The sequence below is a fragment of the Apium graveolens genome, chromosome 11 (genome assembly GCF_009905375.1).
Source record: "Apium graveolens cultivar Ventura chromosome 11, ASM990537v1, whole genome shotgun sequence".
NCBI classification, from domain to species: domain Eukaryota; kingdom Viridiplantae; phylum Streptophyta; class Magnoliopsida; order Apiales; family Apiaceae; genus Apium; species Apium graveolens.
In genome coordinates this window covers 192,254,956-192,399,134 of record NC_133657.1, presented here as the reverse complement: position 1 = coordinate 192,399,134, position 144,179 = coordinate 192,254,956, and the positions used below count along the sequence as shown (strand labels likewise).

Here is a 144,179-nt window from a genome sequence, read left to right as displayed (position 1 = left end):
CAAGATACCTTAAGTTTAGTACTTGCATGGTGATTTTAGCACTTGCATGTTGGATATAGTACTTGCATGTTGATTTACAAGTGATTTTTAAGTAAAAACTATACTTGTTGATTTTATGATTTGGTGTTTGACTTGTATGAGATACATGTTGTAGGTTTTTGGTTATAAAATGCTAGTTTAAGTTATATATAATGAAATGAGCTTAAGGTCAGTAGCTGTCATGAAGTTACCATGCATGCATACTTCGAATTCTTGCTTAAAATGCTAAGTGATGGCTTGTTTGTGTGATGTGTTACCTCACTTGTTTTTATAAGAGATCTTCATGCTAATAAAATTGCAAATGAGACTTAAATATTGTTAGTCAGTAGGTATTAGTGTAGGTTAGGGCTTGCCTTGGTCTGTTGTCGATTGTTATTTGGTTTGGTGTAATGAAAGGAGTTAAGGTGGAAGGAGTCGCATTGATCTTAGTTGGGCAGATTTTGAACTAGAAGTTTAGGTCATTTTAGGTGAGTTTTAGCAAGGACTTGGTAGGCCTGAGCTCAAGGGAGTTTGGAATTGGTTCATACTTGAGTCCAGTAGCTTTAGATTGCATAAAAGTTTGTATTTGGTTAGGCACACACACCACAAACCTGGAGAACAACTCAATATAGGGCAGATTTGGGTAAACTTGTCTTTTGGTTGATTATCAGCATGTCATAGGTTAGTCCTTCATGGGACCTTGGTCTACATAGATGTAATGAAGTCTTAGAAAGCTTAACAAGTCATTAAAACCCTATAATTGAACTAAATAGGTGAGTTTTAAGTTGGTAAAATCAAGGAAGTTTGGAAATCAGGGAAGGCAGTTTTGTGTCAACTTCCACTTGAGGCCTAGGGAGGCCTGAGTGAGGCCTTTGAGTCTTCCAACTTGAGAGTCTTTTAGAGTCTTAATAACCTTTGAGAGTTTGTTTGGAGTGAAGGCCCAAGGTGAGATATCTTATTTCCACCAAAATACCCGATAGTCACCATTAGAGTTTCCTTTGGAAGCTTTAGACAGGTGCGTTGCATTTATGTGTATTTTAAGTGAGGCCTTGATGTCAAACCAATTGCTAAAGTTAGCTTAAATTCATAAGAAGTCATAGGAGTCAAAATATAGCAAAGGCCCAAGGTAGAACTTCATATTTTCGCCAAGGTACACCATTGGTGCCAAGGTGTGCATTTGATAAGTCAAATAGTGTGCATTGCATTTGTGAGTCATTTGTAATGAGGCATAAGTGTGCCTTACTGAATTTAGGTTAAGTTAAAGTCTGTTAAGGAGGATTAGGAGTATTGGTCATGATAATTGTATGTATGTGATTAAATGTCTAACTGACTAAGGCCGTAAATAGAATCAAAATGTGTACTATTAACTAAGTAATAAATTGCCATGTCATTTCTTGCTATGTGTTATGTGGTTTATATTTTTCATATATTCTTTGTAATTAGTAGAATTTAGTGTATATATATGTGTGTGTATATGTGTATATGCATATTTATAGTATACGCGAAAGGGTAGTAGCAAGAATTATAATGAGGATACTATTTATCATAGGTTCAAGAAGGCCAGGATAGGAGCCCATAGACGATTCAATTCAAGTACTCAGTAATCATAATCCAGGAAAGTGAACTCTCAACTTACCTCTATAATTTTGTTGCTTGTGGTTAAAAACCATGTGAATGCATGACTACAGTTTCAATAAGATTAATTAGTCCCTTACATCACCCAATGATTAAGTCTTGAATCTAATTAATCTTTTTCATACTTGAATTGATTCCTTTTCCTCACATATTACCTAATATCCATGTGAACCCTACAATAGTTCCTTAATAAATCATGTGAATCCTAATACCCTCAAAACCTAGAATCATTTCCTTTGGAAACCAAAACACTACTATCGTTTCCTTCATTTGAACTTTGACAATACCAACCCTTGTTCTCTTGTCCTTAATCAAGAACCCTTTTTAAATTAAAAGGAATTGGATGGTATGTTTTGATAATACTGAGGCGCCAGTCACCGTTAAAACCTCAGTAGCAGGGAGCCTGATGCACTACAAGAAAAAGTCCATAGACATCGGTTTTTAGCCGATGTCTATGTTGTTTGGCAACCGATCTTGATGTCGATGATGTCTATTCTAGACATTGGTCATAACCCGATGTCTTTACTTGCTTAGACATCATTTCTGAAAAAAAAATGATGTCCATGCATTGTTTTTTTTACAAAAAATGTTAGAAATAAATAATTTAATAAATAAATTACACCTATTACAACAGATTAAACATATGACGAGCTATGTTTTTTTCCATATAGACATCGAGTATTTTCATTTAGGTGATGTAAAATCAGATATTAAACATCAATTTCTTTAGTGAAAGGTGATGTCTATATCGACAAATAGACATCATTTTATCCCAAACAAAGTGTTGTCTATGTTTAATTTAGACTTGAACATGTCAGTCTTTGACATCAATTATTCATCTAAAAGCGATGTACATTACCTTTTTTGACATCAGTTTTTCTTCTTTAAAAGTGATGTCTATATTGTCACATAAATATCAGTTTTATCCCAAACAAAGTGATGCCTATTTTCAATTTATACTTGAACATTGCAGTCTTTGACATCAGTTTTTTTTATCTAAAAGCATGTACATTAACTTTTTTTGACATCAGTTTTTGTTCTTTAAAAGTGATGTACAATTGCTTTTGTAACTAATATATATCAAATATACGGAACTTGCACTCAAGTAAACTAAAGAAATAATAGATTTGAATACATGCTTAAATACATAGTCTGGTCCTTTATCATCATCAAAATAAACTGCATCTTACATTGAAAAGATACTAGTTTGTTTTCTGCTATGCCCATCAATTCATCATTTATATATTTTGGTGAAGCATCTACATTCTCACGAAGACTGGATCCAAGTTCCCGCTGTGTTTTAGAGTTTTTTCCACCAGTTGACTTCTGCAACACATCTAAATAGATGCATGTTCCATCTAATTCTTGGTGAAAAAGATTTAAAGGTGGCCTATAAAACAGTGAAGTACGATGCTCAAGGTTTTTATGGAGTATACCCAAAGTCAAAGCAGGGACAGAGAAAACATATATCAGTGTGCGGAAGTTCTTTATAGTTTATACCTCTCAGCAGAAATGTGGTGCATTCGCGATTTGAGATTAGTATATGAATTATAAGATGCAGCAAACTCTAAGATAGAGAACAATATATCCATGACACTGATCTTTTGTGCGGTCTTTAGCATGGCCCAGTATTTCTTCTGCAAATTTAAGAGCTGATTTAAAAAACTGTACTCTCACTTTTTCTTTCGATGATATACTTTCCCCAAGATGAAACTATTAAAACTAGTGCTCTCTCATTGTTCTAGCTTATTAGAGTATAAATATGTAGATAAGAGTAAGTACGTGTAGTTACGGACTCTTCATTTTGTATATTGACCTCCATGGAATCCACAACATCAGAGAGCTAGGAAATAAGATGGTATTAGAAAGTACACAAGAAGCTTTGATGCTGGACAAAAAACCAAGGCAATAAAATAAGAAGGATAGCTAGTAAAACTGTTGTTCAACTAATTCTAGAAATATTGTTTGGGTGAAATCATATCAGAGAAAATTTAGACCATACCACCTATTACTCAGCTACAATGAAAAGAACATATATGATGCGACCAAACACAATAAAAATCAAACTTAAGAATTTACCTTTCTCACAGAGAGAAGCAACTATTAAGCACTGCATATTTATTGAACTCTGTTCATTTATATCCCGTCCATTTTTTATAATTTGGAGTGAGTAGATATATGACATAAAATTGAAAGGATAATATAGGAGAGCTGGGCAACAATTTAATTATTTAAAGTTTGCAACTGGTAAAATATTATCACATCAGTAGTGCGGAGCATAGGACTACTTCATGAGCTGATATATTTATCCAAGTCGAATTGGCCAAAACGTGTAGAATTAGTTTTTCACACTAAACTAGAGTGAAATTATAGGGAATAATTGTGGATATATAGAAGAAAACATTAAACATCAATATGTACTCACGGGGTAATATAGTTTTCTGCAACTGCGCTTCATACATGACAGCAATGACAGATTCATCATGAAGAAAATGCTGGAAAAGGAAAGGTTGAGTAGGAAGGTCAAACTTGACAACAACAAAGAAAACATTAGACAAAGGCAGAGAAGTAATATACTTGCAAATACTCATCTCGCAAGCTGGTTGACTGCATCTGATCCCGCTCCAAATAGGCAGATTCGATTTCTGACAATAACAACGCCCGAGCAATAGTTATTTCACGCTCAGAAAACCCATGTAGCTGAACCCTTGCAACCTAAAAGATAAGAAATCTGTAGAAGAAATATAAGAAAGACTTAACAATTTTATAAAAATGCACACCTCAGTAAGCATTGATTCCAAGGCCTCTATAATTCCTTTCTCTTTGCAAGACGAAGTCATTATATAGGCCTTACTTGGTCGAACAAGGACATCAGCGGAAGCTGAGCATGAAAAATATGGTAGATCCTTCTTGCGAGATATCTTAAAGAAACTTTGGTTCAAGGCATGAAAGAACATGCACTCTATAAGTAATTCCCTGTAATCCCTTACAGTCCTCAGCTCCACCACAGGCATCTTACAGCTTACCATCACTGCAGACTATTCAAGGCCAATTAAAGATAGGAACTGTCTGACTTATTGCATGGAAAGGATCATCCAACATGAAAATACATGGTTAAAAAGAAGTGTAGTTAAAAAAGATGTACAACAAACTAACCCCGACAACTTTAGATTCTAACCAACATGAATATCGTGGCTCTTCGTGTGATGGAACCAGAAAGTGTGGTATAGGAGGAGGATCAGATGCTGAAATTTTATTCCCGAAATACATCTTTATAAGCTCAACAATAATCTGTTATATTGATTATGACGAGCGAGGGAAGAGAGAATTAGATAATTAAAAAATAAAACTCAGCATTATTAGTCGCCGTATTTCAAAGGAATATACTGTATTATTAAGCTAGCTGACATGATTGGATTCAACACAATTCATTCCAAATACACACACAGATTCTTTCCAGGTTTAATTTGACCAACTAGAGTTTTTTCACTCTGGTGAGAACATATATATTAAATACACGTCTGTTATGAAATATCAAAGTATGCGATAAATAGCCAGATTTGAAATCTAGACCTGTGTATCAGCGAAATCTCCAATTGCTACAACAACCATATTTTTCAGATGACATTTCCTGTAGAACTGTTTCACAGTCCCAGGAGACACAGTTCGAATCACCTTTTCCAGTCGAATGGGTTAACGCTCGGCATACTGCAACCATTGATGAGCATATATGATGTATTCATATAGATATAGATGTATTGTTCCCAAAATCATGCTCAAAATAAATTACAACTGTACCCTAATTCAAACAGGAAACACCAAACTCATATTAAAAGTACTACGATAAAAAGAATTGATCACCTTACTTTCAATTCTTAGGCTAATAGTGAGCATGCCAATACAAAAGCACATATAAGGTTCATTCACAAATACAAAGGAGCACAGAACGAACTTGTATAATACAATGAGGATCACATACATATAAGCTTAAACTGACATACTAAACAATCAGGATTACTGAGAACGTCGATCAGGATCTGTTTTCTAATTAAGCTAAGAGAATATTCGACAAGTTCTAGATAATAGCTAAAAATATTTGGAATTACAAGTGCCAACAACTAGACCTTTGAACCTTCCATCATGAGCGCCCAATGTGCCTCCTGCATCCTTTCATTAGCATTTCTAGTACCTCTATACTCTTCCAGAACTGCTCCTCTTTCTTTCTCCAAATCATCTGATGATACCCGAATATGTACTAGGCATAAGGTTGTACCTATAAAGATATATGATAAAATCTCAAATTATATAAAAAACCAAAACGTCATTATTACCTCTGAACTGAATTCAGCCAGTATAGATATAGCCTGAGGTATAACTTCAGGCTTGTCAACCGGAACAAACAGTTCATAAAGAGTTTCATCAGAAGATGTCACTGCAATTTGACAAGCCCCAAATTCTGCACCAACACTTTCAAGAAACTTTATAATATCATGATTTGTGTACTTGTTAGTCGCACTGAAAGCAAGATGCTCGACAATGTGTGCAACTTCGCGCTCTTCCTCCTCTTCCAACACCGAGCTGCCATATAAACTTGTCCAATTATAAAAAAAACAACCCAAATAAACTGTGTATGCAGGAACTATAACAAACAAGTAAACACTTGTTACTGCAACTCCCTTGATTATACCCAAGATTTCATCTACAATCACAGTACCTTAAATATAAACCAACGATTACCTCAAATAATAGTTGTATCATATAGAAAAACAAAATTAATAAATTAATAAATGAAAGATAAATCCAAGTAAACGAAAATAACATGTTAATTATTACCCAAACCATATTCCTTATAACCAACAAAGAGTATTAAAATTAAAAACCCCAATTTAAAAAATTAGGGTTTCGATTTTAAAAATCCCCAATTTAAGAAATTAGGGTTTTGATTTTAAAAAACATAACTGTTAAACCAGAGAAGACCATAATAGTATCCATGTAAAGGAGACACCAAGAGATTGTTAGCAGACCGGTGAAGGTGATTGCGATGGTGAACCCATCGGACCTGGTGGAAATAGTGGTTACTAAAACAGCAGAGCTGGTGGTGATGGCCATTAGAGTAGCGAAGGTTGTAGTGGTGAGAGACGAGTGAGAAAGAGAGAGAGAGAGAGAGAGAGAGAGAGAGAGAGAGAGAGAGAGAGAGAGAGAGAGAGAGAGAGAGAGAGAGAGAGAGAGAGAGAGAGAGATTCAGTGGGGGTTGAGAGACGAGAGAGAGATTTATGAGAGATTTACTTCTTCTTTTTTGTTTTTAGTTTCTCTGGACAGGGGGAATAATTGGCAATCAAATGAGGGAAAGTTTTGTAAAATTTCACTAAGGGGGGAAACAAATTGAAGTGGCCCACGCTGATTTATTTTAGAGAACTTTAGACATTGGTTGTTAAATAATCGATTTCTTCAAATAACAAAGACATCAGAAAAACACGGGGTGATGTTATTACCTCTTTTAACATCAGTGGCATCCGCAACCGATGTCTAATGTGTGATGTCTATTTAACTTTTTCTTGTAGTGATCGCTTTTATATGGCTAATGTGTGTCGAGGATCCTCAAAGGTTGTGAATCACTTGTTATGTGGTTCGGAGCTTTGATGTGGGCTGATCACCCCTCATTGGTCATAGCGTTGTGTGATTTCCAATTCCATTCACTCATTATAACTTGATCTTCTATTTGAGATTTCATATTGCTGATTTATCTTATGTTATCATTTTATCACGGTTATGATGCATTGTTATATACTGTTATTCACTTGATGAGCATTTTTCTCATTGATATTATTATTGATGTTATCCCTTCAGTGAAACCCGAAGATGGTTCGTTTCAAGCAAACCGCGCGTAAGACTTCTGGGGACTCGGGGTATGCCTACCATCAGATATTGGAGCAGGTAGGGAACTAGTACTTCCCTAAGGGTTGTAAACTTTGGGTTTAAAATTTAGTAGTAATTTGACTTAAGATATTTTTATTTGTAATAATGAATATGTTAGATGTTTTTCAAACTCATTCCTGTATATTCGGGGATTGTGGATAAGGGTTGTAGCCTTAATATTCTATCTTTTGTAGTACTTTAATATTTAATTATTGTTATGTATATTTCTGCTAGCTAGTAGTGTGGGTTCGTCACAGGTTGGTATCAGAGCCACAGGTTTGAGTCACTGAACAACATAGGATAAATGAAGATAAGATAGGAATTTAAAGAATCGGATGAACTTAGATCATTTGGGTTTTGGGACGTTAGAATCAATAGGTTTTCTAACCCTTTTATTTACAACCGCGTATATATATAACTCTTTGACAGGCATCATTCTCAGTGACTCCCGGATCCCCTTCTACTATGTCATTCCCTCTTTATGAGCAGATGGTATTGATGGTTGATCGATTAGAGGGCGAGAACGTGAATCTTCGACGTAGGGTGGACCAGCTGTACCGCAAGAACTCGAACGACGAGGCTGACCGACCCCGACTGATACCTAGGCTTGAGGAGATCATCCAGATGGATGAGGACCGATTATCATTGATGATTCCACATTGTGAGAGAGAGAGAGTCAGATCACTCTTACCGCCATTTCCAACGAGCTCCGCCGAGTGATTAGCCGGCTCCGTGCCCCTGTTCCCCCACCATCATCCTCTTAGACTATCATATAGTCCACTTATTTCCAGCATCATTATTGATTGGTACTTTCATTTCCATTTGTACCTTGTACCCGGATTGTTTCGGGAAGACTTTATTTGTACTTTATTTCCTGTTCGTACTTTATTCACACTTTTCATTCGAACTAATGTTAAATTCGCACCTTGATTATCTTTATAATATTGTCATCTCATTACCATGCTATATACTTTCTTAAATAGAACTTCTTGTTTAAATTCTGTTGATTCCTTTAGAACTTGATCATGTCAAATCTTTCACTAAAATATTCCTTGAATGAGACCTTATTACTTGATATTTACCTTTGTTATAACCTATGTTTGAAAATATTGAACTGTGAATAAACCTTTCTTGTCTATATTCAGAACCATGCCTCCTTGTAGAGCTCGCAACACCAATACCGGAGATCATGAAGATCCACCACCCAACTTGGCTCAACTCATACAAATACTTCACCAACAATCTGTTACCCTTGCTCAACAATAACAACTCCTTCAGCAACAACTTCAACAACAACCACCTGTGAAACCATCGGAGTTCTGTGGAACTCAAGACACTGTCAACTATGTGTCTTATTTCCTGAAAAACGAAGCGAACTATTGGTGGGAGTCAGCCTGTGCTTTATAAGGAGAGGAATTTATCACTTGGGGTAGATTCAAGAAGATTTTCTTAGACAAGTATTTCCTGAGGTATATGCAGACTCAAATGGGATTGAAGTTCTTTGAATTGAAGCAAGAAAGAATGACTGTAGGAGAGTATAAGAAGAAATTCACTGAGTTGGCTAGGTTTGTTGGAGATTATATGGACACAGATGAAAAGAGAGCGAAAAGATTTCAACAAGGATTGAAGCGTTGGCTACGAAGTAGAGTAGCTGCTTTTGAATTGACCACATATGCTGAAGTGGTCCAGAAGGCGATGGTAATTGAAAGAGAAAGTGATCAAAACTTGAAGGAGAAAGAGAGTAAGTAAAGAAAGTTTGGAAGTGATAGTGAAGGATCAGCTCAAGGGAGCCAAGGTGGAAGGAATTTCAAGAAGTTTGGATTCTAGAACCAAGGAAGACCTCAAAGCTTTAAGAAGGGTGATATTAAGAGTTAGAAGAATAGGATTCAAGAGCAAAGTGGAAAAAGATCCCAGCAAGCAAATCCGGAGTGTAAGTTTTGCAACAAGAGACACATGGGTAACTGCAATAAGGCCGACATCATTTGTTAGAAGTGCAATTCGAAAGGTCATTATGCGAATGAGTGCCGAAACCCGAAGCCTCCTGTTACATGCTTCAAGTGTTGAAAGACTGGTCACCTGTCTAGGGATTGCAAGACCCCCGGAAATAGCAAGTAGATGCAACTGACGGCCGCCCCTTACAATCAAGCAATGACATCTTCTGTTCCAATTCTTCAACTACCTTCAACTCAAACTTCTGAATCTGCAACTACAGTGTTTCCTCCTTTCTATCATGCTCAGGCCCGGACATTCAACATGAATATCAAGGATGTTGTTTAGAGTTCCGAAGTTGTGGCAGGTACGCTTTCTGTCAACAACGTCAATGCTAAAGTGCTATTTGATTCCGGAGCTACAAGATCTTTCATATCTGAATCTTTTTTTGGCAAGTTAAATTGTGAAATTGAACTGTTAGTTGAACCGCTATCTATCATTGTGGCTAATTAAGAATAAGTATTTGTTAAAAGTATTTGCCCTCAGTGTAAAGTAGAGATTTCAAGCTATAATTTCCCTGCTTCCCTTATACCTTTTCCAGTAGAAGAATTTGACGTTATATTAGGAATGGATTGCCTAGAAGAGCATGGTGCTCAAATAGATTGAAAGATGAAGAAAGTGATTCTTAAGTACCCTCAAGGAAAGAATGTAGAGTTTAAAGGACAGAAACAAGTTAAAACATTTTTGACGATGATTTGAGCGAAAAAGTTTTTAAGACAAGGATGTGAAGAGTATTTGGCTCATATAATTGATAGATCTAAAAAAATGCCGAATATAGAAAGTATCCCGATAGTTAGCAAATTTCCAGATGTATTTCCGGATGAACTTCCTGGATTGCCGCCCGATCATCAAATTGAGTTTTCTATCGACTTAGCGTCCGACGTGGAACCTGTATCGAAGGCACCTTATCATATGGAACCAGCAGAAATGAAGGAATTGGTGAAGCAACTACAAGATTTATTGGATAAAGGTGTTATAAAGCCGAGTGTATCTACGTGGGGTGCTCGAGTTCTGTTTGTGAAAAAGAAAGATGGAAGTATGAGACTGTACATCGACTATAGAGAGTTGAACAAATTGACAATTAAGAATAGGTACCCTTTACCTCGTATTGATGATTTGTTTGATCAACTTAAGGGAGCAGCTTACTTCTCGAAGATTGACTTACAATCAGGATATCATCAGTTGAAGATTAAGCCAGAAGACATACCAAAGACTGCTTTCAGAACCAGATATAGACATTACGAGTTTCTAGTTATGGCATTCGGATTGACAAATGTGCCAGCCGCCTTTATGGATCTGATAAACTGAGTATTCAAGGAGTATTTGGACAAGTTTGTCATTGTGTTTATCAATGATATTCTAATATACTCAAAGACCGAGGAAGAACATGATGAACATCTGAGAATAGCTTTGGAGAATCTAATAAAGGAAAAGTTATATGCAAAGTTTTTGAAGTGTGAATTCTGGCTGCGAGAAGTTCAATTTCTAGGGCATATTATCGGAAGTGAAGGAATTCGAGTTGAGGCAGTTATAGTATAGCGAGACTAGATATATATGTGTGTACTCGGTTTTGACGTGTATCAATAGTGGTTATGTTAGACTCTACCTTAAACTTTTGTATCAAGCATTAACACCTGATGCTGGTGTCAGTTATATAAAATAAACCTTTTTAAACTTTTTCCTTTTATTTATTTAAATTTCAGTCTTTACCGTATTTACATTTACTTTACCGCTTTACAGTTTTTCCATATCTTAAATCCTGTTTTATTCAAAACAAGGTTGTTTAATTTATTTATTTAAAATTTTAAAATTATTTCAAATGAATTGTTTAAATTCTGAACTTTTTAAATTTCTTGTTTTAATACCAGTTAAATTGTTTATTTTTCCACTATCAACTGTTTAATAAATTATTAAAAGAACTATTTGCTTTATTAATAAAAAAGTGGTACCAAAAAGAAAGACCGGAACTGAAACCTCCCACAGCAGCCCTGAAGAACAGAATAACAACCTCATGAACCAAATGTTCCATCTGATGCAACAACAGATGGTAATAATGCAACAGCAAATGCAGCAACAACAATATTTCCAGCAGCAAATGTTAAAATAGTCACCTCGTCCTGAACCTCAGATACCACCAGTTGTGCCTGTTTTTACTTTTAAACAGTTTAGTCAGTTAAGCCTCCAGAATTTGATCGTACAGCAGATCCTACTAAGGCCAGGGCTTGGTTGAAAGAATTGGAGAAAGCGTTTACACTTGTGAAAGTTAAAGAGGATTAGAAGACTGATTTTGCTAGCTATTTCCTAAAAGGAGAAGCTAATTATTGGTGGGAATCCAAGAAAGCTTAAACAGGTGATGGCATCATAACTTAAATAGGTTCACTGAGTTGTTTCTGGAAAACTATTTTCCTCACTATATGAAGAACCAGATGGAAATCAAGTTCTTGGAATTGAATCAAGGGAATATGTCTGTGACTGAATATGAAACTAAGTTTACGGAATTGGCTAAGTTTGTTCCGGAATAGGTTGATACTGATGAGAAATGGGATAAAAGATTCCAACAGGGATTATAGCCATGGATTCATAGTATAGTGGCAGTCTTTGAATTGACGACCTATACAGTCGTAGTTCAGAAAGCCATGATCATTAAAGGAGAAAGTGTGATGTCCCAAAAGGAAAAGGGACAAGGGAATTTTAAGAAGCGTTCTTACAGGAAGCCGAGATTTTGAATTTCAAAAGGATAGGTCAAGGAAATCAGAGAGCAGGTAATCGTTTCCAAGCTCCAAACCATAAAGGAATGGTCAGACCACCATTGCCATACTGCAAGACATGTGGTCAGAGACATACGGGTGTTTGCAACAAAGCAAATGTGACATGCTTCAACTGCAAACAAAAAGAACACTATTCCAATGAATGTCCAGCTGAGAAAATAGATGTTACTTGTTTCCGGTGTGGAAAGAAAAGGCATATTTCCAGAGATTGTCGAGGACCAGCAATGGCAACCAGTATTATGAAAGTATTGACATTACCTCCTGTTAGTGTAGGTGTCCTAGAGGCAATACATTATTCTTTTATAATCTTTATGTCAGTTGATCATTCAATAAATGTATTTATTATGACCTTAATTACTGCGATATTTTGTTAGCATAATAAATGTCCTTAGAATCATGATACAAATTATATAGTTTAAGTACATGACTTGAACTTGAGATTATATAATATATCATATTCTTAAAGGTCCCTAGTCGAGTATTATTATATAGGACAATAATAATACATAGATAGACTAGTATGTTGTTTGACAAGATAACCACATCTCATTGGTTATAAGTATGGGGATACTAAAGTCAATACATAGGTACATGTGAGAGTACATGGTACTGGACAGACCCACAGTGAGATTCTTCATGTTTAATAAAGTCATAAGAAAGACTCACAGTGATAATGGTGTAATGATCCTTTGACTTGAAATCATTATATTTCTATACGAGGATTAATATACTTTGACTACATTAAAAGTTACTTTTGATCGGGTGATTATAAAAGTGGACATCGGGTATATCATGAGTCGTATGAGAAATATGAATGATAGATAAAGGATTTAACCCTCCTATAATTAGGAGAGATATTATTGGCCTCTTGATTGAGTGAGATTATAAAAGCATGGCCATGCTCAAATAATGATTTGTCTCGATAATCTACTCATGGATCAAGTAAACCCGGATTAAATGTTGAAGAGGATGACTAAATACATGCCTTGAGTTTAATCTATAATATGTATGGTTAAAGGGATTATATTACATGAAAAACATTAATCACGAAAGGTTTTATCTAATCACGATTTAATTATTGTTTAATTGGGTAACAATGATGTATTACTAGATACCGCTCATTGTTTATAATTTTATTAGAGAATAAAATTATTGCCAATTAAATAATAGCCTATAGGGTCGCACAAATAGAGCACTTAATGGAATAGTTAATTTAAATTATGGATTTAAATTAATTGATGATTATTTGAATTTTATTATAATTAAGTAAAACTTAATTGAGATAATATAAATTCGAATTAAAAGGAATGTTTTTGCCCATAATAATTAAGTATGACTTAGTTATTAATTAAATAATAGAAATTCGTTTTTATTATTTAATCCAATACCTACTAGGGTTGGGCTTTGCTGTTATGGGCCTTTTTAATCAGCCATTATAAATACATAATGATAGGTTAAAGAGGCTTGTACGTTTTTGAGAAAAACCCTAGCAACAAAGAGAGGCAGAGGCAATTCAGATCATCAAGAAGGAGGCTAGTACATCCACTCCGTAGTCAAGTTCGTGAGACGTTCTTGAAGGTGCTCGTGTGGATACCATAGAGGTGTTTCTCCGAGAGGTAGACACAAAGCGTGATAGCTAGGATCTCCGTTGAGTTCGTGAAAGTTAAGCTCTTGAAAGGTATGATTCGTTATCTCCATAATCTACCCATAATTATACATGGAACCTGTTTTTGGGTTTCGAATTTTTTTTATTTGCGTTTATCCGCTGCGTTTTATGCCTTCGGAACCCATCAATGGCATCAGAGCTACGTGTATAAGGGGCTGATTTGGTTACGTGTTTACTGTATTTTTACAAGTATGCACGTGTGATGAGTCTGCCATGATAACAGTTATGTTATATGAGTCTGCCATGATAACAGTTATGTTATATGAATGATCTGATGAATCTGTTAATGATCTATATGATGATACTAGTATGTTTAAGATCTGCCATAACTCATATGTATGTGATCTCTTAAAATATGTATACTGATACATGTTTTTGGTAACTGGGATATGGATCGTGTGTATACTGATACATGCTTCTGGAATAGTATTCTGATACATGTTTTGCTAGTATTCGATCCGCGTGCTTAGGGTTTCGTTTTTAATTTGTGCTTATGACATATGCTTTACTTATTTATTATTCTTGATTGGATCATGATAAGTGATAAATACTATATCATCTTTATATGATATATCATGTTCTTTAATGGTTACTTGAGCATGGTTCATAGTTATGGCCTTAAGACCTTAGTTGTAATGGTTTATTCTTTTGGTTTGTAATAAATACGACTTGTATGTCATTTTCTATTTGTAGTTTTTTATCTCGAATGTAACTCGAGTTCTTTTGTAAGTTCATTAGTATAATTCTTAATGTAACATCCAAGAAGGACAAGGGAAAGAGGAGGCATCCTATGGAGGCCAAGGAGACAATGGAAGCAATAGAGAAGACATATGTAATAGTTAGTTTTACACCATAGACTGACCTTGATCTTTTCATTAGCCTGAAAAGATCACATAGGATTGGGCCATAACTATTGCACGTTTACTTTACGCACTTTTCATATGATTTATAAATAGTATGTGTAGAGTAGAAAATGCATATTTTAATTAGATTAATGATGCATGTATGTATTAGATACATCACCCATGCCATGCCTTTAAACAATATAAAATCTGTAACAACTCAAGATTTAAAATTAACAAACGATCATGAGATTCTCGTGTTTATGAAACACGGAATAAAATATGAATTTTCTTTATTTCTGACATGGGGCGATTTTGTCAACAACGGGTTCATAGAACTTGTAAGGCTGTGGGTTTTAAGCGAGACCGATGTGACTCCTCCACTACCTGGAAATCAAACCATTGAAGAGTATTGATTTGAAGTATTTTATTCAAGGAAAAATTGGGAATCTCTTTATGATGGGATCACGATCGTTCTAAATTAAAAATCCCTAAGTAAAAATATTAAGTTTTAATCAGATGCTTTCCAATGAATGAACACTCATTAAATCCTAGATCGATAAGGGGAAGGGCTGTCAGTGGCAGGGGACTCTTATCTATCATGGTGAAATGCGACGAATATAAACGGTTATATTCGGATGTTGTATCATTGGGTCTAACTTAACTGAGTCATCATAATAAGGTGAATATAAACGGTTATATTCAACTATTATGAACTTAGATGCATAGAGTTTGGTTAAAAATCTATTAGATAGATAAGATCAATTGTTGTTCACCAAAATATCCAAGAATTATATATGATATAATTGACAACTGTTATCTACCTAAATAATCATATTTTAAGGATACCAGTGGGTGACTTAGAACATGACGAAATATGGATCCTGGCTCACTAGAAAGATTTATGGGATATACTTTCCGAATTAATAGTTAGGGCTATTAAATTTGATAAAAAATAGTGGGAGATATATTATGAATATATCACAATCATATGAACATAAAATTTTAACTCAGACAATCTAATGTTTATTTTGCGCTTTTATTATTGTAGATAATGAGTAATGGCAAATAACACAAACACACTATCCGTACGTTCAGTCCTTGTGAAGGACAAGCTGACAGGAGGAAACAACTTCCTAGACTGGTAGAGGAATTTGAGGATTGTCCTCAGGCATGAGCGCAAGCTTCATGTCATTGACATTCCTCCTCGAGGCCCCCTTCCTGAGGGTGCTACTACTGATGAACGAGCAGCACGCACAAGGGATGAGAATGATGCAAATGATGTTGCATGTCTTAAGTTGGAAACTATGAGTGTTGAGCTTCAAAGACAGCATGTGCATATGGATGCATATACTATCAATGAGCACTTGCAAAGCATGTTTGCAAGCCAAACTCGTCAAGAAAGGTTCAACACGAGTAAGTCACTTTTTAATTGCAAACAAGGGGCGAGTGAACCAGTTGGCCCACATGTTCTGAAGGTGATTGGTTACATTGAGTACCTTGAAACTTTGGGTTTCCCGATTGGTCCGGATACTGGTATTGACCTAATCATGAATTCTATGAACAACAAATTCACTCAGTTTGTTGTGAACTACAATATGAATGAATTTGACAAAACACCTACTGAATTGTTGCATATGTTGAGATCATATAAGACCAACATGAAGACAGCTGAACCTGCTCCCATACTGATGGTGGGAAATAAAGGTAATGCCAAAGGGAAGGGCAAATGGAAGGGTAAGAAGAAGATTGGATCTGATTCTACACCCAAGCAAAAGTCAGGTCCCAAACAGGCTTTAAAGCCTAAAGGTGGTGTGGCCAAGGGTGAATGTCACTACTGTAAGAAAGATGGTCACTGGAAGAGAAACTGTCCAATTTACGTGGAGGATCTGAAGAAAAAGAAAGCAGTTCAGATTTCTGGATCATGTATTTATGTTATAGAAGTCAATTTGTCTATTTCTACATCTTGGGTATTTGATACTGGATGTGCTTCTCACATTTGTATAAATGTGCAGGGCCTGTAGAGAAGTAAAACTTTGGCTAAGGGAGAAGTGGACCTAAGAGTAGGCAATGGAGCAAAAGTTGCTGCATTAGCTGTAGGGTTTTAATATTTATCTATGCCCTCTGGGCTTGTTTTAGAACTAGAAGACTGTTTTTACGTGCCTGCGATTCGCATAAACATTATTTTTGTTTCTTGTTTGGACAAGAAAGGTTTTTCGTTTACAATAAAGAACAACAGTTGCTCTTTTCCTTTGAATGATTTAACCTATGGTGTTGCGCATTTATTTAATGGTTTATATGTTCTTAATTTAGATAACCCTGTCTGTAATATAGAAAACAAACGACTTAAAATGAATGACTCAAATCAAACATACCTCTGGCATTATCGTCTAGGCCACATAAATGAGAAACGCATATCCAAATTACATAAGGATGAATACTTGGATAAGTTTGATTTTGAATCATACCAAGAATACGAATCTTGTTTTCTTGGTAAGATGACTAAAGCCCCTTTCACTGGTAAGGGTCAAAGGGCCACTAAACGTCTGGAGCTAATACATAGTGATGTATGTGGCCCAATGTGTGTAATGGCTAGAGGAGGCTACTACTACTTCATAACATTTACTGATGATTTCAGTAGATATGGATATGTATATCTTATGAAGAACAAATCCGATTCTTTTGAAAAATTTAAAGAATACAAGGTTGAAGTAGAGAAGCAAATTAGCGGAAATGCAAGTATTAAGATCTTACGATCCGATCATGGGGGTGAATACTTAAGCGCCGAATTTAGAGAGTATTTGAAAGAGTGTGGTATTGTATCACAACTCACTCCGCCAGGAACACCTCAATGGAATGGAGTTTCAGAGAGGAGAAATCGCACCTTGTTGGACATGGTGCGATCGATGATGAGTCATGCAGATCTTCCAATTAGTTTATGGGGTTACGCTCTAGAAAAAATGGCTTTCACACTTAACCGTGTTCCTACTAAGAAGGTTCAAAAGACTCCATATGAGATATGGAAGGAGAAATGATCAGGCATGAACTTTATAAAAGTTTTGGGATGTAAGGCGTTTGTGAAACGTCAAGAATCTGACAAGCTTGGACCTAAATCCGAAGAGTAAATTTTTGTAGGATACCCTAATGAAACAAAGGCGTATTATTTTTATAGTCCTTCTGAGCAGAAAGTGTTTATTGCTCGAGATGTTGTCTTCATGGAAAGAGATTTTGTTTCCAAAAGAAACAGTGGGAGAATTATAGATCTCGATGAAGATCGAGAACTGCAAAATATCATTGAACCTGAAGTGGAACAAGAGCAAAATAATGATAATGCTCAACAAACACAGGCTGTTCATAGATCTGGTAGATTTCGCCATGAGCCTGAGAGATATGGATTTCTCATGACTCAGTGTGGTGATTTGATGCTCATAGATGGAGATGAGCCTCTCACATACCAAGATGCTATGAACAGTCCAGACTCTAAGAGATGGCTTAAAGCCATGAAATCCGAGATAGATTCTATGTACGAAAACCAAGTATGGACTTTGGTTGATCCACCTGAAGGGGTAAAACCCATAGGGTGCAAATGGGCTTTTAAGAAGAAAAAGGGCATGGATGGAAATGTTCAGACCTATAAAGCTAGGCTGGTTGAAAAAGGTTTCAAACAAATTCATGGTATTGACTATGATGAAACTTTCTCACCAGTGGCTATGGTCAAGTCTAGAAGGATTTTACTTGCCATTGCAGCATTCCATGATTATGAAATCTGGAAAATGGATGTCAAAACAGCCTTCCTTAATGGAAGCCTTGAAGAGGATGTGTACATGACACAACCTGAGGGTTTTGTCGATCCAAGGAATGCTGGCAAGGTATGTAAATTGCGTCGATCTATTTATCGATTGAAGCAATCCTCTAGGAGATGGAATATCCGTTCAAAATGAAGATGAACCGTGTGTTTACAAGAAGGTTAGTGGGAGCTATGTGGCATTCATAGTACTATAAGTTGATGATATACTACTAATGGGGAATGACATACCTTCTCTAAAGGTTGTTAAGACTTGGTTAGGGAGCAATTTCTCCATTAAAGACTTAGGAGAGGCATCCTACATTCTAGGAATGAGGATCTATAGAGAAAGATCTAGAAGGATGATCGGTCTAAGTCAGAGCACATACATTGATAAGGTTTTGCATCGTTTTGGAATGCAAAATGCAAAAAGGGGATATGTCCCCATGTCTCAAGGGATAACGATCTTTAAGGACCAGTGTCCGAAATCATTGGATGAGAAGGACCATATGAATAAAGTTCCATATGCTTCAACAATTGGATCTATCATGTATGCAATGGTATGTACTCGCCCAGATGTCTCGTATGCTTTGAGCATAACGAGCAGATACCAGTCTAATCCGGGTGAAGGTCACTGGACGGCAGTTAAGAATATTCTTAAGTACCTGAAAAGAACTAAAGATTCATTCTTGGTGTATGGAGGAGATGAGAAACTCGTTGTAAAAGGTTACACCGATGCAAGTTTCCAAACAGACAGAGATGATACTGTATCACAGTCTGGTTTTGTGTTTTGTTTAAACGGAGGTGCTGTAAGCTGGAAGAGTTCAAAGCAAGAAACAGTAGCTGATTCTACAATGGAGGCTGAGTACATTGCAGCTTGTGAAGCAGCTAAGGAGGCCATTTGGATTCGAAAGTTCATTTCTGATTTGGGAGTGGTTCCATCGATCGCAAATCCCATTGATCTATACTGCGATAATAATGGAGCCATTGCACAGGCTAAAGAACCTAGATCACACTCCCGGACTAAACATATACTCAGGAGATTTCACCTTATTCGAGAGATTAATGAAAGGGGTGATATACACATATGTAAAGTGCACACAAATGATAACAATGCTGACCCACTGACCAAAGGCTTGTTGCAGCAGAAGCACGATGGTCACACTAGTTCCATGGGTATTAGATATATGGGTGATTGGCTCTAGTGCAAGTGGGAGATTGTTAGTGTAGGTGCCCTAGAGGCAATACATTATTCTTTTATAATCTTTATGTCAGTTGATCATTCAATAAATGTATTTATTATGACCTTAATTACTGTGATATTTTATTAGCATAATAAATGTCCTTAGAATCATGATACAAATTATATAGTTTAAGTACATGACTTGAACTTGAGATTATATAATATATCATATTCTTAAAGGTCCCTAGTCGAGTATTATTATATAGGACAATAATAATACATAGATAGACTAGTATGTTGTTTGACAAGATAACCACATCTCATTGGTTATAAGTATGGGGATACTAAGGTCAATACATAGGTACATGTGAGAGTACATGGTACTGGACAGACCCACAGTGAGATTCTTCATGTTTAATAAAGTCATAAGAAAACTCACAGTGATAATGGTGTAACGATCCTTTGACTTGAAATCATTATATTTCTATACGAGGATTAATATACTTTGACTACATTAAAAGTTACTTTTGATCGGGTGATGATAAAAGTGGACATCGGGTATATCATGAGTCGTATGAGAAATATGAATGATAGATAAAGGATTTAACCCTACTATAATTAGGGGAGATATTATTGGCCTCTTGATTGAGTGAGATTATAAAAGCATGGCCATGCTCAAATAATGATTTGTCTCGATAATCTACTCATGGATCAAGTAAAACCGGATTAAATGTTGAAGAGGATGACTAAATACATGCCTCGAGTTTAATCTATAATATGTATGGTTAAAGGGATTATATTACACGAAAAACATTAATCACGAAAGGTTTTATCTAATCACGATTTAATTATTGTTTAATTGGGTAACAATGATGTATTACTAGATACCACTCATTGTTTATAATTTAATTAGAGAATAAAATTATTTCCAATTAAATAATAGCCTATAGGGTCGCACAAATAGAGCACTTAATGGAATAGTTAATTTAAATTATGGATTTAAATTAACTGATGATTATTTGAATATTATTATAATTAAGTAAAACTTAATTGAGATAATATAAATTCGAATTAAAAGGAATGTTTTTTCCCATAATAATTAAGTATGACTTACTTATTAATTAAATAATAGAAATTCATTTTTATTATTTAATCCAATACCTACTAGGGTTGGGCTTTGCTGTTATGGGCCTTTTTAATCAGCCATTATAAATACATAATGATAGGTTAAAGAGGCTTGTACATTTTTGAGAAAAACCCTAGCAGCAAAGAGAGGCAGAGGCAATTCAGATCGTCAAGAAGGAGGCTAGTACATTCATTCCGTAGTCAAGTTCGTGAGACGTTCTTGAAGGTGCTCGTGTGGATAACATAGAGGTGTTTCTCCGAGAGGTAGACACAAAGCGTGATAGCTAGGATCTCCGTTGAGTTCGTGAAAGTTAAGCTCTTGGAAAGGTATGATTCGTTATCTCCATACTCTGCCCATAATTATACATGGATCCTAGTTTTTGGGTTTCGAAATTTTTGTTTTATTTACGTTTATCTGCTGCGTTTTATGCCTTCGGAACCCATCACCTCCACCACCACAGTAGAGTCATCCTCAAGAAAAGACTTTTAATATGACTATGAAGGAGGCAGTGCAGAGTCCAAGTGTGACTGTAGATATGCTTTCTGTGAATTCAGTAGGTACCAAAGTATTGATTAATTCTAGAGCCACTAGATTTTTCTTTTTGAAGAATTCATTGATAAGATATGTACTGTGAAGTTCAACGGTTGGGTGAGATGCTAATTATAAAATTAGAGAATGACGACCAAGTTCTTGTAGATCGAGTATGCCCAGAATGCGATATCGAAATAGCAGGACATCATTTCTTTGTAGACTTGATACCTTTTAAGTTAGGAGAGTTTGATGTTATTTTAAGAATGGATTGGTTAGCCTGTAATAATGTTCAAGCTGATTGTGCGAATAAGAAAGTGAAATTGTGAATTACGGAAAATGTAACGGTAATATTTAGTGGTGAGAAACAACGGAAGAAATTCTGGACAATAATGCAAACTAAATGGTTCCTATGACAAGGATGTAAAGCTTATTTGGCCTATGCGATGGATACTGAAAATGATAGCCCAAGGATTGAAGACATTCCCGTTGTGTGTGAACTTCCTGATTTCTTTCCAGATGAACTTCCAGGATTACCGCCGGATCGAGAAATTGAATTTACTATTAATTTAGGGAAATGTTTGAACCAGTTTCTAAAGCTCCGTATCAAATGGCACCGGTTGAAATGAAAGGGTTGGCGATACAATTGCAAGATCTTCTGGACAAGGGAATTATAAGACCAAGTATATCCCCATGGGGTGCACCGGTATTGTTTGTGAAGTAGAAAGATGATAGTATGCGATAATATATTGATCATCATGAATTGAATAAGTTGACTATCAAGAACCAATATCCTCTACCATGGATCGATGATTTATTTGATCAGCTAAAAGGAGCCGCATGGTTTTCCAAGATAGATTTGAGGTAGGGTACCATCAACTGAAGATCAATGGCCGAAAATATTCCCAAGACTGCTTTTCGTACTAGATATAGATATTATGAATTTCTTGTAATGACATTCGGTTTAACTAATGCACCGGTAGCGTCCATGGATTTGATGAAGATAGTATTCAAGAAATACTTGGATAAATTTGTGATTGTATTTATTGATGACATCTTGATTTACTCGAAGACCGAAAAAAGAACACGCCGAGCATTTGAGGATTGACTTTGGAAATCTTAAAAAAAGAACAACTTTACACGAAGTTCTCGAAATGCGAATTTTGGCTAAAATAAGTACAATTTTTGGGCCATATTATCAGCATTGAAGGAATTAAAGTTGATCCAGCAAAGATTAAAACCGTATTGAATTGGGAAAGGCCAAAGACACCGAAAGAAGTCAGGAGTTTCTTGGTATTGGCAGGTTATTACAGAAAATTTGTTAAGGATTTTGCGAAGATAGCTACGCCACTAACCAAGTTGACTCGAAAGAATGAAAAGTTCATATGGAATAAAAAATATGAAGAAAATTTTCAGGAATTGAAGAACCGACTGGTGACAGCACCTGTATTTGTGCTACCAGATGAGCAAGGAGATTTTATCATTTATAGGGATGCTTCTTATCGAGGACTAGGATGTGTATTGATGCAGCACGGTAACATAATTGCATATGCTTCTAGACAACTAAAACCTCATGAACAGAAATATCCTACGCATGATCTGGAACTAGCAGTAATTGTGTTCACACTAAAACTTTGGAGACGTCATCTTTAAGAAGAGAAGCGTGAAATTTATACGGATCATTAAAGTCTAAAGTATATCTTTACGAAGAAAGAACTTAACATGAGATAATGAAAATGGCTAGAATTGATGAACGATTGTGATGTTACAATCAGCTATCATCCAGGAAAAGTAAACGTCATAGCAAATGCGCTAAGACGGAAAGAGAGATTAAATATGTTAACATCTTCAGAAGAATTGGTCAAGGAATTTGAGAAACTGGAAATTGAAGTTCGTATTCCAGAATAATCTACTGCAATGAATTATGCAATGACATTTCAGCCGAGACTGTTGGAAAAGATTCGATGATGTCAAGAAGAAGTAATGAGTCAAGAAGATGACAACCTAATAGGAGAAAAAATCACAAGTCAGAAACACGAAAAAGGAATTCTACGATTTTCCTCGAGAATCTGGATACCTAGTGTTCCAGAACTAAAGGAAGAAATTTTGCGAGACGCTCACAACTCAAGATAATCTATACATCCAGGAAGTACAAAGATGTATCGAGATTTGAAAGAAAACTTTTGGTGGCCAAACATGAAGAAATAAATAGCAGAATGGGTAAGTAAATGTTACACGTGCCAATGAGTGAAAGCAGAACATCAACGTCCAAGCAGATTGCTACAACCAATGGATATTCCAGAATGGAAATGGGAACATCTAAAAATGGATTTTGTGGTAGGACTTCCAAGAACCAAAGAAAATCATGATGCAATTTGGGTTATTGTCGACAGGAGTAACAAAGTCAACAAATTTTCTTCCAATCGACGAAATATTTTCGCTCGAAAATTTAGTGCACTTATATCTTAAAGAAATTGTGATGCGACATGGAGTTCCTGTATCCATTGTATCTGATCAAGATCCACACTTTTAATTAAAGATTCTAGAGACAATTTCAAGAATGCCTTGGTACTAAATTAAATATGAGTACCACTTACCATCCGCAAACGGACGGGCAAAGTAAAAGGACGATTCAAACAATTGAAGATATGTTACGTATATGTGCAATTGATTTTGAAGGCAGTTGGGACGAGCATTTACCATTAGTTGAATTTTCTTATAACAATAGCTATCACACAAGCATTGGAATGCCACCTTTTGAAGCTTTATATGAAAGGAAATGCAGATCACCTGTGTATTGGGATGAAGTTGGTTAACGCAAAATTCTAGGTCCAGAATTGATTCAGCAGACCAAGGAAAAAATAGAGCTTATCAGAAAGCGACTCGAAGCAGCGCAAAATCGACAACGCAAATATGCAGATCAAACCAGGAAGGATATGGTCTACCAAGAAGGAGATCATGTGTTATTAAAAGTATCGCCCTGGAAAGGATTAACCATATTTGGCAACAAGGGTAAACTGAAGCCACGATATGTTGGTCCATTTGAAATTCTGAAAAAAATGGGGAAAGTTATGTACGAGATAGCCTTACCACCCAATATGCAGTAAATTCATAATTTATTTCACGTGTCAATGCTTAAAAGATATAATCCTGATTCAAGACATCTAATAGAATATGAGCCGATAGAAATCCAATCTGATTTGTCTTATGTAGAGCAGCCAATAAGAATTCTAGATCGGCAGGAGAGAGTATTGAAAAATAAGTATGTACCATTAGTACGAGGAGAAACAATTTGGTTGAAGAGTCAACCTGGGAACTTGAGAGTGAGATGCTAGAGAAGTATCCCCAATTATTTTCTTAGCAAGATTCTGAGGACATAATCCTATTAGGGGGGGAGGATGTAACGACTGGGAAATTGTGCATGTATTATATCATAATAAAGATAAATTATATGTTTTATTGTGTAATTTATGTGTAATTATCCATAAAACTCTAACTGTTATGTGATAAGTGTGTTCCGTATCGTCAGGGTATTTTCGGGTATTATCGAGTATTTTATTTTGTGTTAACAGCTTTCGTATCAAAAGTTATACGACCCGAACTATGTTTTAATAGCTGATATTTCAAATAAAATAATTGGCCTTATTTTTCCTAGAATGGTTTCTACCATCGCGTTATTCTAAACATCTACATAGTTTATAAATTTTCTCGTTTCATGAAAAATGACTTTTTCAGGCCCCTTCGGGTGTTAAAAACCCCACAAAAATCACATTTTTAATTTTATTAAATTATGGGACTTTCAATTATACCATTTCTTTGTATTTTTAAATTATTCACAATTTTTGGGAATTTTTTGCATATATATTGTATATATTAAATATTTAAAAATTAGAAATTAACACTCAAAATTATAAAATTAGGGGCCAATTAATTTTATTAGATGTATAATTAGAGCCTTAATTTTAATTAGGAGTATTATTTTGATTACTATAAATAGCCTAATTTTTATTTAATTATTTATAATTAATTATTAAAAAAACAAAATTCTCCAAAATCGGGTCGGATTTCCAAAATCAGTTCAAGGAATCAATCGTTGATTTTGATCGATTTTCTGCACAATCAAGTTGTTCGAGTACTCAAATCAAATGTTTTGATATGTTCTTTCTGTTTGTGCTATCAATTTCAAGTTTTGATTTGTTATTTTTCAATTCCGATTTCTAGGGTTTATACTCGATCTGGGTCTTTTGATTCTAGGGTAATTAGATTGATTTGATGATTGATCTAGATTCTCTGTGATGTTTACAATCGATTCATGGTAGTTATTTTAACAAACGATTCGTGTGTGAGTGAATTTGATTATTAGGGTTTCTCTTAATTTTTAATTAATCATTTTTTATTTTCTATGGTAAAAAAATTGATTTTTTTTAGTTGTTTATGCTGGTTTCATTTTGTTTGATTAGGACTCTCACACATGCTTTATGTTTTACTCTCTATGATGGTATTTGATTTGTAATATCCCGGATTTTTAGAAATTATTATTATTTTTTGAGTATTTTAGGCCAGTTTTATGATTGAAAGAAATAAAATTATGGATATTTTATTCCTATTTGATGAGTTCGTGTAATTAAATGACTCAATATGCTAGATGTTAGTGGAGTATCGATCCATTATAGTTATTTTGAAAGTATTTAAATAATTTTAAAATTTTCAAATATTATCATTTTTTGGATATTTGTTACGTGTTAAAATGCAATTATATGTACTTAATTGTTATGGGAAATTAATTAGGCTAACGTGTATCTTGTATGCCACTGTATGCATCATTTTGCGTGCATTATCATATTTCATCATTTTTTCGGAGTTTATTTTAAATTTATAAAATATTTCGAGTTCTTAAATGTTATCAGACCGCGACCCAACCGGCACATCAAAACCCATAAAATTTGTAGTTTTGTTTTTATAAAATCATGGGAATTTCAAATTTATATTATTACATTTTTGGAATATTCATAATTTTTGAGGTACTTTGACATAATTTTTATAATTATTTGAGTATAAATTATTCTCCCTTGTTAATTTTGGGCTAAATATAAATGGTTTATAATTAATTAAAATTCAGATTTATTTTCGGAAAATCAGAAAAAATATTAAAAATCAATAAATCCTCTGAAATCAGTTTCCATTGTTCTTGAGCTTGACTGAGAATCAAAATCAAATTTGAAGGTGATGTAGAACTCCAATTTCAATATTTGAGTACTCAAATCAAAGTCCTAACCATGCTCTTCGCGTTTAACCCATCAATTTCTTCCAACGGGTAATGATTTTATAAACCGAATTTAAGGCTTCTTGTTCAAATTTGAGGGTTTCATTTTTATCAATTGTTCATTTGTTTTCGTCAGATTTAGCTTGATATAGTAATTTCCAGTTCAATTATGTGTTTAATTTCATTGTTTAATTACGGGTTATGTGGATCGTAGTCAAGGGCTATATCATGATTTTTTTTATTTGATTTTCTGGTATCATTTTTTATAGTGTTTTCATGTTGATTGCTAGGTAGGATTGAGTAAGTTATAAGCTTAGATTTGAGCTATGTTTCGTCAATGTAGGTTCAGATTTTCCGTCGCGTCGAGTTTGGTCGAAAATCGAACGTGATGTTCAAATTTTTAATCGAAAATTACGATCGGTTGATCGTTTAGTGATGTTATGAATTAATACGAGATTTTTCAGTTTAGAACGAAACCCAACTGAAAAATCATAGAATTCGAGTTATTTTCGTCCCAATTGGGGCCTCGCCGGACTATCGACCTTCGTCAGAATCTGTTGTTTTACCTGCGGGTCTTGTGTTCTCGGTGACTCGGAGTTGACAACGTTTCGATCCATAAGAAACAAACACTTTTTCCTAAAAACTGGTTATGGTTTATAATTTATTAAAAATTCTAGAAATTCATTTTTAAATATAATATTTTATTCAATTAATTTTTTTAATAATTAAACTGAATTGTTTTTAAATTCCAAAAATTGTTTGCTTTATTAATTTGATTAAATAATTTCTAATTTATTCTAGTTAATTATTTATTAATCTAAATGGGTTGATTGAATTTTTAAATAATTGATTTTATTAATAAATAGGTAAATGAATTATTTATAATTAAATCAAATAATATTTTGAAAAATATTTTGAGTTTTTAAAAATATATAAAGGTATTAAATAATCAATTAATATTATCATTATTTGAATTATTCCTATGTTATTCATAATAAATAGACTACTTGTCTGTTTAGTACAAAACGAACGCATCTAGACTCTGAAAAATATTCGGTTTCCATTAAAAATACTTTCGAGACCTAAATCCTTTTGTGTCGAATGGTCGCTTATTTTGTAAACATCTCTGTGTGGCGTATTTACCAAAAGTCGTATTTTGGCTTGATTTCAGTTTTAAACATACCAAACTGAATCGATTGAAAAATTGAATTACATGTTGCTTGAACTATGTGTTTATGTGTTATTTGAATTATATGCCTACATGATTTGAGATTCTTATGCTTAAATATTTTAATTATGTGTGGACAATCGTATGGATAGAAGATCGAATGTTAGATAGAAGTTTGTCGAGTAATTATCGTGTAGATGATTAAAGGTGTATCTTATAATTATAGATGCGGATCGTTCTAGACTATCATGACCAAACGTTGATGTCAAAAGAAACTATTTGAATGGTAATGCATGCTGGGTTTGTAGCACCAACATGAGCGGCAGATAAAGAGACTTGAGGGAATAAAATATGATGATGTCATGAGATGTCAAAATGAGATTGTTGTGTTAAATGCGAGTGCACATAATTTTTAAGGACCAAAGGAAAGTGTTTTACCCTTATTATAATATCATAATAGTAAAAAAATTTTGTTCAATTCCCAGCAACAATAGATCATCTTCAATTCCCAGCAACAATAGATCATCTTCTAGTTCAATTTCCTGTGTTTCATTATAAATCTCATCAAGTAAATGAAATTTAATGGGTTGATTGCTGTCACCTGATGATGTACTGATTTCATCAGTATTTGAGCTTAATTGACTGATACTTGATAGACTGTTACTCATTGTTGCACCACTTTCACCGTTCCCCTCTGTTTCGTTACTAGAGATGCTGGCACCATTCCCTACTGTTCCATTACCAGAGAAGCTTAAGCCTTCACTGAATTCTTCTGTAACCCCTGTTACATTTTCAATAGCCACCGAAAAGGTTCCACCCAGTTGTTCACCTTCTTTTCCTTTATTTTCCCACTGCCAAACTCTATTTTCTTCGAACACAACATCACGTCTCACTAGTATTTTTCCACTAATTGGATCATACAACCGTGAAGCCTTAGTCCCGTGTTCTCTACCAAGGTAAATAACCATTTTACATCGGTCCTCTAATTTCGTTGTATGCCCACTTTGTACTTTCATATGAGTGACACACCCAAAAACTCGAATGTATGACACATCAGGCTTCTCTCCTATCCATGCATCACGAGGAGTTTTCCATGTTAGAGCTCTTGTAGGTAATCTGTTCAGCACATATATCGTGTGCCTTACAGCTTCCCCCCACAACGTAAAGGCAGTCTCATCTCCTTCAAAAAACTGCGTGCCATAGCTACAATGGTACGATTTCTGCGCTCTACAACCCCGTTTTGTTGGGTCGTGTAGGATGCAGTAAAATATCGTATAATGCCCATGTCCTCACAAAATTATTTGAATTGGTTAGAGCAAAATTCCGCTCCTCTATCGGTTCTTAGCACCTTGATCTTGTTTTCCTTTTCTTTCTCAATCTTCACTCTAAATTTTTTGAACGCTTCTAAGACTTTGTCTTTGCTTCTTAGCATATAGGTCCACATCATTCTACTAAAATCATCAACAAGAAGTAGAAAATATTTGTTAACTCCCAATGTGGCTGGAGTAATTGGTCCACAAAGATCTCCATGGATCAATTCCAATGGTTTCTTTTCATGAAAAGTTTGCCTTGCTCGAAAACAATCCCCTTGCCTGCTTCGACATCAAACAGCCGGTACACATCTCCTTTGGATTCAACAATTTAGGTATCCCATATGCCATGTTATTTTTAGACATTCGTTTGATTTCCTGAAAATTTACATGGCCAAGACGTAAGTGTCATAACCACTCTGGATCTTTCAATTTTGACAGCATGCAACTACCTTTGCTTGATTCCATTATGATCTTGTAAAGCTGATTTGCAGATCTTCTAACCTTCATGAGCAGCCTTTCCTTTTCATATGAACCAACGAACCATCCCCAAATTTCACTTGACCTGTGATACTTTCATCCAACTCCTTGAATTTCGATCGTAACCCCGTCATATGGTTACTAGCTCCGTTATCCAAATACAACAAGTTGGATTTAGTTTGCATCTCAGAATCTTTGCTTAACTTTGGTCGAACATCTTTCTCATTCAACAAGAGTGTTCGTTCTTCCACTTTTTCTTGTTTCACCATAAGCAAAGGAGGTTCATTATCATGGATTTGTGATAAGTTCACCTCTTGATTTGTCTCCCTACCTCGTTGTGGTTTACGAAAAGTTGCAGCAAAATGTCCATAATTGTAACAATTAAAACATTTTACCTTACTTGTTTCTCTCACACCTTGAAATCCCTGAGACCCTCCTCGAAATTTCTGGTTTTATGAACTGTCAGTTCCTCCTGTACTTGTTCTCTTTAACCATTCCTCCTTGGTTAACAATAGTTGCCCTCCATTTGTTTCTCGTTTTTCCCACTCATCCTCAGTCAAGAGTAATTGATTTCCAAGCTTATCTGTTTAGCCACGAGTTTTTTCCTCATGCGCCTTTAATGATCCCACGGCCTCCTCTATTGACATCTCATTCAACTTTCCAAATTGCTCCATTGCAGAGGTTATTTGCAGAAACCTAGAAGGTACAGCCCTCAACAGCTTCTTCACCACATAACTTTTTTCAACAATTTCACCCAACGCTCGTATGTTGGTTACCAGGTCGTTTAACATCATACATAACTCACCGATAGTTTATGTCTCCTTCATGCTAAGCACCTCAAACTCTGACTTGAAGGTCTGCACCTTGGCCTGTCTTACGCGATCGGAACCTAGGCACATCGTTTTGATGGCATCCCATGTTTCTTTCATCATATTCTTAACAACCACTGACAATAAGATGTCCTGCGGAATGGATTGATAGATGGCTGCCAAAGCCAACCTATCTTTCTTTTCCTCAGCTGCAACCTTTGGATCTGCAAGCTCCACTGCCTTCCAGATGTCGTGCGCTTGCATATTCACCTTCATTTTTGTCAAGGTTGGTTCAGATTCTCCGTCGCGTCGAGTTTGGCCAAAAATCGAACGTGATGTTCAAATTTTTGATCGAAAATTACGATCGGTTGATTGTTTAGTGATGTTATGAATTAATACGAGTTTTTTCAGTTTAGAACGAAACCCAACTGAAAAATCATAGAATTCGAGTTATTTTCATCCCAATTGGGGCCTCGCCGGACTATCGAACTTCGTCAGAATATGTTGTTTTACCTGCGGGTCTTGTGTTCTCGGTGACAACGTTTCGATCCGTAAGAAACAAACACTTTTTCCTAAAAACTAGTTATGGTTTATGATTTATTAAAAATTCTAGAAATCATTTTTAAATCTAATATTTTATTCAATTAATTTTTTTAATAATTAAACTGAATTATTTTTAAATTCCAAAAATTGTTTGCTTTATTAATTTGATTAAATAATTTCCAATTTATTCCAGTTAATTATTTATTAATCTAAATGGGTTGATTGAATTTTTAAATAATTTATTTTATTAATAAATACGTAAATGAATTATTTATAATTAAATCAAATAATATTTTGAAAAATATTTTGAGTTTTTAAAAATATATAAAGGTATTAAATAATCAATTAATATTATTATTATTTGAATTATTCATATGTTATTCATAATAAATAGACTGTTTGTCTGTTTAGTAGAAAACGAACGCATCTAGACTCTGAAAAATATTCGGCTTCCATTAAAAATACTTTCGAGACCTAAATCCTTTTGTGTCGAATGGTCACTTATTTAGTCAACATCTCTATGTGGCGTATTTACCAAAAGTCGTATTTTGGCTTTATTTCAGTTTTAAACATACCAAACTGAATAAATTGAAAAATTGAATTACATTTTGCTTAAATTATGTGTTTATGTGTTATTTGAATTATGTGCCTACATGATTTGAGATTCTTATGCTTAAATATTTTAATTATGTGTGGACTATCGTATGGATAGAAGATAGAATGTTAGAAAAGGAGTTTGTCGAGTAATTATCGTGTAGATGATTAAAGATGTATCTTATAATTATAGATGCGGATCGTTCTAGACTATCATGACCAAACGTTGAAGTCAAAAGAAAATATTTGAATGGTAATGCATGCTGGGTTTGTAGCAACGACATGAGCGGCAGATAAAGAGACTTGAGGGAATAAAATATGATGATGTCATGCGATGTTAGAATGAGATTGTTGTGTTAAATGCGAGTGCGCATAATTTTTAAGGACCAAAGGCAAGTGTTTTACCCTTATCATAATAGTAAAATATTTTGCATGTTAATATTTTTAGCTTTACGCATGTATTCCTCGTCAATTCTACTTTCAAAATAGTTAAATATTTTACATATCAAACTCATTACTTATAATTATACAAGTACTTCTTTCACTATTCTATGTTCAGAATAGCTAGATGTTTTAACCTGTCCGTATGTGCGGAGGTTTAAAATTGACAAGTTTTCTCTATTCGAAATTCAGAAGCGATAAATGTTTTTATGTTTTAATAAGACTAAAGTTATGTTGTTAAAGTTGTGTTTTGAGTGTTCCTCCCCAAATGAATTTGGGGCATAGAATCAATAAGGGTGTCAATTTATATATATATATATATATATATATATATATGTGTGTGTGTGTGTGCGTGTTTGTGTGTGTTCGTATGAATATGCACACACACAAATAATTGACAATTGCATCAGATATATCTATACACACACATAATCAAATAACGGACGACTAAAATAAAATTTTACTAGTTTTTCATCGGAGCTCCTAAGTCCACACATTATACCATCATTCGAAGTTTGGACACAACCATCTTATTTTTAAAATTTGTTATCGGTAGTCAAGAGCATCTTCGTTATTTTTTATTTTTAATAAAATGTTTTTGTAGATTATCACAATTCTGGGTGAGTTAGAGGTGAGTAATAGGTAAGATAACTGATTTTCATCTTGACTTGTATATTATTGGGATAATTGTGCAGCATTAGTAGAATTATTTGTACAAGAAATGATGGACATAAGTTAACTAACTTTCATGCCTTTTTTTCTTTTTAAGTCTTCTAATATTATTGTAAAAAACATAAAAAAATGTCTAACCTTGTTTGTATTATATAAATTAGGATTAAAAAGCGTATCAAAGTGGCAAAAACATCAATAGCTATTCTATTTAAACTAAATCAGAATTTAGAATAAATTTGGAAAATATTACAATGAATGACAGAAAGTATTAACTAAAAATATTTATTATAGCTTCTTTTCTATTAAACCATAACTTCGATAAATTACATGAAATCACGCACTATTTCTGACTTCTATTAAAAGCTCCTTCAGATGTCTTTCTTTCAACTTTATCTGATTTTTTTTTCCGTTTACAAAAAATAATTCGAGGATATCTCTAAGATTTGCCTTCAAAACATCATTCATTTCTTGATTTTTATCGTTAGATGATATTTATAGACTTAGGACTGATCTCGAGACTCAGATAATTTACTCTCATACATAGACTCTGACAATGTTCTAGACTAGGATATGATACATAGACTCTGGTTATTCGTCAGTTGTCTAGATTATGATTTTAAAATCTATTTATTAAGTAAAAATTTTGATTATGTAGAGAATATGTTGTGGCCATCTTTTTTATGATTGTTAACCTTTCATGTGCATCTTTAAATTAGAATTCATCGTTCGAACAAGAGTTGTAGTATGGTGCAATATTATATTAATTTATAATATTAATAAAATATTTCTATATGTTATTGTAGTTATAAATATTATTAATCATATCTCATTTTCTATATGGCTTAATCTATTACTGAGTAACTTTGTACTTTCAACATAAGAATTAATTCAATTTATTTCAGAAAAAAATTCTTAAGATAATAAATTTGAACAAAATGATGTATCTTCTTCAAAAATACAAGTTTTCAATATTAAAAAGTGGTGAAACATTTACCACAAGCCACCAACTTTAACATAAATTTGTGAAAAAAAGGCTAGTTCAAATGTTTTTTTTACTAATCATCAGAAGTGGACTCGCCACTTCTCTTGATATACTTTTTGGCCCAGACTTGCTTCCCATAAATGGAGTACTTTGTCTTTATTCCGGGAGGAGCAATGTGTGGAATGATGGAAGAAGAACGGCAAATCATTCTAGCGTACAATGGTTGTTCATCACTCGACACATCTTGCATGTAGATGACTTCAATGAAATCGCCAAAAATCCTGAACACAGAGGAAAGGCATGTAAACATATATTTACTTACTCACCACATAAACAAATTTTCAACACTATATATAGTATAGTTATGGATTTGCATATATCTGGATGAATATTACATATTAAATTAATTTTATACCTTGTGAAGAATTCTCGAATTTCGGATTCAGGGAGGTAGTAGCCTTTGGAGAATGTTAAAAAGATTGTTCGATCTTCTGGTGCAACATGAGGTTCATCCTCGCAACCATCCACCACCTGCATTCCTCCAAAAATTTCACTTAAATCAGCATCGGGATTTTCCAATACATTCCGGACGTGACCCATATAATTTCTAGGACCCAAGTTTGCACCTAACCCTGGTTGAGGAAACCGACCTACAACATTGTGGTACAAAGGAGGACGTGGCACAAAAACTGGATTGGTGTTACAACCAAACCACATCCTATCTCCATGAACATCTACAAACTGACTATCACTTGTCAGTATATCTCTAAACGCCCTCACACAAACTTCAGAGACTATATTCCTGACACTCTCATTGACCTTACTCCGTTTCTCCCGAAAGTAGAGCACGTTGATTTCACGAGAGCATAACATCTGAAGCAAACGAGGATCAAACAACTCTTGACCTACGTCCTTGTTCTCCATCCACATAAAAAAACCAGCTATCTCATTTGCAAGTTGGTTAATCAAATGAAATGGCCAAGAAATTACTTTGTGGACAGCATTCTTGCTATAACAGATTCTTTCCAGCCAGATTAAGAATGCCACCACAAACATAGATTCATCAACGTTACGACCAAGTTTACGGACTAGCCTATAAAAAAGTGTCCGGTCGATGGTATGGTAAAGATTAAAATGCTGGTCGCTAATATTTTCATCGAAATACGAAGCTGGATCGTACAAGGCAAACCTATTCTTAAATTCATAGAATTCAAACTCAGTCTCCATTGCCATGACTTGAAAAGAATTACAGGTGTATATAGGTGATTAGATGTGGGAGCAAGAGAGGGGAACTTGAGAGGAAACAGAAACAAAATGTTTAGAGAGTAATTTGAAGAGGAAATGTGAAGAGTTTGTAGCGGTAAGAACCAAACATAGACAAGAGCGCTCATCTACAGCAGAGACTTGGTGTGAATATATAGGGTGTATTTGACCCGCCAGTCGCAACCTTTCGGAGAGGCCGCATCTATTCAAATTTTTTAGGGTTTTTTGGTGTGGTTTTGCTCTCAACCGCTATGTTAAATCTTGTGGCTCTTCCTTGGGTAAATATCTAATGTAGTGAACCCGACATTTTAAGAAATATTCTGAAATTGATTAGAATGAGAATATGCACGGTTTATCTTTTTCTTTTTTTGATAGAAAAATCATAAGATTTATGAAGAATAAATTCATATTAATATTTTCAATTTACTCTGTTTTACATAAAGATCTGGCTGATAATTATTGTATAATTATATGCTTAAATGTAAATCAGGGAATATTTCTATATCTTGTTAATTTACAAAAATATTTTTCGTGTAATTCTGTTTTTTCTCTTAAAGAGTCATGTATTATTTAAATTCTGAAATAACCATCATAATTAACAATAACTTAATATTGTATAATTATCATGCACCTGGTATACTTGAAATGCAGATATGTTTGTTGAAAGCTTTGCATTTGAAAAATAAGAAACCATTCGTCCAAACAAAAAAAATCACTAAGATCAAAAACTAAATGACTTATAGCCCAACCCATATCCTAAAAGTCAAAAATTTACAAATAGCGCGGAAGGCGTTTCCATATCCAGTATTAGTGCATGATGCATAAAATAGTGTGTGTTGCTTAATGCATATAATATATTAAATAGTATGCGTGATAGTTTCGAGAAGACCTCATTTTATTCATATCGTACTTACCTTTAAATAAATATATTTGATCGTACACAATGATACATAAAAATACTAAAAACTTAGCTAACATAGATTTGATCATACAATTTGAAATTGTACATTGGCCAATGATTTTATTCACTTAGAGCCTTAAATTTTCCATAAAATCTACATTATTCGAAATATTAGTTGTGCACAATAATTGCCCAAATATTATACGTCTATGGCTATGGATCTCTTTGTACATTCCATTACATTATTTTGGTTAAAATGTTCAAAGGCTTCCTCTGCCAATTGCAAATTCCAAAGGCATCCATAGATCCTTCTCAATCCAAGACACCTAGAAACCTATTTCTTGGATTGGATTAAAATCTCCCCATCAGTATCCTTCCGGCACTTGGACCAATCTATGGTCCAATGCTTCACTAGTATGTTCACTTAGTAATTTTTGGTGCGGGCAAGCAGTAAATCCAATTCTTTCCACGGTAATTGGTGGCGAACAGAGGAATCTTGTTCATTTAAAAATAACAATTGTGCAGTATAGTAGTGAAATGACTTATCTTACTATATTTTACCAAAATTATAAATTTGAAATTTACTCAATGGAAACGGTAAAATATATTTCAATTCATCAATTGTATGACGAGCTACTTGCTATAATTATTGCCACTTTTTAATGATATCTTTTACGAAGACAACTTATATCCAAAATTATCATCCTCTTTACACGAAAATCGGCCAACGCAATTCTTGTGTCTAATATTTTTAATTCAATAATAAGGAACACATTACATAAGACAAACCAGTAGTCAAGTCCCAATGAAACCCAGACTGAAAAGGAAACCGACCAAACATATTGAACACAACCCCAGAGAAATCCAAGAAAAATTGAAGTGAACCCGGATTGGTATCTGCAACAATCTCATCTTCCATCATGACTTCAATTGTTATCAATTTGTCTTACTTATTGAAATATCTGATACACTTACTAGTTGTTAATTTCTTGTTCTACTAAATTCCTCTCCACGTCCTAATTCTTACAATTGTGATGTTAGTAATGATCTAAATACACAAGCTACGATTGTATATTTGTTGTGTGCATCAGTTGTGTTTTGGTCGTTAACTTGTCAAGAGTTAGTTAGCTAAAAAATTACCATAATACTGCATCTCAAACTATTGATCTTTTGTTCTATATTTAACTATTATCATAAAATCAATGCACCAATGTCTTGTTATATGACCTAATTAAAAATTACATAAATCATCATATATTAACCCAATCCATGTCATATAGTTTAAATCACGATTGTGATTTTCAAATTGTTCCTCGTTCCTAAACATAAAAAAAAATTGATTTTGGTTCGGGTTTTTATGTTGGTTTCACTTTGTTTGATAGAGACTCTCTCACATGCTTTATGTTTCTCTCATGTGATGGTATTGGATTGTCAAGTAAAATTCTTATGTTTGGTTTTATTGGTCTTATCATCCTTTTTTATTTCTTGTGTTTACAATGGGATAGGCATAGGTAGATGTGTACCTTTTTCATGTGTCTATGATAGAGTAGTCTTAAGCAAATATGTACACCTTTTCAATATTTTTGATCTCTGTATTACACCCCAATCCATATCATATAATCAAATTCTCATAAATTCAACAATTACTGAATCATTACTAAAAAATTGAACATATAATTCGAACAAGGGCATAAATAGGGTCTGTGTAATGTATGCCCACATTATTGTGGAGTTTTTTTTTATATGCAGGGGGTTCATTGAAATTAATATGTAGAAGCCAATGAAAATTTATCAACTCATATTTTATCGTGTGTCATATGAAAACCGCAAAAAATAGGCCGTCAAGGTCAAGACGTATGAACACATATAATTCTAATAAAATTCGAATATTTAGAAATTTGTACCGTTTACTGGATGAAAATCTACAATATACACCCAAATAACCAACAACTGAAATATTGATTTGTATAGTACTTGTTGACTTCCTCAAAGTATCACGACTCTAGAATCCTTCCATATAGACAATCGCATAATTTCCGGTCAAAAGTTGAATATGTTGGCTAAAGCAGATATTTTATACATCATGTTCGACGTTTCCGATCCGTAATGAAAAAATGGTTTCATCATTAACCGTTAATAAACTTAAAAACTCATTGTAAGGCTGTAACATGTAGGTTCATTGGTCTTCACTATATCACTTCATCCAATTTGAACCAACTTACACTCAAACTTTTTGGAAAAATTCAATTTATACAAAGAAAATTCATCTACAAATTTATTAGGAAATATCGGGAGGTTAGATAGTGTAATGTACAAATCTCGTTGTGTGTCCTCAACTAATTTGACAATTGGATATTTCTGATTTGTAAGAGCTTTAATGACAAATGTAGTATTTTTGTTGTTTTGTCGCATGCCTCTTGAACGAAAATGAATTGGTCGAGGTTAAAACAAGGTGATCAAGTACACTTAGTAAATCATTACAACCAATCTAAATACGAAATACAAACATGTACAAAAATTAAGTAGTCAAGATCAAGATGCACAAATACACAAATAATAGTAAAAAATAAAATTTAATATATATATATGTATGTGTGTGTGTTCGTATGAATATGCACACACAAATAATAGACAATTGTATCAGATATATCTATACACACACACACTAAAATAACAGACAACTATATTAAAATTTTATTAGTTTTCATTGGACCTCCTAAGTCCACAATTTATTCCATCATTCCAAGTTCGGACACAACCATCTTATTATCAAAATTTAATATCGAGAGCATCTTTATTATTTATTATTTTGAATAAAATATCTTTATAGATTATCACTTTTGTGGGTGAGTTAGGGTAGGTGGCCGAGTAATAGGTAAAATAAATATTTTTATCATGACTATTATATTATTGTGATATTTGTGCAGAATTAGTAAAATTACTTGTACAAGAAAGGATGAATATAAGAATTATTGTTCATGTTTGTTTTTTCTTCTTAATTCTTCGAATTGTAATAAACACAAAACAAAGATGTCTGAACCTGTTTGTATTATATAAATTAGGATTACAAACTTTATGAAGGATGGAACACACATCGATAGCTACTCTATGTAAACTAAATAAATCAGAATTTAGAATAAATTTGGAAAATAATATAATGAAAATCAGAGAGTATTAACTAACAATATTTATTATAACTTTTTTCTATTAAACAATATATTCAATAAATTACTTGAAATACCGGACTATTTCCAACATCTTTTGATAGCTCCCTCAGATGTCTTTTCTTCTACTTTATGTGATTTTTTTAGTTTACATTAAATATTTTTTTCTGCTCAGATGAGTTTACTCTCATATATAGACTCTGACAAAGTTTTAGACTATACATAGACTCTAGTTGCTGGTCATGGGTCTAGATTATAATTTTAAAATAAATTTATTAAGTAAAAACTTTGATTATGTGGAGAATATGTTGTGGACATATTCCTTATATTTGTTAACGGTTAGTGTGTATCTTTAAATTAGAATTCATGGTAGGAAAAAGAGTCCTAGTATTGTGCAGTATTATACTAATTTATAATATTAATCAAAATTTTCTATATGTTATTCTCGTTATAAATATTACTTATCATATCTCATTTTATATATATGGGTTGATTTATTACGAGTAACTATGTACTTTTAACATGAGACTGATAATTCAATTTATTTCATATAAAAAATTCTTAAGATAATAGACTTGAACAACTTAATTTATATGCTTAAAAAATACATTGTTGGAAGAAAGGATCTCACTCAAACTCACACAAGACAATTTAGGAGAAGAAATGTATTACTTGAAAAATTACTTGATTACAAATGACATGGTACAAGGCTTTATATAGGACTCCATAGAAAGATCTAGATAACTCTTAGACTCCAATAGACATCACTTGACCAAGATACATGTATCTAGAGATTACATGAACCTACACCAATACATTGAAAATAGAAAAATACTAATACATGTACCAAGATTATTCTAGAGACTCCCACACAATTCTATTATTTTAATAGTCAAAAATATATTATTTATTTTTAACATCCCCCCTTAATTTTGACTATCCCAAGTAGACTTCGGAATTTGTTGAAGGCGTCACTTTTGAGAGGCTTTGTAAATATGTCACTAATTTGATCTTGGGACTTCACATAATTCAACTCCACTTCACGCCTTTCGATGCATTCCCGAATAAAGTGATATTTTGTATCAATGTGCTTGCTCCGTTCATGAAACACCGGATTTTTGGCCAAATCTATTGCCGACTTGTTATCAACTAATACTTTTGTGGACTCATTTTGTGGCATGTGGAGCTCTTCCAAAACTCTCCTTAGCCATATAGCTTGACAAACACAAGAACACGCCGCCACATACTCCGCCTCACAAGTGGATAGGGTAACAATGGGTTGTTTCTTTGAACTCCATGAAAAAGATGTGTCACCAATAAAGAATACATATCCGGTGGTACTCTTTCGATCATCAATGTCACCGGCCCAATCACTATCACAATAACCAACAAGTTTGAACTCATTTGAGTAATGATACAACAATCCATAATCCATTGTGCCTTTGAGATAACGAAGAATTCTCTTTGCCGCCTTCATGTGTGTTGTTGTTGGAGCCTCCATATAGCGACTAATAAGTCTAACACTATAGAGTATGTCGGGCCTCGTGCATGTCAAATATCTCAAACTTCCCACAAGACTTTTGAAATATTTAGGATCCACCTTATCACATTCTTCAAATTTCGACAACTTCGTTCCATATTCAATGGGGGTGCTTACGGCTTGACAATTTTCCATCTTGAATTTCTTCAAAATCTCCCTTGTATAGCTTCCTTGTGAAATTAGTATTCCATCATCCATTTGCTTTACTTCAATGCCAAGATAATATGATATAAGCCCAATATCGGTCATCTCAAATTCTCTTATCATGTCTTGTTTAAATTTCTCAAACATTCTTGGACTATTTCCCGTGAATATTAAGTCATCCACATACAAGCACGCAAGAAGAAATTCTCCATTTTTAGCAACCTTGGCATATAGAGCATGTTCTTGAGGACACTTGTAAAATCCTTGAGCTTGAAAGTATTTATCAAGTCTACTATTCCAAGCCCTCGGTGCTTGTTTCAATCCGTACAAGGCCTTCTTTAACTTTAACACTTTTCCTTCTTGTCCTTTTATGATGTATCCCAATGGTTGCTCCACATACACGGTTTCTTCAAGAACACCATTCAAGAAAGCGGACTTCACATCCATTTGATGAGTTTTCCATCCATTTTGAGCCGCTAATGAGATGATTAGCCTTATAGTCTCCATTCTTGCAACCGGGGAAAAAACTTCGTCATAATCAACTCCATGTCTTTGATTGTAGCCTTTGGCCACCAATCTTGCCTTATATTTTTCCACCTTACCTTGGGCATTCTTCTTCACCTTATAAATCCACTTTACACCAATAGCTTTTTGTCCTTTTGGAAGTGTTGCTAACTCCCATGTGTCATTCTTCTTTATAGACTCAATCTCGTCGTCCATTGCTTTCTTCCACCTTTCATCTTGCACGGCTTCTTTGAAGCTTGTTGGTTCGGTTTCCGCTAGAAGACAAAGAAGTGTTAAGTCGGAAATAGCGGGAACCTCTTCCGTTTCATCGTATATTTCTCCAAGACTTCTATAATGTCTTAGTGGTGTCTCGTCATCATCACTTGAAGAAGATAAAGGAGTTTGTCCATCACCTGTTGCTCGTGGTGATGTAGGAGTGATATTTTCTTCACTTTCTTCATCAACAAATGGGAAGAAATTATAATCTTCTTGTGTGTTGCTCCAATACCATGAGCTCTCTTCGTCAAATATAACCTCTTGACTAATAACAATCTTTCCATTGATGGGGTTGTAAAGTTTGTACCCCTTTGCTCTTGCATCATATCCAACAAACACATACTTTTCACTCTTGTAATCCAACTTTGTTCTTAGCTCATCATCGACGTGTGCATAAGCTATGCTTCCAAAAACTCTTAAGTGAGCAATATATGGTCTCTTTCCTTTCCATGCTTGTTGCGGAGTTATGTCTTTAACACTTCTCGTGGGACATCTATTTGACAAGTAGACGGCACAATCTACCGCTTCGGCACAAAATTCCTTAGGCATATTCTTGCTCTTTAGCATGGTTTGAGCCATGTTAAGAATGCTCCTATTTTTTCTTTCAGCGACTCCATTTTGTTGCGGTGATCTTGGAATCGTTGCGGGTTGCCTAATACCATGAGCTTCAAAAAATTGCAAGAACTCCTTTGAATTGAATTCACCTCCCTGATTCGAACGAATGGCTTTTATTTGATACTTGGTCTCTTTTTCAACTTGGGCTTTGAACTTTTTGAAGCATTCAAAAACTTGAGACTTCTCTTTGAGAAAGTACACCCATGTCTTGCGGCTAAAATCATCAATGGATAACAAGAAATAGCGATTCTTACTAAAAGATGGAGGATTAAAAGGCCCACATACATCGGAGTGAATGAGTTCAAGTGGCTCCTTTGCTCTTGACATAGATTCCTTTGGAATCCTCTTTCTTGATTGTTTTCCGAAAAGACATCCTTCACAAATTTAGTTTGGATGGTTGATGGCAATCCATTCACCATATGCTTCTTTGATAGTGAATTTAGTCCATCAAAGTTTAAGTGCCCAAACCTAAGATGCCAAAGCCAAGAAGAATCTCCAACACAAGCCTTAAGGCATTTTGCAACATCATTTTGAATTTTGAGAATAAACATATGATTCTTAGTCATAGGCGCCTTTGCAATTAAATTATCATTAGAATCTCTCAAATTGAGAAATCCATCTTTCATGGTGATGGTATAGCCTTTCTCCATTAGTTGCCCCAAACTCAAGATATTATTTTTCATGCTAGGCACATAATAAACACTTGAAATAAAATTTTTTCAAACGAATTAAGATGTTACCTTTGCCTTTGATGGGAACTCCCGAAGAGTCTCCAAAAGTGACTTTTCCATTCACTTTCTCATCAAGATCCACGAACAAATTTTTATTGCCACGCATATGATAACTTGCGCCGCTATCAAGATACCACACATTATCTTCACAATTTACTTCTCCTTTATGCGTTAGAAGCAAAGTGGGCTCATCAACATTGCCTTTATCTTCAACAAAATTAGCTTTCTCCTCCACTTGATTTTTTGAAGCGTGACACTCGGAAGCATAATGACCAAATTTTTGACAATTATAGCATTTAACATTTGACTTGCCATACCTTGGTGTAACTCTTCCTCTTCCACGGCCTCTTGAATTTCTTGTCTCGTACAATCTTTCATACTATTGAGTTTCCTCCCTTTGTTGGCCACGACCTCTTCCTTGTCCATATAAAATTCATCTTCCACGTCCTTGTCCAAGACCTCTTTGGCTCCTCATATACCTTCTATTATTATCTTTAAAAGATAACTTTGATTGTAAGGCTTGTTCAATTGGCTCCTTCTTTAATATTTTTTCTTTATGGGCTTGTAATGATCCCATAAGCTCATCAATAGTCATTTCATCTATATCTTTAGCCTCCTCAATTGCCACAACTTTGTAATCAAATTTAGAGTCAAGTGAACAAAGAACTTTTTCAATAACACGAACATCACTTATCTCTTCTCCATTGCTTTTCATTTGATTGACAACGGTCAAGACCCTTGAAAAATAATCCGAGATTGATTCGGATTCCTTCATTCGGAAAGCCTCAAACTTGCCACGAAGTGTTTGTAGCCGAACTCTCTTTACTTTAGCATCGCCACTAAAAGAAGATTTGAGAGTATCCCAAACTTTCTTTGACGTTGTTGGGGAAGCCACTTTTTGTAACATAGAATCATCCAAACATTGATGAATGATCATGATCGCCTTTTGATCCTTCTTTCTTTGGGCTTGAAGTTGATCTTTTTGAACTTGATTCAAATTTGCTTCATTTTCGGGCACCTCCAATCCTTTCTCCACAATTTCCCACACATCATTTGCTCCAAGGACCGCCTTCATACGAATGCACCAATTCTCATAATTATCTTTGGTGAACTTTGGCATTTGCCATTGACACATTCCATTTGCCATGATCTCCTTCTTCTTTACACCACACAAGCCTTCTTTGAAGACAAGTAGAAGTAGAACCTTTGGCTCTTGATACCACTTTGTTGGAAGAAAGGATCTCACTCAAACTCACACAAGACAATTTAGGAAAAGAAATGTATTACTTGAAAAATTACTTGATTAAAATGACATGGTACAAGGCTTTATATAGAACTCCATAGAAAGATCTAGATAACTCTTAGACTCCAATAGACATCACTTGACCAAGATACATGTATCTAGAGATTACATGAACCTACACCAATGCATTGAACATAGAAAAATACTAATACATGTACCAAGGTTATTCTAGAGACTCCCACACAATTCTATTATTTTAATAGTCAAAAATATATTATTTATTTTTAACATACATGTTTTCAATATTAAACAGTGGTGAAACATTTACCACAAGCCACCAACTTTAACATAAACAGGTGAAAAAAGGCTAGTTCAGATGTTTTTTTTACTAATCATCAGAAGTGGACTCACGACTTCTCTTGATATACTTTTTGGCCTAGACTTGCTTCCCATAAATGGAGTACTTGGTCTTTATTCCGGGAGGAGCAATGTGTGGAATGATGGAAGAAGAACGGCAAACCATTCTAGCGTACAATGGTTGTTCATCACTCGACACATCTTGCATGTAGATGACTTCAATGAAATCGCCAAAAATCCTGAACACAAAGGAAAGGCATGTAAACATATATTTACTTACTCACCACATAAACAAATTTTCAACACTATATATAGTATAGTTATGGATTTGCATACATCTGGATGAATATTACATATTAAATTAATTTTATACCTTGTGAAGAATTCTCGAATTTCGGATTCAGGGAGGTAGTAGCCTTTGGAGAATGTTAAAAAGATTGTTCGATCTTCTGGTGCAACATGAGGTTCATCCTCGCAACCATCCACCACCTGCATTCCTCCAAAAATTTCACTTAAATCAGCATCGGGATTTTCCAATACATTCCGGACGTGACTGTAATATCAGTGATTTAAAATAATAATGATAATAATAATAATAATAATAATAATAATAATAATTAGTAATGAATTTGATTCAAATTAGAATAAGAATAAAAAAAAAGAATTTATTTTGAGTTAGTAATTAGAATAGGAAAAGGAGTGATACATGGTCTATATATAATAGACACACCTCTTAAATAAAAATCTCATGTTATTATTATAACCCTAATAATCAAGAGACTGTTGCGGCGAGAAAAAGAAGAGGAGACCGAGGAGAGGAGGTGAGGAACAGAGGCTGATCCCGGTACAATAGTTCTGTGCCCACAATATCGGGTAATTATTCATGAATTGTTATTAAAATTAATAATCGGGTACATATAGTTTCTCCCCTGCTTGCCATGATGTAGGATTGTAATCTACTTGATTTGTGTAGGCTGTATATGCATCACAATTACAATTATATAATATTTTATCGATATTGAGGGTCTTGTGAGTAACATATGGAATGTGTAAATACTTAAAGGTTATTATTATAGATGAGCATGACACCGTGTGACTTGTGTACACTCCCTCATTCATATAGTTTGTAAATGGTATGTTGCTCGTGTTTTGTTCAACCGGGGTTATGTAATAATAATTTTTATTATATATTTGTTTAATAATAAATAATATTTTCTTTTTGTTTAGTTTTCTTAGTAGGTATGCATGGCTTGGATATAGTTTTATAATGTCAATGGATTTGTTTAAGTATACATATTTTATTAATTAATTGATAGTATATTTAAGTTACATGTGTCTCTTGAGTTGTTAAAATAATGTGAGATTATTGTACAATTATATGTAAGTGAGTATGTACATGTTAGTCAAATTAAAATCTTTTCCTTTATAATTAAATGAGTTGTTTCTTGCTTTGGTTTTATTGTTACTGGTAAGTTGGTATTGGAAGGTCACTTTTATGTCATTATAATATACATATGACATGCCTTGTATATGTTGTGTACTAATTGAGATCCTTGCATGTAATGCTATTATTAGTATGCATATGTACTTTGTTATTTATTTTTTTATTTTTTTAATTAACCAATTATTATTTTGGCGGTGAATCATGTTAACCTATCTGACTTGGCTAAGCTATATGTCTACATTCTTTATTTAATTAATTTAGATAGCACAGTGCATACATTTCCAAATTGGTACTAGACTTGTATGTAAAGTATGATAATAGCATGACTGGTTTGTGGTGTCCGTGTCAGTAATATAACTCGTGCTTAGGAACTGTTAAATTTAACTAATATAAATTTTATTTTGGGTTATTTGAGAAATAATTTTTTTAAAAAAAGCAATAATATTAATTATAAATTATATTTTTTTTATAATTAGATTCGGGCCGGGAAATTAGCGGATCATTTGCGTAATTCGTTAGTATTAAGTTGCGATTTCGAGGTACGGATTATGTCCCCTTTTATTCAGCGCTACTCCTCTTGTCCATTATATTTATTTGATTCATTCCGTTCTACTTTCTGTTCATTCCGTTAATATTTGCTTTGACCGTTTTAACTTCCGAAAATTGTTTTAAAATTTGATTTTGAAAATTTAGATATCTGTTTACGCGGTTTTCAAAAATTATTTATGACACCCACCTGCTTTGGAAATTTGTATCATTTATCTCAGGTGAGTTTTAAATTTTGCGAGAATATTTATTTTGAACCCTTAGCGTGATATAGGGTATACCGAGTTAACCAGCTGTAGGGGTACTACAGCCATGTCATTGCGGCACCAGTGACATGACACTTCCGTGACAGTGTGATTGGTCACGGCATATCCTTCTGTTAGCTCTTGGGAGGAGCTTTTGCGCATTTGATATTTGTTAGGATACGTGGGTGCACCCAGAGTTTGATTTGTGATTTGATTTATGGTGACATTGTATATGCCGTACACGTTATCCATTCTGTTGCACGCATTAGGTACCCTATGATGTGTGTATTTGTATCTGTTCTGATCTCGGTATAAAATATCCTAACCCCTCGTTGTTTCAGCCTTACTTATTTTTAAAATTGTTGTTTTATTGAAAATTGTCGATTATTTATTTCTGATCTTTTGTTTTATAAATTGTATTCCAAATCCGTACTGGGCGTTTGGCTCATGCCGTATTTTTTTTCTGGCAGGTGCTTAGGGGGATCTGGGACTGTGTGATGGAGAGCTCCCTTTATTTCGTTCTTAGGATTTCAGACTTCTATCATTATTCAGACATAATTACTTATCAGAGATTTCAGCATTTATATATTTGGTTTAGACTTTTGGAGATTTAATATTATTTTGGAGATTTTAGACTGTTTAATTATTGTTAGAAATATATTAGTGCTCTATTTACAGGTTTATGGATTTTAAGTAATATTTCCCTTCTATTTTAAGAAGGGGGTGTTACAGAGATGGTATCAGAGCTTAGGTTCTTTCTTGTAGAAAATCTACTTAGGTTGACCTGTGAGTTTGGGTAGACGATAGGATGGGTATTCTATTTAATTTCATTTCATTCTGCTTTATCATTTGAAATGTGTTTATAACTGCTTCATCATATTTATTCTCGTAATCTTCATTCGTTCGCTATCTTATATTGCAGATGCCTCCTAGACGTGATCCTTTTCATATTGACCCCGTTCAGCTTACTGAGATGATAGGGCAAGCAGTGGCTCAGGGTGTACAGCAGGCTTTGGCAAACCAAGGAAATCAGAATGGAGAGGGAAATCGGAATGGAGAAGGAAATCATAATGGAGAGGGAAATCAAAATGGACACGGAAATCAGAATGGCAATGGTAATCAGAATCAGAATGGTCAGGGCCATCAGCTGGAGCCGTTTGTATGGTTGGAGAGGTTTGTGAAGCAGAAACCCGACTCTTTTAGTGCAGCACCGACTCCCATTGATGCTGAAAATTGGATTGTTAATCTCGAGAAGATTTTTGATGCACTGGGTTGTGATGAGATTCAGAAGGTCAGGTTAGCTGTGTATAAGTTGGAGGGCGATGCTCAGAGGTGGTGGAGAGGAGTGAAAGGTACTAAAGGGGAGCAATATGCAGAGGCTTTGGAATGGCAGGGATTCAGGGAAGTATTCTATGAGCAGTACTTCTCTAATGCTGATAGGGAGGCTTATTTGAGGGAGTTTCATTCTATTATGCAGCACCAGGATGAGAGCATTACTGATTATATGGCGAGGTTTATAAGGCTGGCTAGATTTGCTGGGACAGTTGCAGGGACTGCTGCGCAGCGGGCTGATAAATTTAAATGGGGGTTGAAGTCTCATCTGAGGGGTTCCATAATTTCTTTTAAATTTGATAATATGGCAGAGGCGGCTGATGCAGCAAAGAAGTTGAGAAGGAGCGCATAGATTTCAGGACTTCCAGGTCTAACAGTGGTAGTAAGAGGACTAGGGATGATCAGGGTTTTGCACAGGGTAGACAGTGGTATGGAGGTCAGAATGGTCAGCAGGGACAGTGGCGCGGACAGAATCAGAATAGGGGTTGCCAGTCATTCCACGGCCGGAATCAGTATGTTGGTCAGAATCAGAATCAGCAGTTTCAATGACAGAAGCAACCTAGGCAGTGGCAGAATCGTCAGCAGGGGCAGAGCTGTTACTCAGTATATGGGGGAAACCCCAATATGATTCCAGTGGCTCCTTGTGCTACATGTGGTGGACATCATCCAGGTAGAGCTTGTTACAGACAGACTGGGGCTTGTTTCTTGTGTGGTAGCTTGTCCCATAGGGCAAAGGATTGCACAGTGTCACGCAACCCTGGTGGAGGAGGAGGTGGCGGTGGTAGTGGCAGTGGAAGTCAGCAGAATCCTACAGCCAGAGTGTTTGCATTGATGGCAAATCAGGCAGCAGCTAATTCAGGTACCGTTTCAGGAACACTTCTTGTTGGTAGACGTGATGCTTATGTGTTATTTGATACTGGTTCAACCCATTATGTTGTGTCTTTATCGTTTGTTCGTCATCTTGACATTGCACCTTCATTATTATATCCTCATATGTCTATTTCTACCCCGATGGGGAATTCTGTTGTTATTTCTGATATGTATCGAGAGTGTCCGATAGCTGTTGGAGATAGAAATTATAAGGTTAACTTGCTTCCGATGGAGATGCATGACTTTGATGTTATCTTGGGTATGGATTGGTTGAGTGAACATCGTGCCACAATTGATTGTCAAGGAAAAAGGGTGATCTTTGGGGATACAGATAAACCAGAATTTGTATACCAAGGGTCTCAGCCGAAGGGGGATGTTAAGTTAATTTCTGCTCTAAAGGCGAGTAAATTGTTGTCTAAGGGCTGTGATGGCTACCTTGCTTTCGTGAAGGATACATCGAAGGATGAACCTCGTATCGAGGATTATCCAGTTGTGAGGGAGTATGAAGATGTGTTCCCCGATGAGCTACCAGGTTTGCCACCACATAGAGAGGTGGAGTTTAGTATTGAACTAGTTCCAGGTGCTGAGCCTATTTCCAAGGCGCCTTATCGAATGGCACCACTTGAGTTGCAAGAATTGAAGGAGCAGTTGCAAGAGTTGTTGGATAGAGGATTTATTAGGCCAAGTGTGTCTCCTTGGGGCGCTCTTGTGCTGTTTGTGAAGAAGAAGGATGGTTCCATGAGGTTGTGCATTGACTACAGGGAGTTGAATAAGGTGACTGTCAGAAACAGGTATCCTTTGCCACGCATCGATGACTTGTTTGATCAGTTACAAGGGGCGAAGTACTTTTCGAAGATAGATTTGAGATCTGGTTACCATCAGTTACGAGTTAGGGAGGAAGACATTCCGAAGACTGCATTTCGCACTCGTTATGGTCATTATGAGTTTCTCGTGATGTCCTTTGGGTTGACGAATACACCAGCGGTATTTATGGATTTGATGAATCGGGTCTTTCATGATTATCTGGATAAATTTGTGGTGGTCTTCATCGATGATATCTTGATATACTCTAGGAGCAGAGAGGAGCATGAGGAGCATTTACGTACTGTACTTGAAATTTTGAGGGAGAAGAAGTTGTTTGTGAAATTTTCCAAGTGTGAATTCTGTTTGGAGGAAGTGGCATTCTTGGGGCATATTGTATCTGGTAGGGGCATTGAGTTGGATCCTGCGAAAGTCGAGGCTATTACTAATTGGCCCAGACCTAGCAATGTGACGGAGGTGAGGAGTTTCTTGGGTTTGGCAGGTTACTACAGGCATTTTGTGGAAGGTTTCTCTTCCATAACTTTTCCATTGACTCAGCTAATGAGGAAGGGAATTAAGTTTGAGTGGAACGATGATCGTGATAAGAGCTTTCAAGAGTTAAAGAAGAGGTTTGTGTCAGCTCCAATACTTGTGTTGCCATCAGGGAGTGGAGGTTTTCAGGTTTATAGTGATGCTTCTAAGAGAGGATTGGGGTGTGTGCCTATGCAGCATGGGAAAGTGATTTCCTACGCCTCTAGGCAACTTAAACCTTATGAGGTAAACTATCCTACCCATGACTTGGAGTTAGCAGCAGTGGTCTTTGCTTTGAAGATCTGGAGACACTATCTTTATGGAGAGACTTGTGACATCTTTACTGATCACAAGAGTCTCAAATACATCTTTACTCAGAAGGAGCTTAACATGAGGCAGCAGAGGTGGCTTGAACTTCTTAAGGATTATGATGCAAATATTCAGTACCATCCGAGGAAGGCTAATGTAGTGGCAGACGCTCTTAGTAGGAAGAACTTGGGGAGTGTTGCATCTCTCATTACTCAGCCGCACCTTATTTCAGATTTGGAGCGCTTGGGTGTTGAGTTGTATGTTAGAGGATCAAGTGGTAGCATTGCAAATTTGAAAGTGGAACCGAATCTTGTTTCAAGGGTTAAAGAAGCTCATAAGAGTGATACAGGTTTGGAAGCTATTAGATCTGAGGTGGCAGGTGGAAAGCAAACACAATTTCATGTCGATGATGAGGGTGTGATGTGGTTGGGTAGTAAATTGTGCGTGCCCGCAGACCCGACGATTCGTGAGGAAATTTTGAAGGAGGCTCATATTTCTTCATTTTCTATTCATCCAGGTTCCACCAAGATGTATGGAGATTTAAAGAAGCATTTCTGGTGGAGTGGAATGAAGGGAGATATAGCAGAATTTGTGGGAAAATGTTTTACATGTTAACAAGTGAAGATAGACCATCAGAGGCCTAGTGGATTGTTGCATCAGCTAGATATTCCAGTTTGGAAGTGGGAAAACATTACTATGGATTTTGTGACTCATTTGCCGAGGACTTTCAAGAAGAACGATGTCATATGGGTGGTGATTGATAGACTCACTAAGTCCGCTCACTTCTTGCCTATTAGAGAGACTACTCATGTTCATGAGTTGACAGAGATTTTTCAGCGAGATATTGTTAGACTGCATGGTGTGCCTGTGTCGATAGTTTCTGACAGAGATACGAGGTTTACATCACATTTTGGAAGGGATTCCAGCAAGCTTGGGGTACGAGGCTTAATTTCAGTACAGCTTATCATCCGCAGACCGATGGACAGTCAGAGAGGACGATTCAGACATTGGAGGATATGTTGAGGGCTTGCGCGTTAGAGTGGACAGGTGATTGGGATAAATATTTGTATCTGGTTGAGTTTGTGTATAATAACAGTTGGCACGCGAGTATTGGTATGCCACCATTTGAGGATCTGTATGGTAGGAGATGTAGGGCACCATCTTGTTGGGATGAGGTTGGTGAGAGAGTCATCGAAGGGCCAGAGTTAGTTAGAATTACTAATGAGAAGGTAGAGAAAGTTAAAGAAAGTCTGAAGGAAGCTCGATCTCGTCAAAAGAGTTATGCGGACCAACATCGGAAGTTTGGTGGATTTGAGCCAGGTGATCATGTGTTCTTAAAGGTGTCGCCTTGTAAGGGTGTGAAGCGTTTTGGTATGAAGGGAAAGCTTAGTCCGAGATATGTTGGCCCTTTTGACGTTATGGAGAAAGTAGGGGAAGTATCTTATAGAGTTGCGTTGCCACCACAACTATCTCATGTGCATAATGTGTTTCATGTGTCAGTTTTGAGGGGCTACAAATATCATCCATTACACGTAGTTCAGTACCCATTACATAAGATTAGAGAGGATCTTTCTTGTGAGGAAGAAGCTGAGGCTATCTTATCTCGAGAGGAGCGAGTTTTGAGGAAGAACACCATTCCGTTTGTGAAGGTTTTGCGGAAAAATCATATTGAGAGAGAAGCTACTTGGGAATTAGAAGAATCTATTCGTGAGAAATATCCGCATTTATTCGATTCAGGTACGAGTATCTAGTTTCGTTTGATTCCGGGGACGGAATCCTTTTTAAGAGGGTATATATGTAATATCAGTTATTTAAAATAATAACAATAATAATAATAATAATAATAATAATAATAATAATTAGTAATGAATTTGATTCAAATTAGAATAAGAATAAAAAAAAGAATTTATTTTGAGTTAGTAATTAGAATAGGAAAAGGAGTGATACATGGTCTATATATAATAGACACACCTCTTAAATAAAAATCTCATGTTATTATTATAACCCTAATAATCAAGAGACTGTTGCGGCGAGAAAAAGAAGAGGAGAGCGAGGAGAGGAGGTGAGGATCAGAGGCTCATCCCGGTACAATAGTTCTGTGCCCACAATATCGGGTAATTATTCATGAATTGTTATTAAAATTAATAATCGGGTACATATAGTTTCTCCCCTGCTTGCCATGATGTAGGATTGTAATCTAGTTGATTTGTGTAGGCTGTATATGCATCACTATTACAATTATATAATATTTTATCGATATTGAGGGTCTTGTGAGTAACATATGGAATGTGTAAATAATTAATGGTTATTATTACAGATGAGCATGAGACCGTGTGACTTGTGTACACTCCCTGATTCATATAGTTTGTAAATGGTCTGTTGCTCGTGTTTTGTTCAACCGGGGTTATGTAATAATAATTTTTATTATATATTTGTTTAATAATAAATAATATTTTCTTTTTGTTTAGTTTTGTTAGTACGTATGCATGGCTTGGATATAGTTTTATAATGTCAATGGATTTGTTTAAGTATACATATTTTATTAATTAATTGATAATATATGTAAGTTACATGTGTCTCTTGAGTTGTTAAAATAATGTGAGATTATTGTACAATTATATGTAAGTGAGTATGTACATGTTAGTCAAATTAAAATCTTTTCCTTTATAATTAAATGAGTTATTTCTTGCTTTGGTTTTATTGTTACTGTAAGTTGGTATAGGAAGGTCACTTTTATGTCATTATAATATACATATGACATGCCATGTATATGTTGTGTACTAATTGAGATCCTTGCATGTAATGCTATTATTAGTATGCATATGTACTTTGTTATTTATTTATTTATTTTTTTTAATTAACCAATTATTATTTTGGCGGTGAATCATGTTAACCTATCTGACTTGGCTAAGCTATATGTCAACATTCTTTATTTAATTAATTTAGATAGCACAGTGCATACATTTCCAAATTGGTACTAGACTTGTATGTAAAGTATGATAATAGCATGACTGGTTTGTGGTGTGTCTGTCAGTAATATAACTCGTGCTTAGGAATTGTTAAATTTAACTAATATAAATTTTATTTTGGGTTATTTGAGAAATAATTTTTTTTTAAAAAGCAATAATATTAATTATAAATTATTTTTTTTTTTATAATTAGATTCGGGCCGAGAAATTAGCGGATCATTTGCGTAATTCGTTAGTATTAAGTTGCGATTTCGAGGTACGGATTATGTCCCCTTTTATTCAGCGCTACTCCTCTTGTCCATTCTATTTATTTGATTCATTCCGTTTTACTTTCAGTTCATTCCGTTAATATTTGCTATGACCGTTTTAACTTCCGAAAATTGTTTTAAAATTTGATTTTGAAAATTTAGATATCTGTTTACGCGGTTTTCAAAAATTATTTATGACACCCACCTGCTTTGGAAATTTGTATCATTTATCTCAAGTGAGTTTTAAATTTTGCGAGAATATTTATTTTGAACTCTTAGCGTGATATAGGGTATACCGAGTTAACCAGCTGTAGGGGTACTACAGCCATGTCATTGCGGCACGAGTGACATGACACTTCCGTGACAGTGTGATTGGTCACGGCGTATCCTTCTGTTAGCTCTTGGGAGGAGTTTTTGCGCATTTGATATTTGTTAGGATACGTGGGTACACCCAGAGTTTGATTTGTGATTTGATTTATGGTGACGTTGTATATGCCCTACACATTATCCATTCTGTTGCACACATTAGGTACCCTATGATATGTGTATTTGTATCTGTTCTAATCTCGGTATAAAATATCCTAACCCCTCGTTGTTTCAGCCTTACTTATTTTTAAAATTGTTGTTTTATTGAAAATTGCTGATTATTTATTTCTGATCTTTTGTTTTATAATTTGTATTCCAAATCCGTACTGGGCGTTTGGCTCATGCCGTATTTTATTTCTGGCAGGTGCTTAGGGGGATCTGGGACTGTGTGATGGAGAGCTCCCTTTATTTCGTTCTTAGGATTTCAGACTTCTATCATTATTCAGACATAATTACTTATTAGAGATTTCAGCATTTATATATTTGGTTTAGACATTTTGGAGATTTAATATTATTTTGGAGATTTTAGACTGTTTAATTATTGTTAGAAATATATTAGTGCTATGTTTGCAGGTTTATGGATTTTAAGTAATATTTCCCTTCTATTTTAAGAAGGGGGTGTTACAGTGACCCATATAATTTCTAGGACCCAAGTTTGCACCTAACCCTGGTTGAGGAAACTGACCTACAACATTGTGGTACAAAGGAGGACGTGGCACAAAAACTGGATTGGTGTTAGAACCAAACCACATCCTATCTCCATGAACATCTACAAACTGACTATCACTTGTCAGTATATCTCTAAACGCCCTCACACAAACTTCAGAGACTATATTCCTGACACTCTCATTGACCTTACTCCGTTTCTCCCGAAAGTAGAGCACGTTGATTTCACGAGAGCATAACATCTGAAGCAAACGAGGATCAAACAACTCTTGACCTACGTCCTTGTTCTCCATCCACATAAAAAAACCAGCAATCTCATTTGCAAGTTGGTTAATCAAATGAAATGGACAAGAAATTACTTTGTGGAAAGCATTCTTGCTATGACAGATTCTTTCCAGCCAGATTAAGAATGCCACCACAAACATAGATTCATCAATGTTACGACCAAGTTTACAGACTAGCCTATAAAAAAGTGTCCGGTCGATGGTATGGTAAAGATTAAAATGCTGGTCGCTAATATTTTCATCGAAATACGAAGCTGGATCGTACAAGGCAAACCTATGCTTAAATTCATAGAATTCAAACTCAGTCTCCATTGCCATGACTTGAAAAGAATTACAGGTGTATATAGGTGATTAGATGTGGGAGCAAGAGAGGGGAACTTGAGAGGAAACAGAAACAAAATGTTTAGAGAGTAATTTGAAGAGGAAATGTGAAGAGTTTGTAGCAGTAAGAACCAAACATAGACAAGAGCGCTCATCTACAGCAGAGACTTGGTGTGAATATCTAATGTAGTGAACCGGATATTTTAAGAAATATTTCAAAATTGATTAGAATGAGAATATTTACGGTTCATCTTTTTCTTTTTCTTTTTATAGAAAAATCATAAGATTTATGAAGAATAAATACATATTAATATTTTCAATTTACTCTATTTTACATAAAGATCTGGCTGATAATTATTGTATAATTATAAGCTTAAATGTAAATCAGGGAATATTTCTATATCTTGTTAATTTACTAAAATAATTTTCGTGTAATTCTCTTTTTTTCTTAAAGAGTCATGTATTATTTAAATTCTAAAATAACCATCATAATTAACAATAACTTAATATTGTATAATTGTCATGCACGTGGTATACTTGAAATGCAGATATGTTTGTTGAAAGCTTTGCATTTGAAAAATCAGAAACCATTCGTCCAAACAAAAAAAAATCACTAAGGTCAAAAACTAAATGATTTATAGCCCAACCCATATCCTAAAAGTCAAAAATTTACAAATAGCGCGGAAGGCGTTTCCATATCGAGTATTCGTGCATGATGCATAAAATAGTGTGTGTTGCTTAATGCATAATATATAAAATAGTATGCGTGATAGTTTCGAGAAGACACCTTAGATCCTCATTTTATTCATATCGTACTTACCTTTAAATAAATATATTTTATCGTACACAATGAAATATAAAAATACTAAAAACTTAGCTACCATATATTTGATCATACAATTTGAAATTGTACATTGGCCAATGATTTTATTCACGTAGAGCCTTACATTTTCCATAAAATTTACATCATTCGAAATATTAGTTGTGCACATTAATTTCCCGCATATTATACGTCTGATGGCTATGGATCTCTTTGTACATTCCATTACATTATTTTGGTTAAAATGTTCAAAGGCTTCCTCTGCCAATTGCAAATACCAAAGGCATCCATAGATCCTTCCCAATCCAAGACACCTAGAAACCTATTTCTTGGATTGGATTAAAATCTCCCCATCAGTATCCTTCCGGCAGTTGGACCAATCTATCGTCGAATGCTTCACTAGTATGTTCACTTAGTAATTTTGGTGCAGGCAAGCAGTAAATCCAATTCTTTCCACGGTAATTGGTGGCGAACAGAGGAATCTTGTTCATTTAAAAATAACAATTATACATTATAGTAGTCAAATGACTTATCTTACTATATTGTACCAAAATTATAAATTTGAAATTTACTCAATGGAAACGGTAAAATATATTTCAATTCATCAATTGTATGACGAGCTACTTACTATAATTATTGCCACTTTTTAATGATATCTTTTACGAAGACAACTTATATCCAAAATTATCATCCTCTTTACACGAAAAACCGGCCAACGCAATTCTTATGTCTAAAATTTTTAATTTAATAATAAGGAACACATTACATAAGACAAACCAGTAGTCCAGTGCCAATAAAACCCAGACTGAAAAGGAAACCGACCAAAAATATTGAACACAACCCTAGAGAAATCCAAGAAAAATTGAAGTGAACTCGGTTTGGTGTCTCCAACAATCTCATCTTCCATCATGACTTCAATTGTTATCAATTTGTCTTACTTATTCAAATATATGATACACTTAGTAGTTGTTAATTTATTGTTCTCCTAAATTCCTCTCCACGTCCTAATTCTTACAATTGTGATGTTAGTAATGATCTTCATACACAAGCTACGAGTGTATATTTGTTGTGTGCATCAATTGTGTTTTCGTCGTTAACTTGTCCAGAGTTAGTCAGCTAAAAAATTACCATAATATAGCATCTCAAACTATAGATCTTTTGTTCTATATTTTAACTATTATCATAAAATCAATGCACCAATGTCTTGTTATATGACCTAATTAAAAATTACATAAATCATCATATATTAACCCAATCCTTGTCATATAGTTTAAATCACGATTGTGATTTTCAATTTGTTCCTCGTTCCTAAACATTAAATATATTGATTTTGGTTGGGGTTTTTATGTTGGTTTCACTTTGTTTGATAGAGACTCTCTCACATGCTTTATGTTTCTCTCATGTGATGGTATTGGATTGTCAAGTAAAATTCTTATGTTTGGTTTTATTGGTCTTACCATCCTTTTTTTTCTTGTGTTTACGATGGGATAGGCATAGGTAGATGTGTACCTTTTTTCATTATCTATGATAGAGTAGTCTTAAGCAAATATGTACACCTTTTCAGTATTTCTGATCTATGTATTACACCCCAATCCATATCATATAATCAAATTCTCATAAATTCAACAATTACTGAATCATTACTAAAAAATTGAACATATAATTCGAACAAGGGCATAAATAGGGTATGTGTAATGTATATGTGGAGTTTTTTTTATTGTATATGCAGGGGGTTCATTGAAATTAATAAGGAGAAGCCAATGAAAATTTACCAACTCATATTTTATCGTGTGTCATATGAAAACCGCAAAAAATAGGTCGTCAAGGTCAAGACATATGAACACATATAATTCTAATAAAATTCGAATATTTAGGAATTTGTACCGTTTACTGGATAAAAATCTACAATATACACACAAATAACCAACAACTGAAATATTGATTTGTATAGTACTTGTTGACTTCCTCAAAGTATCACAACTCTAGAATCCTTCCATATAGACAGTCGCATAATTTCCGGTCAAAAGTTGAATATGTTGGCTAAAGCAGATATTTTATACATCATGTTGGACGTTTCTGATCCGTAATGAAAAAATGGTTTCATTATTAACCGTTAATAAACTTAAAAACTCATTGTAAGGCTGTAACATGTAGGTTCATTGGTCTTCACTATATCATTTCATCCAATTTGAACCAACTTACACTCAAATTTTTGGAAAAATTCAATTTATACAAAGAAAATTCATCTACAAATTTATTGGGAAATATCAGGAGGTTAGATAGTGTAATGTACAAATCTCGTTGTGTGTCCTCAACTAATTTGACAATTGGATATTTCTGATTTGCAAGAGCTTTAATGACAAATGTAGTATTTTTGTTGTTTTGTCGCATGCCTCTTGAACGAAAATGAATTGGTCAAGGTTAAAACAAGGTGATCAAGTAAACTTAGTAAATCATTACAACCAATCTAAACACGAAATACAAACATGTACAAAAATTAAGTATTCAAGATCAAGATGCACAAATACACAAATAATAGTAAAAAATAAAATTTAATATATATATATATGTATGTGTGTGTGTTCGTATAAATAAGCACACACAAATAATCGACAATTGTATCAGATATATCTATACACGCACACACTCAAATAACGGACAACTATATTAAAATTTTATTAGTTTTCATGGGAGCTCCTAAGTCCACAATTTATTCCATCATTCCAAGTTCGGACACAACCATCTTATTTTCAAAATTTAATATCGAGAGCATCTTTATTATTTATTATTTTGAATAAAATATCTTTATAGATTATCAATTTTGTGGGTGAGTTAGGGTAGGTGGCCGAGTAATAGGTAAAATAAATATTTTTATCATGACTATTATATCATTGTGATAGTTGTGCAGAATTAGTAAAATTACTTATACAAGAAAGGATGAATATAAGAATTAATGTTCATGTTTGTTTTTTCTTCTTAATTCTTGGAATTGTAATAAACACAGAACAAAGATGTCTCAACCTGTTTGTATTATATAAATTAGGATTACAAACTCTATGAAGGATGAAACAAACATCGATAGCTACTCTATGTAAACTAAATAAATCAAAATTTAGAATAAATTTGGAAAATAATATAATGAAAAATAGAGTGTATTAACTAACAATATTTATTATAACTTTTTTCTATTAAACAATAAGTTCAATAAATTACTTGAAATACCCGACTATTTTCAACTTCTATTGATAGCTCCCTCAGATGTTTTTTCTTCTACTTTATCTGATTTTTTTGGTTTACATTAAATATTTTTTTCTACTCAGATGAGTTTACTCTCATATATAGACTCTGACAAAGTTCTAGAGTATACATATATTCTCGTTGGACGTCAAGGGTCTAGATTATGATTTTAAAATATATTTATTAAGTAAAAACTTTGATTATGTGAAGAATATGTTGTGGACATCTTCCTTATGTTTGTTAACGCTTAGTGTGTATCTTTAAATTAGAATTCATGGTAGGAAGAAGAGTCCTAGTATTGTGCAATATTATACTAATTTATAATATTAATCAAAATTTTCTATATGTTATTCTCGTTATAAATATTACTTATCATATCTCATTTTATATATATGGGTTGATTTATTATGAGTAACTATGTACTTTCAACATGAGACTGATAATTCAATTTATTTCATATAAAAAATTCTTAAGATAATAGACTTGAACAACTTAATTTATATGCTTGAAAGATACATGTTTTCAATATTAAACAGTGGTGAAACATTTACCACATGCTACCAAAATTTTTAGGGATTTTCTGTACGGTTTTCTTCCAAACGGCTATGCAATCGATGTTCGTTTTGGCAAATTTCTGATGTAGTGAAGTGCAATGCAAGAAATATTCTGAAATTGATTGGAATGATAATATGCATTTATAGTTTTCTTTTTCATGAAAAAATTATAAAATTTATGAAGAATAAATACATGTTAATATTTTAAAATTATTTTGTTTACATAAAGATTTGGTTGATAATTATTCTACAAGACAAACTTAAATGTAAAGCATAAAATATATCTTTATGTTTTTACCTTACTAAAAAAAATTCGTGTAATTCTCTTTTTTCTCAAAGAGTCATTCAATTATATAAATTCTAAAATAACTGTTTTTCATAATTTAAAAAATGGTATGTATAATGTGTGCCCAGATTAGTCACTATTTCAATTATTTAGATACATGTAAACATTTTCAAATATTGTTATTTTTCGGATATTTGTTACGTGTCAAAATGCGCTTAATTGCTATTGGAAATTAATTATGTTAACATGGATCTTGTATGCCACTATCTGCATCATTTTGCGTGAATTAAAATATTTTATAAAAAAATTTGAAGTTTATTTTAAATTCATAAAATATTTTGAGTTCTTAAAAGTTATCAGACCAGAACCGAATCGACACGTCAAATCCCACAAAATTTGTAGTTTTATGTTTATAAAATCATGGGAATTCCAAATTTATATTTTTGCATATTTTGAAAATTCATAATTTTTGAGGAACTTTGACATAATTTTTATAATTATTTGAGAATTAATTATTCCCCCTAGTTAATTTTGGGCTAAATATTTTTATTAAGTGGTATAGTTAGACCCCAAATATTTTTAGGACTATTATTATGTAAATATAAATAGTTTTTAATTAATTAAAATTCATATATATTTTCGGAAAATAGGAAAAAAACTGTTTTAAAAATAAAGAAATCGCCTAAAATCAGTTTCTATTGTTCTTGAGCTTAAGTGAGAATCAAATCAAATTGGAAGGTGATGTAGAACTCCAATTTCAGTATTTGAGTACTCAAATCGAAGTCCTAATCATACTTTCCTGTTTAGCCCATCAATTTCTTCCAAAGGGTAATGACTTTATAAACCCGATTTTAGGCTTCTTGTTCAAATTTGAGGGTTTCATTTTTATCAATTGTTCATTTGTTTTTACATTATATTTAGATTGATTTAGTAATTTCCAGTTCACTTATGTGTTTAATTTCATTGTTTAATTACGGGTTATGTTGATCATAGTCGAGGGCTATATCATGATTTTTTTATTTGATTTTCTGGTGTCATTTTTTATAGTATTTTCATGTTGATTGCTATGTAGGATTGAGTAAGTTATAAGCATAGATTTGAGCTATGATTCGTCAAGGGTGGTTCAGTTTTTCCGTCGCGTTGAGTTTGGCCGAAAATCAAACGTGATGTTCGAATTTTTGATCGGAAATTACGATCGGTTGATTGTTTAGTGATGTTATAAATTAATATTAGTTGTTTTAATTTTGAACGAAACCCAACTGAAAAATCATTCAAACAGAGTTATTTTCATCACAATGGGAGCCTCGCCAAAATCTGTAGTTTTACCAGAGTGTCTTATGTTCTTCGTGACCCAGAGTTGTTCCGATTTTCTAACCTAGAGTCTACCTTGTTTTGATCCACAAGAACCAAAGACTTTTTCCTAAAAATTGTTTTTGATTTTTGATTTATTAAAAATTTAAGAAATTTATTTTTAAATCTAATATTTTATTTAATAGTTTAATTTTTTAATAACTAAACTGAATTGTTTTTAAATTCCAGAAATTGTTTGCTTTATTAATTTCAAATTATAATTTGATTAAATTATTTATAATTTATTTTAATTATATATTTATTAATCTAAATGCTTTGATAAAATATTTAATTAAATGAATTTATTAAAAAATAGTTATACAAAATATATTTATTTTCCTCTTCTTAAGTTGTATAGCATTTAAACGTCTACCACTTTCTTTACCTGAACAAGTGCCCTTATTTTGAAGGATTGTTAAATCACTTCTAATAGGATCGTACAAATGTGACACTAGCATAAATGATATTGTGCAATTTTTAATACTGTACTGGAAAGCACCGGGTGAGATTACAATAATGTGAGCTCAACCAGAAATTCATCGGAGAAACAGGGATAAACCATTACTGATGAAAATGATTTCCAAGTTCCAACAGGACACTCCTAATAGAAGTTCACCATAGAAACAATAATGTGTTTCTCCAAAAGTTTCAACGTTTGCCAGACACCAATGCAAATAAACAAATAAACCATATAGAGTTTAGATTATTTCCAACAAATCTCCCTGTAATCTAAACTCCTTTCTGCAAGTTTCTGATTCCAAGTAATTCACGCATCCTTTCGAACTTAATCATTGTCATAGGATTAGTTAGCACATCTGCTCATTGCTCCTCACTTCGAACATGCTTCACAATAATTTCACCATGCTCTACGCATTCCCGAATAAAATGATATCGTATATCAATGTGTTTACTACGTCCGTGAAATAGAGGATTTTTAGCTAAGTCTATTGCTGATCGGTTGTCAATGTAGATCACCACGGGTCCAGGCTTCATGTCCGTTATTTGTGTTAATAGATTTCGTAACCACACTCCTTGGCATGCTGCTGCAGTAGCAGCCATGAATTCGGCTTCACGGGAGGACAAAGCAACACATCTTTGCTTTTGGGATACCCATGTAATCAGACTTTCATTTAAATAGAAAGCCATCCCACCTGTACTCCTTCGATCCACCGCATTGTTACCCATGTCACTGTCTAAGTATCGAGAAAATAAGTAGTTACATGTCCCCTTTGCATAAATCAGACCATACTCCAGTGTACCTGTGATATATCTTAGGATGCGTTTAGCTGCATTGAGATGAAGAATAGTCGGCCTCTCCATAAAGCAACTTACAACACCTACTGAAAAGCTATATCGGGGCGAGTATGAACCAGATACCTCAAACCTCCTACCATGATTTTGAATTCCGTAGAATTAACTGGCTTTCCCTTCTCATCTTTATCATTCTACACCTTTGGTTCCATGGGAAATTTAGCAAAATTGCAGTCCTTCAGTCCAAATTTCTTGAGAAATCTCTGAGCATATGATGTTTGCTTTAGATTCCTGAATCCCTCCTCTTGAATTACTTCGATGCCTAAGTAATGAGACAGCCTTCCAAGATCACTCATATCAAAGATCTCACCCATCTGCTGTTTAAACTTGTTTACATTCTTGATGCTAGTTCCCGTGACCATGATATCATCTACATATACACCAATGAGTAGCACCTCCTCTCCTTCACGTTTTGTATAAACAGCGTGCTCTTATGGGCATTTAACAAAACCCATTCTCTCGAGAACCTTGCTGAGTTTTGAGTACCATGCTCTCGGTGCTTGTCTTAAGCCGTACAGAGCTTTCACCAGTTTATACACCATCTGCTCTTTTCCTTCTTTAATGAACCCTTCTGGTTGTGTCACATACACCGTCTTCTCCAATTCGCCATTGAGGAAAGCAGACTTGACATCTAAATGATCTACTACCCAACCATTCTTTGATGCTAAAGCTAGTAGAAGCCTTACTGTTTCCAGCCTAGTTACTGGTGCGAAAACTTCTTCAAAATCTACTCCCTGCCGTTGAGCATACCCCTTTGCGACCACCCTCGCTTTGTACTTCACGATTTCACCCTTTGTGTTCCGCTTAATTTTATACACCCACTTCAAACCAATTGGCTTTTGTCCTGGTGGAAATTCCACTAGCTCCCACGTCTTATTTTTTCAATAGCATCAATCTCGTACTTCATTGCCAACTCCCATTCTTTATCTTTCGCTGCTTATTTGTAATCTGTAGGTTCTTCAATTCCCAGCAATAATAGATCATCTTCGAGTTCAATTTCCCGTGTTTCATTATAAATCTCATCAAGTAAATGAAATTTAATGGGTTCATTGCTGTCACCTGATGATGTACTGATTTCATCAGTATTTGAGCTTAATGGACTGATACTTGATAGACTGTTACTCATTGTTGCACCACTTTCACCATTTCCCTCCATTTCGTTACTAGAGATGCTGGCACCATTCCCTACTGTTCCATTACCGGAGAAGCTTGAGCCTTCACTGAATTCTTCGATAACCCCTGTAACATTTTCAACAGCCACCGAAAAGGTTCCACCCAGTTGTTCACCTTCTTTTCCTTTATTTTCCCACTGCCAAACTCTATTTTCTTCGAACACAACATCACGTCTCACTAGTATTTTTCCACTAATTGGATCATACAATCGTGAAACCTTAGTCTCGGGTTCTCTACCAAGGTAAATAACCATTTTACTTCGGTCCTCTAATTTCGTTGTATGCCCACTTTGTACTTTCATATGAGCGACACACCCAAAAACTCGAATGTATGACACATCAGGCTTCTCTCCTGTCCATACTTCGCGAAGAGTTTTCCTTGTCAGAGCTCTTGTAGGTAATCTGTTCAACATATATATCGTGTGCCTTACAGCTTCCCCCCACAACGTTAAAGGCAGTCTCATCTCCTTCAAAACACTGTGTGTCATAGCTACAATGGTACGATTTCGGCGCTCTACAACCCCGTTTTGTTGGGGTGTGTAGGGTGCAGTAAAATATCGTATAATGCACATGTCCTCACAAAATTATTTGAATTGGTTAGAGCAAAACTCCGCTCCTCTATTGGTTCTTAGCACCTTGATCTTGTTTTCCTTTTCTTTCTTAATCATCACTCTAAATTTTTTGAACGCTTCTAAGACTTTGTCTTTGCTTCTTAGCATATAGGTCCACATCATTCTACTAAAATCATCAACAAGAAGTAGAAAATATTTGTTAACTCCCAATGTGGCTGGAGTAATTGGTTCACAAATATCTCCATGGATCAATTCCAATGGTTTCTTTTCATGAAAAGTTTGCCTTGCTCGGAAACAATCCCCTTGCCTGCTTCGACATCAAACAGCTAGTACACATCTCCTTTGGATTCAACAATTTAGGTATCCCATATGCCATGTTATTTTTAGACATTAGTTTGATTGCCTGAAAATTTACATGGCCAAGACGTAAGTGCCATAACCACTCTGGATCTTTCAATTTTGACAGCATGCAACTACCTTTGTTTGATTCCATTATGATCTTGTAAAGCTGATTTGCAGATCTTCTAACCTTCATGAGCAGCCTTTCCTTTTCATATGAACCAACGAACCATCCCCAATTTTCACTTGACCTGTGATACTTTCATCCAATTCCTTGAATTTCGATCGTAACCCAGTCATATGGTTAGTAGCTCCGTTATCCAAATACAACAAGTTGGATTTAGTTTGCATCTCAGAATCTTTGCTTAACTTTGGTCGAACATCTTTCTCATTCAACAAGAGTGTTCGTTCTTCCACTTTTTCTTGTTTCACCATAAGCAAAGCAGGTTCATTATCATGGATTTCTGATAAGTTCACCTCTTGATTTGTCTCCCTACCTCGTTGTGGTTTACGACAAGTTGCAGCAAAATGTCCATAGTTGTGATAATTAAAACATTTTACCTTACTTGTTTCTCTCACACCATGTAATCCCTGAGACCCTCCTCGAAATTTCTGGTTTTGTGAACTATCAGTTCCTCCTGTACTTGTTCTCTTTAACCATTCCTCCTTGGTTAACAATAGTTGCCCTCCATTTGTTTCTCGCTTTGTCCACTCATCCTCAGTCAAGAGTAATTGATTTCCAAGCTTCTCTGTTTGGCCACGAGTTTTTTCCTCATGCGTCTTTAATGATCCCACGACCTCCTCTATTGACATCTCATTCAACTTTCCAAATTGCTCCATTGCAGAGGTTATTTGCAGAAACCTATAAGGTACAGCCCTCAACAGCTTCTTCACCACACAACCTTTTTCAACAATTTCACCCAACGCTCGTATATTGGTTACCAGGTCGTTTAACATCATACAGAACTCGCCGATAGTTTCTGTCTCCTTCATGCTAAGCACCTCAAACTCTGACTTGAAGGTCTGCACCTTGGCCTGTCTTACGCGATCGGAACCTAGGCACATCATTTTGATGGCATCCCATATTTCTTTTGTCGTATTCTTAACAGCCACTGACAATAAGATGTCCTCCGGAATGGATTGATAGATGGCTGCCAAAGCCAACCTATCTTTCTTTTCCTCGGCTGCAACCTTTGGATCTGCAAGCTCCACTGCCTTCCAGGTGTCGTGTGCTTGCATATTAACCTTCATTTTCGTCAAGGTTAGTTCAGATTTTTCGTCGCGTCGAGTTTGGCCGAAAATCGAACGTGATGTTCAATTTTTTTATCGAAAATTACGATCGATTGATCGTTTAGTGATGTTATGAATTAAAACGAGTTTTTTTAATTTAGAACGAAACCCAACTGAAAAATCATAGAATTCGAGTTATTTTCGTCCCAATTGGGGCCTCGCCGGACTATCGACCTTCGTCAGAATCTGTTGTTTTACCTGCGGGTCTTGTGTTCTCGGAGACTCGGAGTTGACAACGTTTCGATCCATAAGACACAAACACATTTTCCAAAAAACTGGTTATGGATTATGATCTATTAAAAATTCTAGAAATTCTTTTTTAAATCTAATATTTTATTCAATTAATTTTTTTAATAATTAAACTGAATTATTTTTAAATTCCAAAAATTGTTTGCTTTATTAATTTGATTAAATAATTTCTAATTTATTCTAGTTAATTATTTATTAATCTAAATGGGTTGATTGAATTTTTAAATAATTTGTTTTATTAATAAATAGGTAAATGAATTATTTATAATTAAATCAAATAATATTTTGAAAAATATTTTGACTTTTTAAAAATATATAAAGGTATTAAATAATCAATTAATATTATTATTATTTGAATTATTCTTATGTTATTCATAATAAATAGACTGTTTGTCTGTTTAGTACAAAACGAACGCATCTAGACTCTGAAAAATATTGGGCTTCCATTAAAAATACTTTCGAGACCTAAATCCTTTTGTGTCGAATGGTCGCTTATTTTGTAAACATCTCTATGTGGCGTATTTACCAAAAGTCGTATCTTGGCTTGATTTCAGTTTTAAACATACCAAACTGAATCGATTGAAAAATTGAATTACATGTTGCTTGAATTATGTGTTTATGTGTTATTTGAATTATGTGCCTACATGATTTGAGATTCTTAAGCTTAAATATTTTAATTATGTGTGGACTATCGTATGGATAGAAGATAGAATGTTAGAAAAGGAGTTTGTCGAGTAATTATGGTGTAGATGATTAATGATGTATCTTATAATTATAGATGCGGATCTTTCTAGACTATCATGACCAAACGTTGAAGTCAAAAGAAAATATTTGAATGGTAATGCATGTTGGGTTTGTAGCAACGACATGAGTGGCAGATAAAGAGACTTGAGGGAATAAAATATGATGTTGTCATCAGATGTCAGAATGAGATTGTTGTGTTAAATGCGAGTGCGCATAATTTTTAAGGACCAAAGGCAAGTGTTTTACCCTTATTATAATATCATAATAGTAAAATATTTTGCATGTTAATATGTTTAGCTTTCTATATGGCTTAATCTATTACTGAGTAACTTTGTACTTTCAACATGAGAATTAATTCAATTTATTTTAGAAAAAAATTCTTAAGATAATAAATTTGAACAACATGATGTATCTTCTTCAAAAATACAAGTTTTCAATATTAAAAAGTGGTGAAACATTTACCACAAGCCACCAACTTTAACATAAACAGGTGAAAAAAAGGCTAGTTCAGATGTTTTTTACTAATCATCAGAAGTGGACTGGCGACTTCTCTTGATATACTTTTTGGCCCAGACTTGCTTCCCATAAATGGAGTACTTGGTCTTTATTTAGGGAGGAGCAATGTGTGGAATGATGGAAGAAGAACGGCAAACCATTCTAGCGTACAATGGTTGTTCATCACTCGACACATCTTGCATGTAGATGACTTCAATGAAATCGCCAAAAATCCTGAACACAGAGGAAAGGCATGTAAACATATATTTACTTACTCACCACATAAACAAATTTACAACACTATATATAGTATAGTTATGGATTTGCATACATCTGGATGAATATTACATATTAAATTAATTTTATACCTTGTGAAGAATTCTCGAATTTCCGATTCAGGGAGGTAGTAGCCTTTGGAGAATATTAAAAAGATTGTTCGATCTTCTGGTGCAACATGAGGTTCATCCTCGCAACCATCCACCACCTGCATTCCTCCAAAAATTTCACTTAAATCGGCATCGGGATTTTCCAATACATTCCGGACGTGACCCATATAATTGTTGGAATATTAATTTAATCTAAATATGATTAATTCTGTTTTAATAATAAATCAGCTGTGTATACGTGGTTGTATGCAGTTAGAATAGGTCTTAGTAGTTGAGTCTATCTAGGAGAGTAATGGAGATAAATCAGGTATTTAGTTCCTGGTTTATAGTTGTTAGTTTTTCTTGTTTTAAACATTCAACATGTATTCATTTTAGTCATCTCTTCAATTATTATCCATTCAGAAATATTAGTCAAGCACGTTTGCTTATTGTGAGTCTATATTACTATATCTACACTTATATCTGGTATCAGAGCTTGATACATACAATCTGTCTGTACACTCATGGAAACTAACAAGGGAAAGGAGGGCTCATTTGGTTTAAGTTTTCCAATGCTCAACAAAACGAACTACACAGCATGGTCACTAAAAATGAAGGTTTTCATGCAAGCCCACGGCGTGTGGGATGCTATAGAACCTAAAGAAACTACAGCAGCTGTCGAGGATAAGGTAGATAAATGTGCAATGGCCATAATCTACCAGGGAATTGCTGAGGACCTTTTGTTGTTAATTCCAGACAAGAAAACCTCAAAGGAGGCGTGGGATGCCATCAAGACAGTACATCTGGGTGCAGATAAAGTAAAAAAAACGAAGGTTCAGACTCTTAAATCAGAGTTTAAAGCCCTCACTATGAAGGACACTGAGCAACTTGATGATTTCTGCATGAGGCTGAACGGCTTAGTAGCCAATATACGTACGTTGGGAGAGGAGATTGAAGAAGAATACGTGGTCAAGAAAATTCTGCGAGCTGTACCCACCAGATTCTTACAGATAGCTTCAGCTATTGAGCAGTTCGGGAACCTGGAGCAAATGTCTGTTAAGGAGACAGTGGGCTCTCTTAAGGCCCATGAAGAAAGAGTACGTGGGAAAAATGAGAGCAGTGATCAACAGCTACTTCTCACCGAAGAAGAATGGGTGAAAAGGGAGAATAAGGAAGGCCAACTATTACTCACTCGGGATGAGTGGGTGAAGCGAGCGAACAGAGGTAGCTCACAGGGAAGAGATGTAACAAAGGGAAGAGACTTCTCTAGAGGTGGTCGTGACAGAAACAACATACGTTGTTTTAATTGCAGTGCTTACGGACACTATGCTGCGGAGTGTCGTAAACCCAGGAGAGAAAAGGAGCAAACACATGAGGCAAATTTGGCCTATGTAAATGATGATGAACCCACTCTTTTGCTGGCAGAATGTCATGGTGTCAAGGATGAGATGTTTTTGCTCCATAAAGGAGGAGTAAGTCCTAAATTGAACAAAGCTGGATTCGAAGGACAAAGGGACACAAGTGTGTGGTATCTCGATAATGGGGCTAGTAACCACATGACCGGTTACCGTCACAAGTTCACTAAACTGGATGAAGGAGTGAGAGGTAGAGTCAAGTTTGGAGATGGATCCACAGTTGAAATACATGGGAAAGGATCAATCAATCTTACAACTCAGGATGGCAAGGAATGTACTCTCAAAGAGGTATACTTTATTCCAAGTCTATGCAATAATATAATTTTATTGGGCCAATTGTCTGAAGGTGGTAGTAAAGTGATTATTAAGGGAGAATTTTCGTGGATTTATAATGAGAAAAATACCATGATAATGAAAGTAAAGCGTGCATCAAATAGATTATACAAGGTTTTAACAAAGGATACTAGTGGAATGTGTTTGTTAACAAAAGCAGATGATTTGACCTTGCTTTGGCATGCACGGCTTGGTCATGTGAATTTTAACTCTATGAATCTGATGTCCAAGAATCGAATGGTACATGGTTTGCCCACTTTTACACACCCAAAGGAAGTGTGTAAGGGATACTTGATGTCTAAACAGGCGAGATGCCCGTTTCCCACACAGTCTGTCTTTAGTGCCAAGGAACGGCTGGAACTCATCCATGGAGACATCTGTGGCCCTATCTCTCCACCAACACCAGCTGGTAACAAGTATTTTCTATTGTTTGTTGATGATTTTAGTCGTGCAATGTGGGTTTATATGCTCAGGACAAAGGCTGAAGCACTGACATATTTTAAGACATTTAAAGTATTAGTGGAAAAGGAATCAAACCAGACTATTAAAGTTCTTCGCACTGATAGAGGAGGAGAATTCTGCTCGAAGGCCTTTGCAAGTTTTTGTAACGATATGGGTATTGCTTGCCACTTTACAGCTCCATACACTCCACAACATAACGGAGTTGTGGAGCGACGCAACAGAACTGTGGTTGCCATGGGGAGGAGTCTATTGAAAGAAAGAAATATGCATATGTATATGTGAGGAGAAGCAATAAGGCACACCGTTTATTTGTTAAACCGAGTGCCAACTCGAGCAGTTGAAGGTGCAACGCCTTATGAGTCATGGTCAAAGAAAAAGCCGCAGGTGGAATATCTCATGGTCTTCGGCTGCATTGCTTATATGAAAGTACCAAGTGTACATACAACTAAATTGGATGACAGAAGTGTTCGTGTTGTTCATCTTGGACGAGAAGCAGGTACAAAGGCTTACCATTTGTTCAATCCCGACACTAGGCGTGTGCACATTAGCCGGGACATCGTGTTCGATGAAGCAAAGGGATGGAATTGGAACAATGCAACTAAAGATGATATACAGGTGTCGACATCATTCACTGTGGCAGGGGTATTCGGTGAAGAAACTCAGGACGAAGAAATATCGAGTGATCAAGGTACTCCTCGAGTGGAAAATATGGGAGATGAAAACTGGTCAAACAATCATTCTTCTGAATCAGGTGAAGCAGAGTCACCTCAGTCACATACCGAGTCACCTCAGTCACATACCTCATAGACTCCTCAGTTTCGTTACAGCACCACAGAAACTCTAAATAAAGATACCTATGATGGTAGTGAGTCACCTCATCGTTACAGGCTACTTCAGGACATATACAACGAAACTGAGCAGCAGGAACTGGACGATGACTTAGCTGACGAGTTGTTGTTAGCTGGGATTGATGAACCAGTACATTTCGCAGAAGCAGTAAAAGAAAGTTGCTGGAGACATGCCATGGACTGTGGAATTGAAGCTATAGAGAGAAATAGAACCGGGGAATTGACAAACTTGCCACCTGGTCACAAGTCGATTGCTTTGAAGTGGGTTTACAAAGTAAAAAAGGACACCGATGGGAAGATTTTGAAGCATAAGGCAAGACTCGTCGCCAAGGGATATGTACAGAAATGTGGTATTGATTTCGAACAAGCTTTTGCCCCAGTAACAAGGATGGAAACAGTACGACTACTTCTAGCATTGGCAGCCCAAAATTCTTGGGAAGTTCATCATTTAGATGTTAAATCAGCGTTCTTAAATGGTCAACAATATGAGGAGGTATATGTCCAGCAACCAGAAGGTTATGAGAAGCAAGGGGAAGAGCAAAAGGTCTTCAGGTTGTTTAAAGCACTGTACGGGCTTCGACAAGCTCCTCGAGCTTGGTACAATCAACTGAATAAGTGTCTGGAAAAACTTGGGTTTATCAAATGCCCGTTGGAACATGCTGTGTATACTAAAAAGGAGGATGATGAAACTTTGATTATAGGTGTATATGTAGACGACTTGATCATCACGGGCACGAATGTAACCAATATTGTTCAGTTCAAGGAACAGATGAGTAAAGAATTCGAGATGTCAGATCTTGGACAACTGAGTTATTATCTTGGCATTGAAGTAAAACAAGGAGCAGGGCATATCGAGTTAAAACAGATGGCGTACGCTAGAAAAGTGTTGGAGAAGGCTGGCTTAACAGAGTGCAACTCAGCCAAGTACCCGATGGAACCAAAGATTCAACTACACAAGGATGAGAAAGGTGAAGCTATAAATTCTACGGATTTTAAAAGTATGGTGGGTGGTTTGAGGTATTTGGTGCATACGCGCCCTGACATTGCGTATGCAGTAGGCTTGGTGAGTAGATTCATGGAGAGACCTACTGTGTTACATCTGAACGATGTAAAAAGAATTATGAGGTACGTGAAAGGGATGTTAAACTATGGACTGGTGTATGCTCGAGGTCGTGGTGACTATATGCTTTCTGGCTTCTCTGATAGTGATCTTGCAGGCGACATTGTGGACAGGAAATCAACATGAGGTATGGCTTTTTATCTTGATGAATCATTGATCACATGGGTATCTCAAAAACAACAATGTGTGGCGTTGTCATCGTGTGAAGCTGAGTTTATGGCAGCCACGGCTGCGGACTGTAAAGGGATTTGGTTACACAGTTTGTTAAGTCAGATTATGAACATCAAAGCTGGACCAGTTGTGCTTTACATTGATAATAGGTCTGTTATAGACCTTGCTAAAAATCCAGTGTTCCACGGACGTAGTACACACATAGATGTGCGCTACCACTTCATCCGAGAATGTGTAGAGAATGGTTCCATAGTTATCAGACATGTGAACACAGAGGCACAACGAGGAGATATTCTTAGAAAGCCCATGTCAATTGTTAAGTTTGAAAGGATGCGCCAGCTGCTGGGAGTCAAGGACCTTAATCAATTTTAGATTAAGGGGGAGTTTTTTGGAATATTAATTTAATCTAAATATGATTAATTCTATTTTAATAATAAATCAGCTGTGTATACGTGGTTATATGCAGTTAGAATAGGTCTTAGTAGTTGAGTCTATCTAGGAGAGTAATGGAGATAAATCAGGTATTTAGTTCCTGGTTTATAGTTGTTAGTTTCTCTTGTTTTAAACATTCAGCATGTATTCATTTTAGTCATCTCTTCAATTATTATCCATTCAGAAATATTAGTCAAGCACGTTTGCTTATTGTGAGTCTATATTACTATATCTACACTTATAATAATTTCTAGGACCCAAGTTTGCACCTAACCCTGGTTGAGGAAACTGACCTACAACATTGTGGTACAAAGGAGGACGTGGCACAAAAACTGGATTGGTGTTACAACCAAACCACATCCTATCTCCATGAACATCTACAAACTGACTATCACTTGTCAGTATATCTCTAAACGCCCTCACACAAACTTCAGAGACTATATTCCTGACACTCTCATTGACCTTACTCTGTTTCTCCCGAAAGTAGAGCACGTTGATTTTACGAGAGCATAACATCTGAAGCAAACGAGGATCAAACAACTCTTGACCTACGTCCTTGTTCTCCATCCACATAAAAAAACCAGCAATCTCATTTGGAAGTTGGTTAATCAAATGAAATGGCCAAGAAATTACTTTATGGGCAGCATTCTTGCTATAACAGATTCTTTCCAGCCAGATTAAGAATGCCACCACAAACATAGATTCATCAACGTTACGACCAAGTTTACGGACTAGCCTACAAAAAAGTGTCCGGTCGATGGTATGGTAAAGATTAAAATGCTGGTCGCTAATATTTTCATCGAAATACGAAGCTGGATCGTACAAGGCAAGCCTATGCTTAAATTCATAGAATTCAAACTCAGTCTCCATTGCCATGACTTGAAAAGAATTACAGGTGTATATAGGTGATTAGATGTGGGAGCAAGAGAGGGGAACTTGACAGGAAATAGAAACAAAATGTTTAGAGGGTAATTTGAAGAGGAAATGTGAAGAGTTTGTAGTAGTAAGAACCAAACATAGACAAGAGCGCTCATCTACAGCAGAGACTTGGTGTGAATATATAGGGTGTATTTGACCCGCCAGTCGCAACCTTTCGGAGAGGCCGCATCTATTCAAATTTTTTAGGGTTTTTTGGTGTGGTTTTGCTCTCAACCGCTATGTTAAATCTTGTGGCTCTTCCTTGGGTAAATATCTTATGTAGTGAACCCGACATTTTAAGAAATATTCTGAAATTGATTAGAATGAGAATATGCACGGTTTATCTTTTTCTTTTTTTGATAGAAAAATCATAAGATTTATGAAGAATAAATACATATTAATATTTTCAATTTACTCTTTTTTACATAAAGATCTGGCTAATAATTATTCTACAATTATAAGCTTAAATGTAAATCAGGGAATATTTCTATATCTTGTTAATTTACTAAAATAGTTTTCGTGTAATTCTCTTTTTTTCTTAAAGAGTCATGTATTATTTAAATTCTAAAATAACCATCATATTTAACAATAACTTAATATTGTATAATTGTCATGCACCTGGTATACTTGAAATGTAGATATGTTTATTGAAAGCTTTGCATTTGAAAAATCAGAAACCATTCGTCCAAACAAAAAAAAAATCACTAAGATCAAAAACTAAATGACTTATAGCCCAACCCATATCCTAAAAGTCAAAAATTTACAAATAGCGCCGAAGGCAGTTTCCATATCCAGCATTAGTGCATGATGCATAAAATAGTGTGTGTTGCTTAATGCATAATATATAAAATAGTATGCGTGATAGTTTCGAGAAGACACCTTAGATCCTCATTTTATTCATATCGTACTTACCTTTAAATAGATATATTTGATCGTACACAATGATACATAAAAATACTAAAAACTTAGCTAACATAGATTTGATCATACAATTTGAAATTGTACATTGGCCAATGATTTTATTCACTTAGAGCCTTAAATTTTCCATAAAATCTACATTATTCGAAATATTAGTTGTGCACAATAATTGCCCGCATATTATACGTCTGATGGCTATGGATCTCTTTGTACATTCCATTACATTATTTTGGTTAAAAATGTTCAAAGGCTTCCTCTGCCAATTGCAAATACCAAAGGCATCCATAGATCCTTCTCAATCCAAGACACCTAGAAACCTATTTCTTGGATTGGATTAAAATCTCCCCATCAGTATCCTTCCGGGTCCAATCTATGGTCCAATGCTTCACTAGTATGTTCACTTAGTAATTTTTGGTGCAGGCAAGCAGTAAATCAAATTCTTTTCACAGTAATTCGTGGCGAACAAAGGAACCTTGTTCATTTAAAAATAACAATTGTGCAGTATAGTTGTCAAATGACTTATCTTACTATATTGTTCCAAAATTATAAATTTGAAATTTACTCAACGGAAACGGTAAGATATATTTCAATTCATCAATTGTATGACTAGCTACTTACTATAATTATTGCCACTTTTTATTGATATCTTTTACGAAGACAACTTATACCCAAAATTATCATCCTTTTTACACGAAAAACCGGCCAACGCAATTCTGGTGTCTAAATTTTTTAATTCAATAATAAGGAACACATTACATAAGACAAACCAGTAGTCAAGTCCCAATAAAACCCAGACGGAAAAGGAAACCAACCAAACATATTGAACACAACCCCAGAGAAATCCAAGAAAAATTGAAGTGAACCCGGTTTGGTATCTGCAACAATCTCATCTTCCATCATGACTTCAATTGTTATCAATTTGTCTTACTTATTAAAATATGTGATACACTTACTAGTTGTTAATTTCTTGTTCTCCTAAATTCCTCTCCACGTCCTAATTCTTACAATTGTGATGTTAGTAATGATCTTCATACATAAGCTACGATTGTATATTTGTTATGTGCATCAGTTGTGTTTTGGTCGTTAACTTGTCCAGAGTTAGTTAGCTAAAAAATTACCATAATATAGCATCTCAAACTATAGATCTTTTGTTCTATATTTTAACTATTATCATAAAATCAATGCACCAATGTCTTGTTATATGACCTTATTAAAAATTAAATAAATCATCATTTATTAACCCAATCCATGTCATATAGTTTAAATCACGATTGTGATTTTCAATTTGTTCCTCGTTCCTGAACATTAAAAAATTGATTTTGGTTGGGGTTTTTATGTGTACCTTTTTTCATGTGTCTATCATAGAGTAGTCTTAAGCAAATATGTACACCTTTTCATTATTTCTGATCTATGTATTACACCCCAATCCATATCATATAATCAAATTCTCATAAATTCAACAATTACTCAATCATCACTAAAAAATTGAACATATAATTTGAACAAGGGCATAAATAGGGTATGTGTAATGTATATGTGGAGTTTTTTTTTGTATATGCAGGGGGTTCATTGAAATTAATAAGTAGAAGCCAATGAAAATTTACCAACTCATATTTTATCGTGTGTCATATGAAAACCGCAAAAATAGACCGTCAAGGTCAAGATGTATGAACACATATAATTCTAATAAAATTCGAATATTTAGGAATTTGTACCATTTACTGGATGAAAATCTACAATATACACAAAAATAACCAACAACTGAAATATTGATTTGTATAGTACTTGTTGACTTCCTCAAAGTATCACGACTCTAGAATCCTTCCATATAGACAGTCGCATAATTTCCGATCAAAAGTTGAATATGTTGGCTAAAGCATATATTTTATACATCATGTTGGACGTTTCCGATCCGTAATGAAAAAATGGTTTCATTATTAACCGTTAATAAACTTAAAAACTCATTGTAAGGCTGTAACATGTAGGTTCATTGGTCTTCACTATATCACTTCATCCAATTTGAACCAACTTACACTCAAACTTTTTGGAAAAATTCAATTTATACAAAGAAAATTCATCTACAAATTTATTGGGACATATCGGGAGGTTAGATAGTGTAATGTACAAATCTAGTTGTGTGTCCTCAATAAATTTAATAATTGGATATTTCTGATTTGCAAGAGCTTTAATGACAAATGTAGTATTTTTGTTGTTTTGTCGCATGCCTTTTGAACGAAAATGAATTGGTCAAGGTTAAAATAAGGTGATCAAGTACACTTAGTAAATCATTACAACCAATCTAAACACCAAATACAAACATGTACAAAAATTAAGTAGTCAAGATCAAGATGCACAAATACACAAATAATAGTAAAAAATAAAATTTAATATTTATATAGATATATGTATGTGGGTGTGTTCGTATGAATATGCACACACAAATAATCTACAATTGTATCGGATATATCTATACACGCACACACTCAAATAATGGACAACTATCTTAAAATTTTATTAGTTTTCATGGGAGCTCCTAAGTCCACAATTTATTCCATCATTCCAAGTTCGGACACAACCATCTTATTTTCAAAATTTAATATCGAGAGCATCTTTATTATTTATTATTTTGAATAAAATATCTTTATAGATTATCACTTTTGTGGGTGACTTAGGGTAGGTGGCCCAGTAATAGGTAAAATAAATATTTTTATCATGACTATTATATTATTGTGATATTTGTGCAGAATTAGAAAAATTACTTGTACAGGAAAGGATGAATATAAGAATTAATGTTCATGTTTGTTTTTTCTTCTTAATTCTTGGAATTGTATTTAACACAAAACAAAGATGTCTTAACGTGTTTGTATTATATAAATTAGAATTAGAAAGTGTATGAAGGATGGAACAAACATCGATAGCTACTCTATGTAAACTAAATAAATCAGAATTTATAATAAGTTTGGAAAATAAGATAATGAAAAACAGAGAGTGTAAACTAACAATATTTATTATAACTTTTTTCTATTAAACAATAAGTTCAATAAATTACTTGAAATACCCGACTATTTCCAACTTCTATTGATAGCTCCCTCAGATGTCTTTCCTTCTACTTTATCTGATTTTTTTTAGTTTACATTAAATATTTTTTTCTACTCAGAAGAGTTTACTCTCATATATTGACTCTGACAAAGTTCTAGACTATATATAGACTCTAGTTGCTCCTCACAGGTCTAGATTATGATTTTAAAATATATTTATTAAGTAAAAACTTTGATTATGTGGAGAATATGTTGTGGACATCTTCCTTATCTTTGTTAAAGGTTAGTGTGTATCTTTAAATTAGAATTCATGGTAGGAAAAAGAGTCCTAGTATTGTGCAGTATTATACTAATTTATAATATTAATCAAAATTTTCTATATGTTATTCTGGTTATAAATATTACTTATCATATCTCATTTTATATATATGGGTTGATTTATTACGAGTAACTATGTACTTTCAACATGAGACTGATAATTCAATTTATTTCATATAAAAAATTCTTAAGATAATAGACTTGAACAACTTGATTTATATGCATGAAAAATACAGGTTTTCAATATTAAACAGTGGTGAAACATTTACCACATGCTACCAAAATTTTTAGGGCTTTTTTGTAGGGTTTTCTCCCAAACCGCTATGCATTGCAAGAAATATTCTGAAATTGATTGGAATGATAATATGCATTTATAGTTTTCTTTTTCATGAAAAAATTATAAAATTTATGAAGAATAAATACATGTTAATATTTTAAAATTATTTTGTTTATATAAAGATTTGGTTGATAATTATTCTACAAGACAAACTTAAATGTAAAGCACAGAATATATCTTTATCTTTTTACCTTACTAAAAAAAATTCGTGTAATTCTCTTTTTTCTCAAAGAGTCATTCAATTATATAAATTCTAAAATAACTGTTTTTCATAATTTAAAAAATGGTATGTATAATGTGTGCCGAGATTAGTCACTATTTCAATTATTTAGATACATGTTAACATTTTCAAATATTGTTATTTTTCAGATATTTGTTACGTGTCAAAATGCGCTTAATTGCTATCGGAAATTAATTATGTTAACATGGATCTGCATCATTTTAAGTGCATTAGCATATTTTATAAAAAAAATCGGAGTTTATTTTATATTCATAAAATATTTTGAGTTCTTAAAAGTTATCACACCAGAACCGAACGGACACGTCAAATCCCACAAAATTTGTAGTTTTATGTTTATAAAATCATGGGAATTCCAAATTTATATTATTGCATATTTTGAAAATTCATAATTTTTAGGGAACTTTGACATAATTTTTATAATTATTTGAGAATTAATTATTCCCCCTAGTTAATTTTGGGCTAAATATTTTTATTAAGTGGTATAGTTAGACCCCAAATATTTTTAGGACTATTATTATGTAAATATAAATAGTTTTTAATTAATTAAAATTCATATATATTTTCAGAAAATAGGAAGAAAATTGTTTTAAAAATAAGAAAATCCCCTAAAATCAGTTTCTATTGTTCTTGAGTTATTTTCATCACAATGGGAGCCTCGCCAAAAACTGTAGTTTTACAAGAGTGTCTTATGTTCTTACTGACCAAGAGTTGTTCCGATTTTCTAACCTAGAGTCGACCTTCTTTTGATCCACAAGAACCAAAGACTTTTTCCTAAAAATTGTTTTTGATTTCTGATTTATTAAAAATTCAAAAAATTTGTTTTCAAATCTAATATTTTATTTAATAGTTTAATTTTTTAATAATTAAACTGAATAGTTTTTAAATTCCAGAAATTGTTTGCTTTATTAATTTCAAATTATAATTTGATTAAATTATTTATAATTTGTTTTAATTATATATTTATTAATCTAAATGCTTTGATAAAATCTTTAATTAAATGAATTTATTAAAAAATTGTTATACAAAATATATTTATTTTCCTCTTCTTAAGTTGTATAGCATTTAAACTTCTATCACTTTCTTTACGTGAACAAGTGCCCTTATTTAAAAGGATTGTTAAATCACTTCTCCAAAAGTTTCAACTTTTAGAGCAATCATCTAATAGTAGAAGAAATTAATACCCCAAAATCCATTTAATCTACGCGATCACTATAATTAGCTTCGTGATTGAATAATACATCAAAAAGATAGATGAAAATAATTATCAAAATAGTGGAACAAGCAATACTAAGGCACTAGGATAAGGTAAACTATAATTTAGAAAAAGTAGGAAGAAGATGTAGTTTAACAGTATAAACACACACACTATGCAGACACTATTCCCAGATATCTGAACAATACACACGAGTATTTGCAGAGATAAACTTGTTGCTGAACTTTGATAATAATAAAAGTTAAGTTATTACTACAGACTCAATGCATACATATAATGAAAAAAGAACTACTACTCCTATAAAACAGGAACAACTCCTATCAGTACTCCACCACCTACACTTACTCAACTGCTACTACAAAATAGCTAAATAAACTGTGACTTATTTAAAACACAGAAAAATACGTTTGCCAGACACCAATGCAAATAAACAAATAAACCATATAGAGTTTAGATTATTTCCAACAAATCTCCCCGTAATCTAAACTCCTTTCTGCAAGTTTCTGATTCCAAGTAATTCACGCATCCTTTCGAAATTAATCGTTGTCATAGGATTAGTTAGCACATCTGCTCATTGCTCCTCACTTCGAACATGCTTCACAATAATTTCACCACGCTTTACGCATTCCCGAATAAAATGATACTGTATATCAATGTGTTTACTACGTCCGTGAAATACACTAAGTCTATTACTGATTGGTTATCAATGTAGATCACCACGGCTCCAGGCTTCATGTCAGTTATTTGTGTTAATAGATTTCATAACCACACTCCTTGGCATGCTGCTGCAGTAGCAGCCATGAATTCGGCTTCACAGGAGGACAAAGCAACCCATCTTTGCTTCTGGGATACCCATGTAATTAGACTTTCATTTAAATAGAAAGCCATCCCACCTGTACTCCTTCGATCCACCACATTGTTACCCATGTCACTGTCTATGTATCCAGAAAATAAGTAGTTACCTGTCCCCTTTGCATAAATCAGACCATACTCCAGTGTACCTGTGATATATCTTAGGATGCATTTAGCTGCATTGAGATCAAGAATAGTCGGCCTCTCTATAAAGCAATTTACAACACCTACTGAAAAAGCTATATCGGGGCGAGTATGAACCAGATACCTCAAACCTCCTACCATGATTTTCAATTCCGTAGAATTAACTGGCTTTCCCTTCTCATCGTTATCAATCTACACCTTTGGTTCCATAGGAAATTTAGCAGAATTGCAGTCTTTCAGTCCAAATTTCCCGAGCAATCTCTGAGCATATGATGTTTGCTTTAGCTTTGTGAATCCCTCCTCTTGAATTACTTCGATGCCCAAGTAATGAGACAGCCTTCCAAGATCACTCATATCAAATATCTCACCAATCTGCTGTTTAAACTTATTTACATTCTTGATGCTAGTTCCCATGACCATGATATCATCTACATATACACCAATAAGTAGCAGCTCCCCTCCTTCACGTTTTGTATAAACAGCGTGCTCTTATGGGCATTTAACAAAACCCATTCTCTCGAGAACCTTGCTGAGTTTTGAGTACCATGCTCTCGGTGCTTGTCTTAAGCCATACAGAGCTTTCACCAGTCTATACACCATCTGCTCTTTTCGTTCTTTAATGAACCCTTCTGGTTGTGTCACATACACCGTCTCCTCCAATTCGCCATTGAGGAAAGCAGACTTGACATCTAAATGATCTACTACCCAAACATTCTTTGATGCTAAAGCTAGTAGAAGCCTTACTGTTTCCGGCCTATTTACTGGTGCGAAAACTTCGTCAAAATCTACTCTCTGCCGTTGAGCATACCCCTTTGCGACCACCCTCGCTTTGTACTTCACGATTTCACCCTTTGTGTTCCGCTTAACTTTATACACCCACTTCAAACCAATTAGCTTTTATCCTGGTGGAAATTCCACTAGCCCCCACGTCTTATTTTTTCAATAGCATCAATCTCGTACTTCATTGCCAACTCCCATTCTTTATCTTTCTCTGCTTGTTTGTAATCTGTAGGTTCTTCAATTCCTAACAACAATAGATCATCTTCGAGTTCAATTTCCTGTGTTTCATTATAAATCTCATCAAGTAAATGAAATTTAATGGGTTGATTGCTGTCACCTGATGATGTACTGATTTCATCAGTATTTGAGCTTAATGGACTGATACTTGATAGACTGTTACTCATTGTTGCAACTCTTTCACTGTTCCCCTCCGTTTCGTTACTAGAGATGTTGGCACCATTCCCTACTGTTCCATTACCAGAGAAGCTTGAACCTTCACTGAATTCTTCGGTAACCCCTGTTACATTTTCAACAGCCACCGAAAAGGTTCCACCCAGTTGTTCACCTTTTTTTCCTTTATTTTCCCACTGCCAAACTCTATTTTCTTCGAACACAACATCACGTCTCACTAGTATTTTTCCACTAATTGGATCATACAACCGTGAAGCCTTAGTCCCGGGTTCTCTACCAAGGTAAATAACCATTTTACTTCGGTCCTCTAATTTCGTTGTATGCCCACTTTGTACTTTCATATGAGCGACACACCCAAAAACTCGAATGTATGACACATCAGGCTTCTCTCCTGTCCATGCTTCGCGGAGAGTTTTCCTTGTCAGAGCTCTTGTAGGTAATCTGTTCAGCACATATATCGTGTGCCTTACAGCTTCCTCCCACAATGTTAAAGGCAGTCTCATCTCCTTCAAAAAACTGTGTGCCATAGCTACAACGGTACGATTTCTGCGCGCTACAACCCCGTTTTGTTGGGGTGTGTAGGGTGCAGTAAAATATCGTATAATGCACATGTCCTCACAAAATTATTTGAATTGGTTAGAGCAAAACTCCGCTCCTCTATCTGTTCTTAGTTTCTTGAACTTGTTTTCCTTTTCTTTCTCAATCATCACTCTAAATTTTTTGAATTTGCTTCTTAGCATATAGGTCCACATCATTTTACTAAAATCATCAACAAGAAGTAAAAAATATTTGTTACCTCCCAATGTGGCTGGAGTAATTGGTTCACAAAGATCTCCATGGATCAATTCCAATGGTTTCTTTTCATAAAAAGTTTTCCTTGCTCGGAAACAATCCTCTTGCCTGCTTCGACATCAAACAGCCGGTACACATCTCCTTTGGATTCAACAATTTAGGTATCCCATATGCCATGTTATTTTTAGACATTAGTTTAATTGCCTGAAAATTTACATGGCCAAGACGTAAGTGCCATAACCACTCTGGATCTTTCAATTTTGACAGCATGCAACTACCTTTGCTTGATTCCATTATGATCTTGTAAAGCCGATTTGCAGATCTTCTAACCTTCATGAGCAGCCTTTCCTTTTCATATGTACCAACGAACCATCCCCAAATTTCACTTGACCTGTGATACTTTCATCCAATTCCTTGAATTTCGATCGTAACCCCGTCATATGGTTACTAGCTCCGTTATCCAAATACAACAAGTTGGATTCAGTTTGCATATCAAAATCTTTGCTTAACTTTGGTCGAACATCTTTCTCATTCAACAAGAGTGTTCGTTCTTCCACTTTTTCTTGTTTCACCATAAGCAAAGCAGGTTCATTATCATGGATTTGTGATAAGTTCACCTCTTGATTTGTCTCCCTACCTCGTTGTGGTTTACGACAAGTTGTAGCAAAATGTCCATAGTTGTGACAATTAAAACATTTTACCTTACTTGTTTCTCTCACACCATGTAATCCCTTAGACCCTCCTCGAAATTTCTGGTTTTGTGAACTATCAGTTCCTCCTGTACTTGTTCTCTTTAACCATTCCTCCTTGGTTAACAATAGTTGCCCTCCATTTGTTTCTCGCTTTGCCCACTCATCCTCAGTCAAGAGTAATTGATTTCCAAGCTTCTGTGTTTGGCCACGAGTTTTTTCCTCATGCGCCTTTAATGATCCCACGGCCTCCTCTATTGACATCTCATTCAACTTTCCAAATTGCTCCATTGCAGAGGTTATTTGCAGAAACCTAGAAGGTACAGCCCTTAACAGCTTCTTCACCACAAAACCTTTTTCAACAATTTCACCCAACGCTCGTATATTGGTTACCAGGTCGTTTAACATCATACAGAACTCACCGATAGTTTTTGTCTCCTTCATGCTAAGCACCTCAAACTCTGACTTGAAGGTCTGCACCTTGGTCTGTCTTACGCGATCGGAACCTAGGAACATCATTTTGATGGCATCCCATGTTTCTTTTGTCGTATTCTTAACAGCCACTGACAATAAGATGTCCTCCGGAATGGATTGATAGATGGCTGCCAAAGCCAACCTATCTTTCTTTTCCTCAGCTGCAACCTTTGGATCTGCAAGCTCCACTGCCTTCCAGATGTCGTGTGCTTGCATATTCACCTTCATTTTCGTCAATGTTGGTTCAGATTTTCCGTCGCGTCGAGTTTGGCCGAAAATCGAATGTGATGTTCAATTTTTTTATCGAAAATTACGATCGGTTGATCGTTTAGTGATGTTATGAATTAATACGACTTTTTTCAGTTTAGAACGAAACCCAACTGAAAAATCATAGAATTCGAGTTATTTTCGTCCCAATTGGGGCCTCGCCGGACTATCGACCTTCGTGAGAATCTGTTGTTTTACCTGCGGGTCTTGTGTTCTCGGTGACTCGGAGTTGACAACGTTTCGATTCATAAGAAACAAACACTTTTTCCTAAAAACTGGTTATGGTTTATGATTTATTAAAAATTCTTGAAATTCTTTTTTAAATCTAATATTTTATTCAATTAATTTTTTTAATAATTAAACTGAATTGGTTTTAAATTCCAAAAATTGTTTGCTTTATTAATTTGATTAAATTATTTCTAATTTATTCTAGTTAATTATTTATTAATCTAAATGGGTTGATTGAATTTTTAAATAATTGGTTTTATTAATAAATAGGTAAATGAATTATTTATGATTAAATCAAATAATATTTTGAAAAATATTTTGAGTTTTTAAAAATATATAAAGGTATTAAATAATCAATTAATATTATTATTATTTGAATTATTCTTATGTTATTCATAATAAATAGACTGTTTGTCTGTTTAGTACAAAACAAACGCATCTAGAATCTAAAAAATATTCGGCTTCCATTAAAAATACTTTCGAGACCTAAATCCTTTTGTGTCGAATGGTCGCTTATTTTGTAAACATCTCAATGTGGCCTATTTACCAAAAGTTGTATTTTGGCTTGATTTCAGTTTTAAACATACCAAACTGAATCGATTGAAAAATTGAATTACATGTTGCTTGAATTATGTGTTTATGTGTTATTTGAATTATGTGCCTACATGATTTGAGATTCTTGTGCTTAAATATTTTAATTATGTGTGGACTATCGTATGGATAGAAGATAGAATGTTAGAAAAGGAGTTTGTCGAGTAATTATCGTGTAGATGGTTAAAGATGTATCTTATAAGATGCAGATCGTTCTAGACTATCATGACCAAACGTTGAAGTCAAAAGAAAATATTTGAATGGTAATGCATGCTGGGTTTGTAGCAACGACATGAGCGGCAGATAAAGAGACTTGGGGGAATAAAATATGATGATGTCATGAGATGTCAGAATGAGATTGTTGTGTTAAATGCGAGTGCGCATAATATTTAAGGACCAAAGGCAAGTGTTTTACCCTTATTATAATATCATAATAGTAAAATATTTTGCATGTTAATATGTTTAGATTTACGCATGTATTCCTCATCAATTCTGCTTTCAAAATAGTTAAATGTTTTACATATCAAACTCATTACTTATAATTATACAAGTACTTCTTTCACTATTCTATGTTCAGAATAGCTAGATGTTTTAACCTGTCCGTATGTGCGGAGTTTTAAAATAGACAAGTTTTCTCTCTTCTAAATTCAGAAGCGATAAATATTTTTATGTTTTAATAAGACTAAAGTTATGTTGTTAAAGTTGTGTTTTGAGTGTTCCTGCCCAAATGAATTTGGGGAATAGAATCAATAAGGGTGTCAATTATTATGGCTCCTTTCAATAAAATGTTTTAAGATTGGGAAATATCGGGGGGTTAGATAGTGTAATGTACAAATCGCGTTGTGTGTCCTCAACAAAACAAATTTGATAATTGGATATTTCTGATTTGCAGGAGCTTCAATGACATCTATAATTTTTTGTTGTTTTGTCTCAGGCTTCTTGAAAGAAAATGAACTAGTCAAGATTAAAACAAGGTGATTAGGTACACCTAGTAAATCGTTACAACCATACTAAACACGGTATACAAGCATATGCAAAAATTAAGTAGTCAAGATGCATAAGCACAAATACACAAATAATAGTAAAAAATAAAATTTGAAAATTTATATATATATATGTGTGTGTCTATGTGTGTTCGTATGAATATGCACACACACAAATAATCGACAATTGCATCGGATATATCTATACACGCACATAATATATATATAAATTTTACTAGTTTTTCATCGGAGCTCCTAAGTCCACACATTATTCCATAAAAATTTACATATTGACATAGATTATCACTTTTGTGGGTGAGTTAGGGTAGGTGGCCGAGTAATAGGTAAAATAAATATTTTTATCATGACTATTATATTATTGTGATATTTGTGCAGAATTAGAAAAATTACTTGTACAGGAAAGGATGAATATAAGAATTAATGTTCATGTTTGTTTTTTCTTCTTAATTCTTGGAATTGTATTTAACACAAAACAAAGATGTCTTAACGTGTTTGTATTATAGCTACTCTATGTAAACTAAATAAATCAGAATTTAGAATAAGTTTGGAAAATAATATAATGAAAAACAGAGAGTGTAAACTAACAATATTTATTATAACTTTTTTCTATTAAACATAAGTTCAATAAATTACTTGAAATACCCTACTATTTCCAACTTCTATTGATAGATCCCTCATGTCTTTCCTTCTACTTTATCTGATTTTTTTTAGTTTACATTAAATATTTTTTTCTACTCAGAAGAGTTTACTCTCATATATAGACTCTGACAAAGTTCTAGACTATATATAGACTCTAGTTGCTCCTCACGGGTCTAGATTGTTAACATTAATCATAAGCTTGTCTGAATAAGCTTGTTTATGTTTACGTTAGTTTGTTTTGTATTAACAGCTAGTTATGACTTTGTCATATAGTTGTGGAGTCATATTAGGAGTCTCTTTGAATAATGGTAGATAGTGGAGTAGTTATAGGAAAGTAGTTCCTTCTTTCTTGCATCTAGTTTTATCTCTGTATTCGATATATATTAGTGATGCCGCAGTAAAATAAATATCATGAACTTAGCTGCACTTTGTTTTTCTCGTTTCAAACTTACTGTTAGCTTTACATATATATCAGGAGGGCATTCTTATATTCAAGAATTTGGTATCAGAGCAAGGTTGCGTGGTGAATGCCAAAATATATGCCGAAAGCTACTGTGATGGAATCGAGCAAAATAAAAGAAGGCGGAGTGGGTCTGAGTTATCCGATGTTGGCTAAGAGTAATTATGCTTCATGGTCTATGAAGATGAAGGTGAATATGCAGGCACATGGTGTGTGGGATGATATTGAACCTAAGAACCCTAAGTCACCGGTCGAAGAAAGAACTGACAAGGTAGCATTGGCGGTCATTTACCAAGGCGTACCTGAAGACATTTTGCTGTCACTGGCGGAGAAAAACACAGCAAAAGAGGCCTGGGATGCGATTAAAACCATGTGTCTCGGTGCGGATCGTGTGAAAACGGCTAGGATACAAACTCTGAAGGCGGACTTTGAGTCATTGAGTATGAGTGAGATAGAGCCAATTGACGAGTTCTGTATGAAACTCAATGGTCTGGTGACAAACATTAGAGCTCTTGGAGAAGAGGTTTCGGAGAGCTATGTAGTAAAGAAGTTGTTACGAGCTGTACCAACAAAATTCCTATAAATAGCCTCGATGATCGAACAGTTTGGGAACATTGAGCAAATGTCCGTTGAAGAAACTGTTGGGTCCTTGAAGATTCATGAGGAAAGATTGAAGGGATCCAAGAATGGTGGTGGGGGCGGTAGTCAACTTCTTCTCACGGAAGAGGAATGGACACGAAGAGAAGCTAACGAGGGTAAACTGTTGATGACTCGAGAAGAATGGTCAAGGAGAAATAGCAGAGAAAGTGGTGGCGTTTTCACAAATCAGAAAATTCCAAATAAAGAAGGGGGACGACTGGTTCGAGACAAGTCTAGAGTTAAGTGCTTCAACTGTCATTTGTATGGCCATTTCGCAGTTGAGTGCAACAAACCTAAGCGTAACAAGGTTCAAAGGGCTGAAGTTAACATGGCCCAATTTGACGATGATGAGCCTGCATTGCTATTGACTGAACATGATGACAAAGATGTAAACATGATGTTGCTAAAAGAAGAGAAAGTCACACCAAAACTGAAGTTGCATGGAAGTGAAAAATCCAGTGATTCTGACATCTGGTACCTTGACAACGGTGCAAGTAACCATATGACGGGTCAGAGATCAAAATTCAAGATGCTGGACGAATGTGTCAAAGGCCAAGTAAAATTCGGTGATGGTTCGATGGTTGAAATTAAAGGCAAGGGCACTGTGAGCTTGAAGTGTAAAACGGGCGAGGAACGTGAACTACACGAGGTATTTTTCATTCCTTCCTTGTGCAACAATATAATTAGTCTTGGACAATTATCGGAAGCCGGAAATAAGGTTGTCTTGAATGGAGAATATTTGTGGATCCATGAAAAACAAGGAAAGTTGTTAATGAAAGTTAAGAGATCGACAAATCGATTGTATAAGATAATTATAGAAAGTGGTAAACCAAAATGCTTATTGTCAAGGTCAAATGAAAATGCTTGGTTGTGGCACTTTCGGTTAGGACATGTCAATTTTAAGGTAATGGAATTGATGTCAGAAAATGACATGGTTCGTGGTTTTCCAAAGATTGTGTCTCCGGAGATGACATGTAGTGGTTGTTTAATGTCGAAACAGACTCGAAAGCCATTTCCTACTAAGTCGAAGTACTCAGCTAGTAAGGTGCTTGAACTTGTTCATGGTGACATATGCGGACCTATCACTCCTTCCACTCATGCAGGTAATCGTTATTTCATGCTCCTTGTTGATGATTATTCACGTATTATGTGGGCTTACTTGCTAAAGAGCAAGGATGAGGCGTTTGAGGCCTTCAAGAAGTTTAAGGCCAAAGTTTAGAATGGTACAGAGCGAAAGATCAGAGTCTTTCGAACAGATCGTGGGGGGGAGTTCAACTCCAAAGTTTTTTCTGACTTTTGTGAAGATAATGGAATTGTGAGACATCTTACGGCTCCATACACTCCACAGCAAAATGGCGTGGTGGAGCGTAGGAACCGTACTGTCGTTGAGATGCGGAGAAGTTACTTGAAATTTGCATATGCCGGCAAACTTCTGGGGTGAGGTAGTGCATCACGTTGTCTACGTGTTAAACAGGTTGCCCACTCGAGCACTGTCAGGGGTGACTCCGTATGAAGCCTGGAAAAATGAAAAACCCAATATTGGGCACATCAAGGTGTTTGGATGTAAAGCTTACATGAAAGTGCAAGATAAGCTGACTAAGAAGCTAGATGATCGAAGCTTGAAAGTTGTGAATTTAGGCAAAGAGCCAGGAACAAAGGCGTACAGGCTGTATAACCCAGAAAGCAACACGGTGTTAGTCAGTCGAGATGTTATTTTTGTAGAAACTGAAGCATGGCCATGGGAAGGACAAAACGGAGAAGAGTAGTTGCAACAAGAAAAGTTGATTGTGTTGGGAGGAAAAGAGAACGACGAAACAACTCAGAGAGAAAGTGATGGTTATGAAAGTCCTGTGAGGGAAGAAGGAAGAGAAGAGCTAGACTTTGAGGATGAAAACGTTGATGGAAGTATAGAGCCTAAAAAATATAGAAATGTCACTGAAATTTATAACAACACAGAACCTATTGAGCTGCAGGAGGAGCTATTACTCATGGGAGTCGAAGAACCTGTTAATTTTGGTCAGGCAAACAAAGAAAAGTGTTGGAGACAGGCTATGAAAAATGAAATCGATTCTATAGAAAAAAACAGGACATGAGAACTGACAGAACTTCCAAAGGGGAACAAAGTCATCGGGTTAAAGTGGATATTCAAATTGAAGCGAGATGCAAGTGGTAATGTAGTGAAGCATAAAGCTCGACTTGTGGCAAAGGGTTACACACAGGAACATGGCGTTGATTATGACGAAATATATGCACCTGTTACAAGGCTCGAAATAGTGCGTATGTTGTTGGCCCTTGCTGCAAAAAAATCATGGCAGGTGCATCATATGGATGTGAAGACAGCGTTTTTAAACAGGGAGATATGCGAGGAAGTCTATGTGATGCAACCGGAGGGTTTTGAAAGAAAAGGCCAGGAATCAAAGGTGTACAAACTCCTCAAGGCACTGTATGGTCTTCGGCAAGCCCCTCGTGCATGGTATTCGAAGCTAAACAAGTGCCTGGAGAGACTTGGATTTCAGAGATGCCCATATGAACACGCTGTGTATACAAGGAAAATTGAAGGTATTATTCTGGTAGTTGGCGTTTACGCTGATGATCTTTTGATTACAGGGACTAGTATCAGTATTATCGAGGAGTTCAAGCAGGAGATGAACAAATAATTTGACATCAGTGATCTCGGCAAACTCACATATTATTTGGGAATAGAGGTTGAACAGGGAAACAGATTTATCAAGCTAAAACAGTCAGCTTATGCTCATAAAATTCTTGAAAAGGCGGGGTTGTCGGATTGCAATCCTACAAAGTATCCACTAGATCCTAAAGAACAAATCACGAAGGATGAAGGTGGTAAATTGGTCGATATGACTCAATTTACAAGCATGATCGGAGGTTTGAGATACTTAGTACATACTCGACCGGACATAGCTTTTGCTGTGGGCATTATCAGTCGATTTATGGAGCATCCCACTGTAATGCATATGAATGCAGCAAAACGAGTTCTCAGGTACATTAAGGGAACGTTAGATTATGGATTGGTATACTCAAGAGAGAATAGCAATAATGTTTTGACAGGATATTCCGATAGTGATTTGGCGGGTAATATAGAAGATCGGAAAAGCACTGGTGGAGTGGCTTTTTATCTAAACGATAGTCTAATTACCTGGATGTCTCAGAAACAGAAATGTGTGGCTCTATCTTCGTGTGAAGCCGAGTTCATGGCTGCGACAGCAGCAGCATGTCAGGGAATTTGGTTACGGAATTTGCTGAGTCAGATTACTGATGAAAGGTTGGTCCAGTCACGTTGTATATCGATAATAAATCAGCCATAGACTTGGCTAAGAATCCGATGTTTCATGGTCGTAGCAAACATATCGATATACGTTATCACTTTATACGAGAGTGTGTTGATCGCGGTGAAATAGTGGTGAAGCATGTAGCAACAGAAAACCAGAAGGATGACATTCTAACCAAGGCGCTCACGACAGTGAAGTTTGAACGCATGAGGAAGCTGTTGGGAGTGAAAGAGTTAACTCAACAAGCTTAGATTATGGGGGAGATTGTTGACTTTAATCATAAGCTTGTCTGAATAAGCTTGTTTATGTTTACGTTAGTTTGTTTTGTATTAACAGCTAGTTATGACTTGGTCATATAGTTGTGGAGTCATATTAGGAGTCTCTTTGAATAATGGTAGATAGTGGAGTAGTTATAGGAAAGTAGTTCCTTCTTTCTTGCATCTAGTTTTATCTCTGTATTCGATATATATTAGTGATGCCGCAGTGAAATAAATATCATGAACTTAGCTGCACTTTGTTTTTCTCGTTTCAAACTTACTGTTAGCTTTACATATATATCAGGAGGGCATTCTTATATTCAAGATAGATTATGATTTTAAAATATATTTATTAAGTAAAAACTTTGATTATGTGGATAATATGTTGTGGACATCTTTCTTATGTTTTTTAACCGTTAGTGTGTATCTTTAAATTAGAATTCATGGTAGGAAAAAGAGTACTGGTATTGTACAGTATTATACTAATTTATAATATTAATCAAAATTTTCTATATGTTATTCTCGTTATAAATATTACTTATCATATCTCATTTTATATATATGGGTTGATTTATTACGAGTAACTATGTGCTTTCAACATGAGACTAATAATTCAATTTATTTCATATAAAAAATTCTTAAGATAATAGACTTGAACAACTTGATTTATATACTTGAAAAATACAGGTTTTCAATATTAAACAGTGGTGAAACATTTACCACATGCTACCAAAATTTTTAGGGCTTTTTTGTAGGGTTTTCTCCCAAACGGCTATGCAATGGATGTTCCTTTTGGCAAATTTGTGATGTAGTGAAGTGCATTGCAAGAAATATTCTGAAATTGATTGGAATGATAATATGCATTTATAGTTTTCTTTTTCATGAAAAAATTATAAAATTTATGAAGAATAAATACATGTTAATATTTTAAAATTATTTTGTTTATATAAAGATTTGGTTGATAATTATTCTACAAGACAAACTTAAATGTAAAGTAGAGAATATATCTTTATCTTTTTACCTTACTAAAAAAAATTCGTGTAATTCTCTTTTTTCTCAAAGAGTCATTCAATTATATAAATTCTAAAATAACCGTTTTTCATAATTTAAAAAATGGTATGTATAATGTGTGCCCATATTAGTCACTATTTCAATTATTTAGATACATGTTAACATTTTCAAATATTGTTATTTTTCGGATATTTGTTACGTGTCAAAATGCGCTTAATTGCTATCGGAAATTAATTATGTTAACATGGATCTGCATCATTTTGCGTGCATTAGCATATTTTATAAAAAAAATTCGTAGTTTATTTTAAATTCATAAAATATTTTGAGTTCTTAAAAGTTATCAGACCAGAACCGAACCGACAAGTCAAATCCCACAAAATTTGTAGTTTTATGTTTATAAAATCATAGGAATTCCAAATTTATATTATTGCATATTTTGAAAATTCATAATTTTTAGGGAACTTTGACATAATTTTTATAATTATTTGAGAATTAATTATTCCCCCTAGTTAATTTTGGGCAAAATATTTTTATTAAGTGCTATAGTTAGACCCCAAATATTTTTAGGACTATTATTATGTAAATATAAATAGTTTTTAATTAATTAAAATTCATATATATTTTCAGAAAATAGGAAAAAAATTGTTTTAAAAATAAGGAAATCCCCTAAAATCAGTTTCTATTGTTCTAGAGTTATTTTCATCACAATGGGAGCCTCGCCAAAATCTGTAGTTTTACCAGAGTGTCTTATGTTCTTAGTGACCAAGAGTTGTTCCGATTTTCTAACCTAGAGTCGACCTTGTTTTGATCCACAAGAACCAAAGACTTTTTCATAAAAATTGATTTTGATTTCTGATTTATTAAAAATTCAAAAAATTTGTTTTCAAATCTAATATTTTATTTAATAGTTTAATTTTTTAATAATTAAACTGAATATTTTTTAAATTCCAGAAATTGTTTGCTTTATTAATTTCAAATTATAATTTGATTAAATTATTTATAATTTGTTTTAATTATATATTTATTAATCTAAATGCTTTGATAAAATCTTTAATTAAATGAATTTATTAAAAAATAGTTATACAAAATATATTTATTTTCCTCTTCTTAAGTTGTATAGCATTTAAACTTCTACCACTTTCTTTACGTGAACAAGTGCCCTTATTTAAAAGGATTGTTAAATCACTTCTAATAGATACGTACAAATGTAACACTAGCATAAATGATATTGAGCAATTTTTAATACTGTACTCGAAAGCACCGGGTGAGATTACAATAATGTGAGCTCAACCAGAAATTCATCTGAGAAACAGGGATAAACCATTACTGATGAAAATGATTTCCAAGTTTCAACAGGACACTCCTAATAGAAGTTCACCACAGAAACAATAATGTGTTTCTCCAAAAGTTTCAACTTTTAGAGCAATCATCTAATAGTAGAAGAAATTAATACCCCAAAATCCATTTAATCTACGCGATCACTATAATTAGCTTCGTGATTGAATAATACATCAAAAAGATAAATGAAAATAATTATCAAAATAGTGGAACAAGCAATAGTAAGGCACTAGGATAACGTAAACTATAATTTAGAAAAAATAGGAAGAAGATGTAGTTTAACAGTATAAACACACACACACTATGCACACACTATTCCCAGATATCTGAACAATACACACGAGTATTTGCAGAGATAAACTTGTTGCTGAACTTTGATAATAATAAAAGTTAAGTTATTACTATAGACTCAATGCATACATATAATGAAAAAAGAACTACTACTCCTATAAAACAGGAACAACTCCTATCAGTACTCCACCACCTACAACTACTCAACTGCTCCTACAAAATAGCTAAATAAACTGACTTATTCAAAACACAGAAAAATACGTTTACCAGACACCAATGCAAATAAACAAATAAACCATATAGAGTTTAGATTATTTCCAACAAATCTCCCAGTAATCAAAACTCCTTTCTGCAAGTTTCTGATTCCAAGTAATTCACGCATCCTTTCGAACTTAATTATTGTCATAGGATTAGTTAGCACATCTGCTCATTGCTCCTCACTTCGAACATGCTTCATAATAATTTCACCACGCTCTACGCATTCCCGAATAAAATGATACTGTATATCAATGTGTTTACTACGTCCATGAAATACAGGATTTTTAGCTAAGTCTATTACTGATCGGTTGTCATGTCAGTTATTTGTGTTAATAGATTTCGTAACCACACTCTTTGGCATGCTGCTGCAGTAGCAGCCATGAATTCGGCTTCACAGGAGGACAAAGCAACCCATCTTTGCTTCTGGGATACCCATGTAATCAGACTTTCATTTAAATAGAAAGCCATCCCACCTGTACTCCTTCGATCCACCACATTGTTACTCATGTCACTGTCTAAGTATCCAGAAAATAAGTAGTTATCTGTCCCCTTTGCATAAATCAGACCATACTCCAGTGTACCCGTGATATATCTTAGGATGCGTTTAGCTGCATTGAGATCAAGAATAGTCGGCCTCTCTATAAAGCAATTTACAACACCTACTGAAAAAGCTATATCGGGGCGAGTATGAACCAGATACCTCAAACCTCCTACCATGATTTTCAATTCCGTAGAATTAACTGGCTTTCCCTTCTCATCGTTATCAATCTACACCTTTGGTTCCATAGGAAATTTAGCAGAATTGCAGTCTTTCAGTCCAAATTTCCCGAGCAGTCTCTGAGCATATGATGTTTGCTTTAGCTTCATGAATCCCTCCTCTTGAATTACTTCGATGCCCAAGTAATGAGATAGCCTTCCAAGACCACTCATATCAAATATCTCACCCATCTGCTGTTTAAACTTGTTTACATTCTTGATGCTAGTTCCTGTGACCATGATATCATCTACATATACACCAATAAGGAGCACCTCCCCTCCTTCACGTTTTGTATAAACAGCGTGCTCTTATGGGCATTTAACAAAACCCATTCTCTCGAGAACCTTGCTGAGTTTTGAGTACCATGCTCTCGGTGCTTGTCCTAAGCCGTACAGAGCTTTCACCAGTCTATACACCATCTGCTCTTTTCCTTCTTTAATGAACCCTTCTGGTTGTGTCACATACACCGTCTCCTCCAATTCGCCATTGAGGAAAGCAGACTTGACATCTAAATGATCTACTACCCAACCATTCTTTGATGCTAAAGCTAGTAGAAGCCTTACTGTTTCCGGCCTATTTACTGGTGCGAAAACTTCGTCAAAATCTACTCCCTGCCATTGAGCATACCCCTTTGCGACCACCCTCGCTTTGTACTTCACGATTTCATCCTTTGTGTTCCGCTTAACATTATACACCCACTTCAAACCAATTGGCTTTTATCCTGGTGGAAATTCCACTAGCTCCCACGTCTTATTTTTTCAATAGCATCAATCTCGTACTTCATTGCCAACTCCCATTCTTTATCTTTCTCTACTTGTTTGTAATCTGTAGGTTCTTCAATTCCCAGCAACAATAGATCATCTTTGAGTTCAATTTCCTGTGTTTCATTATAAATCTCATCAAGTAAATGAAATTTAATGGGTTGATTGTTGTCACCTGATGATGTACTGATTTCATCAGTATTTGAGCTTAATGGACTGATACTTGATAGAATGTTACTCATTGTTGCACCACTTTCACTGTTCCCCTCCGTTTCGTTACTAGAGATGCTGGCACCATTCCCTACTGTTCCATTACCAAAGAAGCTTGAACCTTCACTGAATTCTTCGGTAACCCCTGTTACATTTTCAACAGCCACCGAAAAGGTTCCACCCAGTTGTTCACCTTCTTTTCCTTTATTTTCCCACTGCCAAACTCTATTTTCTTCGAACACAACATCACGTCTCACTAGTATTTTTCCACTAATTGGATCATACAACCGTGAAGCCTTAGTCCCGGGTTCTCTACCAAGGTAAATAACCATTTTAATTCGGTCCTCTAATTTCGTTGTATGCCCACTTTGTACTTTCATATGAGCGACACACCCAAAAACTCGAATGTATGACACATCAGGCTTCTCTCCTGTCCATGCTTCGCGAAGAGTTTTCCTTGTCAGAGCTCTTGTAGGTAATCTGTTCAGCACATATATCGTGTGCCTTACAGCTTCCCCCCACAACGTTAAAGGCAGTCTCATCTCCTTCAAAAAATGGTGTGCCATAGCTACAACGGTACGATATCTTCGCTCTACAACCCCGTTTTGTTGGGGTGTGTAGGGTGCAGTAAAATATCGTATAATGCACATGTCCTCACAAAATTATTTGAACTGGTTAGAGCAAAACTCCGCTCCTCTATCTGTTCTTAGTTTCTTCATCTTGTTTTCCTTTCTTTCTCAATCATCACTCTAAATTTTTTGAACGCTTCTAAGACTTTGTCTTTGCTTCTTAGCATATAGGTCCACATCATTTTACTAAAATCATCAACAAGAAGTAAAAAATATTTGTTACCCTCCCAATGTGGCTGGAGTAATTGGTTCACAAGATCTCCATGGATCAATTCCAATGGTTTCTTTTCATAAAAAGTTTTCCTTGCTCGGAAACAATCCCCTTGCCTGCTTCGACATCAAACAGCCGGTACACATCTCCTTTGGATTCAACAATTTAGGTATCCCATATGCCATGTTATTCTTAGACATTAGTTTAATTGCCTGAAAATTTACATGGCCAAGACGTAAGTGCCATAACCACTCTGGATCTTTCAATTTTGACAGCATGCAACTACCTTTGCTTGATTCCATTATGATCTTGTAAAGCCGATTTGCAGATCTTCTAACCTTCATGAGCAGCCTTTCCTTTTCATATGTACCAACGAACCATCCCCAAATTTCACTTGACCTGTGATACTTTCATCCAATTCCTTGAATTTCGATCGTAACCCCGTCATATGGTTACTAGCTCCGTTATCCAAATACAACAAGTTGGATTCAGTTTGCATATCAAAATCTTTGCTTAACTTTGGTCGAACATCTTTCTCATTCAACAAGAGTGTTCGTTCTTCCACTTTTTTTTATTTCACCATAAGCAAAGCAGGTTCATTATCATGGATTTGTGATAAGTTCACCTCTTGATTTGTCTCCCTACCTCGTTGTGGTTTACGACAAGTTGTAGCAAAATGTCCATAGTTGTGACAATTAAAACATTTTACCTTACTTGTTTCTCTCACACCATGTAATCCCTTAGACACTCCTCAAAATTTCTGGTTTTGTGAACTATCAGTTCCTCATGTACTTGTTCTCTTTAACCATTCCTCCTTGGTTAACAATAGTTGCCCTCCATTTGTTTCTCGCTTTGCCCACTCATCCTCAGTCAAGAGTAATTGATTTCCAAGCTTCTCTGTTTGGCCACGAGTTTTTTCCTCATGCACCTTTAATGATCCCACGGCCTCCTCTATTGACATCTCATTCAACTTTCCAAATTGCTCCATTGCAGAGGTTATTTGCAGAAACCTAGAAGGTACAGCCCTCAACAGCTTCTTCACCACAAAACCTTTTTCAACAATTTCACCCAACGCTCGTATATTGGTTACCAGGTCGTTTAACATCATACAGAACTCACCGATAGTTTTTGTCTCCTTCATGCTAAGCACCGCAAACTCTGACTTGAAGGTCTGCACCTTGGTCTGTCTTACACGATCGGAACCTAGGAACATCATTTTGATGGCATCCCATGTTTCTTTTGTCGTATTCTTAACAGCCACTGACAATAAGATGTCCTCCGGAATGGATTGATAGATGGCTGCCAAAGCCAACCTATCTTTCTTTTCCTCAGCTGCAACCTTTAGATCTGCAAGCTCCACTGCCTTCCAGATGTCGTATGCTTGCATATTCACCTTCATTTTCGTCAATGGTGGTTCAGATTTTCCGTGGCGTCGAGTTTGGCCGAAAATCGAATGTGATGTTCAATTTTTTTATCGAAAATTACGATCGGTTGATCGTTTAGTGATGTTATGAATTAATACGAGTTTTTTCAGTTTAGAACGAAACCCAACTGAAAAATCATAGAATTCGAGTTATTTTCGTCCCAATTGGGGCCTCGCCGGACTATCGACCTTCGTGAGAATCTGTTGTTTTACCTGCGGGTCTTGTGTTCTCGGTGACTCGGAGTTGACAACGTTTCGATCCATAAGAAACAAACACTTTTTCCTAAAAACTGGTTATAGTTTATGATTTATTAAAATTCTTGAAATTCTTTTTTAAATCTAATATTTTATTCAATTAATTTTTTTAATAATTAAACTGAATTGTTTTTAAATTCCAAAAATTGTTTGCTTTATTAATTTGATTAAATTATTTCTAATTTATTCTAGTTAATTATTTATTAATCTAAATGGGTTGATTGAATTCTTAAATAATTGGTTTTATTAATAAATAGGTAAGTGAATTATTTATAATTAAATCAAATAATATTTTGAAAAATATTTTGAGTTTTTAAAAATATATAAAGGTATTAAATAATAAATTAATATTATTATTATTTGAATTATTCTTATGTTATTCATAATAAATAGACTGTTTGTCTGTTTAGTACAAAACAAACGCATCTAGAATCTAAAAAATATTCGGCTTCCATTAAAAATACTTTCGAGACCTAAATCTTTTTGTGTCGAATGGTCGCTTATTTTGTAAACATCTCTATGTGGCCTATTTACCAAAAGTTGTATTTTGGCTTGATTTCAGTTTTAAACATACCAAACTGAATCGATTGAAAAATTGAATTACATGTTGCTTGAATTATGTGTTTATGTGTTATTTGAATTATGTGCCTACATGATTTGAGATTCTTGTGCTTAAATATTTTAATTATGTGTGGACTATCGTATGGATAGAAGATAGAATGTTAGAAAAGGAGTTTGTCGAGTAATTATCGTGTAGATGATTAAAGATGTATCTTATAAGATGCAGATCGTTCTAGACTATCATGACCAAACGTTGAAGTCAAAAGAAAATATTTGAATGGTAATGCATGTTGGGTTTGTAGCAACGACATGAGCGGCAGATAGAGAGACTTAGGGAATAAAATATGATGATGTCATGAGATGTCAGAATGAGATTGTTGTGTTAAATGCGAGTGCGCATAATTATTAAGGACCAAAGGCAAGTATTTTACCCTTATTATAATATCATAATAGTAAAATATTTTGCATGTAATATGTTTAGCTTTACGCATGTATTCCTCGTCAATTCTTCTTTCAAAATAGTTAAATGTTTTACATATCAAACTCATTACTTATAATTATACAAGTACTTCTTTCACTATTCTATGTTCAGAACAGCTAGATGTTTTAACCTGTGCGTATATGCGGAGTTTTAAAATAGACAAGTTTTCTCTATTCTAAATTCAGAAGCGATTAATGTTTTTATGTTTTAATAAGACTAAAGTTATGTTGTTAAAGTTGTGTTTTGAGTGTTCCTGCCCAAATGAATTTGGGGAATAGAATCAATAAGGGTGTCAATTATTATGGCTCCTTTCAATAAAATATTTTAAGATTGGGAAATATCGGGGGTTAGATAGTGTAGTGTACAAATCGCGTTGTGTGTCCTCAACAAAACAAATTTGACAATTGGATATTTCTGATTTGCAGGAGCTTCAATGACATCTATAGTTTTTTGTTGTTTTGTCTCACGCTTCTTGAAAGAAAATGAACTAGTCAAGATTAAAAAAGGTGATTAGGTACACCTAGTAAATCGTTACAATCATACTAAACACGGTATACAAACATATGCAAAAATTAAGTAGTCAAGATGCATAAGCACAAATACACAAATAATAGTAAAAAATAAAATTTGAAAATTTATATATATATATATGTGCGTGTCTATGTGTGTTCGTATGAATATGCACACACACAAATAATCGGCAATTGCATCGGATATATCTATACACGCACATAATCAAATAACGGACAACTAAAATAAAATTTTACTAGTTTTTCATCGGAGCTCCTAAGTCCACACATTATTCCATCATTCCAAGTTTGGACACAACCATCTTATTTTCAAAATTTGTTATCGGTAGTCAAGAGCATCTTCGTTATTTTTTATTTTTAATAAAATGTTTTTGTAGATTATCACAATTTTGGGTGAGTTAGAGGTATGTGGCCGAGTAATAGGTAAGATAACTGATTTTCATCTTGACTTGTATATTATTGGGATATTTGTGCAGCATTAGTAGAATTACTTGTACAAGAAATGATGGACATAAGTTAACTAACTTTCATGCCTTTTTTTTCTTTTTAAGTCTTCTAATATTATTGTAAAAAACATAAAAAAAATGTCTAACCTTGTTTGTATTATATAAATTAGGATTAAAAAACCTATCAAAGTGGCAAAAACATCAATAGCTATTCTATTTAAACTAAATCAGAATTTGGAATAAATTTGAAAAATATTACAATGAATGACATAAAGTATTAACTAACAATATTTATTATAGCTTCTTTTCTATTAAACCATAAGTTTGATAAATTACATGAAATCACGCACTATTTTTGACTTCTATTAAAAGCTCCCTCGGATGTCTTTCTTTCAACTTTATCTAAATTTTTTCCGTTTACATAAAATAATTCGAGGATATCTCTAAGATTTGCCTTCAGAACATCATTCATTTCTTAATTATTATCGTTAGATGATATATATAGACTTAGGACTTATCTGGAGACTCGGATAATTTACTCTCATACATAGACTCTGACAATGTTCTAGACTAGGATATGATACATAGACTCATGTTCTAGACTAGGATATGATACATAGACTCTGGTTGTTCGTCAGTTGTCTAGATTATGATTTTAAAATCTATTTATTAAGTAAAAATTTTGATTATGTAGAGAATATGTTGTGGCCATCTTTTTTATGATTGTTAACCTTTCATGTGCATCTTTAATTTAGAATTCATGGGGGGAACAAGAGTCGTAGTATGGTGCAATATTATATTAATTTATAATATTAATAAAATATTTCTATATGTTATTGTAGTTATAAATATTATTAATCATATATCTCATTTTCTATATGGCTTAATATATTACTGAGAAACTTTGTACTTTCAACATGAGAATTAATTCAATTTATTTCAGAAAAAAATTCTTAAGATAATAAATTTGAACAACATGATGTATCTTCTTCAAAAATACAAGTTTTCAATATTAAAAAGTGGTGAAACATTTACCACAAGCCACCAACTTTAACATAAACAGGTGAAAAAAGGCTAGTTCAAATGTTTTTTTTACTAATCATCAGAAGTGGACTCGCGACTTCTCTTGATATACTTTTTGGCCCAGACTTGCTTCCCATAAATGGAGTACTTTGTCTTTATTCCGGGAGGAGCAATGTGTGGAATGATGGAAGAAGAACGGCAAACCATTCTAGCGTACAATGGTTGTTCATCACTCGACACATCTTGCATGTAGATGACTTCAATAAAATCCCCAAAAATCCTGAACACAGAGGAAAGGCATGTAAACATATATTTACTTACTCACCACATAAACAAATTTTCAACACTATATATAGTATAGTTATGGATTTGCATACATCTGGATGAATATTACATATTAAATTAATTTTATACCTTGTGAAGAATTCTCGAATTTCGGATTCAGGGAGGTAGTAGCCTTTGGAGAATGTTAAAAAGATTGTTCGATCTTCTGGTGCAACATGAGGTTCATCCTGGCAACCATCCACCACCTGCATTCCTCCAAAAATTTCACTTAAATCAGCATCGGGATTTTCCAATACATTCCGGACGTGACCCATATAATTTCTAGGACCCAAGTTTGCACCTAACCCTGGTTGAGGAAACCGACCTACAACATTGTGGTACAAAGGAGGACGTGGCACAAAAACTGGATTGGTGTTACAACCAAACCACATCCTATCTCCATGAACATCTACAAACTGACTATCACTTGTCAGTATATCTCTAAACGCCCTCACACAAACTTCAGAGACTATATTCCTGACACTCTCATTGACCTTAATCCGTTTCTCCCGAAAGTAGAGCACGTTGATTTCACGAGAGCATAACATCTGAAGCAAACGAGGATCAAACAACTCTTGACCTACGTCCTTGTTCTCCATCCACATAAAAAAACCAGCAATCTCATTTGCAAGTTGGTTAATCAAATGAAATGGCCAAGAAATTACTTTGTGGACAGCATTCTTGCTATAACAGATTCTTTCCAGCCAGATTAAGAATGCCACCACAAACATAGATTCATCAACGTTACGACCAAGTTTACGGACTAGCCTATAAAAAAGTGTCCGGTCGATGGTATGGTAAAGATTAAAATGCTGGTCGCTAATATTTTCATCGAAATACGAAGCTGGATCGTACAAGGCAAACCTATGCTTAAATTCATAGAATTCAAACTCAGTCTCCATTGCCATGACTTGAAAAGAATTACAGGTGTATATAGGTGATTAGATGTGGGAGCAAGAGAGGGGAACTTGAGAGGAAACAGAAATAAAATGTTTAGAGGGTAATTTGAAGAGGAAATGTGAAGAGTTTGTAGCAGTAAGAACCAAACATAGACAAGAGCGCTCATCTACAGCAGAGACTTGGTGTGAATATATAGGGTGTATTTGACCCGCCAGTCGCAACCTTTCGGAGAGGCCGCATCTATTCAAATTTTTTAGGGTTTTTTGGTGTGGTTTTGCTCTCAACCGCTATGTTAAATCTTGTGGCTCTTCCTTGGGTAAATATCTAATGTAGTGAACCCGACATTTTAAGAAATATTCTGAAATTGATTAGAATGAGAATATGCACGGTTTATCTTTTTCTTTTTTTGATAGAAAAATCATGAGATTTATGAAGAATAAATACATATTAATATTTTCAATTTACTCTGTTTTACATAAAGATCTGGCTTATAATTATTCTACAATTATAAGCTTAAATGTAAATCAGGGAATATTTCTATATCTTGTTAATTTACTAAAATATTTTTCGTGTAATTCTCTTTTTTTCTTAAAGAGTCATGTATTATTTAAATTCTAAAATAACCATCATATTTAACAATAACTTAATATTGTATAATTGTCATGCACGTGGTATACTTGAAATGCAGATATGTTTGTTGAAAGCTTTGCATTTGAAAAATCAGAAACCATTCGTCCAAACAAAAAAAAATCACTAAGATAAAAAACTAAATGACTTATAGCCCAACCCATATCCTAAAAGTCAAAAATTTACAAATAGCGCCGAAGGCAGTTTCCATATCCAATTGATGCATAAAATAGTGTGTGTTGCTTCATGCATAATATATAAAATAGTATGCGTGATAGTTTCGAGAAGACACCTTAGATCCTCATTTTATTCATATCGTACTTACCTTTAATAAATATATTTGATCGTACACAATGATACATAAAAATACTAAAAACTTAGCTAACATAGATTTGATCATACAATTTGAAATTGTACATTGGCCAATGATTTTATTCACTTAGAGCCTTAAATTTTCCATAAAATCTACATTATTCGAAATATTAGTTGTGCACAATAATTGCCCGCATATTATATGTCTGATGGCTATGGATCTCTTTGTACATTCCATTACATTATTTTGGTTAAAAATGTTCAAAGGCTTCATCTGCCAATTGCAAATACCAAAGGCATCCATAGATCCTTCTCAATCCAAGACACCTAGAAACCTATTTCTTGGATTGGATTAAAATCTCCCCATCAGTATCCTTCCGGCACTTGGACCAATCTATCGTCCAATGCTTCACTAGTATGTTCATTTAGTAATTTTTGGTGCAGGCAAGCAGTAAATCCAATTTTTTTCACACGTAATTGGTGGCGAACAAAGGAACCTTGTTCATTTAAACATAACAATTGTGCAGTATAGTTGTCAAATGACTTATCTTACTATATTGTACCAAAATTATAAATTTGAAATTTACTCAACGGAAACGGTAAGATATATTTCAATTCATCAATTGTATGACTAGCTACTTACTATAATTATTGCCACTTTTTATTGATACCTTTTACGAAGACAATTTATATCCAAAATTATCATCCTTTTTACACGAAAAACCGGCCAACGCAATTCTTGTGTCTAAAATTTTTAATTCAATAATAAGGAACACATTACATAAGACAAACCAGTAGTCAAGTCCCAATGAAACCCAGACGGAAAAGGAAACCAACCAAACATATTGAACATAACCCCAGAGAAATCCAAGAAAAATTGAAGTGAACCCGGTTTGGTATCTGCAACAATCTCATCTTCCATCATGACTTCAATTGTTATCAATTTGTCTTACTTATTAAAATATGTGATACACTTACTAGTTGTTAATTTCTTGTTCTCCTAAATTCCTCTCCACGTCCTAATTCTTACAATTGTGATGTTAGTAATGATCTTCATACATAAGCTACGATTGTATATTTGTTGTGTGCATCAGTTCTGTTTTGGTCGTTAACTTGTCCAGAGTTAGTTAGCTAAAAAATTACCATAATATAGCATCTCAAACTATAGATCTTTTGTTCTATATTTTAACTATTATCATAAAATCAATGCACCAATGTCTTGTTATATGACCTTATTAAAAATTAAATAAATCATCATTTATTAACCCAATCCATGTCATATAGTTTAAATCACGATTGTGATTTTCAATTTGTTCCTCGTTCCTGAACATTAAAAAATTGATTTTGGTTGGGGTTTTTATGTGTACCTTTTTTCATGTGTCTATGATAGAGTAGTCTTAAGCAAATATGTACACCTTTTCATTATTTCTGATCTATGTATTACACCCCAATCCATATCATATAATCAAATTCTCATAAATTCAATAATTACTGAATCATTACTAAAAAATTGAACATATAATTCGAACAAGGGCATAAATAGGGTATGTGTAATGTATATGTGGAGTTTTTTTTGTATATGCAGGGGGTTCATTGAAATTAATAAGTAGAAGCCAATGAAAATTTACCAACTCATATTTTATCGTGTGTCATATGAAAACCGCAAAAATAGACCGTCAAGGTCAAGATGTATGAACACATATAATTCTAATAAAATTCGAATATTTAGGAATTTGTACCATTTACTGGATGAAAATCTACAATATACACACAAATAACCAACAACTGAAATATTGATTTGTATAGTACTTGTTGACTTCCTCAAAGTATCACGACTCTAGAATCCTTCCATATAGACAGTCGCATAATTTCCGATCAAAAGTTGAATATGTTGGCTAAAGCATATATTTTATACATCATGTTGGACGTTTCCGATCCGTAATGAAAAAATGGTTTCATTATTAATCGTTAATAAACTTAAAAACTCATTGTAAGGCTGTAACATGTAGGTTCATTGGTCTTCACTATATCACTTCATCCAATTTGAACCAACTTACACTCAAACTTTTTGGAAAAATTCAATTTATACAAAGAAAATTCATCTACAAATTTATTGGGAAATATCGGGAGGTTAGATAGTGTAATGTACAAATCTAGTTGTGTGTCCTCAATAAATTTAATAATTGGATATTTCTGATTTGTAAGAGCTTTAATGACAAATGTAGTATTTTTGTTGTTTTGTCGCATGCCTTTTGAACGAAAATGAATTGGTCAAGGTTAAAACAAGGTGATCAAGTACACTTAGTAAATCATTACAACCAATCTAAACACCAAATACAAACATGTACAAAAATTAAGTAGTCAAGATCAAGATGCACAAATACACAAATAATAGTAAAAATAAAATTTAATATTTATATAGATATATGTATGTGGGTGTGGTCGTATGAATATGCACACACAAATAATCTACAATTGTATCGGATATATCTATACACGCACACACTCAAATAATGGATAATTATCTTAAAATTTTATTAGTTTTCATGGGAGCTCTTAAGTCCACAATTTATTCCATCATTCCAAGTTCGGACACAACCATCTTATTTTCAAAATTTAATATCGAGAGAATCTTTATTATTTATTATTTTGAATAAAATATCTTTATAGATTATCACTTTTGTGGGTGAGTTAGGGTAGGTGGCCGAGTAATAGGTAAAATAAATATTTTTATCATGACTATTATATTATTGTGATATTTGTGCAGAATTAGTAAAATTACTTGTACAAGAAAGGATGAATATAAGAATTAATGTTCATGTTTGTTTTTTCTTCTTAATTCTTGGAATTGTAATTAACACAAAACAAAGATGTCTTAACGTGTTTGTATTATGTAAATTAGAATTAGAAACTCTATGAAGGATGGAACAAACATCGATAGCTACTCTATGTAAACTAAATAAATCAGAATTTAGAATAAGTTTGGAAAATAATATAATGAAAAACAGAGAGTGTAAACTAACAATATTTATTATAACTTTTTTCTATTAAACATAAGTTCAATAAATTACTTGAAATACCCTACTATTTCCAACTTCTATTAATAGCTCCCTCATGTCTTTCCTTCTACTTTATCTGATTTTTTTTAGTTTACATTAAATATTTTTTTCTACTCAGAAGAGTTTACTCTCATATATAGACTCTGACAAAGTTCTAGACTATATATAGACTCTAGTTGCTCCTCGCGGGTCTAGATTGTTGACTTTAATCATAAGCTTGTCTGAATAAGCTTGTTTATGTTTACGTTAGTTTGTTTTGTATTAACAGCTAGTTATGACTTGGTCATATAGTTGTGGAGTCATATTAGGAGTCTCTTTGAATAATGGTAGATAGTGGAGTAGTTATAGGAAAGTAGTTCCTTCTTTCTTGCATCTAGTTTTATCTCTGTATTCGATATATATTAGTGATGCCGCAGTGAAATAAATATCATGAACTTAGCTGCACTTTGTTTTTCTCGTTTCAAACTTACTGTTAGCTTTACATATATATCAGGAGGGCATTCTTATATTCAAGAATTTGGTATCAGAGCAAGGTTGCGTGGTGAATGCCAAAATATATGTCGAAAGCTACTGAGATGGAATCGAGCAAAATAAAAGAAGGCGGAGTGGGTCTGAGTTATCCGATGTTGGCTAAGAGTAATTATGCTTCATGGTCTATGAAGATGAAGGTGAATATGCAGGCACATGGTGTGTGGGATGCTATTGAACCTAAGAACCCTAAGTCACCGGTCGAAGAAAGAACTGACAAGGTAGCATTGGCGGTCATTTACCAAGGCGTACCTGAAGACATTTTGCTGTCACTGGCGGAGAAAAACACAGCAAAAGAGGCCTGAGATGCGATTAAAACCATGTGTCTCGGTGCGGATCGTGTGAAAATGGCTAGGATACAAACTCTGAAGGCGGACTTTGAGTCATTGAGTATGAGTGAGATAGAGCCAATTGACGAGTTCTGTATGAAACTCAATGGTCTGGTGACAAACATTAGAGCTCTTGGAGAAGAGGTTTTGGAGAGCTATGTAGTAAAGAAGTTGTTACGAGCCGTACCAACAAAATTCCTACAAATAGCCTCGATGATCGAACAGTTTGGGAACATTGAGCAAATGTCCGTTGAAGAAACTGTTGGGTCTCTGAAGATTCATGAGGAAAGATTGAAGGGATCCAAGAATGGTGGTGGGGGCGGTAGTCAACTTCTTCTCACGGAAGAGGAATGGACACGAAGAGAAGCTAACGAGGGTAAACTGTTGATGACTCGAGAAGAATGGTCAAGGAGAAATAGCAGAGAAAGTGGTGGCATTTTCACAAATCAGAAAATTCCAAATAAAGAAGGGGGACGACTGGTTCGAGACAAGTCTAGAGTTAAGTGCTTCAACTGTCATTTGTATGGCCATTTCGCAGTTGAGTGCAACAAACCTAAGCGTAACAAGGTTCAAAGGGCTGAAGTTAACATGGCCCAATTTGACGATGATGAGCCTGCATTGCTATTGACTGAACATGATGACAAAGATGTAAACATGATGTTGCTAAAAGAAGAGAAAGTCACACCAAAACTGAAGTTGCATGGAAGTGAAAAATCCAGTGATTCTGACATCTGGTACCTTGACAACGGTGCAAGTAACCATATGACGGGTCAGAGATCAAAATTCAAGATGCTGGACGAATGTGTCAAAGGCCAAGTAAAATTCGGTGATGGTTCGATGGTTGAAATTAAAGGCAAGGGCACTGTGAGCTTGAAGTGTAAAACGGGCGAGGAACGTGAACTACACGAGGTATTTTTCATTCCTTCCTTGTGCAACAATATAATTAGTCTTGGACAATTATCGGAAGCCGGAAATAAGGTTGTCTTGAATGGAGAATATTTGTGGATCCATGAAAAACAAGGAAAGTTGTTAATGAAAGTTAAGAGATCGGCAAATCGATTGTATAAGATAATTATAGAAAGTGGTGAACCAAAATGCTTATTATTAAGGTCAAATGAAAATGCTTGGTTGTGGCACTTTCGGTTAGGACATGTCAATTTTAAGGCAATGGAATTGATGTCAGCAAATGACATGGTTCGTGGTTTTCCAAAGATTGTGTCTCCGGAGATGACATGTAGTGGTTGTTTAATGTCGAAACAGACTCGAAAGCCATTTCCTACTAAGTCGAAGTACTCATCTAGTAAGGTGCTTGAACTTGTTCATGGTGACATATGCGGACCTATCACTCCTTCCACTCACGCAGGTAATCGTTATTTCATGCTCCTTGTTGATGATTATTCACGTATTATGTGGGCTTACTTGCTAAAGAGCAAGGATGAGGCGTTTGAGGCCTTCAAGAAGTTTAAGGCCAAAGTTGAGAATGGTACAGAGCGAAGGATCAGAGTCTTTCGAACAGATCGTGGGGGGGAGTTCAACTCCAAAGTTTTTTCTGACTTTTGTGAAGATAATGGAATTGTGAGACATCTTACGGCTCCATACACTCCACAGCAAAATGGCGTGGTGGAGCGTAGGAACCGTACTGTCGTTGAGATGCTGAGAAGTTACTTGAAATTTGCATATGCCGGCAAACTTCTGGGGTGAGGTAGTGCGTCACGTTGTCTACGTGTTAAACAGGTTGCCCACTCGAGCACTGTCAGGGGTGACTCCGTATGAAGCCTGGAAAAATGAAAAACCCAATATTGGGCACATCAAGGTGTTTGGATGTAAAGCTTACATGAAAGTGCAAGATAAGCTGACTAAGAAGCTAGATGATCGAAGCTTGAAAGTTGTGAATTTAGGCAAAGAGCCAGGAACAAAGGCGTACAGGCTGTATAACCCCGAAAGAAACACGGTGTTAGTCAGTCGAGATGTTATTTTTGTAGAAACTGAAGCGTGGCCATGGGAAGGACAAAACGGAGAAGAGCAGTTGCAACAAGAAAAGTTGATTGTGTTGGGAGGAAAAGAGAACGACGAAATAACTCAGAGAGAAAGTGATGGTTATGAAAGTCCTGTGAGGGAAGAACGAAGAGAAGAGCTAGACTTTGAGGATGAAAACGTTGATGGAAGTACAGAGCCTAAAAAATATAGAAATGTCACTGAAATTTATAACAACACAGAACCTATTGAGCTGCAGGAGGAGCTATTACTCATGGGAGTCGAAGAACCTGTTAATTTTGGTCAGGCAAACAAAGAAAAGTGTTGGAGACAGGCTATGAAAAACGAAATCGATTCTATAGAAAAAAACAGGACATGAGAACTGACAGAACTTCCAAAGGGGAACAAAGTCATCGGGTTAAAGTGGATATTCAAATTGAAGCGAGATGCAAGTGGTAATGTAGTGAAGCATAAAGCTCAACTTGTGGCAAAGGGTTACACACAGGAACATGGCGTTGATTATGACGAAATATATGCACATATTACAAGGCTCAAAACAGTGCGTATGTTGTTGGCCCTTGCTGCAAAAAAATCATGGCAGGTGCATCATATGGATGTGAAGACAGCGTTTTTAAACGGGGAGATATGCGAGGAAGTCTATGTGATGCAACCGGAGGGTTTTGAAAGAAAAGGCCAGGAATCAAAGGTGTATAAACTCCTCAAGGCACTGTATGGTCTTCGGCAAGCCCCTCGTGCACGGTATTCGAAGCTAAACAAGTGCCTGGAGAGACTTGGATTTCAGAGATGCCCATATGAACACGCTGTGTATACAAGGAAAATTGAAGGTAATATTCTGGTAGTTGGCGTTTACGCTGATGATCTTTTGATTACAGGGACTAGTATCAGTATTATCGAGGAGTTCAAGCAGGAGATGAACAAATAATTTGACATCAGTGATCTCGGCAAACTCACATATTATTTGGGAATAGAGGTTGAACAGGGAAACGGATTTATCAAGCTAAAACAGTCAGCTTATGCTCATAAAATTCTTGAAAAGGCGGGGTTGTCGGATTGCAATCCTACAAAGTATCCACTAGATCCTAAAGAACAAATCACGAAGGATGAAGGTGGTAAATTGGTCGATGTGACTCAATTTACAAGCATGATCGGAGGTTTGAGATACTTAGTACATACTCGACCGGACATAGCTTTTGCTGTGGGCATTATCAGTCGATTTATGGAGCATCCCACTGTAATGCATATGAATGCAGCAAAACGAGTTCTCAGGTACATTAAGGGAACGTTAGATTATGGATTGGTATACTCAAGAGAGAATAGCAATAATGTTTTGACAGGATATTCCGATAGTGATTTGGCGGGTAATATAGAAGATCGGAAAAGCACTGGTGGAGTGGCTTTTTATCTAAACGATAGTCTAATTACCTGGATGTCTCAGAAACAGAAATGTGTGGCTCTATCTTCGTGTGAAGCCGAGTTCATGGCTGCGACAGCAGCAGCATGTCAGGGAATTTGGTTACGGAATTTGCTGAGTCAAATTACTGATGAGAAGGTTGGTCCAGTCACGTTGTATATCGATAATAAATCAGCCATAGACTTGGCTAAGAATCCGATGTTTCATGGTCGTAGTAAACATATCGATATACGTTATCACTTTATACGAGAGTGTGTTGATCGCGGTGAAATAGTGGTGAAGCATGTGGCAACAGAAAACCAGAAGGATGACATTTTAACCAAGGCGCTCACGACAGTGAAGTTTGAACGCATGAGGAAGCTGTTGGGAGTGAAAGAGTTAACTGAACAAGCTTAGATTATGGGGGAGATTGTTGACTTTAATCATAAGCTTGTCTGAATAAGCTTGTTTATGTTTACGTTAGTTTGTTTTGTATTAACACCTAGTTATGACTTGGTCATATAGTTGTGGAGTCATATTAGGAGTCTCTTTGAATAATGGTAGATAGTGGAGTAGTTATAGGAAAGTAGTTCCTTCTTTCTTGCATCTAGTTTTATCTCTGTATTCGATATATATTAGTGATGCCGCAGTGAAATACATATCATGAACTTAGCTGCACTTTGTTTTTCTCGTTTCAAACTTACTGTTAGCTTTACATATATATCAGGAGGGCATTCTTATATTCAAGATAGATTATGATTTTAAAATATATTTATTAAGTAAAAACTTTGATTATGTGGATAATATGTTGTGGACATCTTTCTTATGTTTGTTAACCGTTAGTGTGTATCTTTAAATTAGAATTCATGGTAGGAAAAAGAGTCCTGGTATTGTACAGTATTATACTAATTTATAATATTAATCAAAATTTTCTATATGTTATTCTCGTTATAAATATTACTTATCATATCTCATTTTATATATATGGGTTGATTTATTACGAGTAACTATGTACTTTCAACATGAGACTGATAATTCAATTTATTTCATATAAAAAATTCTTAAGATAATAGACTTGAACAACTTGATTTATATGCTTGAAAATACAGGTTTTTAATATTAAACAGTGGTGAAACATTTACCACATGCTACCAAAATTTTTAGGGCTTTTTTGTAGGGTTTTCTCCCAAACGGCTATGCAATGGATGTTCCTTTTGGCAAATTTCTGATGTAGTGAAGTGCATTGCAAGAAATATTCTGAAATTGATTGGAATGATAATATGCATTTATAGTTTTCTTTTTCATGAAAAAATTATAAAATTTATGAAGAATAAATACATGTTAATATTTTAAAATTATTTTGTTTATATAAAGATTTGGTTGATAATTATTCTACAAGACAAACTTAAATGTAAAGTAGAGAATATATCTTTATCTTTTTACCTTACTAAAAAAAATTCGTGTAATTCTCTTTTTTCTCAAAGAGTCATTCAATTATATAAATTCTAAAATAACCGTTTTTCATAATTTAAAAATGGTATGTATAATGTGTGCCCAGATTAGTCACTATTTCAATTATTTAGATACATGTTAACATTTTCAAATATTGTTATTTTTCGGATATTTGTTACGTGTCAAAATGCGCTTAATTGCTATCGGAAATTAATTATGTTAACATGGATCTGCATCATTTTGCGTGCATTAGCATATTTTATAAAAAAAATTCGTAGTTTATTTTAAATTCATAAAATATTTTGAGTTTTTAAAAGTTATCAGACCAGAACCGAACCGACAAGTGAAATCCCACAAAATTTGTAGTTTTATGTTTATAAAATCATGGGAATTCCAAATTTATATTATTGCATATTTTGAAAATTCATAATTTTTAGGGAACTTTGACATAATTTTTATAATTATTTGAGAATTAATTATTCCCCCTAGTTAATTTTGGGCAAAATATTTTTATTAAGTGGTATAGTTAGACCCCAAATATTTTTAGGACTGTTATTATGTAAATATAAATAGTTTTTAATTAATTAAAATTCATATATATTTTCAGAAAATAGGAAAAAATTGTTTTAAAAATAAGGAAATCCCCTAAAATCAGTTTCTATTGTTCTAGAATTATTTTCATCACAATGGGAGCCTCGCCAAAATCTGTAGTTTTACCAGAGTGTCTTATGTTCTTAGTGACCAAGAGTTGTTCCGATTTTCTAACCTAGAGTCGACCTTGTTTTGATCCACAAGAACCAAAGACTTTTTCCTAAAAATTGTTTTTGATTTCTGATTTATTAAAAATTCAAAAAATTTGTTTTCAAATCTAATATTTTATTTAATAGTTTAATTTTTTAATAATTAAACTGAATATTTTTTAAATTCCAGAAATTGTTTGCTTTATTAATTTCAAATTATAATTTGATTAAATTATTTATAATTTGTTTTAATTATATATTTATTAATCTAAATGCTTTGATAAAATCTTTTATTAAATGAATTTATTAAAAAATAGTTATACAAAATATATTTATTTTCCTCTTCTTAAGTTGTATAGCATTTAAACTTCTACCACTTTCTTTACCTGAACAAGTGCCCTTATTTAAAAGGATTGTTAAATCACTTCTAATAGATACGTACAAATGTAACACTAGCATAAATGATATTGAGCAATTTTTAATACTGTACTGGAAAGCACCGGGTGAGATTACAATAATGTGAGCTCAACCAGAAATTCATCTGAGAAACAGGGATAAACCATTACTGATGAAAATGATTTCCAAGTTTCAACAGGACACTCCTAATAGAAGTTCACCACAGAAACAATAATGTGTTTCTCCAAAAGTTTCAACTTTAGAGCAATCATCTAATAGTAGAAGAAATTAATACCCCAAAATCCATTTAATCTACGCGATCACTATAATTAGCTTCGTGATTGAATAATACATCAAAAAGATAAATGAAAATAATTATAAAAATAGTGGAACAAGCAATAGTAAGGCACTAGGATAACGTAAACTATAATTTAGAAAAAATAGGAAGAAGATGTAGTTTAACAGTATAAACACACGCACACTATGCACACACTATTCCCAGATATCTGAACAATACACACGAGTATTTGCAGAGTTAAACTTGTTGCTGAACTTTGATAATAATAAAAGTTAAGTTATTACTACAGACTCAATGCATACATATAATGAAAAAAGAACTACTACTCCTATAAAACTGGAACAACTCCTATCAGTACTCCACCACCTACAACTACTCAACTGCTCCTACAAAATAGCTAAATAAACTGACTTATTCAAAACACAGAAAAATACGTTTACCAGACACCAATGCAAATAAACAAATAAACCATATAGAGTTTAGATTATTTCCAACAAATCTCCCAGTAATCAAAACTCCTTTCTACAAGTTTCTGATTCCAAGTAATTCACGCATCCTTTCGAACTTAATCATTGTCATAGGATTAGTTAGCACATCTGCTCATTGCTCCTCACTTCGAACATGCTTCACAATAATTTCACCACGCTCTACGCATTCCCGAATAAAATGATACTGTATATCAATGTGTTTACTACGTCCGTGAAATACAGGATTTTTAGCTAAGTCTATTACTGATCGGTTGTCAATGTAGATCACCACGGCTCCAGGCTTCATGTCAGTTATTTGTGTTAATAGATTTCGTAACCACACTCTTTGGCATGCTGCTGCAGTAGAAGCCATGAATTCGGCTTCACAGGAGGACAAAGCAACCCATCTTTGCTTCTGGGATACCCATGTAATCAGACTTTCATTTAAATAGAAATCCATCCCACCTGTACTCCTTCAATCCACCACATTGTTACCTATGTCACTGTCTAAGTATCCAGAAAATAAGTAGTTATCTGTCCCCTTTGCATAAATCAGACCATACTCCAGTGTACCTGTGATATATCTTAGGATGCGTTTAGCTGTATTGAGATCAAGAATAGTCGGCCTCTCTATAAAGCAATTTACAACACCTACTGAAAAAGCTATATCGGGGCGAGTATGAACCAGATACCTCAAACCTCCTACCATGATTTTCAATTCCGTAGAATTAACTGGCTTTCCCTTCTCATCGTTATCAATCTACACCTTTGGTTCTATAGGAAATTTAGCAGAATTGCAGTCTTTCAGTCCAAATTTCCTGAGCAATCTATGAGCATATGATGTTTGCTTTAGCTTCGTGAATCCCTCCTCTTGAATTACTTCGATGCCCAAGTAATGAGATAGCCTTCCAAGACCACTCATATCAAATATCTCACCCATCTGCTGTTTAAACTTGTTTACATTCTTGATGCTAGTTCCTGTGACCATGATATCATCTACATATACACCAATAAGGAGCACCTCCCCTCCTTCACATTTTGTATAAACAGCGTGCTCTTATGGGCATTTAACAAAACCCATTCTCTCGAGAACCTTGCTGAGTTTTGAGTACCATGCTCTCGGTGCTTGTCTTAAGCCGTACAGAGCTTTCACCAATCTATACACCATCTGCTCTTTTCCTTCTTTAATGAACCCTTCTGGTTGTGTCACATACACCTTCTCCTCCAATTCGCCATTGAGGAAAGCAGACTTGACATCTAAATGATCTACTACCCAACCATTCTTTGATGCTAAAGCTAGTAGAAGCCTTACTGTTTTCGGCCTATTTACTGGTGCGAAAACTTCGTCAAAATCTACTCCCTGCCATTGAGCATACCCCTTTGCGACCACCCTCGCTTTGTACTTCACGATTTCACCCTTTGTGTTCCGCTTAACTTTATACACCCACTTCAAACCAATTGGCTTTTATCCTGGTGGAAATTCCACTAGCTCCCACGTCTTATTTTTTCAATAGCATTAATCTCGTACTTCATTGCCAACTCCCATTCTTTATCTTTCTCTACTTGTTTGTAATCTGTAGGTTCTTCAATTCCCAGCAACAATAGATCATCTTTGAGTTCAATTTCCCGTGGTTCATTATAAATCTCATCAAGTAAATGAAATTTAATGGGTTGATTGCTGTCACCTGATGATGTACTGATTTCATCAGTATTTGAGCTTAATGGACTGATACTTGATAGAATGTTACTCATTGTTGCACCACTTTCACTGTTCCCCTCCGTTTCGTTACTAGAGATGCTGGCACCATTCCCTACTGTTCTATTACCAGAGAAGCTTGAACCTTCACTGAATTCTTCGGTAACCCCTGTTACATTTTCAACAGCCACCAAAAAGGTTCCACCCAGTTGTTCACCTTCTTTTCCTTTATTTTCCCACTGCCAAACTCTATTTTCTTCGAACACAACATCACGTCTCACTAGTATTTTTCCACTAATTGGATCATACAACCGTGAAGCCTTAGTCCCGGGTTCTCTACCAAGGTAAATAACCATTTTACTTCGGTCCTCTAATTTCGTTGTATGCCCACTTTGTACTTTCATATGAGCGACACACCTAAAAACTCGAATGTATGACACATTAGGCTTCTCTCCTGTCCATGCTTCGCGAAGAGTTTTCCTTGTTAGAGCTCTTGTAGGTAATCTATTCAGCTCATATATCGTGTGCCTTACAGCTTCCCCCCACAACGTTAAAGGCAGTCTCATCTCCTTCAAAAAACGGTGTGCCATAGCTACAACGGTACGATATCTGCGCTCTACAACCCCGTTTTGTTGGGGTGTGTAGGGTGCAGTAAAATATCGTATAATGAACATGTCCTCACAAAATTATTTGAATTGGTTAGAGCAAAACTCCGCTCCTCTATCTGTTCTTAGTTTCTTGATCTTGTTTTCCTTTTCTTTCTCAATCATCACTCTAAATTTTTTGAACACTTCTAAGACTTTGTCTTTGCTTCTTAGCATATAGGTCCACATCATTTTACTAAAATCATCAACAAGAAGTAAAAAATATTTGTTACCTCCCAATGTGGCTGGAGTAATTGGTTCACAAAGATCTCCATGGATCAATTCCAATGGTTTCTTTTCATAAAAAGTTTGCCTTGCTCGGAAACAATCCCTTTCCTGCTTCGACATCAAACAGCCGGTACACATCTCCTTTGGATTCAACAATTTAGGTATCCCATATGCCATGTTAATTTTAGACATTAGTTTAATTGCCTGAAAATTTACATGGCCAAGACGTAAGTGCCATAACCACTCTAGATCTTTCAATTTTGACAGCATGCAACTACCTTTGCTTGATTCCATTATGATCTTGTAAAGCCGATTTGCAGATCTTTTAACCTTCATGAGCAGCCTTTCCTTTTCATATGTACCAACGAACCATCCCCAAATTTCACTTGACCTGTGATACTTTCATCCAATTCCTTGAATTTCGATCGTAACCCCGTCATATGGTTACTAGCTCCGTTATCCAAATACAACAAGTTGGATTCAGTTTGCATATCAAAATCTTTGCTTAACTTTGGTCGAACATCTTTCTCATTCAACAAGAGTGTTCGTTCTTCCACTTTTTCTTGTTTCACCATAAGCAAAGCAGGTTCATTATCATGGATTTGTGATAAGTTCACCTCTTGATTTGTCTCCCTACCTCGTTGTGGTTTACGACAAGTTGCAGCAAAATGTCCATAGTTGTGACAATTAAAACATTTTACCTTACTTGTTTCTCTCACACCATGTAATCCCTTAGACCCTCCTCGAGATTTCTGGTTTTGTGAACTATCAGTTCCTCCTGTACTTGTTCTCTTTAACCATTCCTCCTTGGTTAACAATAGTTTCCCTCCATTTGTTTCTCGCTTTGCCCACTCATCCTCAGTCAAGAGTAATTGATTTCCAAGCTTCTCTGTTTGGCCACGAGTTTTTTCCTCATGCGCCTTTAATGATCCCACGACCTCCTCTATTGACATCTCATTCAACTATCCAAATTGCTCCATTCCAGAGGTTATTTGCAGAAACCTAGAAGGTACAGCCCTCAACAGCTTCTTCACCACACAACCTTTTTCAACAATTTCACCCAACGCTCGTATATTGGTTACCAGGTCGTTTAACATCATACAGAACTCACCGATAGTTTTTGTCTCCTTCATGCTAAGCACCTCAAACTCTGACTTGAAGGTCTGCACCTTGGCCTGTCTTACGCGATCGGAACCTAGGCACATCATTTTGATGGCATCCCATGTTTCTTTTGTCGTATTCTTAACAGCCACTGACAATAAGATGTCCTCCGGAATGGATTGATAGATGGTTGCCAAAGCCAACCTATCTTTCTTTTCCTCAGCTACAACCGTTGGATCTGCAAGCTCCACTGCCTTCCAGATGTCGTGTGCTTGCATATTCACCTTCATTTTCGTCAATGTTGGTTCAGATTTTCCGTCGCGTCGAGTTTGGCCGAAAATCGAATGTGATGTTCAAATTTTTTATCGAAAATTACGATCGGTTGATCGTTTAGTGATGTTATGAATTAATACGAGTTTTTTCAGTTTAGAACGAAACCCAACTGAAAAATCATAGAATTCGAGTTATTTTCGTCCCAATTGGGGCCTCGCCGGACTATCGACCTTCGTCAGAATCTGTTGTTTTACCTGCGGATCATGTGTTCTCGGTGACTCGGAGTTGACAACGTTTCGATCCATAAGAAACAAACACTTTTTCCTAAAATCTGGTTATGGTTTATGATTTATTAAAAATTCTTGAAATTCTTTTTTAAATCTAATATTTTATTCAATTAATTTTTTTAATAATTAAACTGAATTGTTTTTAAATTCCAAAAATTGTTTGCTTTATTAATTTGATTAAATTATTTCTAATTTATTCTAGTTAATTATTTATTAATCTAAATGGGTTGATTGAATTTTTAAATAATTGGTTTTATTAATAAATAGGTAAATGAATTATTTATAATTAAATCAAATAATATTTTGAAAAATATTTTGAGTTTTTAAAAATATATAAAGGTATTAAATAATCAAGTAATATTATTATTATTTGAATTATTCTTATGTTATTCATAATAAATAGACTGTTTGTCTGTTTAGTACAAAACGAACGCATCTAAACTTTGAAAAATATTCGGCTTCCATTAAAAATACTTTCGAGACCTAAATCCTTTTGTGTCGAATGATCGCTTATTTTGTAAACATGCTCTATGGGGCGTATTTACCAAAAGTCGTATTTTGGCTTGATTTCAGTTTTAAACATACCAAACTGAATCGATTGAAAAATTGAATTACATGTTGCTTGAATTATGTGTTTATGTGTTATTTGAATTATGTGCCTACATGATTTGAGATTCTTATGCTTAAATATTTTAATTATGTGTGGACTATCGTATGGATAGAAGATAGAATGTTAGAAAAGTAGTTTGTCGAGTAATTATCGTGTAGATGATTAAAGATGTATCTTTTAAGATGCAGATCAGTTCTAGACTATCATGACCAAATGTTGAAGTCAAAAGAAAATATTTGAATGGTACTGCATGCTGGGTTTGTAGCAACGACATGAGCGGCAGATAAAGAGACTTGAGGGAATAAAATATGATGATGTCATGAGATGTCAGAATGAGATTGTTGTGTTAAATGCGAGTGCGCATAATTTTTAAGGACCAAAGGCAAGTGTTTTACCCTTATTATAATATCATAACAGTAAAATATTTTGCATGTTAATATGTTTAGCTTTACGCATGTATTCCTCATCAATTCTACTTTCAAAATAGTTAAATGTTTTACATATCAACCTCATTACTTATAATTATACAAGTACTTCTTTCACTATTCTATGTTCAGAATAGCTAGATGTTTTAACCTGTCCGTATGTGCGGAGTTTTAAAATAGACAAGTTTTCTCTCTTCTAAATTCAGAAGCGATAAATGTTTTTATGTTTTAATTAGACTAAAGTTATGTTGTTAAAGTTGTGTTTTGTGTGTTCCTACCCAAATGAATTTGGGGAATATAATCAATAAGGGTGTCAATTATTATGGCTCCTTTCAATAAAATATTTTAAGATTGGGAAATATTGGGGGGTTAGATAGTGTAATGTACAAATCGCGTTGTGTGTCCTCAGCAAAACAAATTTGACAATTGGATATTACTGATTTGCAGGAGCTTCAATGACATCTATAGTTTTTTGTTGTTTTGTCTCAGGCTTCTTGAAAGAAAATGAACTAGTCCAGATTAAAACAAGGTGATTAGGTTCACCTAGCTAAATCGTTACGACCATACTAAACACATTATACAAACATATGCAAAAATTAAGTAGTCAAGATGCATAAGCACAAATACACAAATAATAGTAAAAAATAAAATTTGAAAATTTATATATATATATATATATGCGTGTCTGTGTGTGTTCGTATGAATATGCACACACACAAATAATCGACAATTGCATCGGATATATCTATACACGCACATAATCAAATAACGGACAACTAAAATAAAATTTTACTAGTTTTTCATCGGAGCTTCTAAGTCCACACATTATTCCATCATTCCAAGTTTGGACACAACCATCTTATTTTCAAAATTTGTTATCGGTAGTCAAGAGCATCTTCGTTATTTTTTATTTTTAATAAAATGTTTTTGTAGATTATCACAATTCTGGGTGAGTTAGAGGTATGTGGCGGGGTAATAGGTAAGATAACTGATTTTCATCTTGACTTGTATATTATTGGGATATTTGTGCAGCATTAGTAGAATTACTTGTACAAGAAATGATCGACATAAGTTAACTAACTTTCATGTCTTTTTTTTCTTTTTAAGTCTTCTAATATTATTGTAAAAAACATAAAAAAAATGTCTAACCTTGTTTGTATTATATAAATTAGGATTAAAAAACCTATCAAAGTGGCAAAAACATCAATAACTATTCTATTTAAACTAAATCAGAATTTAGAATAAATTTGGAAAATATTACAATGAATGACATAAAGTATTAACTAACAATATTTATTATAACTTCTTTTCTATTAAACCATAAGTTCGATAAATTACATGAAATCACGCACTATTTCTGACTTCTATTAAAAGCTCCCTCGGATGTCTTTCTTTCAACTTTATCTGATTTTTTTTCCGTTTACATAAAATAATTTGAGGATATCTCTAAAATTTGCCTTCAAAACATCATTGATTTCTTAGTTTTTATCGTTAGATGATATATATAGACTTAGGACTGATCTGGAGACTCGCATAATTTCTCATACATAGACTCTGACAATGTTCTAGACTAGGGTATGATACATAGACTCATGTTCTAGACTACGATATGATACATAGACTCTGGTTGTTCGTCAGTTGTCTAGATTATGATTTTAAAATCTATTTATTAAGTAAAAATTTTGATTATGTAGAGAATATGTTGTGGCCATCTTTTTTATGATTGTTAACCTTTCATGTGCATCTTTAATTTAGAATTCATGGTGGGAACAAGAGTCGTAGTATGGTGCAATATTATATTAATTTATAATATTAATAAAATATTTCTATATGTTATTGTAGTTATAAATATTATTAATCATATATCTCATTTTCTATATGGCTTAATATATTACTGAGAAACTTTGTACTTTCAACATGAGAATTAATTCAATTTATTTCAGAAAAAAATTCTTAAGATAATAAATTTGAACAACATGATGTATCTTCTTCAAAAATACAAGTTTTCAATATTAAAAAGTGGTGAAACATTTACCACAAGCCACCAACTTTAACATAAACAGGTGAAAAAAAGGCTAGTTCAAATGTTTTTTTTACTAATCATCAGAAGTGGACTCGCGACTTCTCTTGATATACTTTTTGGCCCAGACTTGCTTCCCATAAATGGAGTACTTTGTCTTTATTCCGGGAGGAGCAATGTGTGGAATGATGGAAGAAGAACGGCAAACCATTCTAGCGTACAATGGTTGTTCATCACTCGACACATCTTGCATGTAGATGACTTCAATAAAATCCCCAAAAATCCTGAACACAGAGGAAAGGCATGTAAACATATATTTACTTACTCACCACATAAACAAATTTTCAACACTATATATAGTATAGTTATGGATTTGCATACATCTGGATGAATATTACATATTAAATTAATTTTATACCTTGTGAAGAATTCTCGAATTTCCGATTCAGGGAGGTAGTAGCCTTTGGAGAATGTTAAAAAGATTGTTCGATCTTCTGGTGCAACATGAGGTTCATCCTCGCAACCATCCACCACCTGCATTCCTCCAAAAATTTCACTTAAATCAGCATCGGGATTTTCCAATACATTCCGGACGTGACCCATATAATTTTTAGGACCCAAGTTTGCACCTAACCCTGGTTGAGGAAACCGACCTACAACATTGTGGTACAAAGGAGGACGTGGCACAAAAACTGGATTGGTGTTACAACCAAACCACATCCTATCTCCATGAACATCTACAAACTGACTATCACTTGTCAGTATATCTCTAAACGCCCTCACACAAACTTCAGAGACTATATTCCTGACACTCTCATTGACCTTACTCCGTTTCTCCCGAAAGTAGAGCACGTTGATTTCACGAGAGCATAACATCTGAAGCAAACGAGGATCAAACAACTCTTGACCTACGTCCTTGTTCTCCATCCACATAAAAAAACCAGCAATCTCATTTGCAAGTTGGTTAATCAAATGAAATGGCCAAGAAATTACTTTGTGGACAGCATTCTTGCTATAACAGATTCTTTCCAGCCAGATTAAGAATGCCACCACAAACATAGATTCATCAACGTTACGACCAAGTTTACGGACTAGCCTATAAAAAAGTGTCCGGTCGATGGTATGGTAAAGATTAAAATGCTGGTCGCTAATATTTTCATCGAAATACGAAGCTGGATCGTACAAGGCAAACCTATTCTTAAATTCATAGAATTCAAACTCAGTCTCCATTGCCATGACTTGAAAAGAATTACAGGTGTATATAGGTGATTAGATGTGGGAGCAAGAGAGGGGAACTTGAGAGGAAACAGAAACAAAATGTTTAGAGAGTAGTTTGAAGAGGAAATGTGAAGAGTTTGTATCAGTAAGAACCAAACATAGACAAGAGCGCTCATCTACAGCAGAGACTTGGTGTGAATATATAGGGTGTATTTGACCCGCCAGTCGCAACCTTTGGGAGAGGCCGCATCTATTCAAATTTTTTAGGGTTTTTTGGTGTGGTTTTGCTCTCAACCGCTATGTTAAATCTTGTGGCTCTTCCTTGGGTAAATATCTAATGTAGTGAACCGGACATTTTAAGAAATATTTTGAAATTGATTAGAATGAGAATATGCACCTTTTATCTTTTTCTTTTTTTGATAGAAAAATCATAAGATTTATGAAGAATAAATACATATTAATATTTTCAATTTACTCTATTTTACATAAAGATCTGGCTGATAATTATTCTACAATTATAAGCTTAAATGTAAATCAGGGAATATTTCTATATCTTGTTAATTTACTAAAATATTTTTCGTGTAATTCTCTTTTTTTCTTAAAGAGTCATGTATTATTTAATTTCTAAAATAACCATCATAATTAACAATAACTTAATATTGTATAATTGTCATGCACGTGGTATACTTGAAATGCAGATATGTTTGTTGAAAACTTTGCATTTGAAAAATCAGAAACCATTCGTCCAAACAAAAAAAAATCAATAAAGGCTTGTTTGATAACAGCCGAATGAGAATTTTTATGGGCCTCGTCTAGAGTGGGCCTCATTCAGAATGTTTGTTTACTTTTTATTAAAATAGTGCATGATAATATATTAAAATTCAGAATGAGAATTTTAGTGCATGCTGCATAAAATAGTGTGTGTTGCTTAATGCATATAATATATTAAATAGTATGCGTGATAGTTTCGAGAAGACCTCATTTTATTCATATCGTACTTACCTTTAAATAAATATATTTGATCGTACACAATGATACATAAAAATACTAAAAACTTAGCTAACATAGATTTGATCATACAATTTGAAATTGTACATTGGCCAATGATTTTATTCACTTAGAGCCTTAAATTTTCCATAAAATCTACATTATTCCAAATATTAGTTGTGCACAATAATTGCCCATATATTATACGTCTGATGGCTATGGATGTCTTTGTACATTCCATTACATTATTTTGGTTAAAATGTTCAAAGGCTTCCTCTGCCAATTGCAAATTCCAAAGGCATCCATAGATCCTTCTCAATCCAAGACACCTGGAAACCTATTTCTTGGATTGGATTAAAATCTCCCCATCAGTATCCTTCCGACACTTGGACCAATCTATCGTCCAATGCTTCACTAGTATGTTCACTTAGTAATTTTTGGTGCGGGCAAGCAGTAAATCCAATTCTTTCCACGGTAATTGGTGGCGAACAGAGGAATCTTGTTCATTTAAAAATAACAATTGTGCAGTATAGTAGTGAAATGACTTATCTTACTATATTTTACAAAAATTATAAATTTGAAATTTACTCAATGGAAACGGTAAAATATATTTCAATTCATCAATTGTATGACGAGCTACTTACTATAATTATTGCCACTTTTTAATGATATCTTTTACGAAGACAACTTATATCCAAAATTATCATCCTCTTTACATGAAAACCGGCCAACGCAATTCTTGTGTCTAATATTTTTTATTCAATAATAAGGAACACATTACATAAGACAAACCAGTAGTCAAGTCCCAATGAAACCCAGACTGAAAAGGAAACCGACCAAACATATTGAACACAACCCCAGAGAAATCCAAGAAAAATTGAAGTGAACCCGGATTGGTATCTGCAACAATCTCATCTTCCATCATGACTTCAATTGTTATCAATTTGTCTTACTTATTGAAATATCTGATACACTTACTAGTTGTTAATTTCTTGTTCTACTAAATTCCTCTCCACGTCCTAATTCTTACAATTGTGATGTTAGTAATGATCTTCATACACAAGCTACAATTGTATATTTATTGTGTGCATCAGTTGTGTTTTGGTCGTTAACTTGTCAAGAGTTAGTTAGCTAAAAAATTACCATAATATAGCATCTCAAACTATTGATCTTTTGTTCTATATTTAACTATTATCATAAAATCAATGCACCAATGTCTTGTTATATGACCTAATTAAAAATTACATAAATCATCATATATTAACCCAATCCATGTCATATAGTTTAAATCACGATTGTGATTTTCAAATTGTTCCTCGTTCCTAAACATAAAAAAAAATTGATTTTGGTTGGGGTTTTTATGTTGGTTTCACTTTGTTTGATAGAGACTCTCTCACACGCTTTATGTTTCTCTCATGTGATGGTATTGGATTGTCAAGTAAAATTCTTATGTTTGGTTTTATTGGTCTTATCATCCTTCTTTATTTCTTGTGTTTACAATGGGATATGCATAGGTAGATGTGTACCTTTTTCATGTGTCTATGATAGAGTAGTCTTAAGCAAATATGTACACCTTTTCAATATTTTTGATCTCTGTATTACACCCCAATCCATATCATATAATCAAATTCTCATAAATTCAACAATTACTGAATCATTATTGAACATATTATTCGAACAAGGGCATAAATAGGGTCTGTGTAATGTATGCCCACATTATTGTGGAGTTTTTTTTTGTATATGCAGGGGGTTCATTGAAATTAATAAGTAGAAGCCAATGAAAATTTATCAACTCATATTTTATCGTGTGTCATATGAAAACCGCAAAAAATAGGCCGTCAAGGTCAAGACGTATGAACACATATAATTCTAATAAAATTCGAATAATTAGGAATTTGTACCGTTTACTGGATGAAAATCTACAATATACACCCAAATAACCAACAACTGAAATATTGATTTGTATAGTACTTGTTGACTTCCTCAAAGTATCACGACTCTAGAATCCTTCCATATAGACAATCGCATAATTTCCGGTCAAAAGTTGAATATGTTGGCTAAAGCAGATATTTTATACTTCATGTTCGACGTTTCCGATCCGTAATGAAAAAATGGTTTCATCATTAACCGTTAATAAACTTAAAAACTCATTGTAAGGCTCTAACATGTAGGTTCATTGGTCTTCACTATATCACTTCATCCAATTTGAACCAACTTACACTCAAACTTTTTAGAAAAATTCAATTTATACAAAGAAAATTCATCTACAAATTTATTAAGAAATATCGGGAGGTTAGATAGTGTAATGTACAAATCTCGTTGTGTGTCCTCAACTAATTTGACAATTGGATATTTCTGATTTGCAAGAGCTTTAATGACAAATGTAGTATTTTTGTTGTTTTGTCGCATGCCTCTTGAACGAAAATGAATTGGTCGAGGTTAAAACAAGGTGATCAAGTACACTTAGTAAATCATTACAACCAATCTAAACACGAAATACAAACATTTACAAAAATTAAGTAGTCAAGATCAAGATGCACAAATACACAAATAATAGTAAAAAATAAAATTTAATATATATATATATGTATGTGTGTGTGTTCGTATGAATATGCACACACAAATAATAGACAATTGTATAAGATATATCTATACACGCACACACTAAAATAACGGGCAACTATATTAAAATTTTATTAGTTTTCATGGGAGCTCCTAAGTCCACAATTTATTCCATCATTCCAAGTCCGGACACAACCATCTTATTATCAAAATTTAATATCGAGAGCATCTTTATTATTTATTATTTTGAATAAAATATCTTTATAAATTATCACTTTTGTGGGTGAGTTAGGGTAGGTGGCCGAGTAATAGGTAAAATAAATATTTTTATCATGACTATTATATTATTGTGATATTTGTGCAGAATTAGTAAAATTACTTGTACAAGAAAGGATGAATATAAGAATTATTGTTCATGTTTGTTTTTTCTTCTTAATTCTTCGAACAAAACAAAGATGTCTGAACCTGTTTGTATTATATAAATTAGGATTACAAACTTTATGAAGGATGGAACAAACATCGATAGCTACTCTATGTAAACTAAATAAATCAGAATTTAGAATAAATTTGGAAAATAATATAATGAAAATCAGAGAGTATTAACTAACAATATTTATTATAACTTTTTTCTATTAAACAATAAGTTCAATAAATTACTTGAAATACCGGACTATTTCCAACATCTTTTGATAGCTCCCTCAGATGTCTTTCCTTTTACTTTATGTGATTTTTTTAGTTTACATTAAATATTTTTTTCTGCTCACATGAGTTTACTCTCATATATAGACTCTGACAAAGTTTTAGACTATACATAGACTCTAGTTGCTGGTCATGGGTCTAGATTATAATTTTAAAATATATTTATTAAGTAAAAACTTTGATTATGTGAAGAATATGTTGTGGACATATTCCTTATTTTGTTAACGGTTAGTGTGTATCTTTAAATTAGAATTCATGGTAGGAAAAAGAGTCCTAGTATTGTGCAGTATTATACTAATTTATAATATTAATCAAAATTTTCTATATGTTATTCTCGTTATAAATATTACTTATCATATCTCATTTTATATATATGGGTTGATTTATTACGAGTAACTATGTACTTTCAACATGAGACTGATAATTCAATTTATTTCATATAAAAAATTCTTAAGATAATAGACTTGAATAACTTAATTTATATGCTTGAAAAATACATTGTTGGAAGAAAGGATCTCACTCAAACTCACACAAGACAATTTAGGAGAAGAAATGTATTACTTGAAAAATTACTTGATTACAAATGACATGGTACAAGGCTTTATATAGGACTCCATAGAAAGATCTAGATAACTCTTAGAATCCAATAGACATCACTTGACCAAGATACATGTATCTAGAGATTACATGAACCTACACCAATACATTGAAAATAGAAAAATACTAATACATGTACCAAGATTATTCTAGAGACTCCCACACAATTCTATTATTTTAATAGTCAAAAATATATTATTTATTTTTAACATCCCCCCTTAATTTTGACTATCCCAAGTAGACTTCGGAATTTGTTGAAGGCGTCACTTTTGAGAGGCTTTGTAAATATGTCACTAATTTGATCTTGGGACTTCACATAATTCAACTCCACTTCACGCCTTTCGATGCATTCCCGAATAAAGTGATATTTTGTATCAATGTGCTTGCTCCGTTCATGAAATACCGGATTTTTGGCCAAATCTATTGCCGACTTGTTATCAACCAATACTTTCGTGGACTCATTTTGTGGCATGTGGAGCTCTTCCAAAACTCTCGTTAGCCATATAGCTTGACAAACACAAGAACACGCCACCACATACTCCGCCTCACAAGTGGACAGGGTAACAATGGGTTGTTTCTTTGAACTCCATGAAAAAGATGTGTCACCAATACAGAATACATATCCGGTGGTACTCTTTCGATCATCAATGTCACCGGCCCAATCACTATCACAATAACTAAAAAGTTTGAACTCATTTGAGTAATGATACAACAATCCATAATCCATTGTGCCTTTGAGATAACGAAGAATTCTCTTTGCCGCCTTCATGTGTGTTGTTGTTGGAGCCTCCATATAGCGACTAATAAGTCTAACACTATAGAGTATGTCGGGCCTCGTGCATGTCAAATATCTCAAACTTCCCACAAGACTTTTGAAATATGTAGGATCCACCTTATCACATTCTTCAAATTTAGACAACTTCGTTCCACATTCAATGGGGGTGCTTACGGCTTGACAATTTTCCATCTTGAATTTCTTCAAAATCTCCCTTGTATAGCTTCCTTGTGATATTAGTATTCCATCATCCATTTGCTTTACTTCAATGCCAAGATAATATGACATAAGCCCAATATCGGTCATCTCAAATTCTCTTATCATGTCTTGTTTAAATTTCTCAAACATTTTTGGACTATTTCCCGTGAATATTAAGTCATCCACATACAAGCACGCAAGAAGAAATTCTCCATTTTTAGCAACCTTGACATATAGAGCATATTCATGAGGACACTTGTAAAATCCTTGAGCTTGAAAGTATTTATCAAGTCTACTATTCCAAGCCCTCGGCGCTTGTTTCAATCCGTACAAGGCCTTCTTTAACTTTAACATTTTTCCTTCTTGTCCTTTTATGATGTATCTCAATGGTTGCTCCACATACACGGTTTCTTCAAGAACACCATTCAAGAAAGCGGACTTCACATCCATTTGATGAGTTTTCCATCCATTTTGAGCCGCTAATGAGATGATTAGCCTTATAGTCTCCATTCTTGCAACCGGGGCAAAAACTTCGTCATAATCAACTCCATGTCTTTGATTGTAGCCTTTGGCCACCAATCTTGCCTTATATTTTTCCACCTTACCTTGGGCATTCTTCTTCACCTTATAAATCCACTTTACACCAATAGCTTTTTGTCCTTTTGGAAGTGTTGCTAACTCCCATGTGTCATTCTTCTTTATAGACTCAATCTCGTCGTCCATTGCTTTCTTCCACCTTTCATCTTGCACGGCTTCTTTGAAGCTTGTTGGTTCGGTTTCCGCTAGAAGACAAAGAAGTGTTAAGTCGGAAATAGCGGGAACCTCTTCCGTTTCATCGTATATTTCTCCAAGACTTCTATAATGTCTTGGTGGTGTCTCGTCATCATCATTTGAATAAGATAAAGGAGTTTGTCCATCACTTGTTGCTCGTGGTGATGTAGGAGTGATATTTTCTTCACTTTCTTCATCAACAAATGGGAAGAAATTATAATCTTCTTGTGTGTTGCTCCAATACCATGAGCTCTCTTCGTCAAATACAACATCTTGACTAATAACAATCTTTCCATTGATGGGGTTGTAAAGTTTGTACCCCTTTGCTCTTGCATCATATCCAACAAACACATACTTTTCACTCTTGTAATCCAACTTTGTTCTTAGCTCATCATCGACGTGTGCATAAGCTATGCTTCCAAAAACTCTTAAGTGAGCAATAGATGGTCTCTTTCCTTTCCATGCTTGTTGCGGAGTTATGTCTTTAACACTTCTCGTGGGACATCTATTTGACAAGTAGACGGCACAATCTACCGCTTCGGCACAAAATTCCTTAGGCATATTCTTGCTCTTTAGCATGCTTCGAGCCATGTTAAGAATGCTCCTATTTTTTCTTTTAGCGACTCCATTTTGTTGCGGTGATCTTGGAATCGTTGCGGGTTGTCTAATACCATGAGCTTCAAAAAATTGCAAGAACTCCTTTGAATTGAATTCACCTCCCCGATTCGAACGAATGGCTTTTATTTGATACTTGGTCTCTTTTTCAACTTGGGCTTTGAACTTTTTGAAGCATTCAAAAACTTGAGACTTCTCTTTGAGAAAGTACACCCATGTCTTGCGGCTAAAATCATCAATGGATAACAAGAAATAGCGATTCTTACTAAAAGATGGAGGATTAAAAGGCCCACATACATCGGAGTGAATGAGTTCAAGGTGCTCCTTTGCTCTTGACATAGATTCCTTTGGAAACCTCTTTCTTGATTGTTTTCCGAAAAGACATCCTTCACAAATTTAGTTTGGATGGTTGATGGAAATCCATTCACCATATGCTTCTTTGATAGTGAATTTAGTCCATCAAAGTTTAAGTGCCCAAACCTAAGATGCCAAAGCCAAGAAGAATCTCCAACACAAGCCTTAAAGCATTTTGCAACATCATTTTGAATTTTGAGAATAAACATACGATTCTTGGTCATAGGCGCCTTTGCAATTAAATTATCATTAGAATCTCTCAAATTGAGAAATCCATCTTTCATGGTGATGGTATAGCCTTTCTTCATTAGTTTCCCCAAACTCAAGATATTATTTTTTATGCTAGGCACATAATAAACACTTGAAATAAAATTATGATCTCCATTTTTCAAGCGAATTAAGATGTTACCTTTGCCTTTGATGGGCACTCCCGAAGAGTCTCCAAAAGTGACTTTTCCATTCACTTTCTCATCAAGATCCACGAACAAATTTTTATTGCCACACATATAATAACTTGCGCCGCTATCAAGATACCACACATTATCTTCACAATTTACTTCTCCTTTATGCGTTAGAAGCAAAGTGGGCTCATCAACATTGTCTTTATCTTCAACAAAATTAGCTTTCTCCTCCACTTGATTTTTTGAAGCGTGACACTCGGAAGCATAATGACCAAATTTTTGACAATTATAGCATTTAACATTTGACTTGCCATACCTTGGTGTAACCTTTCATACTTTTGAATTTCTTGCCACGGCCTCTTGAATTTCTTGTCTCGTACAATCTTTCATACTTTTGACTTTCCTCCCTTTGTTGGCCACGACCTCTTCCTTGTCCATATACAAATCATCTTCCACGTCCTTGTCCAAGACCTCTTTGGCTCCTCATATACCTTCTATTATTATCTTTAAAAGATAACTTTGATTGTAAGGCTTGTTCAATTGGCTCCTTCTTTATTATTTTTTCTTCATGGGCTTGTAATGATCCCATAAGCTCATCAATAGTCATTTCATCTATATCTTTAGCCTCCTCAATTGCCACAACTTTGTAATCAAATTTAGAGTCAAGTGAACAAAGAACTTTTCATTTGATTGACAACGGTCAAGACCCTTGAAAAATAATCTGAGATTGATTCGGATTCCTTCATTCGCAAAGCCTCAAACTTGCCACGAAGTGTTTGTAGCCGAACTCTCTTTACTTTAGCATCGCCACTAAAAGAAGATTTGAGAGTATCCCAAACTTTCTTTGACGTTGTTGGGGAAGCCACTTTTTGTAACATAGAATCATCCAAACATTGATGAATGATCATGATCGCCTTTTGATCCTTCTTTCTTTGGGCTTGAAGTTGATCTTTTTGAACTTGATTCAAATTTGCTTCATTTTCGGGTACCTCCAATCCTTTCTCCATAATTTCCCACACATCATTTGCTCCAAGGATCGCCTTCATACGAATGCACCAATTCTCATAATTATCTTTGGTGAACTTTGGCATTTGCCATTGAGACATTCCATTTGCCATGATCTCCTTCTTCTTTACACCACACAAGCCTTCTTTGAAGACAAGTAGAAGTAGAACCTTTGGCTCTTGATACCACTTTGTTGGAAGAAAGGATCTCACTCAAACTCACACAAGACAATTTAGGAGAAGAAATGTATTACTTGAAAAATTACTTGATTATAAATGACATGGTACAAGGCTTTATATAGGACTCCATAGAAAGATCTAGATAACTCTTAGACTCCAATAGACATCACTTGACCAAGATACATGTATCTAGAGATTACATAAACCTACACCAATGCATTGAACATAGAAAAATACTAATACATGTACCAAGATTATTCTAGAGACTCCCACACAATTCTATTATTTTAATAGTCAAAAATATATTATTTATTTTTAACATACATGTTTTCAATATTAAACAGTGGTGAAACATTTACCACAAGCCACCAACTTTAACATAAACAGGTGAAAAAAAGGCTAGTTCAGATGTTTTTTTTACTAATCATCAGAAGTGGACTCGCAACTTCTCTTGATATACTTTTTAGCCCAGATTTGCTTCCCATAAATGGAGTACTTGGTCTTTATTCCGGGAGGAGCAATGTGTGGAATGATGGAAGAAGAACGGCAAACCATTCTAGCGTACAATGGTTGTTCATCACTCGACACATCTTGCATGTAGATGACTTCAATGAAATCGCCAAAAATCCTGAACACAGAGGAAAGGCATGTAAACATATATTTACTTACTCACCACATAAACAAATTTTCAACACTATATATAGTATAGTTATGGATTTGCATACATCTGGATGAATATTACATATTAAATTAATTTTATACCTTGTGAAGAATTCTCGAATATCCGATTCAGGGAGGTAGTAGCCTTTGGAGAATGTTAAAAAAGATTGTTCGATCTTCTGGTGCAACATGAGGTTCATCCTCGCAACCATCCACCACATGCATTCCTCCAAAAATTTCACTTAAATCAGCATCGGGATTTTCCAATACATTCCGGACGTGACTGTAATATCAGTGATTTAAAATAATAATGATGATAATAATAATAATAATAATAATAATAATAATAATAATAATAATAATAATAATAATAATAATAATAATAATAATAATAATTAGTAATGAATTTGATTCAAATTAGAATAAGAATAAAAAAAAGAATTTATTTTGAGTTAGTAATTAGAATAGGAAAAGGAGTGATACATGGTTTATATATAATAGACACACCTCTTAAATAAAAATCTCATGTTATTATTATAACCCTAATAATCAAGAGACTGTTGCGGCGAGAAAAAGAAGAGGAGACCGAGGAGAGGAGGTGAGGAACAGAGGCTGATCCCGGTACAATAGTTCTGTGCCCACAATATCGGGTAATTATTCATGAATTGTTATTAAAATTAATAATCGGGTACATATAGTTTCTCCCCTGCTTGCCATGATGTAGGATTGTAATCTAGTTGATTTGTGTAGGCTGTATATGCATCACTATTACAATTATATAATATTTTATCGATATTGAGGGTCTTGTGAGTAACATATGGAATGTGTAAATACTTAAAGGTTATTATTATAGATGAGCATGACACCGTGTGACTTGTGTACACTCCCTCATTCATATAGTTTGTAAATGGTCTGTTGCTCGTATTTTGTTCAACCGGGGTTATGTAATAATAATTTTTATTATATATTTGTTTAATAATAAATAATATTTTATTTTTGTTTAGTTTTGTTAGTAGGTATGCATGGCTTGGATATAATTTTATAATGTCAATGGATTTGTTTAAGTATACATATTTTATTAATTAATTGATAGTATATTTAAGTTACATGTGTCTCTTGAGTTGTTAAAATAATGTGAGATTATTGTACAATTATATGTAAGTGAGTATGTACATGTTAGTCAAATTAAAATCTTTTCCTTTATAATTAAATGAGTTGTTTCTTGCTTTGGTTTTATTGTTACTGGTAAGTTGGTATTGGAAGGTCACTTTTATGTCATTATAATATACATATGACATGCCATGTATATGTTGTGTACTAATTGAGATCCTTGCATGTAATGCTATTATTAGTATGCATATGTACTTTGTTATTTATTTTTTTATTTTTTTTTAAATAACCAATTATTATTTTGGCGGTGAATCATGTTAACCTATCTGACTTGGCTAAGCTATATGTCTACATTCTTTATTTAATTAATTTAGATAGCATAGTGCATACATTTCCAAATTGGTACTAGACTTGTATATAAAGTATGATAATAACATGACTGGTTTGTGGTGTCTCTGTCAGTAATATAACTCGTGCTTAGGAACTGTTAAATTTAACTAATATAAATTTTATTTTGGGTTATTTGAGAAATAATTTTTTTTAAAAAAGCAATAATATTAATTATAAATTATATTTTTTTTAATTAGATTCGGGCCGGGAAATTAGCGGATCATTTGCGTAATTCGTTAGTATTAAGTTGCGATTTCGAGGTACAGATTCTGTCCCCTTTTATTCAGCGCTACTCCTCTTGTCCGTTATATTTATTTGATTCATTCCGTTCTACTTTCTGTTCATTCCGTTAATATTTGCTTTGACCGTTTTAACTTCCGAAAATTGTTTTAAAATTTGATTTTGAAAATTTAGATATCTGTTTACGCGGTTTTCAAAAATTATTTATGACACCCACCTGCTTTGGAAATTTGTATCATTTATCTCAGGTGAGTTTTAAATTTTGTGAGAATATTTATTTTGAACCCTTAGCGTGATATAGGGTATACCGAGTTAACCAGCTGTAGGGGTACTACAGCCATGTCATTGCGGCACCAGTGACATGACACTTCCGTGACAGTGTGATTGGTCACGGCGTATCCTTCTGTTAGCTCTTGGGAGGAGCTTTTGCGTATTTGATATTTGTTAGGATACGTGGGTGCACCCAGAGTTTGATTTGTGATTTTATTTATGGTGACGTTGTATATGCCGAACACGTTATCCATTCTGTTGCACGCATTAGGTACCCTATGATGTGTGTATTTGTATCTGTTCTGATCTCGGTATAAAATATCCTAACCCCTCGTTGTTTCAGCCTTACTTATTTTTAAAATTGTTGTTTTATTGAAAATTGCTGATTATTTATTTCTGATCTTTTGTTTTATAAATTGTATTCCAAATCCGTACTGGGCGTTTGGCTCATGCCGTATTTTTTTCTGGCAGGTGCTTAGGGGGATCTGGGATTGTGTGATGGAGAGCTCCCTTTATTTCGTTCTTAGGATTTCAGACTTCTATCATTATTCAGACATAATTACTTATTAGAGATTTCAGCATTTATATATTTGGTTTAGACATTTTGGAGATTTAATATTATTTTGGAGATTTTAGACTGTTTAATTATTGTTAGAAATATATTAGTGCTCTGTTTGCAGGTTTATGGATTTTAAGTAATATTTCCCTTCTATTTTAAGAAGGGGGTGTTACAGAGATGGTATCAGAGCTTAGGTTCTTTCTTGTAGAAAACCTACTTAGGTTGACCTGTGAGTTTGGGTAGACAATAGGATGGGTATTCTGCTTTATCATTTGAAATCTGTTTATAACTGCTTCATCATATTTATTCTCGTAATCTTCATTCGTTCGCTATTTTATATTGTAGATGCCTCCTAGACGTGATCCTTTTCATATTGACCCCGTTCAGCTTACTGAGATGATAGGGCAAGCAGTGGCTCAGGGTGTACAGCAGGCTTTGGCAAACCAAGAAAATCAGAATGGAGAGGGAAATCGGAATGGAGAAGGAAATCAGAATGGAGAGGGAAATCAAAATGGAAACGGAAATCAGAATGGCAATGGTAATCAGAATCAGAATGGTCAGGGCCATCAGCTGGAGCCGTTTGTATGGTTGGAGAGGTTTGTGAAGCAGAAACCCGACTCTTTTAGTGCAGCACCGACTCCCATTGATGCTGAAAATTGGATTGTTCATCTCGGGAAGATTTTTGATGCACTAGGTTGTTATGAGATTCAGAAGGTCAGGTTAGCTGTGTATAAGTTGGAGGGCGATGCTCAGAGGTGGTGGAGAGGAGTGAAAGGTACTAAAGGGGAGCAGTATGCAGAGGCTTTGGAATGGCAGGGATTCAGGGAAGTATTCTATGAGCAGTACTTCTCTAATGCTGATAGGGAGGCTTATTTGAGGGAGTTTCATTCTATTATGCAGCACCAGGATGAGAGCATTACTGATTATATGGCGAGGTTTATAAGGCTGGCTGGATTTGCTGGGACAGTTGCAGGGACTGCTGCGCAGCAGGCTGATAAATTTAAATGGGGGTTGAAGTCTCATCTGAGGGGTTCCATAATTTCTTTTAAATTTGATAATGTGGCAGAGGCGGCTGATGCAGCAAAGATGTTGAGAAGGAGCGCATAGATTTCAGGACTTCCAGGTTTAACAGTGGTAGTAAGAGGACTAGGGATGATCAGGGTTTTGCACAGGGTAGACAGTGGTATGGAGGTCAGAATGGTCAGCAGGGACAGTGGCGCGGACAAAATCAGAATAGGGGTTGTCAGTCATTCCACGGTCGGAATCAGTATGTTGGTCAGAATCAGAATCAGCAGTTTCAACGACAGAAGCAACCTAGGCAGTGGCAGAATCGTCAGCAGGGGCAGAGCCGTTACTCAGTATATGGGGGAAACCCCAATATGATTCCAGTGGCTCTTTGTGCTACATGTGGTGGACATCATCCAGGTAGAGCTTGTTACAGACAGACTGGGGCTTGTTTCTTGTGTGGTAGCTTGTCCCATAGGGCAAAGGATTGCACAGTGTCACGCAACCCTGGCGGAGGAGGAGGTGGCGGTGGTAGTGGCAGTGGAAGTCAGCAGAATCCTACAGCCAAAGTGTTTGCATTGACGGCAAATCAGGTAGTAGCTAATTCATGTACCGTTTCAAGAACACTTCTTGTTGGTAGACGTGATGCTTATGTGTTATTTGATACTGGTTCAACCCATTCTGTTGTGTCTTTATTGTTTGTTTGTCATCTTGACGTTGCACCTTCATTATTATATCCTCATATGTCTATTTCTACCCCGATGGGGAATTCTGTTATTATTTCTGATATGTATCGAGAGTGTCCGATAGCTGTTGGAGATAGAAATTATAAGGTTAACTTGCTTCCGATGGAGATGCATGACTTTGATGTTATCTTGGGTATGGATTGGTTGAGTGAACATCGTGCCACAATTGATTGTCAAGGAAAAAGGGTGATCTTTGGGGATACAGATAAACCAGAATTTGTATACCAAGGGTCTCAGCCGAAGGGGGATGTTAAGTTAATTTCTGCTCTAAAGGCGAGTAAATTGTTGTCTAAGGGCTGTGATGGCTACCTTTCTTTCGTGAAGGATACATCGAAGGATGAACCTCGCATCGAGGATTATCCAGTTGTGAGGGAGTATGAAGATGTGTTCCCCGATGAGCTACCAGGTTTGCCACCACATAGAGAGGTGGAGTTTACTATTGAACTAGTTCCAGGTGCTGAGCCTATTTCCAAGGCGCCTTATCGAATGGCACCACTTGAGTTGCAAGAATTGAAGGAGCAGTTGCAAGAGTTGTTGGATAGAGGATTTATTAGGCCAAGTGTATCTCCTTGGGGCGCTCCAGTGCTGTTTGTGAAGAAGAAGGATGGTTCCATGAGGTTGTGCATTGACTACAGGGAGTTGAATAAGGTGACTGTCAGAAACAGGTATCCTTTGCCACACATTGATGACTTGTTTGATCAGTTACAAGGGGCGAAGTACTTTTTGAAGATAGATTTGAGATCTGGTTACCATCAGTTACGAGTTAGGGAGGAAGACATTCCGAAGACTGCATTTCGCACTCGTTATGGTCATTATGAGTTTCTCGTGATGTCCTTTGGGTTGATGAATGCACCAGCGGTATTTATGGATTTGATGAATCGGGTCTTTCATGATTATCTGGATAAATTTGTGGTGGTCTTCATCGATGATATCTTGATATACTCTAGGAGCAGAGAGGAGCATGAGGAGCATTTACGTACTGTACTTGAAATTTTGAGGGAGAAGAAGTTGTTTGCGAAATTTTCCAAGTGTGAATTCTGGTTGGAGGAAGTGGCATTCTTGGGGCATATTGTATCTGGTAGGGGCATTGAGTTGGATCCTGCGAAAGTCGAGGCTATTACTAATTGGCCCAGACCTAGCAATGTGACGAAGGTGAGGAGTTTCTTGGGTTTGGCAGGTTACTACAGGCATTTTGTGGAAGGTTTCTCTTCCATAGCTTTTCCATTGACTCAGCTAATGAGGAAGGGAATTAAGTTCGAGTGGAACGATGATCGTGATAAGAGCTTTCAAGAGTTAAAGAAGAGGTTGGTGTCAGCTCCAATACTTGTGTTGTCATCAGGGAGTGGAGGTTTTCAGGTTTATATTGATGCTTCTAAGAGAGGATTGGGGTGTGTGCCTATGCAGCATGGGAAAGTGATTTCCTACGCCTCTAGGCAACTTAAACCTTATGAGGTAAACTATCCTACCCATGACTTGGAGTTAGCAGTAGTGGTCTTTGCTTTGAAGATCTGGAGACACTATCTTTATGGAGAGACTTGTGACATCTTTACTGATCACAAGAGTCTCAAATACATCTTTACTCAGAAGGAGCTTAACATGAGGCAGCGGAGGTGGCTTGAACTTCTTAAGGATTATGATGCAAATATTTAGTACCATCCGGGGAAGGCTAATGTAGTGGCAGACGCTCTTAGTAGGAAGAACTTGGGGAGTGTTGCATCTCTCATTACTCAGCCGCACCTTATTTCAGATTTGGAGCGCTTGGGTGTTGAGTTGTATGTTAGAGGATCAAGTGGTAGCATTGCAAATTTGAAAGTGGAACCGAATCTTGTTTCAAGGGTTAAAGAAGCTCATAAGAGTGATACAGGTTTGGAAGCTATTAGATCCGAGGTGGCAGGTGGAAAGCAAACATAATTTCATGTCGATGATGAGGGTGTGATGTGGCTGGGTAGTAAATTGTGCGTGCCCGCAGACCCGACGATTCGTGAGGAAATTTTGAAGGAGGCTCATAGTTCTTCATTTTCTATTCATCCAGGTTCCACCAAGATGTATGGAGATTTAAAGAAGCATTTCTGGTGGAGTGGAATGAAGGGAGATATAGCAGAATTTGTGGGAAAATGTCTTACATGTTAACAAGTGAAGATAGACCATCAGAGGCCTAGTGGATTATTGCATCAGCTAGATATTCCAGTTTGGAAGTGGGAAAACATTACTATGGATTTTGTGACTCATTTGCCGAGGACTTTCAAGAAGAACGATGTCATATGGGTGGTGATTGATAGACTCACTAAGTCCGCTCACTTCTTGCCTATTAGAGAGACTACTCATGTTCATGAGTTGACAGAGATTTTTCAGCGAGATATTGTTAGACTGCATGGTGTGCCTGTGTCGATAGTTTCTGACAGAGATACGAGGTTTACATCACATTTTGGAAGGGATTCCAGCAAGCTTGGGGTACGAGGCTTAATTTCAGTACAGCTTATCATCCGCAGACCGATGGAGAGTCAGAGAGGACGATTCAGACATTGGAGGATATGTTGAGGGCTTGCGTGTTAGAGTGGACAGGTGATTGGGATAAATATTTATATCTGGTTGAGTTTGCGTATAATAACAGTTGGCACGCGAGTATTGGTATGCCACCATTTGAGGATCTGTATGGTAGGAGATGTAGGGCACCATCTTGTTGGGATGAGGTTGGTGAGAGAGTCATCGAAGGGCCAGAGTTAGTTAGAATTACTAATGAGAAGGTAGAGAAAGTTAAAGAAAATCTGAAGGAAGCTCGATCTCGTCAAAAGAGTTATGCGGACCAACATCGGAAGTTTGGTGGATTTGAGCCAGGTGATCATGTGTTCTTAAAGGTGTCGCCTTGTAAGGGTGTGAAGCGTTTTGGTATGAAGGGAAAGCTTAGTCCGAGATATGTTGGCCCTTTTGACGTTATGGAGAAAGTAGGGGAAGTATCTTATAGAGTTGCGTTGCCACCACAACTATCTCATGTGCATAATGTGTTTCATGTGTCGGTTTTGAGGGGCTACAAATATCATCCATTACACGTAGTTCAGTACCCATTACATAAGATTAGAGAGGATCTTTCTTGTGAGGAAGAAGCTGAGGCTATCTTAGCTCGAGAGGAGCGAGTTTTGAGGAAGAACACCATTCCGTTTGTGAAGGTTTTGCGGAAAAATCATTCTGAGAGAGAAGCTACTTGGGAATTAGAAGAATCTATTCGTGAGAAATATCCGCATTTATTCGATTCAGGTACGAGTATTTAGTTTCGTTTGATTCCGGGGACAGAATCCTTTTTAAGAGGGTATATATGTAATATCAGTGATTTAAAATAATAATAATAATAATAATAATAATAATAATAATAATAATAATAATAATAATAATAATTAGTAATGAATTTGATTCAAATTAGAATAAGAATAAAAAAAAGAATTTATTTTGAGTTAGTAATTAGAATAGGAAAAGGAGTGATACATGGTCTATATATAATAGACACACCTCTTAAATAAAAATCTCATGTTATTATTATAACCCTAATAATCAAGAGACTGTTGCGGCGAGAAAAAGAAGAGGAGAGCGAGGAGAGGAGGTGAGGAACAGAGGCTCATCCCGGTACAATAGTTCTGTGCCCACAATAACGGGTAATTATTCATGAATTGTTATTAAAATTAATAATCGGGTACATATAGTTTCTCCCCTGCTTGCCATGATGTAGGATTGTAATCTAGTTGATTTGTGTAGGCTGTATATGCATCACTATTACAATTATATAATATTTTATCGATATTGAGGGTCTTGTGAGTAACATATGGAATGTGTAAATAATTAAAGGTTATTATTACAGATGAGCATGAGACCGTGTGACTTGTGTACACTCCCTGATTCATATAGTTTGTAATAATTAAAGGTTATTAATTAATGGTCTGTTGCTCGTGTTCAACTGGGGTTATGTAATAATAATTTTTATTATATATTTGTTTAATAATAAATAATATTTTCTTTTTGTTTAGTTTTGTTAGTACGTATGCATGGCTTGGATATAGTTTTATAATGTCAATGGATTTGTTTAAGTATACATATTTTATTAATTAATTGATAGTATATTTAAGTTACATGTGTCTTGAGTTGTTAAAATAATGTGAGATTATTGTACAATTATATGTAAGTGAGTATGTACATGTTAGTCAAATTAAAATCTTTTCCTTTATAATTAAATGAGTTATTTATTTCTTTGGTTTTATTGTTACTGTAAGTTGGTATTGGAAGGTCACTTTTATGTCATTATAATATACATATGACATGCCATGTATATGTTGTGTACTAATTGAGATCCTTGCATGTAATGCTATTATTAGTATGCATATGTACTTTGTTATTTATTTTTTTATTTTTTTTAAATAACCAATTATTATTTTTGCGGTGAATCATGTTAACCTATCTGACTTGGCTAAGCTATATGTCTACATTCTTTATTTAATTAATTTAGATAGCACAGTGCATACATTTCCAAATTGGTACTAGACTTGTATGTAAAGTATGATAATAGCATGACTGGTTTGTGGTGTGTCTGTCAGTAATTTAACTCGTGCTTAGGAACTGTTAAATTTAACTAATATAAATTTTATTTTGGGTTATTTGAGAAATAAATTTTTTTAAAAAGCAATAATATTAATTATAAATTATATTTTTTTTATAATTAGATTCGGGCCGAGAAATTAGCGGATCATTTGCGTAATTCGTTAGTATTAAGTTGCGATTTCGAGGTACGGATTCTGTCCCCTTTTATTCAGAGCTACTCCTCTTGTCCATTATATTTATTTGATTCATTCCGTTCTACTTTTAGTTCATTCCGTTAATATTTGCTATGACCGTTTTAATTTCCGAAAATTGTTTTAAAATTTGATTTTCAAAATTTAGATATCTGTTTACGCGGTTTTCAAAAATTATTTATGACACCCACCTGCTTTGGAAATTTGTATCATTTATCTCAGGTGAGATTTAAATTTTGCGAGAATATTTATTTTGAACCCTTAGCGTGATATAGGGTATACCGAGTTAACCAGCTGCAGGGGTACTACAGCCATGTCATTGCGGCACCAGTGACATGACACTTCCGTGACAGTGTGATTGGTCACGGCGTATCCTTCTGTTAGCTCTTGGGAGGAGCTTTTGCGCATTTGATATTTGTTAGGATACGTGGGTGCACCCAGAGTTTGATTTGTGATTTGATTTATGGTGATGTTGTATATGCCGTACACATTATCCATTCTGTTGCACGCATTAGGTACCCTATGATGTGTGTATTTGTATCTGTTCTGATCTCGGTATAAAATATCCTAACCCCTCGTTGTTTCAGCCTTACTTATTTTTAAAATTGTTATTTTATTGAAAATTGCTGATTATTTATTTCTGATCTTTTATTTTATAATTTGTATTCCAAATCCGTACTGGGCGTTTGGCTCATGCCGTATTTTATTTCTGGCAGGTGCTTAGGGGGATCTGGGACTGTGTGATGGAGAGCTCCCTTTATTTCGTTCTTAGGATTTCAGACTTCTATCATTATTCAGACATAATTACTTATTAGAGATTTCAGCATTTATATATTTGGTTTAGACATTTTGGAGATTTAATATTATTTTGGAGATTTTAGACTGTTTAATTATTGTTAGAAATATATTAGTGCTATGTTTGCAGGTTTATGGATTTTAAGTAATATTTCCCTTCTATTTTAAGAAGGGGGTGTTACAGTGACCCATATAATTTCTAGGACCCAAGTTTGCACCTAACCCTGGTTGAGGAAACCGACCTACAACATTGTGGTACAAAGGAGGACGTGGCACAAAAACTGGATTGGTGTTAGAACCAAACCACATCCTATCTCCATGAACATCTACAAACTGACTATCACTTGTCAGTATATCTCTAAACGCCCTCACACAAACTTCAGAGACTATATTCCTGACACTCTCATTGACCTTACTTCGTTTCTCCCGAAAGTAGACCACGTTGATTTCACGAGAGCATAACATCTGAAGCAAACGAGGATCAAACAAGTTGGTTAATCAAATGAAATGGCCAAGAAATTACTTTGTGGAAAGCATTCTTGCTATGACAGATTCTTTCCAGCCAGATTAAGAATACCACCACAAACATAGATTCATCAATTTTATGACCAAGTTTACAGACTAGCCTATAAACAAGTGTCTGGTCGATGGTATGGTAAAGATTAAAATGCTGGTCGCTAATATTTTCATCGAAATACGAAGCTGGATCGTACAAGGCAAACCTATGCTTAAATTCATAGAATTCAAACTCAGTCTCCATTGCCATTACTTGAAAAGAATTACAGGTGTATATAGGTGATTAGATGTGGGAGCAAGAGAGGGGAACTTGAGAGGAAACAGAAACAAAATGTTTAGAGAGTAATTTGAAGAGGAAATGTGAAGAGTTTGTAGCAGTAAGAACCAAACATAGACAAGAGCGCTCATCTACAGCAGAGACTTGGTGTGAATATCTAATGTAGTGAACCGGATATTTTAAGAAATATTTCGAATTTGATTAGAATGAGAATATGCACGGTTCATCTTTTTCTTTTTTTTATAGAAAAATCATAAGATTTATGAAGAATAAATACATATTAATATTTTCAATTTACTCTGTTTTACATAAAGATCTGGTTGATAATTATTGTAGAATTATAAGCTTAAATGTAAATCAGGGAATATTTCTATATCTTGTTAATTTACTAAAATAATTTTCATGTAATTCTCTTTTTTTCTTATAGAGTCATGTATTATTTAAATTCTAAAATAACCATCATAATTAACAATAACTTAATATTGTATAATTGTCATGCACGTGGTATACTTGAAATGCAGATATGTTTGTTGAAAGCTTTGCATTTGAAAAATCAGAAACCATTCGTCCAAACAAAAAAAATCACTAAGATAAAAAACTAAATGATTTATAGCCCAACCCATATCCTAAAAGTCAAAAATTTACAAATAGCGCGGAAGGCGTTTCCATATCCAGTATTAGTGCATGATGCATAAAATAGTGTGTGTTGCTTAATGCATAATATATAAAATAATATGCGT

At 34.5% G+C, this 144,179-nt stretch overlaps 11 protein-coding genes and 1 pseudogene across 11 annotated transcripts; 4 read left to right on the top strand and 8 right to left on the bottom strand.

The window, feature by feature from the left end:
- The window catches only part of LOC141696352 (stromal processing peptidase, chloroplastic-like), a 28,887-nt pseudogene extending 20,006 nt beyond the window's left edge, over positions 1-8,881 (bottom strand).
- A 24,909-nt stretch (positions 8,882-33,790) lies between these two features.
- LOC141696351 (uncharacterized) lies at positions 33,791-34,950 on the bottom strand. Its single transcript, XM_074500506.1, has 2 exons — positions 34,133-34,950; positions 33,791-33,998 (listed from the first exon to the last, which is right to left on the bottom strand). Exons 1-2 carry the CDS (start codon positions 34,948-34,950, stop codon positions 33,791-33,793), a joined length of 1,026 nt encoding a protein of 341 aa, XP_074356607.1.
- Positions 34,951-43,288: 8,338 nt separating this feature from the next.
- Positions 43,289-44,002, bottom strand: LOC141696350 (uncharacterized). The gene has a single exon (XM_074500504.1). The coding sequence runs from the start codon at positions 44,000-44,002 to the stop codon at positions 43,289-43,291; it is 714 nt and encodes a 237-aa protein (XP_074356605.1).
- Positions 44,003-48,646: 4,644 nt separating this feature from the next.
- LOC141696349 (uncharacterized) lies at positions 48,647-51,148 on the top strand. The gene is made up of 3 exons (XM_074500503.1): positions 48,647-49,605; positions 50,854-50,963; positions 51,051-51,148. Exons 1-3 carry the CDS (start codon positions 48,647-48,649, stop codon positions 51,146-51,148), a joined length of 1,167 nt encoding a protein of 388 aa, XP_074356604.1.
- Positions 51,149-51,229: 81 nt separating this feature from the next.
- LOC141696348 (uncharacterized) lies at positions 51,230-52,904 on the top strand. Its single transcript, XM_074500502.1, has 4 exons — positions 51,230-51,429; positions 51,630-51,853; positions 52,034-52,182; positions 52,851-52,904. The coding sequence occupies exons 1-4, from the start codon at positions 51,230-51,232 to the stop codon at positions 52,902-52,904; spliced, it is 627 nt and encodes a 208-aa protein (XP_074356603.1).
- A 12,316-nt stretch (positions 52,905-65,220) lies between these two features.
- LOC141696347 (uncharacterized) lies at positions 65,221-66,279 on the bottom strand. The gene has a single exon (XM_074500501.1). The coding sequence runs from the start codon at positions 66,277-66,279 to the stop codon at positions 65,221-65,223; it is 1,059 nt and encodes a 352-aa protein (XP_074356602.1).
- A 16,704-nt stretch (positions 66,280-82,983) lies between these two features.
- Positions 82,984-84,305, bottom strand: LOC141696346 (uncharacterized). The gene is made up of 2 exons (XM_074500500.1): positions 83,277-84,305; positions 82,984-83,118 (listed from the first exon to the last, which is right to left on the bottom strand). Exons 1-2 carry the CDS (start codon positions 84,303-84,305, stop codon positions 82,984-82,986), a joined length of 1,164 nt encoding a protein of 387 aa, XP_074356601.1.
- A 3,040-nt stretch (positions 84,306-87,345) lies between these two features.
- Positions 87,346-87,849, top strand: LOC141696345 (uncharacterized). Its single transcript, XM_074500499.1, has one exon. It carries the CDS (start codon positions 87,346-87,348, stop codon positions 87,847-87,849), a length of 504 nt encoding a protein of 167 aa, XP_074356600.1.
- Positions 87,850-96,995: 9,146 nt separating this feature from the next.
- On the bottom strand, positions 96,996-98,317 carry LOC141696344 (uncharacterized). The gene is made up of 3 exons (XM_074500498.1): positions 97,711-98,317; positions 97,289-97,482; positions 96,996-97,130 (listed from the first exon to the last, which is right to left on the bottom strand). Exons 1-3 carry the CDS (start codon positions 98,315-98,317, stop codon positions 96,996-96,998), a joined length of 936 nt encoding a protein of 311 aa, XP_074356599.1.
- A 3,392-nt stretch (positions 98,318-101,709) lies between these two features.
- LOC141696343 (uncharacterized) lies at positions 101,710-102,869 on the bottom strand. The gene is made up of 2 exons (XM_074500497.1): positions 102,052-102,869; positions 101,710-101,917 (listed from the first exon to the last, which is right to left on the bottom strand). Exons 1-2 carry the CDS (start codon positions 102,867-102,869, stop codon positions 101,710-101,712), a joined length of 1,026 nt encoding a protein of 341 aa, XP_074356598.1.
- Positions 102,870-121,814: 18,945 nt separating this feature from the next.
- On the bottom strand, positions 121,815-122,974 carry LOC141696342 (uncharacterized). Its single transcript, XM_074500496.1, has 2 exons — positions 122,157-122,974; positions 121,815-122,022 (listed from the first exon to the last, which is right to left on the bottom strand). Exons 1-2 carry the CDS (start codon positions 122,972-122,974, stop codon positions 121,815-121,817), a joined length of 1,026 nt encoding a protein of 341 aa, XP_074356597.1.
- A 12,699-nt stretch (positions 122,975-135,673) lies between these two features.
- LOC141696341 (uncharacterized) lies at positions 135,674-141,817 on the top strand. Its single transcript, XM_074500495.1, has 6 exons — positions 135,674-136,344; positions 136,410-137,686; positions 138,257-138,531; positions 139,472-139,530; positions 139,691-139,914; positions 141,783-141,817. The coding sequence occupies exons 1-6, from the start codon at positions 135,674-135,676 to the stop codon at positions 141,815-141,817; spliced, it is 2,541 nt and encodes an 846-aa protein (XP_074356596.1).
- Positions 141,818-144,179: the final 2,362 nt, after the last annotated feature.

What these genes read in the sequence shown, in the direction of transcription:
- LOC141696351 (XM_074500506.1), bottom strand. Translation starts at nt 34,950, where the DNA reads ATGGCAATGGAGACTGAGTTTGAATTCTATGAATTTAAGAATAGGTTT. An exon ending in ATTCGAGAATTCTTCACAAG is followed by an intron (nt 33,999 to 34,132) that starts GTATAAAATTAA and finishes CTCTGTGTTCAG; the next exon opens with GATTTTTGGCGATTTCATTG.
- LOC141696350 (XM_074500504.1), bottom strand. Translation starts at nt 44,002, where the DNA reads ATGGCAAATGGAATGTGTCAATGGCAAATGCCAAAGTTCACCAAAGAT.
- LOC141696349 (XM_074500503.1), top strand. Translation starts at nt 48,647, where the DNA reads ATGATTCCAGTGGCTCCTTGTGCTACATGTGGTGGACATCATCCAGGT. An exon ending in CCTTGGGGCGCTCTTGTGCT is followed by an intron (nt 49,606 to 50,853) that starts GTTTGTGAAGAA and finishes TCTTGTTTCAAG; the next exon opens with GGTTAAAGAAGCTCATAAGA. An exon ending in TGAGGGTGTGATGTGGTTGG is followed by an intron (nt 50,964 to 51,050) that starts GTAGTAAATTGT and finishes CTATTCATCCAG; the next exon opens with GTTCCACCAAGATGTATGGA.
- LOC141696348 (XM_074500502.1), top strand. Translation starts at nt 51,230, where the DNA reads ATGGATTTTGTGACTCATTTGCCGAGGACTTTCAAGAAGAACGATGTC. An exon ending in GTTTCTGACAGAGATACGAG is followed by an intron (nt 51,430 to 51,629) that starts GTTTACATCACA and finishes GTATAATAACAG; the next exon opens with TTGGCACGCGAGTATTGGTA. An exon ending in GTTTGGTGGATTTGAGCCAG is followed by an intron (nt 51,854 to 52,033) that starts GTGATCATGTGT and finishes TTCATGTGTCAG; the next exon opens with TTTTGAGGGGCTACAAATAT.
- LOC141696347 (XM_074500501.1), bottom strand. Translation starts at nt 66,279, where the DNA reads ATGAAGGTTAATATGCAAGCACACGACACCTGGAAGGCAGTGGAGCTT.
- LOC141696346 (XM_074500500.1), bottom strand. Translation starts at nt 84,305, where the DNA reads ATGAAGGTGAATATGCAAGCACACGACATCTGGAAGGCAGTGGAGCTT. An exon ending in AATTTGGGGATGGTTCGTTG is followed by an intron (nt 83,119 to 83,276) that starts GTACATATGAAA and finishes GTAAATTTTCAG; the next exon opens with GCAATTAAACTAATGTCTAA.
- LOC141696345 (XM_074500499.1), top strand. Translation starts at nt 87,346, where the DNA reads ATGCCGAAAGCTACTGTGATGGAATCGAGCAAAATAAAAGAAGGCGGA.
- LOC141696344 (XM_074500498.1), bottom strand. Translation starts at nt 98,317, where the DNA reads ATGAAGGTGAATATGCAAGCATACGACATCTGGAAGGCAGTGGAGCTT. An exon ending in GGAATGGTTAAAGAGAACAA is followed by an intron (nt 97,483 to 97,710) that starts GTACATGAGGAA and finishes AATAAAAAAAAG; the next exon opens with TGGAAGAACGAACACTCTTG. An exon ending in AATTTGGGGATGGTTCGTTG is followed by an intron (nt 97,131 to 97,288) that starts GTACATATGAAA and finishes GTAAATTTTCAG; the next exon opens with GCAATTAAACTAATGTCTAA.
- LOC141696343 (XM_074500497.1), bottom strand. Translation starts at nt 102,869, where the DNA reads ATGGCAATGGAGACTGAGTTTGAATTCTATGAATTTAAGCATAGGTTT. An exon ending in ATTCGAGAATTCTTCACAAG is followed by an intron (nt 101,918 to 102,051) that starts GTATAAAATTAA and finishes CTCTGTGTTCAG; the next exon opens with GATTTTTGGGGATTTTATTG.
- LOC141696342 (XM_074500496.1), bottom strand. Translation starts at nt 122,974, where the DNA reads ATGGCAATGGAGACTGAGTTTGAATTCTATGAATTTAAGAATAGGTTT. An exon ending in ATTCGAGAATTCTTCACAAG is followed by an intron (nt 122,023 to 122,156) that starts GTATAAAATTAA and finishes CTCTGTGTTCAG; the next exon opens with GATTTTTGGGGATTTTATTG.
- LOC141696341 (XM_074500495.1), top strand. Translation starts at nt 135,674, where the DNA reads ATGCCTCCTAGACGTGATCCTTTTCATATTGACCCCGTTCAGCTTACT. An exon ending in AAATTTAAATGGGGGTTGAA is followed by an intron (nt 136,345 to 136,409) that starts GTCTCATCTGAG and finishes CGGCTGATGCAG; the next exon opens with CAAAGATGTTGAGAAGGAGC. An exon ending in GGGATTCCAGCAAGCTTGGG is followed by an intron (nt 139,531 to 139,690) that starts GTACGAGGCTTA and finishes GTATAATAACAG; the next exon opens with TTGGCACGCGAGTATTGGTA.